Here is a 144,179-nt window from a genome sequence, read left to right on the forward strand (position 1 = left end):
GGCAGGCGCGAAACCGCTGAGCCACCCAGGGATCCCCCCCAAAAATCTTTGTTAAAAAGAGGAAGAAGTTCAACTGCAGGAGGAGCCTGGTAGGTGAAGCTTATTATAAGCACCCCCATCCCTGACTCCTGTCTATTCTTCCTTTTCCTCATTCCTTGAACCCACCCCTCTCTACCCCCAATCATCCAGCAGGCCCACCTTTGGTCTCAAGGTCCTTCAGTCATTCCTCCCCTAACCCTCTTCTCTACCCTCACCGGCCATTTTCTTAAAGACAAATGGGAATAAAAATTATCTTAATTCCTTACATTTGTGTCACATTTGACATTTCTACTCTCTCCAGTATAAATGACATGGATTGTACAGGAACCATATGGTGGGCAGTGGGCCAGGCTCTGTAGCCCTGGGATGAAGAACATGTGAGCCCTGCCCTTTCCGGAGAAAGCAGGGAAGAGAATTAGCAATGCACTCTGATAGGATACAATCACATAGGGTCTGTAGGAACCTCATAGGAACCACACTGGAGCTGCGGAGGTGGAGTGTGTGTGTCTGAGGGACTGTGTGTGTGTGTGGCGTGTTCAGGAGGATACTCCAATGCCATGAAGCTTTCCTCAACCATCAGCACTGGGACGGATCTCGCAGACCAGGTAGCTCCATTCTCTCATTATATATTTGTAGAAACCGAGGCCCAGGGAAGTTAAGTGATTGCCCAACAACACACAACTGGTGAGGGTAGCAAAGACTCACCTGTGAATGATGAATGAATGAATGAATGAATGAATGAATGAATGAATGATGGATGGATGAATGAAATATGAATCCCAAACTTCTTCCAGTTCTCATCCATCATACTTTTGCACCCTCACCACACTCCCTCCTGATTATTCAGTAATCATGATATATTAAGCTTCACAAGTGCCAGGATACTGCCAGGCACCACGCTAAGCTCTCTGCGTGGATTGTCTCATACATTACTCACAGCAATTCTAAGTGTTTAATATGCTTTTATGATGTCCTATCATGATAATATTGAGTCTTGGGTTAATTGACTTGCTCAAGGTCACCCAGATAACATGTGAAAAAGTCAATATTTGAACATAGGTAGTCTGAATAGAGAACTATGTGCATGAAAAAAAAAGGAGAGAGAGAGAAAGGAAGGAAGGAAGGAAGGAAGGAAGGAAGGAAGGAAGGAAGGAAGGAAGGAAGGAAGGAAGGAAGGAAGGAAGGAAAGGAAGAAGGAAGGAAGGAAGAATCACCCAGCAACCTTGTGTAACAAGCAATTCCCAGACCCCACCCCCAGAAAGTCTGATTCTGCAGGTCTCTAGGGTGAACAAGCTGGAGCCTGCGTTTTAACCACGCACGCTAAGTGATTATGATTTGGTGGTCCTCGAATCACACCCTGAAAAAACCAATTCTCTTGCATCATTTTTCTAAATTCAGTTTTCTGGAGAGCCCCTCCCTTCCCAGAGTTCCTCCCTAGAAACTGTCCCCCAGGAACCGGCTTTGGGAGCCGAGGAGCGAGGGTGCCGCAGGGACAGTCGTGTGCCCCCTGGTGGTCAGAGGTTAGAGGCCCGGAGCTGCAGCCAGGAGGCCCCGGGTCCACAACACAGTCGTGAACTTCTCCGCAATTGCGTGCAGCCACTGTTACGTAGATGCCACTAAGTGCCAGCACTGAGCCAACAGAACACATGGTGCACTCGAAAGAAACAAGACTTTGAGAAGCAGAATTCTTCAAGGCGACTGGTACAGAGGCGTTAACTGCAAGCTATAGTCGGGCAAATTTCATCTGGTCCGAGTGTCCCTATTTGACGATACAAGGCTCTGTGGTTTAGGTCTTTAGGAAGGCTGCAGAAGAGTTTGTTGAAAAAGGCTGAGCCCAGGGCACCTGGGCGCCTCAGCGGTTGAGCATCTGCCTTCAGCTCAGGGCGTGATCCTGGGGTCCTAGGATCGAGTCCCACATCGGGCTCCCTGCATGGAGCCTGCTTCTCCCTCTGCCTGTGTCTCTGCCTCTCTCTGTGTGTCTCGCATGAATAAATAAATAGATAATCTTGAGAAAAGAAAAGAAAAAAGAAAAGAAAAAAAGAAAAGAAAAGAAAAAGAAAGGAAAAGAAAAGAAGAAAGAAAGAAGAAAAGAAAAGAAAGAAAAGAAAAGAAAGAAAAGAAAAGAAAGAAAAGAAAAGAAAGAAAGAAAAGAAAAGAAAAGAAAAGAAAAGAAAAGAAAAGAAAAGAAAAGAAAAGAAAAGAAAAGAAAAGAAAAGAAAAGAAAAGAAAAGAAAAAAAAGAAAGACGTCTGAGCCCAGGCTCTGGAATGAGAACATAGCACATATTTGCAGGGCAGGTGAAGAGTCCAGGCTTTGTGCTCACCTGAAACCTGAAACCTGTAACAGTACTAATTGCGCCTTCATAGGGTTGTAATGAGGATGAAATGGGCTCTTAGAACATTGCCTGGCACATGGTACAAACTCACGAAATCATAGTGATTTTGATATACTTAGTAGTGAGATACAATGACGTGTAGAAGATACAAACCAGGAGTTCTGATATGTCTTGATTTATTCCCCTTGAAAGGGAACAGTGATAATTCTCAATCCTATGCCATCAAGGAACAAAATTTCCTCTCATTCTGAATTCTTTACTATGTGTCCACAGACATGAAAGCTGCTCTAGACTGCTGGCAGGAGTGTAAATTAGGATGACAATTTTGGGAAACTATGTGATAGCGACTGCCAGCCCTGAGCATGGTATGACCCAGCACTTCCACCCCTGAGCATATTCCCCAAAGAGATGCCTATATACCTTAACCAAGCACCTAGGTAAGAATGGCCATACCAAAACTATTTTTTTTAATTTATTTATGATAGTCACACAGAGAGAGAGAGAGAGAGAGAGGCAGAGACACAGGCAGAGGGAGAAGCAGGCTCCATGCACCGGGAGCCCGACATGGGATTCGATCCCAGGTCTCCAGGATCGCGCCCTGGGCCAAAGGCAGGCGCCAAACCGCTGCGTCACCCAGGGATCCCTCAAAACTATTTATAATAACCCCAAACTGGAAACCACACTAATGTCTATTAATAATAGAATGAATTTTTTAAAACATGGTATTTTCATAGAAGACAATGCCATACAGCGATGAGAGCTACAATTACATGCAATGACACAGGACAATCTCACAAACATAATGATGAAAGAAAGAAGCCAGACGCTGAGGAATACATACACAGTATGTATTCCAGTACACAGTATGAATCTGTGTACACAGAGTGCAAAATGGTCAAAACGAACCTAATGCTGTTAGAAATTGGAAGAGTAGTGACCTTTTAGGGGACAGTAGTGTCGGGCCCAGAGGGTAGGAAGAGGCTTTCATGGGGACTGCCAGTAAGTTCTGCATCTTGAGCTGTGTGGCGATTATACAAGTGTGCACACTTTATAAAAACCATCGGTTTACTCTATGCATTTTTCTATAAGTATGTTAGATTTCAATAAAAAGTTTACCTAAAAAACTCTTGATGGTCCCTCATGAGCAGTCACAGAATATACTCAGGTGTTGCTTATCACAAGCCGAAGCCTAGCACTCTATAGGATATGAGAATCAGGGAGAGAATGTGCCTCTAGGGATGGGAGATGTGGCCTCAGGCCCGTGAGGTGGAACCAGTTTTCCCACTCAGAGCCAAGAACGAAAGAACTGTATTGTAGATAAAACAGTCTCTAGGAACGCTGGCACCCAGGGCCATGGAACACGGCAAGAGAGCTCATCGTGGGTGGAGAATCAGAACGCTAATACTGCCCATCACAGAGCTACACCTGAGCACATGCTATATATGCTTGGTGTTTGGGAACCCTAGTCCAAGAAATCAGCAAAAATTGATCTAGAAGTAGTGAAAACTCATAGAGTACTAGCAAAGACAAACACAAAATAACCTCTATGGGAATTCCTCCAAGGCCTAAAGAATGAACAAGACCCTGCCCACTGAGGAAATAAGTAAACAAAGAAGGAAATGTCATGATAGAGAGATAGCAGATGCAATGAATGAGAATATTCGTAACCCAGGATTTACAGGTAAAAAGACAATCTGAAAAAAATGTTTCAGTTTACAAAACAAGAAAGAAAGCTAATTTAAAATAATCATGTTGAGGGGCCCCTGGGTGACTCAGTCGGTTAAACTTCTGCCTTCAACTCAGGTCATGATCCCAGGGTCCTGGGATTGAGCCCTGCATTGGGCTCCCTGCTTCTCCCTCTCCCTCTGCCTGCTGTTCCCCTGCTTGTGCTTGCTCTCTCTTTGTCAAATAAATAAAATCTTTAAAACAAAATGAAATAACTATGCTTAAAATGTTCAAATATGTAGAGGAAGAAATAGAATCCCTATGATAAGTGAAATATTATGTAGGAAAGGGTGGGCTTATTATTATTATTTTTATTTACTCATGAGAGACAGAGAAAGAGACAGAGACATAGGCAGAGGGAGAAGCAGGTTCCCTGTGGGGAGCTTGATGCAGGACTCGATCCCAGGACTCCGGAATCACTACTTGAGCCAAAGGCAGATGCCCAACCACTGAGCCACCCAGGTGCCCCAGAATGTATACTTTTCAAACCAGAAGAGAAAAAAAGAATTTGAAGAACTCGGTCAGAAGGGAGGAGTAGGGGGACACCTGGGTGGCTCGGCAGTTGAGTGTCTGCCTTTGGCTCAGGGCATGATCCCAGGATCCGGGATCGGGTCCCACATCGGGCTCCTTGCAGGGAGCCTGCTTCCTCCTCTGCCTGTGTCTCTGCCTCTGTGTGTGTGTGTGTCTCTCATGAATAAATAAATAAAATCTTAAAAAAGAAAAAAAGGAGGGAGAGGTAGGGGGGAGAGGCACAGAAAATCATAGTAACTAGAAGACACACAGACAAAAAACAAACAAACAAAAAAGAAGACACAAAGTAAGATTGCAAATTGTATATTCATACTATGGGTATTATACAGTCCATAAAATGAGTGCACATGATCTGCACATATCAACACGGACAGATCTCAAAAATATAATGTTGAAAGAAGCAAGTGATCTGCAAAATTTGTCATGTACATTTACATGTATACAATTTACATGTACATTTTAATATATTTTTTACAAAACACAGGAACTATCCATATGTTTTATAAGTATGTAGTTAAAAATATACAAACATAGATGGGGGCACATATACCAACTTCAGGATAGTAGTTGCCTCAGAGGAGGGAGACAAGGGAAAATAAGACTAGGGAGCAGCACAAAGAAACTTTCCATTTTATCCGTAAGATTTATTTCAGAAAGAAAAAAGATCTGAAGCAAATATGACAAAATGTTAACTCTTGTAAATTATGGCTAGTAAGTCTTGAGCTTTGGATATTGGAGGCTACTGGAAAAGGAAGCTACAGGAAGTTACTCTGTCTCTCTCTCTCTCTCCCTCTCTCCCTCTCTCTTCTGATGGATGTGAACAACGAAGCACACAGACCCAATTGCTACTGGAAAACATCCAACAATCATGAAATCAACCAGGCTTAGAATGAAGCCAACGCTGAAATCAGTAGAACAGAGATGGAAAAAACCCAGGCCATGAAACATCACTGGATCAACCAAGCCTGAAGATCACTTTACTGCACTATTGTCTGTTAAGTAAACTAAATAATTTTCTTATTTTCCCAGCATATGTTTGCATTACTAGGATTTTCTTGCAGACATACTTAGAGTAACTGATGCAATGAGGATGCAGAAGCAGGAATTTATAGAACTACCGGGGATGTAGAATTAGCAAAATTCAGCCAAAGGCTGGATATGAAGGGGAGAAAGAGAGAGAAGTCAAAACTCGTTCTCCAATTTTTGCCTTGGGTAGCTGGGGATGGTGGTGCCATCTCTGAGACAGGGAAAATCAGAGGAAGATCAGGTTGAGGGGAGGGGTGACAGTAGAGATAATCTGAACAGCTTGGCTCTATTGGGTTTGAGGAATTGGTTGGAAACCATCCCCCTGGAGTTGTCCAGGAGGTAGCCAAATACTCAAAACTGGAATTAAAAATGAATAGTGTTGCCCCAAAATTCATGTCCACCTGGAATCTCAGAATGTGACCTTATTTGGAAATAGGATCATTGCAGATGAAATTATGTAAATTAAGACAAGATCATATTGGATTAGAATGGACCCTAAATCCAGTGATTGGTGTCCTTCTCAAAAGGCCATGTGAAGACACAGAGAGACACATGGAAGGGAACATCATATGAAGACGGAGGCGGGGCCTGGCATGATGCATCTACATGCCAAGTAATGCTAATAACTGCTGGCAACCACTGGAAACTATGAGAGAGGCATGGAACAGTTTCTGCCTCAGAGGCTCCAGGAGGAACCAACCCTACTGACACTTTAATTTAAGACCTCTAGCCTATAGAACTCAGAGAAAGTGAGTTTCTGTTGTCTTAAGCCAAGTTCGTGGGAACTTGTACAGTAGCCCTAGGAAACTAATATCAAGAGAAATGTCTAAATTTGAAATATGGATTTGGGGGATCCCTGGGTGGCGCAGCGGTTTAGCGCCTGCCTTTGGCCCAGGGCACGATCCTGGAGACCTGGGATCGAATCCCACATCAGGCTCCCGGTGCATGGAGCCTGCTTCTCCCTCTGCCTATGTCTCTGCCTCTCTCTCTCTCTCTGTGTGACTATCATAAATAAATAAAATTAAAAAAAAAAAAGAAATATGGATTTGGGAGTCATCAACTTAAAGTGGTTGTTGAAATCTTGGGAATAGATGAGATTACCCAAGGAGAGTGTAGAATGAGAAGAGAGGTCAAGAATGGCCAGTGAGGACTGCCATGGAAGGAGCAGGAAGGGGCAACATAGCGGACCAAGAAGATTGAGGAGAAACAACAGAGACTGGTGACTCAGAAGTCAAGAAAAAGTGTTTCTAAAGAAGGACATGCTTAGTGGGATGGATATTGTAGAGAGAAAAGGGTACATTGGGTGTGGCAATACGGAGGTCCCTGGTCTCCCTGGCCAAAGCAGTATTGGAGGAGTGGCAAGGATAGAAATAAGATTGCTGTTATTGAAAGTGGGGAGGGGGATGTTGAAATAGTCTTTATTTCTTTCTTTTTTTTTAAATTTTACTTATTTATTTATTTGACACACAGAGAGAGAACACAAGCAGGAGGAGTGGCAGGCAGAGGGAGAGGGAGAAGCAGGCTCTGAGCAGACAGCCTGATGCGGGACTCAATCCTAAGACCCCAGGATCACAACCTGAGCCAAAGGCAGATGCTCAACCACTGAGCCATTCAGGCGCCCCCTGATCATTACTTCTTTAAGGCCTCTGGTCATGACTGGGGAGGGGATGTTGTCCAGAAGGGGAAGCAGAGCCTTGGGTGGGTTTGGAGTTTTGTCTGGGATGGAGTCTTAAGCCTATTTATAGGCTGAGGGAAAAGAATCAGGAGGAGAAAGTTTTAAAGATGGAAGGAACAGGGGGGTCCCTGGGTGGCTCAGTGGTTTAACACCTGCCTTTGGTCCAGAGCATGATCCTGGAGATCTGGGATCGGGTCCCACATCAGGCTCCCAGCATGGAGCCTGCTTCTCCTTCTGCCTGTGTCTCTGCCTCTTGCTCTCTGTGTCTCTCATGAATAAATAAGTAAAATCTTAAAAAAAAAAAAATCACAGGAACAGAACACAGGGACTGGAAAACAGAAACACAAATCCAACATATTTTTAAATTATTTTTTAAAAGATTTATTTATTTTATTTTTAGAGAGACAGAGACAGAGAGGGAGCATGAGCAGGAGGGACAGAGGAAGAGGGAGAGAGAATCCTAAGCAGACTCCTCGCTGAGCAGGGTGCCCCAAGTAGGGCTCCATCACAGGACCCTGAGATCACAACCTGAGCTGAAACCGAGAGTCTGACACTTAACCAACTATGCCACCCACATATCCTTACATCATTTTTTTAAAAAATTTATTTATTTGAGAGCCAGAGAGAGAACACAAGCACGGGAAAGGTAGAGGGAGAGGCAGACTCCCCGCTGAGCAGGGAGCTTGACTCAGGGCTTGATCTCAGAACCCTGGATCACAACCTGAGCCCAAGGCAGATGCTTAACCAACTTAGCCACCTAGGCACCCCACTTCTGCTCATTTCTTGACTGGATTTTTTGGTTTTGGGGTGTTAAGTCTGATAAGTTCTTTATAAATTAGACTTTTATTTATTTTTTTTTAATTTTTATTTATTTATGATAGTCACAGAGAGAGAGAGAGAGGCAGAGACACAGGCAGAGGGAGAAGCAGGCTCCATGCACCAGGAGCCCGATGTGGGATTCGATCCTGGGTCTCCAGGATCGTGCCCTAGGCCAAAGGCAGGCGCCAAACCGCTGCGCCACCTAGGGATCCCTAAATTAGACTTTTAAAAAAAGATTTTTTAATTAATTTGTTTGTCTGTTTGTTTAAGAAAGAGAGAGCATGAGCAGCCCCAGTGGCCCAGCGGTTTAGTGTCGCCTTCAGCCCAGGGTGTGATCCTGGAGACCCGGGATGGAGTCCCACATTGGGATGCCTGCATGGAGCCTGCTTCTCCCTCTGCTTATGTCTCTGCCTCTCTCTCTCTCTCTCTCTCTCTCTCTGCGTGTCTGTCTCTCATGAATAAATAAGTAAAATACACACAAAGAAAAAAAAAAGAAGAAAGAAAGAAAGAAAGAAGAAAGAAAGAAAGAAAGAAAGAAAGAAAGAAAGAAAGAAAGAAAGAAAGAAAGAAAGAAAGAAAGAAAGAAAAAGCAAGCACAACCGGAAGGGAGGGAAGAGCAGAGGCAGAGGGAGAAGCAGACTTTCTGCTGAGCAGAGATCCCCATGCAGGGCTCAATCCCAGGACCCCGAGAGTATGACCCAAGCCTAAGGCAGACACTTAACTAGTTGAGCCACCCAGGTGCCCCCTAGTTAGATTTTTAAGACAAAAAGTGAGTGGGAGTTTTTGAGGAGGTGGAGCATAAGTCACCTCTCCCTACGTGTGGGCTGTGCACAGTAACTTTCTTCCACAGCGTACACTATGGAAAAGGAGAAAAAAAAAAAAAAAACCTTACAAGTGGAGAAACCTGACAAACACTTCTTTGAGCCAAGTAATCAAGATTAACATCAATAGTGATGAGTCATTTGATCGTATACGCCCCTGATATGATATCATGAGAATGGACCTTTACCTCTGTAAGTCCTCTTCCCTACAACACATTAGTTCAGTCTAATCATGAGAAAAACACCAGACAAATCTTAGGTCATTCTGTAAAGATACCTGAACTGCACTCCTCAAAACCATCAAGGTACCTGGGGCATCTGGGTGGCTCAGTCAGTTAAGTGTCTGCCTTCAGCTCAGGTCACGATCTCAGGGTTCTGGGATCAAGACCCAAGTCAAGCTCCCTGCTCAGCGGGGAGTCTGCTTTCCCTCTCCCTCTGTCCCCCTCGCTAATTCCTCTCTCTTGCTCTCTCTCTGAAATAAATAATATCTTAAAAACAAACAAAGCTGTCAAGGTCATCAAAAACAAAGAATGCCTGAGGAACTGTCACAAACAAAAGGAGCCTAAGGACACATGACAACTAAATATAATATGGTATCCATGCTGGAATCTTGGAACAAAAAAAGGACATTAGGGAAAAACTAAGGAAATCTATATAAGTATAGACTTCAGTTAATAATACTATTTGGGGCAGCCAGGTGGCTCAGCGGTTTAGCACCACCTTCATCCCAGGATGCGATCCTGGAGACCTGGGATGGAGTCCCACATGGGGCTCCCTGCATGGAGTCTGCTTCTCCTTCTGCCTGTGTCTCTGCCTCTCTCTCTCTCTCTCTCCCTTTGTCTCTCATGAATAAATAAATAAAATCTTTAAAAAAAATAATGCTATTTAATGTACTATTATTTGTTCATTAATTGTGATGGATGTATTAAACTGATATACAATGGTAATAATAGGGAAAACTGGGTGTGGGGCAGATGAGAACTTGTACTATCCTCACAGTAATTCTGTAAATCTAAAACTGTTCTGACATTTTAAAAAGTTTACTTTAAAAAAAAGGGAAGGGGTGCTTGGGTGGCTCAGTCAATTAAGCACCTTTAAAAAAAATATTTTATTTATTTAAATGAGAGAGGGAGAGCAGAAGCAGAGGGGAAGGGTAGAGGGAGAAGCAGGCTCCCTGCTGAGCCTGACCCAGGACCCTGAGATCATGATCTGAGCCGAAGGCTGATGCTTAGCTGACTGAGCCACCCAGGTGCCCCTAAAAGTGTCCAACTTTTTATCTCAGCTCAGGTCTTGATCTCAGGGTCATGGGTTCAAGCCCTCTGCTGGGCTCCACATCCAGTAAACAAACAAACAAACAAACAAACAAACAAACAAACAAAGCACCTGGTTGGCTCAGTTATTAGAGTATACCATTCTTGATCTCAGGGTTTTGAGTTGAAGCCCCATGTTAGGTGAAGAGCCTACTTAAAAAAAAAAAGGGGGGGGGATCCCTGGGTGGCGCAGCGGTTTGGCGCCTGCCTTTGGCCCAGGGCGCGATCCTGGAGACCCGGGATGGAATCCCACGTCGGGCTCCCGGTGCATGGAGCCTGCTTCTCCCTCTGCCTATGTCTCTGCCTCTCTCTCTCTGTGACTATCATAAATAAATAAATTAAAAAAAAAAAAAAAAGCGAATCGTGAATGGCAAGTGTCCCAACAAAAAGGACAGTCAAATTTAAGAGAGAGGGTAGTGCAGAACATCCATTGGAACTTTGAAAAAGGCCTGGGATTGGAGGCACCAAATACCCACAAAAGGCCGTGTTAAGCAGGGGAGGCTCAAAGCAGGACATTGTGAAGATCTGTAGAAAGAGGAGCCAGCTTCCAGTTCCCCCACCTTCCCACCCACTGCGTGGTTAAAGCCCTTGGGGAGAGAAGACTGTCTGGACTTTGAATCAGAGGGGCTGCAGGAGACAGAACACCAGTCACAGGGGTGGGTGGAGATAAGCTGCTGAGCTGAGACCAGGAAGAGGAAGTGAAAGTCTCTGCTACACCTATTCCTCCTGGTCGCCCCCCAGCTCCAGAAAACTAATAGTCAGAGAGATAATCATTCTCAGCAGAAACTGAACCAACCCAAGGAAAATACCTACACATTTTGATCTCAACAAAAAACTGGTTGACCAATTCTTGTCCTATAATGAAACCTTCCTGACAATTTTCACCCAGGCATCTGGCACTCCTAATCAGGTTTTCCCCATCAGCTTCCTGTCAGATTTTTCTTAAATAAGAAAGGACATCCACAGATCATTACACATTTGAGAAAATCCTCCAACATTATTTAAAAAAAAAAAAATCAAAACAGAAGTAAAGGAACCCAAAGGAATAGAGATAATGTAGAAAAAAGAAGAAAACTTCAAAGAAGGAACAATATCCTCAGAGAGACAAATGAAAATATTACAGCTATGAAACAAGAATAGAGTGCTTTTAAAATGAAACAATCAGGGGCCCGTGGGTGGCTCAGTAGGTTAAGCATCTGCCTTCAGCTCAGGTCATGACCCCGGAGTCCCAGAATCAAGCCCCACATTGGGCTCCTTGCTTAGGGGGAAACCTGCTTCTCCTTCTGCCTCTCTCCCTTGGCCTCTCTCTGCTTGTGTTCGCTCTCTCAAATAAATAAATAAATAAAATATTTTTTAAAAAATGAAACAATCAGAGATAACAAAATTGGCTCTTGGACAGTAAAAACATGATCGCTTTGGTAAGAGTTTGTGGTCAACAAAATAATAGACCTCTAAAAATGTTCACACTCTAGCCCCCAGAACATATGAGTATGATCCTACGGGGCAAAGGGACTTTGCAGATAAGATAAAGGAACTTGGGATGGGGAGAATAGGCTGGATTACTTGGATAGGTAATCACTGCGTCCTTGTGAGAGAGGCAGGCAAGAAGATCAGAGTCAGAGAGAGAGAGAAAAGAAGAGAGAGATTTGAAGAGGTTCTGCTGCTGGCTCTGAAGTTAGATGGAGGAACCCTGAGCCCAGAAATGCAGGCAGGCTCCGGGAGCTGGAAAAGGCAGAGCAACACATTCTCCCCTAGAGTCTACAGAAGGAGAGCAGCCCTGGCTGCAGAGCTGAGAGATCCTACATTTGTGTCATTGGAAGCCACTGTGCTTGTGATAATTTGCTCTAGCAGTGAGGGGAAATGAGTGTAGGAGCAAAAGCTAAAATCAAGGAAATCTTTTAGATGTCAGAACAAAAAGACAGACATAAAATAAAACAGAAATATAAGGAAGGTGGAGTATCAGTTCAGGAGGTCCAACATCCAATTGAAAGAAGTTTCAGACAAAGAGACATTTTAAATAGAGGTCAGAAAATGATCAAAGAAATAATGCAGGAACACTTCCCATAATTGAAGAACATACATTTCCTGAAGGTCGAGTCTACCAAATGCCCAGAAAAATAAACGAAACAGATTTTCACCAAGGCACAGCCTCAAGAAATTCATATTACTGGAGATTAAAAAAAAAAAAGACTCCAGAATCTTCTAGAAAGAAAATAAAAAGTCTCATATAAAGGATCAGGAATCAAAACAGCATCACATATAAAAGACAGAGGGGAAATGCCCTCTCAATTTGTAGAGAACTAGTAGTCTATACTCAGCCAAACCTTCAACCAAATGTGACTGCAAAAATACATCTTTACACATTTTGATCTTAAAACATTCATCTCTTATGCACCATTTCTCAGGCAGAATGCTATTAGAGAATGTACTTTACCAACTGAAAAAATTGAACTATTAGGGGCATCTGGCTGGCTCAGTAGAGCATGTGACTTCTTGATTTTGGGGTCGTGAGTTCAAGCTCCACGTTGAGTGTAGAGCTTACTTTAAAAAATAAAATAAAATAAGAAAATAAAAACAAAAAAGTAAACTATGAGAGAAAGATATGGAATTCAATCCTGGAGCATAGCACAGGGGCTTCCGGAAATGTTTGCCAAGAGAAGTCTCTGGACAGTACCCATGCAGCAGCATAGAAAGACAGTTCTTCTGAGGTGTCTAGGCGGCACAGTCAGATAAGCCTCAACTCTTGGTTTGATCTGAGGGTTGTTAGATCGAGCCCCTTATTGGGCTCCATGCTCAGTGTGGAGTCCACTTGGGATTCTCTCTCTCCCTCTCCCTCTGCCCCTCCCCTCCTCTGGCTCTCAAATAAACAAACAAATAAATAAATCTTTTTTTTTTAAAAAGGAAAGAAAGAAATTTCTTCAGACTGGAGCAGGACAACAGAGGCTTCCAGAAGGAGGTTTCCAGGGGGAAAGATGGAGCCAAGAGGTAATCTGACAAGGTTGAGCATGCAGAATATCGTGTTAAGAGATACGTAATGAAAACACTGGAAAACTGAAACTATGAAAAAAAATACGAGTTAATTTTTAACTCCAGGAGAAGCAAAACATGGTTTATTTTTTTAAAAAAGATTTTATTTGTTTATTCATGAGAGACACAGAGAGAGAGGCACAGATACAGGCAGATAGAGAAGCAGGCTCCATGCAGGGAGCCCGATGGGGGACTCGATCTCAGGTCTCCAGGATCATGTCCTAGGCTGAAGGTGGCGCTAAACTGCTGAGCCACCTGGGCTGCCCCAAAACATGGTTTGAAAGAGGAAATGTGGGGCGCCTGGGTGGCTTAGTCGGTTAAGCGACAGACTCTTGAAGATCTCAGCTTAGGTCTTGATCTCAGGGTCATGAGCTCAAGCTCCACATTGGGTTCCACATTGGGTGTGGAGCCTACTTAAAAAAGAAAGAAAGAAAGAAAAAAATGCTACCATGTGTTACTTGGTCCAGAAGTAATATTTACAAAGTCACAGAAACAGACTCACTGAATATGGAGTTAAGCAAAATTTGTAGTATATCTGCACGAGGATAGGGTAGGGGAAAGAGCTAAAACCCTATCTGCCAAGAGAAGTAAGTATATGACACCTAAAATCAACGAATACCAAAGGGAAAACTAAAAGCGTTGACAGCAGGAGCCTCTGGGGAGCAGGGCTGCTGGGTTTGTAAAAATAAAACAAAACAAAACCATTTATTATACATCTTTTATTTTTTAAAAGATTTTATTTATTTATTTGACACCGAGAGAGAGCGAGAGAGCGCTATGCACGGAGGCAGAGGGAAAGGCAGACTCCCTACTGAGCAGAGACATGGGGGCCGAACCCAGGACCCTGAGATCATGACCTGAGCCACCCAGGTGCCCCTTAAATGAAGTTCTTAAGAAGGTGGAAGGGGTGTTAGTCAGGAAGTCAGGAAGCGATGAGCATCCAGGGCTCGTGCTGTAGAAACAAACACTGTTGGTGTTGCAGGTACTGTAGGTTCCAGGAGCAGGAGGCAGAGGAAGGCCGTGGCTGATGAAACAGGATGTAAGGTCCTGCTGGAAGAAAAGGGAGTGTTGGTGGGTGAGCAGCACAAGGAGAGCATGGAACAAGATGCCAACATGGACGTTTTGGGGGAGATGCTAAAGTAGTCCATATCAGAAACCCAGGGATGGTTTCTGTTACATGACGCTTAGGGCACATACCACTCTGCAGAAATTTCAAAGGAGGTGTTTGAGAGCTCATCTGATGGCTCTGAACCCTCCCTTCTTACCCCAGGGATATGTAGACTCGAAGAGATGAGAAGCAGAACTTGGAGACAGTTTTTGGACAAAGCTGTGCTTTGAACCCCACCACCCTTCAGGGGAAGGAGTGGAAAGAGTTTCATTTCAAAGAAAGGAGAAGATTCCAAGGCCCACTAGGAAAGCTTACTGTGTGTCCCTCCAGTTAGAAACCCAAAGATTGGATGGTGGGCTGGACAACTTCTGAGGGATGAGGCAAAAAAAAAAAAAAAAAAAAAAAAAGAATTTGCCCTGGGAAAGTAAACACAAGTATTTCCTATAGACTGGAGGTGGGTTGTGCCTCAGAAGGAACTGGATGAAGCTGGAGGAGATTTAGTCCAATAGACGTCCTGGAGGATTGATGGGTCCTAGGGCCAAGGTGGAGATGTGTAGACCTAGGTCAGAGCTACTGCAGGTAAGGACTCTCCCAAGAACCACTAAGTGCTCACAAGACAAGCAGCTCTGAAGAGTCACCAGGTACAGAGTGTGAAGCCATCTTGCCACAGCACCATCTGGGAAGAAATGTTCTGCTCTCCCTCCTCTCCTATTCCCACCAACCCTGGGAGGATCAGAAACCAGTGAGTAAGTGAAAGAGGGGAAAAGGAGTGCACTTTCCCTGGGTGCAGGCTTTCCATCTAAAGTAGGTCCTAGGGGATCCCTGGGTGGCTCAGCGGTTTAGCGCCTGCCTTCGGCCCAGGGTGTGATCCTGGAGTTCCCGGATCGAGTCCCACGTCAGGCTCCCTGCATGGAGCCTGCTTCTCCCTCTGCCTGTGTCTCTGCCTCTCTCTCTCTCTCTCTCTGTGTCTCTCATGAATAAATAAATAAAATATTTAAAAATAAAAATAAAATAAAAAAATAAAGTAGTTCCTAGCTAGGGTGGCAGGGAAAAGACATACCTTTGAAAGGAGATTGAAGTTTTGGCTACTATAGTGGACTGAATGAATATCGAGGCTGTCTTTTGTGATTTATTTATTTATTCATGAGACACAGAGAGAGAGGCAGAGACACAAGCAGGAGGGAGAAGCAGGAGGGAGAAGCAAGGCTCCATGTAGGGAGCCTGATGCCGGACTCTGGATTCGATCCCAGATCCCGGGATCACCCCCTGAGCCTAAGGTAGATGCTCAACCACTGAGCCACCTATGTGCCCCTGTCTTTTGTGATTTAAAGTAACCAACTACCCGGGGTGCCTGGGTGGCTCAGTTGGTTAAGAGGTTGCCTTAGGCTCAGGTCATGATCTCAGAGGAGTCTGCTTCACCCTCTCCCTCTGTCCCTACCCCATAGCCCCTGCTCTATGCTGTCTCTCTCTCTCTCTTAAATAAATAAATAAAATCTTTAAAAAAAATAAAGTAACCGTCTAAGGTTTTATGACCCAAAAGCAACCAGAAAACTCACGACATCCCCCCACCAAGTTTACATCCAGGACAAGGGAGAAAAACTAGTGCCACTGAAAAAACATAGAGGGGCAGAGCAGGTGAAAATAAAGTTGTTTTTTTTTTTTTAAGATTTTATTTACTCATTCATGAGACACCAGAGAGAGGCAGAGACACAGGCAAAGGGAGAAGCAGGCTCCATGCAAGGAGCCCGACATGGGACTCGATCCAGGGTCTCCAGGATCACGCCCTGGGCCAAAGGCAGAGGCTCAACCACTGGGCCACCCAGGTGTCCCAATAAAGTTGTTTTTATGGTTATTCCCCGTGAGCCATGCTAATTCACACAAGTGAAAGCCAAGGGACTTCCAAAGCAACATGGTAAACAATGGTTTTGGTGCCAAAGAGAATTGAGTTTGAAACCTGGCTCTGCCACTTCCTAGCCATGTGACCTTGGGTAAGTAACATGACCTCTCTGAGTCTGTTTTTCTTCCTGTAAAAAGAGTTAGTTAAGCATATCTCACATTGTTATTTGGGGAGATTATACAAGATAACATTTGGGAAAACACTGAAAAACATACTCTCTTCCATTCCCCTCTTTGTTATGGGATGTGGACCAGGGTATGCAAGGGAAGGCTTCCTGAAGACAGTGACTTTTTGCACTGACTTCTCCAGAGGATGAAAAAGAAGCAGAGGCAGGGGAGCATCACAGAGTGTTCCAGACAAAGGTGGAGGGATACTAGGATTGGCAGAGAAAATGTAGGACATCCAGTTACATTTGAATTTCAGATAAATCACAAATAATTTTTTAGATTAAAAAAATGTTCAGAACTTCTTTATACTACAACATATCCATTGTTTATCTGGAATTCATATTTAAGTGGGTGTCCTGTATTTTAATTTGCTAACTCTGGTCCTCTCAATGAGACAGTGTTGGGCTGCTGGGCTGTGGGGAACAGAATGGGCTGGGTGTCACCTGGTAGGATAGGATCCAACCTCGTATCTGTTTTCTAAGTTTTGTGGGGTTTCAGTTGAGAGGACACGACTTGAGCTGCAGCATCACGAAACTCAATGAGACTGAACCAAACTGAAATGCCTTCTAGCCAGCTCCCCACCAAGGGAGCCTGAGAGGGAGCTTGGCCCTCAGGACAACAGCATCCCAAGCATGTGGGCATCCTTTGCTCCTGGACACCGAGGAACAGATGCCCAGAGCCAAATGCTCCGAAAGAATGGAGGACTCAGACTCAGGATGCCCCACACATTTTCTCCCAGCACCTGTGCCTTCTCGGGCCCATCCAGGCCCTGGCTCTCCTGCTAGGGCTAGGGCAAAACAGATCCCCCAGAAGCAGCCCCTTGTGGGGGAGGTAGGTGGAGGCTGAACGCTGACTGAGCCCTTTGCTTTGTACCCATCCTGCTTATTCCCAAACAACAGAAGTGCTGCTCAGCCGCCTGGTTAGCCCCATTATGCTCTTGCCACAAATTGCTGAGTCCAGGGGCTGCCCTGGCCCCATGACCTCACCCCTGCACTGGGCCTCATCCTGTGAGGCTTCCCCAACCCAGAGATAAGGCCAGCAGTCCATAAGATTCTTCTGAGCATCTTCCATGCTTGGCCTGTAACCCTAGCCGTGAGAAGCCCAAGTTTAAACTAACCAGGTTACATTTGGAGACTGTCTCATTCCGCTTAAGGGCCATTATCACTTCCATCCCGCTGGACAGCCAGTTGGCCCACCGGCTCATGCGATGAGTGTGTGGGCTGAGAACATAGTTCACAATCCATGTCCCCAGTAGATCAGTGCCCCCAGAGAATTGGACAGAATGTACTGCTAAAATCAAATAAAGAAAAATATTGGAATAAAGAAAACCGAATGAATGCGTTTTTTTCCAAATTCAAAGAAAGCATTTATCTGATACATTTTTCTAAGATCTTTACAGCTTACTCCCTCTTATCTCCAAGAGAATCTGGCACGAGACAGATCTGATTTGGGACAATCAATAACATAGTTGCCATTTATTAAGCTCTGAGTACCCTAAAACCTTCATTGCCCCGTCTGACGGCAGTGTGTCCGGTGCGTAGTATCATCTCACCCTGTGCCAGAGATGCAGGGCTGCCCAGAGGAAACAATGGTGTTTGGAGTGAGATAGACATGCATTCCAGTCGCTGCTGGATTCCCTGGGCCAGGACGAGGTCCATCAGAACCTCAGTAAACTCATAGGTAAAATGCGTACTATAGTGATCTACTTAATGGGGTTGTTGTGAGGATAAAGGAGGTCCCATTTAATTCACAGTAAATTCTCAGTACACTGTAGATGTTGTTATCAAGGATGACAGGAGAGACCCAAACCCAGCTTGGGAGAAGTAATTGCAAGCTGGTTACTCCCCTCATTTCCATTCCTGGAGTGGCTGTGCCCGACTTTTGTGGAAAGAGATGGTGGTGGTGGCTGAAGCCCCCAGGCTATAACCTTGGTGGGGCTGGGGAAGCAACAGTTCCAGACAATGCCAGAGGAAGAATCCTCTACAACTTGGTTACAAAGCATATTGAGGTGATGCCTGGAAAGTGTAATGGTTAGTTGGAGATCTGGAAGTCCTACTCCAGCTTCTCAGGCTTCAGGTAATTGAAGGAAAGCAGGAGGAGGACAGGCTAGGGCTGCTCATGACTCCAAGGATATTGGATGGATATTTGTAAATTGTTCGCAAAATAATTCTGAATCCCACCCCACCCCATCCCGCACACAATTGTTTTGTGCATGTGTGTTTGGGCTTTTCTATCAAACATAAGAGCCCCACTTTTCTGTAAAAATTAAAAATCAGCTCACAAAGTTGGGATGCTTGGGTGGCTCAGTGGTTGAGCATCTGCCTTCATCTCAGGTCGTGATCCTGCGGTCCTGGGATCAAGTCCTGCATCGGGCTCCCCTCGAGGAGCCTGCTTCTCCTTCTGCCTATGTATCTGCCTCTCTCTGTGTGTCTCTCATTAATAAATAAATGAAATCTTTAAAAATATATAAAAATAAAAAAAAATCATCTCAATCAGCCTTTGTTGTACTAACACTTAAATAGGGTGTAAAGCTCCAAAATGAAGACGCTGAGAGTACATAAAGCACCAACACAACACCAGCAGGTCAGTTTTCACGAGGGTAAAGGCTCTCTCGCAGTTACCCCTGTGCCCCCAGAGATACAAAACCTCACTGGAGGACGTCATTCATGTATTCATCCATTCACTCAAAACATATTTACTGAGCTAGGAGCTATGCCCAGAAGTGAAGATATAATGACGAACAAGACAGAGGAAGCTCCTGTCCTCACAGAGAATAAAGTGCAGTAGAAGAGGCAGGTAATTAAGCACTTGGCTTTTTTTGTTTTAAAAAATATTTTGAATTATTTGATAGAAACTGTGTTCACATTGCTCAAAAGTACTGGAAAATATACTGTGAAAAGTTTTGTTCTCCCCCTGGGACCCGAATGCCTCGGTTGCCCTCCTTGGAGTCCAATATTTCTAGTTTCTAAAGTATTTTCTACAGCATCACCAATGCAATAGTTGGAGATGTGCAAGGAGCCATGAGAGCACAATGCAGGGTCCCTAAGCCAGTCCAGAGGCCCGGGGAAGAATGAATGAACAAATGACCGCATAGGTATTTCCCTAAGACCCTAATTGTGCAGGGAGCAAAGAAAAGGTGAGGAAGAACTACCAGCCACAGACAGCTGGTCCCTTAAGCCCTTGAATGGCCACCAGCTGGCTAGAGCCTGCCATGACCCGCCCCCCAAGGCAATTCTGTCCCTTGCCAGCCACTGATCCAGACATCACCAACTAATCAAGCAGCAGAAACATCAAGGGTGGCACACTGTGCTCAGTGTCAGATCTCTATGTTTGGAATGTTCTCCCCAAGTCTGCAAATATTTGTGAATGTATCAGAACTCATCTCCTGGGTTTTGGTTCTACAAAAAAGGAGGCGCCAACAAATCTTGAGTCACAGGCTGGAGTGATTGGCAGAGGGATTGGGAGAACTTTACTGGGAATAGTTTCTTCCTCTCTCCAAGCTGCTATGGAATTTTATACGGTATCTATCACCAGAAAGAGAGCAGGGTTATAAGCGATAATAAACCTATGATGTGTCAGGGAGATATGCTCTTCTTTTGTGGGGTTGAGAGAGGCTGAGTGACTTGCCCAGAATCACCTAGCCAGTAGAGCTGGGATTTGAACCCCTTCCTCAAAGCCCTCCTCACCCACTGCGACCTCCTGCTTCTCACAGCAGCTGTGATATTGCAGTAACATATCCTTTCCTTGGGGCTCTTGGGGGAGCCCATGATTCTCCTACACTACTCACCAAATGCCCTGAACTTCCAGGGAGAACTGGTCATACCCTTTAGGGTATTATAGGCATAGTGCCTTAGGCCTGTGAGATCTCCAAGGTCCTGAAACAATATAGTAACAACCCCAAAAGATTTACTGGCCCCCCCAAATTTAAAATAAAACTGCAAAATTAAGACAAATATTTAATAAAATAGCGGCAGAGAGATTCATGTCCACTAGTCAACCATAACTGAATTCAGCCCTTACATGTCTATATAAATATAAGATTCCTGAGAACACAGTAAAACTTTTTTCTTCCTTCCTTCCTTCCTTCCTTCCTTCCTTCCTTCCTTCCTTCCTTCCTTCCTTCCTTCCTTCCTTCCTTCCTTCCTTCCTTCCTTCCTTTCTTTCTTTCTTTCTTTTCTTTCTCCTAATAAAATTCAGAATTTTTATAGTCCTTTCACATTTTTTTTCCTTTCACATTTTTTAACAACAAAACCATATATCCTGGCTGGGAAGTGAGGTCTGTTTTGATGTGTTGGCTTTGATGTGGGGCCCAAGGAAGGTCCCAGGACAGCTCCAGGAACTCGGATAAGCGTAGGGGACTAGTGCTCACACCGAGAACGGGCGAACCGGCGGGCCTCACCTTGCAGCTGTTCTGAGATCAAGACCAGCGCAGCCGAGGTCTGCAGCCGCTACCCAGCCTTGCCTGCAGCAGCAGGGCCTCTTTGGATTTCTGTTTCCCTGGTTTAAACAAAAGCCGTGGGGGGAGGCCTGCCCAGCTGGCTGAGCCACCAAAGCTCTGGGGATCAGGGGGAACAAAAGCAGAGGGAAAGCAGAGTGCTGACAGGGCCAGAGGCCATCGGCCAGAGGGCTATAAAGAGCAGGGCCGCAGAGGAAGGTGGCACCAGATGGAGACCCAGACTGTGCAGCAGGAGCTGGGTGAGTAAGGCCCAGCGGGTGCCCTGGCCCTTCCGATCCTTCCCCAATGGAGACACTCCCAGGAGGGGGCCCAGGGCTCCTGCCCTGAGGTCCAAGCATCCTGGCCTGACTGGAGGAGAGAGAGAACTCTGGGGGGGGAGCAGTCTTCACTCACTGCCCCAAGAGGAGTCATTTATATGGCCGCAAACACTGGCCCAGCGATCATGGCTGAGAGGGTGTGTGGGGCTCCAAGAAGTAAGCTGGCTCCTAGGGCATCAGGAGGAGGGATGGGGGGCAGGAGCTGGGAAAGGCTTCATCAGAGGGGCAGAATGGAAAGCTGTGTCAGAGATCATGTGCATCGGCTCTTGGGGCTGATACCAGCCAGAAAGAAGGGCTACTGTGGTTGAGCCACGGAAGCTGCCTTTCTTCTCCTCTCCTTCCCTCCCTCTGATCCTTCCTTCTTTTCCTCTTGCTACCACTTTTTCTGTCTACCTAAACTCCAGGAGCCTCAATATCCTTGTAAAATGGGGATAATGACAATACTAACCTCACAGGCTTGGGGTGTGAAGATGACATATATTAATGCATATCAAGCGTCTAGAGCAGGGCTTGGCGTCCAGTGAGGATGTCATTGGCTATCATCATCCCCATTTCTCGCTCACTTGCTTTCAGTAAGACTTCTTCAATGCCACTCATCCTCCCCTCAACCCCCTGCTTCCCAGACGGCTCAGCCCAGTGCCATAATCGTCAGCCAGGAGACCCAGGCCTTGCCACAGAGATGTTCACTTGGGACACCTTCCATGGAGAGACAGATTGGGACTCTGATAAGTGCTAGAAGTCAGGAAAGAAAGTGAGTCAGCGCAGGCTGGAAAAGCAACAAAGTCTCTCTGAGGAGGCAAGACCAAGGCTGGGCGAGTCTAGAAGACAGACCTGGGAAGGAATGGTGGCAGGGTCCTGCAGTGTCGGGTGGCTTGGGGCTGTAAGGAGCCAGGTGGAAGAGGACCACACGCTGTGTGTGGACTGGATGGTAGCCAAGGAGTTTACACTGGTAGGCGAGGCTGAGGCAGTGCTGCAACCCGTAGGGGGTACCTGGAAGCAGGCAAGAGGGTGACAGTGACACAAGCCAAGAGGTCCCATGGCCTGTTGGCACCTTCCCTGACTTATTGCTTCTAATCCCCTCCATCACTGCTTGTGGAAGCTCAACCAATGGGAAAAAAAATGGAGGCTCCGCAAGTGAGAGGCAAAGCAGGGACCCCAGTAAAAGTCTATCTACCGGACTTAAACCATCTTTTCCTTTCTTCTGTGCTGTCACCTCAACCTCCAGCCCAGAGGCCATGTCACTGATATGTGTTTTGTCTTCCAGAAACCCTTCCAACCACCAAGATGGCTCAAACTAACCCCATGCCGGGGTCCGCGGGGCCATGGAAGGTAAGCTCACCTCCATCACGTGGAATACTGAGCCGTCCCACAGGGCAGAGCATGAGATATTGCCATAGGGCAGCCCCCAGGGCTGTGCTTTGCATGGGGGAATGACTGGCAAGTAATATACCAGTTTTAGGGCGAGGGTCTACCCAACATCCATATGCTGTCTCAGGAAGGATCTTTCAGGATGCCCCATTTGGACAGAAGGATGACCCTGGAAGCCCATGATGGTGGAAGATGACACCTAGTTTTCTAGGTCACCTCTCCTCCACACTACTAAAATAATCTTAAAACAGAGCAGCCCAGGGGCACCTGGCTGGCTCACTAGGTGGAGCATGCAGCTCGTGATCTTGGGGTTGTGGGTTGGAGCCCCATGTTGAGTGTAGAGATCACTTAAAAATAAAATAATTTTTAAAAAGAATTAAAAAAAAATAGAGCAGTCCGGAGTGGATGATGCTGCCATGGAGAGTGGAGCATTTCTGGAGTCCCAGAAATAAAAAGAGATTTGCTACCAGATCCCAAACAAGGTCTTCTCACTCTCAGCCTGAGGTTGATTGTAACCATTGCCTGAAGTGGCTGATCCTTAGCTTTTCACTATTTTCCTCAACACCCCTACCCTTTTCACTGGGTTAACTCTAAGGACAGCTCACAGCTTTGGGAGTTTGTCCTCTAGCCAGGTTTAAGAGCCAAATTCTAGTTCAAGGTATGAAATGGGTTTATCACAAATCTCCATTTACACCTTGCATTTCTGTATTGAATATGACTGGAGAAGATAATAAATAACCCACAGGAAGTTCTGGGAGTCTCAGAGTCCTTACTTCTGGGCCACATTTATGCAGAAAGTAAGGTGGAATAAGAGTTTATGAGTCCTTGGCCTGTCCACTAGACCAGGCATTGTCCTTGGCAAACAATTCCTATCATAAACCAATCCTTACACTTCATCCCTTGCCTGGACATGTAAACACCACCAACCAGTGGTATAATCCAAACTCCTTCCTATCCTGTCTATACTGGAAGAGACCTTACCAGACATCCTGGGCTACAGACCAAAGTTAAGCTCTTGACCTGGGCCTCTGCTCTTCCTGAAGTACCACATTCAAACTCTGTTTTCCCATTCAATTCCATTCAGATAACCATCTATGATCAGGAGAATTTCCAGGGCAAGAGGATGGAGTTCACCAGCTCCTGCCCAAATGTCTCTGAGCGCAGTTTTGATAATGTCCGGTCTCTCAAGGTGGAATGCGGCGCGTGAGTATGGACCTCAGCAGAACCTTGGGACCCATATTTGTGGTCTCTGGAGACATGGGGCCATAAAGGTGGGGATAGGGAAAAAAGATGTTCCCCCAGATTCTAATCATTTCTGGGAGAAAGGCGTCCATATGGAGGTAGTCTCAAAGGAAATCACTATATGTGTAATTTAGTAACTCAAAGCTAGAAGGAACTGAAGATTCTAGTGGATTGGTAATAGATTTGAGGAGGGGAGCATTAAGGAAATGTAGACCATGGGGTGGGGCAGTGACAGGAATCAGATCTGTGCCCCTAGAGCTCATAGGCTGCTACATAGGATTCTCTCAGAAGAGGCACAGGACCCTTTAGTTTGTCTTGCCGACAGAAAAATAGAGGAAACCCGCAAGCAGCAACCTCTTTCCAGCTAACTCCCTCCTGCAAAGGCACTACCAGCTAGTTTCTCTGTGTAAAAAGGAACTCAACTCTAGGACGTGAGAGCTGTATCAGGTCCCAGTTAGTCATTCAGGAGTTTCTTGTTGATGATTAATTTCTTGGACGAATTAGACTCGTGGTTTGTTTCCTGACTCTTTGGCAGGATAGTTGAAGCCTTTACCACCAAGGAAAGGTCTCTCCCTTAGCCTAAGTGAAGCTGGCATAGCACACAGAGAGGCTTCCGGCTTCCACAAGTTGTGGGCCACTAAACTGAGTTAACCATTTAAAGGGAGTAAAATACTTTAAGATGTCACTGGTAGCAGAGACTTGGTTGTGAAAAGTGGACCTGAGGTGTTTTAATAAATAAGGAACAGGGATGCCTGGGTAGTTCAGCTATTAAGTGTCTGCCTTCGGCTCAGGGTGTGATCCTGGAGTCCCAGAATCTAGTCCTGCATCGGGCTCCCTGCATGGAGCCTGCTTCTCCCTCTGCCTGTGTCTCTGCCTCTCTCTCTGAGTCTCTCATGAATAAATAAAATCTTTAAAATAAATAAATAAATAAGGAACAGGTGTGTGACAGCAGGAGCTAGAACCCACAAAGTTATCAGGAAACAAGAGACTAGTAATCCATCAGCTGCCTGTCCATCCCTTTGCTTCCTTAGGGAGAAGCCAGTAGGTTTGGCTGGAGCCAAAGCAATAGTCAGTCACTAGATCCTGAACCTAGAGCTCCAAGTAGAGAATAAGGTGACTTGGAGAGAAAGGAAATCTAATTTCAGACTGACTTTGTTCATACGCATTACTCAGGTCAGTGAAGCAGACCCTTTCAGTGGATAATCCCCAAACAAACATTACATTCACAAACCTGCTTCAGGTAGCTGCCAGCTCGTTCCCCGCCTCTTGTGACAAATGTATCACTTTGCATGGCTCTCTTGGAATTGGCTTGATAAGCCGGCTTCTCCCCTGCCTATGTCTCTGCCTTTCTCTGTCTCTCATGAATAAATAAAATCTTAAAAAAAAAAAGGTGCCTCTCCCTGAGGCCATGTAGGCTCTGAACACCACCAACAAACCCCACTGCTTGTCTCTGGCAGCTGGATTGGTTATGAGCATACCAGCTTCTGTGGGCAACAGTTCATCTTGGAGAGAGGAGAGTACCCTCGCTGGGACGCCTGGAGTGGGAGTAACGCCTACCACATTGAGCGCCTCATGTCCTTCCGCCCCATCTGTTCAGCCGTGAGTCTGAATTTTTCACTTCTGTGCACGTGGGGGGATGGTGCAAGAGAGGGTGCGTGTGGATGGACATTTAGTGCTACTTCTCATCAGTTACGTTGAAATGCAGCAGGAAGGATAAAAGAGAGAACATTGGTCCCTCTGTTTCCAAATTTGCCCTTTGATTTTTTCCCTACTAGAAGGTATTTTCATTAAGCTAAAAGATTGGCAGAAGTGTATACTTACGAGGGCAGATCTTCAGTGCAGTAGGAGAACTAGTGAGAGCTAGGTTTGCGTTTTTGTACTACATACAGGTTAGTCTCTGCCTTAATGTTTGCGTAGTATTCATATCCCCTACCAGACTTTAGGTTATTTCCAGCACTGTACACACACATACACACACAGCCTTACTTTTTCTATTAATTTCTGTGATCTTTTCTCACATAAGTGAATATTAACTCCCTTGGTTGGCTGTGTGTTTCTTCCTGCTCTTATTATATTTTCTATGATTTTTGTTGCCCCAAAGTATTATATCAATTATTTGTACATTTTAAATGTTACGGTATTAAATTTGATTGGACAGGATTGAGTATTTTTATCTCCATATCTCCATATTGAAACATTCTTAAAATGTAAACCAAAAGCTTTTTTAATTTGAAAAATGTAGAAATTAAAGAATTAAGATGACAGCCATCAACACGGGTACTAAATGATTTAAAATTTTTTTGCATTACAGAATCATAAGGAGTCAAAGATTACCATCTTTGAGAAGGAAAACTTCATTGGACGCCAATGGGAGATCTGTGATGACTATCCCTCCTTGCAAGCCATGGGTTGGTTCAACAATGAAGTTGGTTCCATGAAGATACAATGTGGGGCGTAAGTACAAAAGACAGGGATGGGGCACATTTCAAAGTAACTCTTGCAAATGTAAACCTTGTATTAATACATCAATGGTTATAGTTTATGAGATTTCATACATTAGTATATTGGTATGGCTGACACATTCTAGTTATTAGTAATTTTCAAATTTTAAGTTGTTGGTACCAACTTCTACTTAAGGTCAGTGTTTCCCCCTCTTAAATATTTCTCTATGTAATTATTTGTTGACTACTCTTTTTAAAAATTTTTTATTTTTTTAAGATTTATTGAGAGCAAGAGAATGCATAAATAGGGGCAGCTGCAAAGGGAGAGGGAGAGAAGATTTCCCACTGAGTGCGGAGCTCCATCTCACAACCCTGAGATCATGACTTGAGCCAAAATCAAGAGTCAGATGCTTAACTTACTGGGCCACCCAGGCGCCCTTTTACATTTTTTTTCATGATCAAAAGTTAATTTTCAACTAGCTATAGCCATATTATGTTCACAAATGGTGCTTGGCACATTTAGAATGGCTGTTGTTTTCTAAACGTAAAAGCATTCCATACCAATTGTGTTGATGAAAGAGACTCAGGTTGTAGGGTACTGACCCCTTTCCTAACTAGTTTTAATAATCTAATGTGCTTTGGATTTTCTAGCTGGGTCTGCTACCAGTATCCTGGATATCGCGGGTATCAATATATCTTGGAATGTGACCATCATGGAGGAGACTATAAACACTGGAGAGAGTGGGGTTCTCATGCCCAGACTTCCCAGATTCAATCAATTCGCCGTATTCAACAGTAGTGGATTGAAAGCTCCAAGTAAGAGGAACCTTGCTAAGCAATCTAGTTTTATGTTAGCTGCTGAAATCCACAATAAATGTCATTAAAAAAAAAAAAAACACACACACAACTGTGTAGACTGAATGAACTACCACGCTTTTAGTTTTACTTTTTATTCATGAGAAACAGAGAGAGAGACGCAGAGACAAAAGCAGAGGGAGAAGTAGGCTCCATGCAGAGAATTTGATGCAGGACTCAGTCCCAGGACCCCGGGATCATGACCTGAGCCAAAGGCAGATGCTCAACCACTAAGCCACCCAGGCACCCCAGTTTTACTGATTTTTAAAGATTTCATTTATTTGAAAGAGAGCAAAGCATGAAGGGGGGGAGGGGCAGAGAGAGAAGGAAAAGCAGGCTTCCTGCTGAGCAGGGGGCCCAACGCAGGACTCAATCTCACTACCCAGAGAGCATGACCTGAGCTGAAGGCAATGCCTAACCGACTGAACCACCCACATGCCCATTTTTTTTTTTTTAAGATTTGAAAGAGTGTAAGTGCAGGGGGGTGGGGGAGGGCAGGAGAGAGAAACTTAGGTAGATTCCATGATCAGTGGACTGTCCGGCACACGGCTCTATCTCACAACTCTGAGATCAAGACCCTGAGATCACAATCTTCAAAAACAGTTGGATGCTTAACTGTACCACTCAGGTGCCCTTTTAAGTAGGCTCCAAACCCAGCATGGAGTCCAACATGGAGCTAGAACTCAGGACTGTGAGATCAAGACCTGAGGCACCCAGGCATCCCATTTTTTTTTAAGATTTTTATTTATTTATTCATGAGAGACAGAGAGAGGCAGAGACATAGGCAGAGGGAGAAGTAGGCTCCACGCAGGGAGCCCAATGTGGGACTCGATCCTGGAACTTCAGGATCATGCCCTGAGCTGAAGGCAGACGCTTAACCACTGAGCCACCCAGGTGTCCCCCACCATACTTTATAAATCACACCTATGGGGCTGAGAATTTTTAAAGACAAGCTTCAATAAAACCCCCAATTCCCTTTGTATCCTTGCAAGTCACTCAGCAGGCCAACTGACAATTCTTCCTTAACTCAAAGAACATAAAAGCATATGAAATGTATCAGTCTATATAGTGACAAACAAACACACTTATGGTAAATGTTTTTACATCTCTTCCCCACATTCCCTACTCTAACATGTTGATGTTAGCACCGATTTTTTTCAACTTGTGACAAATCAATGCTATACAAACTTAGGAAGTTTCTCAAATATGCATTGCCATGTATTTCAACATAAAGTCACAAATTCAGAATCTTGGCAACTTAGATCTAGTTGCTTAACTGCTTAGTTTAATTTTGGCTTCCTATTCCAATTGAAGAACATTAAGGATCAATGGGCATTAAGGAATAGGATAGCTGTTCTCACAGGTCATTTTAAAATAAATATGCCAATTCTAAGCATCTGTATGATTTGCTTTAAATCAATGACATATGACCATGGTACACTTAAGACTTAATTTGTACATCCCACAATCTTAGTTTTCAGTATATAACTTTTAAAAGCACACAAAAGATAACACAAACACCTCAGAAACTTTAAAATTTTTTATTCAACAATGTACACTTATTGTCTCTTAATTTGATCTACAAATTTCTCAAGGTTTTTTTTCTGATAAAATAAGTAAATCTGGGTATGGATGTTGAGTGTTTGTAATTTATATTTTTAAAACACTGAACATGGAGTAAGACATCAATAAAGGAAGATCATCATGTAACTGACACTTCCTCAGAATCCATGACATCAGAAACAGCTATGGCAAATACCTAAGCAATTAGCAAAAGGGTAAATTTCTGGCCACTGTTCTTTTATCTAGAAAAGGCCTATCTTTTTGACTGGGCAAAAAAAAAACACTGAAAAAAAATAGTTGGGAGAGGGAAAGAAAAATATCCTCCAACATAATTATAGTCCAATTATCCTTTCCCGCAGATCGAGAAGAGGTAACTCAGCTCCTAAGTGTTGATGCACACAAGACACAGAAATTACTTTGCTCCTTCAATGTTTGTTCTAACACTGAACATAAGTGAACTACTGACAGACGCGGAGAAGTAGCCATGGCCAACTTAAGATGACGCTACTACTCTCCTGCATTTTTTACTTTTTAGGCCAGGCATGATGGGCTACCTTTGCAATCTTGACTACTAGATTTAGTTTTTGACTGTCACTTTCAGAAAGAAGGGTTTTTGCTGTTTTCAAAGTCAACAGAACATACATCAAAAGCACACTTGATGATAGAGAAGTAACCCTCTTCTACACATTGGAAAAAACTTACAAATCAGAAATATTTCTTTTAGATCTAGGAGCATGGGGAAAGTACCATTAATATTATCTTCTACTTAAACTTATTTAGCCTCTTCTCTAAAAGTCCTAAGTAGATTACAAAACAATCTTTTAAAAGATGACTTGACAAACCTGGCCAGTACATCTACACAATTGTTTAAGTACACATACATGTGAAGTAAAGCTATTTAGTACATGCAGACTGCAGCAATTTAACCAAATTCGCCCAACTTCTTCACTTTATTCTAATCCGCTTGGGCAACTTTTAAAAGATACACATTATCTTTAAAATAACCTGTGCTTTGATCTTTAAATAGATGAATGATTATAAGCTCGTCATTCATTCAGTAAAACCAAACATATGCTAAAGCAATAAAGGGAAAAGATTATCCTACCTTTAAACCAGGCTTACAACACAGAATTGTCACAGAACTCCATGTGGCAAAGGTCCTTCCCTCATATCTGAGTTACCTCCCATTTCTATTTGATCAAATAAACCAAAGTTTCCACGAGGAAGTGAGAGCATCCAGAAGTTTGTAAAGCTGATAAAACTGCCCTGTTTCAAGAAAAGCCCTTTAATAGATACAAGTCCAGCTCTCATTTAAACTGAAGTTTATTAAAATAGGTGCCAGTTTTCCTCTCTTCTAGTTCTACTGATGAACTAGCCTAGAACTATTACTTTGAGCCATGTTTCTAAAGATGGTAAAGCTAAAAACAGCAAAGTAATAAGGATAGGTCACTTTTGGTAATGACACACAAATTAAATTTTCAAAACATGTGCATAGCTTTATTCATCTACTTAGATCTAACCTTTTCATGGAGCTTCAGCAAAATTCGAGTGTGCAAAATGCATTTCTAAAACGTAATGCAAGCAAAGCTTTTCACATTTACACTGGCAGGAAATACAAAGAAACTAACAAGTCACATTAGGGAGAGTTCAGATCTTTTTTTTTTTCTTTTTTTAATGACAAGAATTGCACAGTTCATTATTTTTAGACAATTGTTGCAGACATAAATATTTAAAATTTTCTAAGCCAAGGTGCTTTTACAATATTTTTTTTAAGTTGGAAAGAGCCAGTAACTTGGGATCATAGCTCACATAGAATTCCAAATTAAAGTGGACTCCATTATCTCCCTAGATTTTGCAAACAATGCTTTTTATAACACCTTTTTATAACACTAAAGGAGACAGCAAGCTGAAACTTTTTTCAAAGCACACAAGAAATGGTGTCATCACATTACTTGAAGAAGGTGCTGAGGGGGTAGGGTAAGGGAGCGAAGAATCCTCTTACTATTTCCCACTACAGAACAGCCACTAACAGATTAAGAACAAAAAAAGAAACAACAAAAAAAGTAAATTAAATCACTTCCCCAGTTTATAAAATAGTTCCAGTTTGTGACAAGACCTATAACTTTAAACAGAGAGCACCAGTTGGGCGATAGAATGAGCATTTCATACTGCATAAAAATTAGTGAGGTGGTAAGAACCGTCAACTATCCTAGGCATTACTACATGGCCTTTCCAAACTTTTTTAATATACATGCAAGGCACATTGATATAAAAATAGATCTCTGGCCAACAAACATTAAATAAGCAAATTAAAAATTTGGCTTGGCAATATTGGCAACATCAAAATATAACCAGATAGCTTTGGACCACGTATCTTTCTCATATTCCTCCACCCCATTTGGTGTTTTTTCCTCCATTATTTTGGGTTCAGACTCCTTCAAGTTTGGGTATGTGCTTGAGAAATGACTTCCTCTTGTCAAGTAGCATTCCTACTAAAGTTTATCTTTGTTAAGTAAAAATACACTAAAGAAGCAGAATAGTTGAGTTTTGATTGATTTGATTATACTAAATCTGACTGGCTCGGGATGGCATTATTTCTCCTCTGTATACAAACAAGAAAGTCCCCAACTTATATAGTAGACAATTGTTTTCTTTCTAAAAGATAAATCAGCAACAAACAAATGATACTTCCTTTAAGCCATTCTTCCAAAATCCTCTTTTTGAGGCAGAGAGAGGGAACAGAAACAAAACTAAGATTTAAAAGATTTTCAGTAGTAGAAGACATTTTAAGGCCAAAAAGTGTAATACTAACAATTTTTATTTTCATAAGTTACTGTCCTTCATAGGCCAATACCATAAATAGTTTATTTGTACTGATTCCCTCCTGAAGAAAAATTTTAAATTCATTCACTTTTGTTAGTGGCTGTGCTACCGTAAAGGTATTCAAAGCAACTTATAAAGGTATGGTATATAGTAATGTAAAAAGTGCATCACATTCTTGATTTTCAGTTTCTCATAGCAGCAGCAGGATTAATCCAAGACAGAAAACAGTTGTATTTTCACTTTAAAAATTCCTAATGCAACAATTCCTAATGAAATGTATTCAAGATTATGAAAGGATCCTCCTCTATTGAGGATAAACGAAACAGACTTAATAGACAAACAGGCAAACTAAAGGCATTCATTCATATTTACATATTAAAACCATTTTTGTTAACACCAAATCTTTACATCTAGCAAAAGAAATGTTTAAGAATAAAAGACATTACTAAAGCAGTATCCATTTTTGGAGCCTTTATTTAGCACCTGAGGAAAAAAGGGTAAATGGAAAGCTATGTAATTTACCTCAAGTTGGTTTCTTGGTCTGTAGGATAAAACTTTGATATACAACGAAAGCGAAACTGAATTGGAAAATGTTTGTAGCTATTTTAATAAGGCTGTAGAAAAGGGATACTGCATTGGAATATGTTTGTAGCTATTTTAGTAAGGCTGTAGAAAAGGGATACTGGAGTATTATAAAATGGCTTTAGAACTCTGGACATAAGCAAAATTTTGTGGATAAATAGGGAAGTTTGAATCAGCAATCCCAACACACGTGAGGATGGCTGTTCCATAGGTTTCTATTAACTGCTATTGGACACTCCCAGTAATGCAAAAGCAACACACCATTCATGCTTCACTGGGTGTTTCTATTATGCAGACAACTTAAAATTCTATTTATTCTTAATGAGTAGCAAAACAGTGTGAAATTTAAAACTCAGTAAAGCAGTGCATTTGAGGGGAACCAATGATTTCATTCTTTAAACCAACCCAAGGTGGTCCTGGCTCTCACGCAGCCAAACAGATTTAGGTATATTTAAAAAGAAATATTTTAAGATACTCAAAGCATAAGCCCATCTTTGTCACCATAAAATCCTGGTGCTCTGTTGATTAGCCACATTAATAAAAATAACATCAGTATTAAGAACTAAAGATAACCTATGTATCTGTAAACTCAGAGCAGCTATTAAACATACTTCTAATCTTACTCTCTGCCCCTCCCCTTATTTAAATAAGTATCAATACTCTGGAGAGAAAAGATGAGCAAATCCTATCCTCTTTCAAAATGTAGCAGTTTGATTATGGGTAGGACTATTAAAGGACACTGCCCAATCAGAATCTAATTCAATTAGTACACCATCAACAGATGTGATCATAAAAATTGTCCATAATACATCCTACTATAGTCTTTTGCAGTTAGCATAGGTATACAAGGATCATGTGTCGAGGATATAGCCCAGTGGCATAACTATACTCCTAATCCTTGGAAATGGGACTTTTACATCTACTTCTCTGAAGAAAGCCTTGACAGAATGACTTCCTCCTTACTTACAACTTTAAATCAAAGTCCTCTTCCAGTTTTCCTTGCCTGTGGCCATTGGGTAGGACATAAAATTTCACACTAAATGGCTTTTTGTGTTTAAAAGTTTTCAGAAGATAAACCATTAGATGCCTCCAATTGGGTTAGCAACAAGACTAACAACCAAGTATGAAACTACTGCTGCTATGTAATGTTTTGTAAAGAAACACATTTTGTGTTGTGGACAATATTCATGAGATTTGCTGTATTTCCCTAGAAACTTATTTGAAAAACCAATGCAGCACTTTTTTTTTTCCTTTATCAAGTTTTTGCAATTTTCAATGACTAGGTAAGCAGATGATTAAGGAGAACAGCAAAATTCTAAAATGGAGATAATTTCTCCAGCCATTTATTCCAAGAAAAAAACAAACTGGCACTAACAAATTCCTAATTATTGTCTAACCCCTCCCAGAAAGGAGGAAGGGCTAACTACAGATGCTGTATATATATTTTATGTGAAAGTTCATTTCTAAGAAAGTCAGAGGAAAGGCTATGCAATTAACTTCAGTTCAGCAAGGTGGGGGTGAATAAAGAGAAAGATAAATACACCCTGTCTTTTGTGGGGAAGGGGGAATTATTCAAGACATCTACAAGAGTGGTATGTGACACAGAAGCCTACAATCAAGACAGATTTAAAAAGAAATCTTCACCCATAATTAGTATCTTCATAGCTATTAAAAAAATAGGTCATGATTTCATTCTTAGTGCCATTTTTCAAATACTACCCTTTTAAGGATTAAAACCACCTGACTTTTATTCTGTGTAATGAAAACAAATGGCACAAAATAAATACAAGTTCATTCTCTGAATACTAAGTCTTACACACATTCATTTACTAATTTTTACTATCTCCCTCTGTCCCTCACACATACACACCACACACACACACACACACACACACACACACACTCCTTTTTCAGTCTTTATAATGGAGGGATGTTAAAAACCCCCTCTAGACTGTATTTGGTTTATGCTACAGTACTAATACTCTGAGTTGAAGAAAAATTCTTTATACCAAACAATAACACATTAATGTTATTTAAATGTGCTAAATTAATCACAGCTGAAGTTTGTTTAGAAGCTTACACAAAAATAATCAGAAAACAGATCAACTCTTAAGATTTTTTTTAATAAGTGCTCTGTAAGGAATTGTGTGAGGACCTAAGGAGAAAGATTGCGACAAGTAGAGTTAAGTGTTACCAAACAGCATAAAGGAGATTTGTCCCAAAGTCCTGCTTGTACCTAGGCAATTAAGTCCATTAACCCAATGCCCAAAAATACTGACGAATAATATGATGGGGCACTAGGGTTCCCAGAAAGACATTCCTAACTATATACCTCTAACCATATAATCAAGGAAATTTCAGTGGAGAAAATCAAGGTGAAATGTTGCATTGTTTCATTTAGAAGTGAACTCTCAAAAACCTTTGGACAAACAGGTAAGGGATACATTCTCTTTTTGGCTTCTCTAAACATGGAGGCCTGAGGGATATGGAAGGGAAGTAGGAAAAACATATTTCTAAAGATATTTTTAAGTGTTGCTTCTAAATTAAAAAGCCCAATTAGATGGGGGCTGGGGTTTTTTCCTTTTTAAATTTATATTCATTCAACCTCTATGTCACAAACCCAGAAAGTTTCTTGTGAGTTGTGAGACAGAAGAGCTTTTAAATTCCAGGCAAGCAAAATGGACGTTTAAAAAAAAAAGAAGGGGAGGAGGTGAGGGGGAAATCTGGCCCTAAGGCGACAAGTGGTTACACAAGGCAATTGAACACACAGCAGAACTTTAAAACCTATAAAACAAACTGGAGCCTTTTTTGTCCTTTAATCAACCTTATATCTTTTTTTTTTTAACTTTTTGAAAATTTTTATTAAAAAAAAAACACAAAAACACAGACTTCTTTCACTTCAGTATGTGGTATGTTGCATTTTCCAGTTTGTTCAATGCTTTAAAGCTCAAGGATGCCTCTGCTTTCAATTGTACATGGGCCTGAAGCATCCTAGCTTTTGGCAAGCAGGCAGGAGACTCAACAAAAATCAAAATAGGAACAAGGCAGACTAAATGCAGGGCACATCTGTAAACATATTATACATTTGAAAATTACAATATCAGTAAAAGTGATACAGTTTACAGGTGAAATGAAACTATCTGGAACTGGCCTACCACAAGTTTCTGAACCTGGACTGATACAATAAGTTATTATATATATATATTATGTATAAAAAGTTTTGTTTACATCAAATGGAATTGGCAATCCATGCTTATACTTTTAAAATCTAAGCAGGGCAGAAATCCAGACTGAAGATATTTTCTCTACTCTATGTGGAGTCCAACAGCTTCTTTCACAAACTACATGTTAAAAGTCTCAAATAATCAACAAAACAAGAAAACTCATCCATACTACAGTCACTCAAAATTGGACATTTCTTAAGCAAAGGGTTTGAGCAGAAGTAGGTACCCTCTCCTCCAAACACCCCAGGGGATCCAGTCTACTTTTATTAGGAGACTACACCTCTCTATATAAATGCCCTGCTATTTTAACCTGTATTTGACATACATGGATATACTAATTTCTGTGTGTGTGTGTGTGTGTGTGTGTGTGTGAGAGAGAGAGAGAGAGAGAGAGAGAGAGAGAGAGATGTGATGGGATGTTATGTCAGGCCAGAGAACTTGTTTTTATGCCACTAACATCACTCAATCTTAAACTGGACCCTTAATTTCTGCACACACACAAGAAAATTTATTTTAGCATGCTATATACAAGCTGCAGTGCAACAGGATGGCAATGTGATGATAAGACAGGGCTAATGCTCCTCTCTGCCCAAAAGAAAATTTCCAGAATTTCACATTATTTTCCTTAAAAAACCCATTTTGCTCTAGTAATAAAATATATTTATTAAGATATAATTAGAAGCTAATAAGCTCAGAAGTATAGTTTGCATGAAAACACACCTTCTATAGGTAGGGTTTATTACCTCCTCCTCACTGGCTAAAAACATGAAAAGTTTTATAATTTTCATGGAAATTTTTCTTCCCCTTTTAGAATTTTCTGAAAACTAAAAGAATTTACAGAAAGGTACAGAAGTTTCTCTTTAGATGTTCAATGAAAAACAAGGAAAACAGCACATTTAGTGTTAGTGACAGAGAGCAAGTCTGGAGCACCTACAGTTGAAAAGCAGAATATATTTTTGCTCCCACTTATACAATTACATTAAAATATGGGCAAAGGAATATTTTTTCATATTAAATCTCTAAAGCCAATTGTTTGTTCTGTAACTTTTCTTCAAATGACATTCATGGATTCTTCACTTGTTAAAGTCCATGTAACCAAAGCCAAGTGAACTATGTACCATCAACTATTCCAGAATTATAGAACTTCAATGCCCTCCCCTAAGCCCACCCCACAAAAAATAAAAGGAAAAGAAAGAAAGAATTTCCCCAACACCCCACAGAGGCTGCTTAACTCCTGGCAAGACATGCAAATCATATTCGCTAAAAAAATACACCCCTGCAAACTTCAAGGCATTTATCCAGCATTCTCGCAGGGCTCAAAGTATAACCAAAAGATCAAGGGAGGAGTGGGGGGAAAATGTTGAATCATTCTGGGTTCCCCGTGATTAGTGTATCACTTTAGTCACAGAACAAGATACAGATCTTTTAAAAGTGGATTTGCCTTTCCAGTGGGTCATTTCTTGCCCAAGTTGATGACAGCAGGAACTTTAGAACCACGCTTGTTAATAAGTCTGTATTCATTAATCACTTGCATTCACACTTAAAAACAAAAATTAACAAAAGAAAAAAGAAAAAAAAAAAAAACTATTCAGTACCGGAGATTAAATAACCATGTGTAGTCTCTTGAAATAAATTTGATTCCTTAAGAAGTCTAATTACTTTCAGTTGCCTTTTTTTTTTAAATAACTATATATATATATGTATATATATATATTTGTATATATTATCCTGTGATTCTACTTATGGTTCCTCTGCTGCGTTGAAGATCTAGGAGCATAAAAGCCTTGTGTCCCCCATGAACGGTGGCTCTAATGCTGCAGAAAGGTTACAAATAGGCAGTCTGGTCCTTCATTGATCTGGACTATCCATGGCTTCATTGTAAGTGATTATCCTTTTGGGATCTGGGGAGAAGGTTAAAAAATACATAAATAAAACTGAGATCTGAAATGCCAAAATGCCCATATTCCAAATAACAAATCTCAAATAACCATCATCATTTTAGTTGGCTCCTTTTATATAAACACAAATTAAAGACCACTTCTTTGGGGCGCCTGGGTGGCTCAGTTAGTTAAGTGTCAGGTTCTACCTAACTCAATTTTGTCTCAGGTCATGTCAGGGTTGAAATCAAGCCCTGCATTGGGCTCCATGTTGGGCTCTGTAATGGGTGTGAAGCATGCTTAGGATTCTCTCTCTCTTCCTCTGTCCTCTACCCCTAAAAAATTAAAAAATAAAGACTTCTTTGTATTAATACATAAATGATCTACTTTTCCACAACCCAATAGTTTGACATCCCAAAGGATTTCCAGAACAGGGTTCTCTAGCCAGTGAGGGCTTCAACTCCTATGGATTAGAAAGGGGTTGAGTTCAGTTGACAAGTGACAAGGGTTTATGTGTTTCTCCCAATTATAAAAGCCTTATTAAATTGTCAATAATTCAATACTAAAACAAATACTTGGACTTTTTTTTTTTTGTTCTTTTCAATAAAATGAAGTCAAAATTTAATTTAACCTGTGTGGAATGTCTAGTAAGGAACTGTTCAAGTGACATCTAGCACCAAACACTTCAGGTTAAGTTTGGCCAGAACTGGAAGTTCAGTCCTAATCATGACATATTTCTTCCTTCCTCCAAATTTCCCATTTCTCAGCAACATGTATAAATAAAGATTCCAATGTTACTCTAAATCCCAATTATTTAGCTATATGCTTCCTTCTTCAAGAGAGGCAGTAATTTTATTATGTACCATTTCTACCTATCATAAGAACTTAAAAAAAAAAAAAACATGCTTTTAATAAAAAATAGGAAACTAATAAAACTTGTCACTTAATGGAAAAGTATAAAGGCCTAAAAATAGTAATAAAGATCTCAAGCTCACCTCAGCCTGAGTCAATCTAATTTAGTGCAGAGATAATATCCTTTCTAGGACTACAATAGCCACCCTATAACAACCTGCTATGAAGATAATGCTCATTCTAAATAGTTAATAACCATTTTACAGTAAATATAGGGATGTCTACTTTTGCAGATATTATTTTCTAGTCTACCTTTTTTTCATTTTCCTTTGAATAAGGCACACAGAAAGAAACTCAAAATAAGATCTTGCTAGTTACCTTCAGACCACAGCTGTGTTGGACAAGTAAGACCTGCCCTAAGTACAAGGGAGATGGAAGGAGGAGCAATGCTGGGAAATCAGGGAAACCTACTTTAAAAAAAAAAAAAAAGATTTTATTTTTAAAGTAATCTCTATACCCTATGTGGGGCTCTAATTCACAACCCCGATCAAGAGTCTCCTGTTCTTCCAAGTGAGCCAGCCAGGCGCCCCCAAGGAAACCTACATTTAATTTTGCCACTTGCTAGCTACACAGTGACCTCTCTCACTTGTATTAGCTAGCAAAGTGGATGGAAATGGATGCAATTCAGTCAGGATTCTAAAAGCCCAATTCTATTAGTGACTATTTCTCGAGACTGACACTTAACTTTATTTCGGGTATTCCACAGCTACTGCATTTTAATATATTTGGAAAAGCACACAATAATGAGGATAAGCAATGTAAATTTTTTGAAAATTCTTAACAATTCAGATGTGGATCATTCAGTCCCTCCGCCTTCCTACTATTCATGTCTTATACATGTGGTTCGTGAAGGAAGCTACTTTGCTCTTTAGATTTTTAACCATCTATTACTTTGAAGCACAAATGAGGCTAGTCTAAAATAGCTAATAATAATAATAAAAAAAAAGCTAATATTTTTCTGAACTATTTCAGTTCAGGCTACCACTTGTCTACCACAAATACAGATAAAGACTGACTATAAGTGGAAACATTTATGCTGGTTTCCTATATTAAAAGTATTTATGTTCTGTCTTACTTTCATCATCAGAGGGGAAAAAATTCATGTTCTTCACCTAGAAGGTGAAGACTATTTTCATATACTCTTTTCACTTACAGTGTTACTCCATCTTTAGCAATCCTGGTATAGCAGCCATGTCTTTTAACTGCATTTATTAAATAATTCAAAATACAAAGCCTAGTCACTTAGTGAAATAACACTAGATTATTCCCACCCAAACATACACTAGTCATTAGTACTAACATTTTAGGTAACCTAACCATTCTTACCTTGCTTCTGCAAATTCCAAACAGATTCCATTTCTGCAAAGGAAAAAAAAAAAAATTTATATGCTAAGTTTTACAGAGCAAAATTTAAAGCTACACTTTTCACTTTAAACCTAAAAAAAATCGGGCAGGCCCGGTGGCTCAGCAGTTTAGCGCCGCCTTCAGCCCAGGGCCTGATCCTGGAGACCCGGAATCGAGTCCCATGTCGGGCTCCCTGCATGGGGCCTGCTTCTCCCTCTGCCTGTGTCTCTGTACCTCTCTCTCTGTCTCTCATGAATAAATAAATAAAACCTTTAAAAAAAAAAAAAAAAAGAAAAACCTAAAAAATCTAGACTGGTTATTGCTGGCCTGAAGGTAGGGCTGAAATAGCACAGTTCTACTAAATCTTAGATAAAGATTGAGTGGTGACTCTTAATTAATCTCTTGGAATTCTTAAGAAATGTCTTTCAGATTGCCTTAAATTGGTTATACAAAGTCAATTATTATCTGAAATCAAACTACCAGGAGAGCAATTCTGTCTATTAAAATAGCAAAGATATGCTGAAGCATGCTATAGATTAAATATTTCTTGTAACAGCTCATTGTTATTAAAAACATTTTAATAGTATTTTTTGGCAACCCATCATAACCCATGGGTTATAACCCTAAATTTTCTGAATGAAGCATTCAAATTTGATTAAGCATGATGCTTAAAATGCCTTATTAAAATTTTACTTAACTCTTTGCTATAGGCAAGTGGTTCTGTTCTTCAAACTACACCTACTCTTTATTTTTAACCCATAAGGTCAAAATGCCAATCCATACCCATTTATTAGTAAACACGATTCTCATTTGCTCCAATTCCATTCAAATGTGATCCTAATGTGCTTACTTTGATATCTTACAGTAAAGAAAATATGTGCAAGACCAAACTATAGTGACATACAGAGAAAAGGCAAAAAAAATTCTATCTGGAAGCATTCCAGAAAGCTGTACAGAGGGCTTATTTGAAGGTTTGATGAATAAGACAGTAGATGACCACCATACCACAAGAACCAAAGAACAGGAAATAGGAACTACAATACCTTGAAAGGAAATACTCCACTAGGTTTACAATGTAAACAAAGACTACACAGTAACAGGAATGAACTATAACTAGGACTGAGAGTAAGTACTCTTCCCATGGCCATCCAACTGCCATTCTGAAAGACAAAAAAGTACCTTTATTCTGTATAACTGGATTTTGTGTAACTGTATTTCATATAGTTTACCAGCAGCTAATTCTAATTAAAAAGTAAGTAAAACTAGAGCTCATGAAGATAGGATATATCTGGACGTGGGTTACAGTTAAAGTACAACATAATCTCTCCCTAGGCCTAATAGTATATAAATCCCAAATTATTACTTTATTGTTTGTGGTTGGAGGTAGAGAATGGTAGGTAGATCACATTCTCCCTACTCTCCTCTATTTCCAACAAATTCACTCCTAAAAGTGATGCCTGGGTGGCTCAGTGGTTTGAGCATCTGCCTTTGGCTCAGGGCATGATCCTGGGGTCGAATCCCATATCAGGCTCCCTACACGGAGCCTCTCTGCCTCTCACTATGTCTCTCATGAAAAATAAATAAAATCTTAAAAAAGAAAAATTCACTCCTAAAAAACTTTTAAGTTTTGAAAATTTATCAGATTTGGATGTTTGGAACAATAAATAGGTTAATTATTCAAAATAATCAAAGTAATTATCCAGATAAAATTGCATTCAAGTTAGCACAACAATTGCCTGATTAAACAAAGACTGAGAAATAATATACTAGCTGTCACTTGGTCTAAGAGCTTAGATGGATGCCACCTATGGGCTTTAAATCACTGGATACCCAAAGAATGGCAGGAAAACCCATCTCCTAGGTCTAAGCAGGGGAGAGAATTGTGATCAATCTAATCTGGGAAAAAGAATAAATATCGGGAAGGCTATTCTACCCATGACACTCGTATCTATCACTCTAATATAATTTCTAATTCTATTAGTTTCAGACAATTAGGAATAGTTGAAATGGTCATTAGAGCTGTTATCCTATACATGTCTGTACCTCAGAATGGCTTATGTGAAGAAGTCCAAAGGTAAGGCTTTCCTTAGTTGAACGGACTTCAAAAATTTTAATCCAACACATTTTTTTCTTTTAGCGAAGTAGAGAACTCACATTTTGCAACAAATAAATTCCTGAAGTCTGTATTACTTGATGCCCCATTATTGTTAAGTCTACTTAATAGTAAAGATAAATGTATATTTAGTTGTATGTTGAGAAAAACAAAACTTTTAATTTTGGCCCATTGATGCTATAACATTTCCTTTTGTTGTCCCCCACAAACTGTTGTCAACCTGCCTCTTTCCCCTTCCTTTTTGGCAGGAGAGACGGGAGGACTATACGGAAGAGTCACTGTAAAAACTATAGTACTTTAAAAGCAAATAAACACATTTTAAAGACAAAAGTAACTATTTGCAACCACTCAGTGTCCTTTCCTTAGCTTAATCCAGAACATTCAGCTTTAGATTTTAAACACAAAGATTTTAAATGATTTCTGGTAACAAAGTTTTATTACACTCAAATAAGGGCTCTGGAGTAGTAAATTTGATTATGTTTTTTGAGGAGGGGAAAGGGATGTAGGACCTGGCTAAAAAATTAGCCATGAGCCAACCCAACTTCTAGCCAAGAAATGAATCAGCATGATCTGAAGTGCTGAAAAGAAAAATGAATGCAACTCTCATTCCAGTTGTTTAACATTAAATACTTCTGTTACTAGTAAAAACCTGATGTCTTTTTTTTTTTTTAAAGATTTTATTTATTTATTCATGAGAGACTCAGAGAAAGAAGCACAGACACAGGCAGAGGGAGAAGCAGGCTCCATTCAGGGAGCCCGACGTGGGACTCGATCCCAGGTCTCCAGGATCACACCCTTGGCTGAAGGCAGCGCTAAACCACTGAGCCACCAGGGTTGCCCAACAACCTGATGCCCTTAATTAGAATTTCAAGTTACCTTGAAACTCAACTGAAGATCAGAAAGGGAAAATAAGTATTATTTGGATGATTACATGCTATGCCTAAACAACCATAAGACTAAAAAGAAGCTATTGATAGAGAATATAGAAGAAATTAGCACTCTTTTAAGTTCCAGAAGTCTCCATCAAGATTCTAAATACAAAACCAGTTACTTTGTGTTAATTGTTTTAACTACACAAGAGAAGCAGAACAAAATAAGGCACATTCAACTATACAAACTCAAAATATAGTAATTAATCTTTCTACTTTTTTTAAAGATAATGATTTTATTTTATTTTATTTATTTTATTTTATTTTTAATTTTTATTTATTTATGATAGTCACAGAGAGAGAGAGAGAGAGGCAGAGACATAGGCAGAGGGAGAAGCAGGCTCCATGCACCGGGAGCCTGATGTGGGATTCGATCCCAGGTCTCCAGGATCGCGCCCTGGGCCAAAGGCAGGCGCCAAACTGCTGCGCCACCCAGGGATCCCAATCTTTCTACTTTTAATACTGCCCTTGCCCCCCACCACAAGGTCTTTTACTTCCAGTTCTTTTTAGAGTTGGATCCCAGCACCCAATTACTCAAGTAGTTATTGAGAAATGGCCACAGGACCAAATTTGCTAACATAAGTGAAGGTTTCTGCTTTTAAAATATACCAGAGTAAAAAAAAAAAAAAAAAAAAAAAAAAGCATACATACACCAGAGTAGGCAATTGTTAAAATTCTGTAATTTAGACTGCCACCACCCAAATTTTAAAATATAAAAAATTTCAAATAGTTATGGCACCTCATCAGTAAATAAAATTAAACATTTAATTTTCTAAAGCAGACTTCCTATGTAGCTCCCTTTCACAATGCTCCCTGTAGATGTCCAATTACCTACAAGATCTAAATTCCAAGTGGATTAAAAACTACTATTTAGGGGTGCTGGGGTGGCTCCCCAGCATGATCTCCAGGTCCAGGGATGGAGCCCAGAGTTAGGGTTCCTGCTCAGTGAGGAATCTGCTTCTCCCTCCCCCTGTTCATGCACACACCCCTGCAATCCCATCCTCAAATAAAAAGTCTTAAAAAAAAAAAAAAAGTACTAGTTAGGGGCTAGAGATACAGATGTGAAACCAGAAAGGCTCTGCTTCTGCAAGCTTAGTAGAAGAAACAGCTTTTCTAGATAGAAGCATCAGCATGAACAAAGCTTGATGCTATTAAAGTATGAGGTATGGTAAGCAGAGGTCGATAAACTGTTATCTACCCATTGCCTGTTTTTACAAATCAAGTTTTCTTTGAACAGAGCCATACCCATTTTCTATTATTACCCTTAGCTGTTTTTGTGTATAAGGCAGAATCAAGTAACTAGAATTGCAAGGAGAGACCAACCCTATGGCTCACAAACCCTAAAATATTTACTATCTGGGCATTCATATGAAAAGTTTACTGCCCTATGCTTTGGTGGTCACAATTAATTTACTAAGGCTGGATGTCACTAAGACAAAAAGATTTAGACGAAGCATACTATTCAGGGAACAGAGCTAAAAGTCACCAAGAAGGAAAGAAAGATTTACACAAAGATAAATGCTACTCTGCTATTCGGAGGACAGCACAAAGGCGCAAAGTTTACTATTTAAATCAAATAGGTAAAGGGGAGCAACTGAAAATATCTGAGATTATTGTACTCAATGTTAGTAATGATTGAGGTAACTGAAGAGTATGGATGAAGTGATAATATAGTAGTCTCCTCCCCCCTTATCTTCAGTAGATAGGTTCTAACACCCACCCACATACAGTGGATGCCTACAACTACAAATAGTTACCAAACCCTACGTATACTTCTCCCTATACATACATGCCTATGACAAGGCTTAATTTATAAATTAGGCACAGTAAGAGATTAACAATAAAATAGAACCATTATAACAGTGTAAAAAAAAAGTTATTTGAGTGTGGTATCTCTCAAATATCTTAATTATACTGTACTTACCATTCTTCTTGTGATGAGATGAAAAAATGCCCACACGATGAGATGATGGGAGATGAATGACAATAGGCAGTGACATAGCATTAGGCTACTACTGACCTTCTGACAATTCAAAAGGATCATCTGCTTCCAGACTGCAGCTAACCGCGGATGTATGTATTTCAGGCAACTGAAACCACGGAAAGCAAAACCACGGAAAAGGTAGGACTACTATACAGAGAAAGAGCCCAGTAAATGTTACTGCAAAAGTGAAGAAATTAGGACAGTTGTATTACAGATAAAAGGAAAACTGAGTATGTTAGGGATAGGATCCATAACCTAACAATTAGGGTTTGGGAAAAAAATGAATTCAGTTTTATATCCGAAGAATTAGTGATATTGAATATACAAAAAAAAAAAAAAAAAAAAAGAACAGAAAAGAAAAGAAAAAAAAGGGCAAGAAAGGGAGTAGTCAAGAAAATGCAAATTAGAGAATATAGGGAGGGAGCGTTCAATTACTGCAATTCTTACAGTTAAGACATTTTAAACTTTCTAGTCACCCTCTTTTTCTCCACCCAGATGTCACTGCCTGGTTCAACCAGTGGTACCTTACAAACATTTCTGCAGTGTAATCTTTTAACAGGCCTCTCTTGCCCTTAATTAGGCCTCACTTTCTACCTTCTACACCATAGCTATCATTCTCTCCCCCTATAAATATAAGCCTGAAAGGGACCAAAACATTTCAGTAGATTCTGTCTACAGGGAGACTAGATCTGTTTATCTTGTATAACACGTCTAGCATTTGACACAGCTGTATATCAAAAATAAATTAGATGACTAAATTAAAGATTATTTTAACTTGCACCACTCACCTTCCTTGAATCACTTTGAATGACTAGCATGTTCAAATACTATTCCATTTCCTCCACCCAAAATAGTTAGGACTTTCCTTGTACAACAAATAAGCCAATTTCCACTTCTCTTTCGAATCCTGACTAGCCTTCCCTGACTGGCCCCCACCTCTCACTTATGGGTTTCTCTATGTTCCAAATGCATTTCATACATTTTTCTACAGAGCCATCACACTAGTCATATATTTCCTTTTATGTATGTTTCCCTATTAGACTGAATTCCTTAATGACATGAATCCTCTTTTCATCTGCTTATCACAATTGCTTTGCACAGAGCTTGGTGTAATATGTAAATATTTGAACAAAATACTACTCCTAAATCAGTCAGGAAGTAATAATATAACAAAGTAGTACTAAGCCCTTTTCAAATTGATAATCAACCCTTTTTGACCTGTAAAAACAGCAATTGCATATGGTCCAACCAAAAATTCAGCATTTAATTCTTCAAAGAAAAAGACTAAAGCTAAGAGGGTTAAAACCAACTTGAAGCTCATTCTTTTTTACTTTTAAAATTGAATACTGTCCCAGTTTAACATAACATTTAAGGGGCACCTGGGTGGCTCAGTTGGTTATGCATCTGAATCTTTTTAAAAAAAATATTTTATTTACTTATTTATGAGAGACACAGAAAGAGGCAGAGGGAGAAGCAGGCTCCCTGAGGGGAGCTGGATGTAGGACTCAATCTCAGGACCCTGGATCATGACCTGAGCTGAAGGCAGAGGCTCAACCACTTAGCCACCCAGGTGCCCCAAGCATCTGAATCTTGATTTTAGCTCAGGTCATGATCTCAGGGTTGTGAGATGGGGCCCCACTTTAGGCTTCCTGCTGGGTGAGAAGCCTGCCTAACTAAGATTCTCTCTCCTCTTCTCCACCCCACGGCCCGCATTGTCTCTCTCTCAAAAAATAACACTTAAAAAAATTTTTTTTAGCATTTTAAAAAGCACGTTTCAGGGCACCTGCATTGCTCAGTTGGTTGGGAGCCCAACTTGATTTCAGCTTAGGTCATGATCTTGGGGGTCAAAGGATTGAGCTCTGAGTCAGACTGTGTTGATAAGAGTATCCTTGAGATTCTATTCTGTCTCCCTCTCCCTTTGCCCCCATACACGCACTCTCGCCCTCCCTCTCTCTAAATAAGTTTTTAAAAATCTAAAAAAACAAACATTAAGCATATCTCTCCCCAAAAGGGGAAATAAATCAAACAGAAGGCCAAACAAGAGGAGTCCCACAACTGAGAACCCCCAGATCAATTCACCACTGATCTTGCCTCCTAATCCATTACCAAGCCATTACTGGGTACCTCATCATCATGTTTTGCTGTTCTGATTTTCCTTTCCCAACCAGTCCTCTGTGCCTCCCTATTCTTTTGCAAAGAAGGCAGTCAGAATCTCTCTCCATGATATTTTCCATTTTAACTACACCCATAGAGTTAACATTGTATTTTCTTTAAAAAAAAAATTTTTTTTAGGGGCATCTGTCTGGCTCAGTCAGTGGAGTGTACGACTCTTGGCTTCAGGGTTTTGAGTTCGAGCCCCACATTCAGGGTGTGCTGGAACTCACAACCTGAGACTGACTTAGAGTTGCATACTCTACTGACTGAGCCAGCCAGGCACCCCAATAACAGCTTATGTTCAAGTAAACTCGACTGAAATAGTTAGAAATCATCACCTTTTCAGATGCTTAATTCTTCATTGCATCTATTTTAACTTTATATTCCCAATTTGGAGCTACACCAAACCAGACTAAATAGAACTGTCTGAACTACCTCTAAATACATACATTAGAAACTTGGAGCTTAAGGGTTTGCTTTTGGATTCTGGTTCATTGCTACTGCTATACTTCTAATCTAGTTTACTTTTAAGGCAAAAATATAAAATTCAAGTTGCTTAGAACGCAACTGCTACTACTAAGATAGTAATCAACAATTTCTGCTTTTATAGCATGGGTGGTTACTTCCCTCACCTACAGGATGTAAGCTAATAAAATTTGGGGGTTAAATTTTACCTTCTATAAATTCCTTACAAGTTACCTTTCAGACTAACACCAAAGTAAATTCATTACTATTGCACTCACAGACATAATGAAAAATCAAGCATCCTAACGTGGATGCTAAAATTTGTAAGCACTGGGGGAAAAAAAGGATTTCACAAGAAATTCAACTAGGGCTGAAATCAGTCAAATCAGCAGGCACCTGTTGCTAAGATTATGAGAAAGATAGCTGTGATGCCACCATCACAGTAATAATAAAATGCAGTAAAGGTGAAAATATTTTTTTCAGCATTGTGTTGAAAGAAAAAAATTAGTATTCAGATCCTTCTGTGAACCAAAGTAACCTTATACATACTCCCCCTTCCCTTTGACAGATTAACCATAACTTGTCTCATATCTCCTCATACCCGGTAGATCAGCTTCCTCATTGCCAAACCTGAAGTCTTTTTTTTTTTTTTTCTAATAACGTTTCTTTATTTTCAGATAACTAATACATTCTTATGGCTGCAAACACAAAAGGAAAAATCTTGTTATTTCTCTGCCTGGGCTATTCCAAAAATTCATCAGAAAAATGGCTTCCAATCTACCCTATGAACTGATGCCACAGGGGCACCTGGGTGGCTCAGCGGTTTAGTGCCTGCCTTTGGCCCAGGGTGTGATCCTGGGGTCCGGGGATCCAGTCCCACGTTGGGCTCCCTGTATGGGGCCTGCTTCTCCCTCTGCCTATGTCTCTGCCTCTCTCTCTCATGAATAAATAAAATCTTAAAAAAAAAAAAACACAAAACTGATGCCACATTAATCTACCTGAATGCAAGTCAGCAATACCAACTTAATTTTTAAAGCACTTTAGTACAATCTGATAGAATAAAACAAAGGCTGATACACTTATTTTATAAGGTAAGTGATTAAAAATGACATGATTTTTTTAGGTACACAGAAATTAGAAATAGAAGCATTAAAACTCCAGTCTTCTGTCAGTTTAAGTCACCTCCATTCCCCCAGCCCAGCTCCCTGATGCTCAATGCCTTCCAGACTAATCTGATGATCTGGCAGCAACTTACCTTCCTTCTCTTATGTCCTTTCACCACATCCAAAGCAGATCCCTTCCAATATTTACATTTACTCAGGATTTTCCAACTTATCTATTATCTTCTTCTTTGCATTTCCATTAAGTCAAAAAATCTTTCCTATCCATCAAAACCCAGTTTAAATGCTGCTGCCTCCAGGAAAACACAGGCTGCATTAACTCTTCCCACCTTTACTCCATTAAAAATTCTTCCAGGGATCCCTGGGTGGCGCAGCGGTTTGGCGCCTGCCTTTGGCCCAGGGCGTGATCCTGGAGACTGGGGATCGAATCCCACATCGGGCTCCCGGTGCATGGAGCCTGCTTCTCCCTCTGCCTGTGTCTCTGCCTCTCTCTCTCTCTCTCTGTGTGACTATCATAAACAAATAAAAATTTTTTTAAAAAATTAAAAAAAAATTTCTTCCACTAAAATCCCCTATTTTGATCCATATGACCTTTAAAAAATCCTTATAAACTTGTGTATTGTTTTCTCCTCTACTTAATTAAGTTCTTCAAAGAAAAAGACACACCCTGCCAAAGTCTTATATAACTAAGCAAAGTACTTTGCCTATATTATAAGGGAAAGGAAAACATACACTACACACACACGTATATTACTGCACAACTCTGGCAGAAAACAGAAAAGTAGGATTAAACTGAGGAAAGCTCTCTAAGACTCAAGAGTTCCCAATCCTAGCTGGCAATGAGAACCACTACATTTTTATCCGGAGTATAGCCCACATCTAGTGCCTCAAGTCATTTATGCTAATAACCTATAGAAGTAACACAGAAACAAGTTCTTAAAGTTTCATACTAAAGCCTAGTGTTCCCTCAAGGATATTTTTTACTAGGTAACTGTCATGTTGATCCACGTCAACCATCAAGAATTCTATCTTATTTTATTTTTTTTAAAGATTTTATTTATTTATGTGAGAGAGAGAGAGAGACAGAGACACAAGCAGAGGGAGAAGCAGGCTCCATGTAGGGAGCCCGATATGGGACTCGATCCCGGTCTCCAGGATCATGCCCTGGGCCGAAGACGGCGCCAAACCTCTGAGCCACCCAGGCTGCCCTCTCTCTTATTTTATTCATCCTCCCTTGCATCTCTACATACTGGGTAAAATTTACCATATTAAATTATTTTTTAATAAATACTCCAAAATATCAGCACTGAATACTTGATGAAGTTCCGTGCAGTATTAGTTAGGCAAGATAAATCAACCTGGTTTAAATGAACACTGACCAAACACACGACTCACATCAACCTACCTTATTTCAACAGATTTGTCTTCAAAGGACTTTTTGAATCAAATGACTTCAAATGACCATTTCAAAACCAAAGATTCACCTCAAAAAGTTGAGTCTAGTGTTACAAGCCTTTGAAAAGTAAATGCTTTAAAGGAGGTAACAGTTCTATGTCCTGGGTAGGTGCATTAAAAGCTATCACTCAAACATAACCAAAGTATCAACTAGCAAAATGTTAGGATACCTGGAATTTGCTTTTGAAATTCCTACCAAATAAAGTGCGAAGGTAGATAGGTTAAACAAGAATGAATACTTTCTAAATGTTCTGGCTGGACAATGGGTACATTGAGGTTCATTATAGGTTCCACTTTTGAGTATCAATTTTTTCATAGTTAATTTAAAAAGCTATTACTTTAAGGTAATAAATGCCCCTTAAGTGCCATTTGAGAGAAATAGAAAATAGGACTTACATCTCACCATAAATATTAATACTGCTATGTAATGGTACAATATTCCCCTAGATAATAAAAAGATTAACCCTCCCATTTCTTAAGAAAAATTAATAGCATAATATATATCAAAAGCTGAAAGAAAAATCCCAAGAACTAGATTTCCCACCAATCCCTTTTTTATGCCTCATAGTATCTTTATTTCCTATCGTCAAATGTACTGAATATTCAGATTTTCAAAGGATCTGCAGTATTTCTAAGGCTGCAAGTAATTAATGTTTAATCTAAAAAATGCACCATTCCTGCTCAACTGACACTAAGCACTCTCTTATCTACTATTTCCAAATAAAGTTGTTGAGGAGCTTACTTTTAAAGTAAGGAGGTATGCATAAAAACCTCTATTTCTGAGCCTAACTTTAACTCACTAAGTGACTGCTTTTGAACATTTAAAGAGAAGACTTCACTAAAGGACCAAGAAAATACAAGTGCTCTTTTAAAGGATAGTCTAATAAGCCCAACTGATTATTACCTCCTTTAGAGTTTAAAACAACTCAAAAAAAAAAAAAAAAAAAAAAAAAGGCCAGCCTTCACTTATGAGAAAGTTCTTCAGATCTTGAAAAGGTTGTGGTTCAAAACAAACTCACAGAAAAGAGAAATTAGTGACCTAATGAACCAATCCACATTTGGCAGGAATTCAAAGAACTTGCCACTTTGGGAACTAACTGAACTGAACATTAACCATTGTTAGGGGGGGAAAAAACAATCAATACCAATTAAATCTCAATAATACCCAACTACGAAACTCAAATTGATGCACTTTACTAAAGCAAATCTTTCAGTAATATCAGCAAAACTAAATATAACTGCATCCAGGTAGGGGCATTTAGCTTATTTAAATACCACTAATTTCAGATCTAATTAGTGTCACTATAGGAAAAATGCATACAGAATACCTATAAATAAATAGGAGTTATTACTCCCATTTAAAAAGGCTTACAATTCTCCGTAATAAAAACATATAAAAACACCAGCCAACAACCACTTCATGGAACATCTTGTCCCAAACTTTTTTGCAGGTTGTGGAAGAACGTAACCAGATATTCCTTCAGGTTCCTAATTACCCATACAAAATATTCAGGTAAAGATTTTCCCAGTAGTGGTCTCTGGTGGGCAGATAGCACAGAAAATATCACCAAAAACACCAACTCCCCCAGCAGAACCAACTTATAATTAACTACAAGTCTTAAGAAAATAAGTAATTTTTTTTGTCCTAACTTTCCTAAAAACATCCACTTCCTAATTAATTTATTTACTTCCCAACAGCAGTGCTGGAGAAAAAAAGTACAGACAGGTAATTTTATCTGCCAGGATTTCTACTCCTAAACTCCCATAAGGTAATACTACTACTTACTCCCATTTTCTAAAGGAAGAAAAATAGAAAAGGACATCTGTTCATTTTACTAATGTCTTCCAGTTTGCAGATAAGGAAAGGTATGCAGAGGAGGCAATCTGCTTAAAAGTCACATAAATAGCTTTGTTATTCATCTCTGAGGCAGTGATCCTTCCAGGGAGAATATGGGAATTACCTCATCCCCACTATCTGATATGCTGCCCCTTCCCAGCAGCTCCAAGTCTCTGCCTAAATGAGCCAGTTAAAAATGGGAATGTGCAGCATATCTGAGGTGTGCATATGCATGCATGGGGTATAAATTTCTGTTAGGGGACTAGGGGAAGACCGAAGTGGAAGACTGAAAAAACCACCATTCTCAAAAGTACCAAGGTTATAAACATCATTCACTAAGACTCATTATTTGCTGTAGGGATTTAAATAAGTTTATACCATACAGTAAATTTTTCTTTAAGACACAAAGGGCTGCCTGGATGGCTCAGTGGGTTAATCTCAGGGTCCTGGGACTGAGCCCCATGTCAGATTCCCGGCTCAGCAGGGAGTCTGACCGTGTCCCTCTCCCTCTGCCCCTCTCCATACTCACTCTCTCTGAAATAAACTTTAATTAAAAAAAAAAAAAAAAAAAGACACAAATAAACCATATTCTAAAGTTATGAGCATGGAACTTGAAAGATATGATTCCTTTTTTAACAGAGGCTTTGGGGCTATGAAAAGTACAGACCCCAAGAGCCTGGTTCCTACATTGCTAATTGAGCCTGCCATTGCAATTGTCAAAATTATTTTCCAGTTACCACTTAGCACGCATTATTCCTTCTTGGAAGAGAAGAAATAGTTTGACACTCCATCTTTCTGGACTCCTCCTCAAAAACACTGCTCCTACTCATTTTATACAAATTAGAACTATCAAGTGAGCTCACTAATAAAGAAGTACATGATATAAAAAGCAAAGGAGAGGAAACATCTGTTCAAAGAAAATTTTTAAAAAGAACTCATGAGAAAATATGTCATCCCTCTGGGCACCAACCCATCCCTCTTCATTCTTTGAAGCAGGTATAGGAAGTCAAGTACTTTTGTGTTTGTGTGAATATATAAACATTTTGAAGTTGAAAGTGAACATTCCTTCTAAATAGTACTATTTCCAAAGACCCTGAATTAATTTATCTACTGCTTATCCACTGTTCTCAACTTAGTTCCCAAATTCTTAAAAAATCTCATAAAAACTTCCAAAATTTACCCTTAATACACCAGTTAATAAATGCTTATTAAATTTATGTAAGAATCTTTATATAAAAACAAATGAATTACCTTTAGTGTGATATACAATAGCAGCCCTCAGGTCAAAAGAACCCCAGCTATCATTTCTTTCTAGGCCTCTCTGGTATCTCTGTTCTTTGGCGGAGCCTAACAAAGTGTTCGTAGGAGACACCAGAGGATTTTGATTTTCTATCTCATAGTCCTTTGAGAGAAACACTAAAGCACCTTGACTACTGGTGTCTGCTTTTTGCAGGTCACCTATATGACTGGGTTCCAAGGATAAGGCTCCACTCTCACTAGTAGTCCCAGATTTTAGAATGCTACTCAGAACTTGAGGACTAGTCCGTTTTTCCAGCTCATAAGCCTTGGGAAACACAGGATGCTCAGTTCCTGAGGGGATTATTTCAGCACCCTGTGAAACCAAAGTGGCAGGATATTCCCCTTGAAATGTCACCTCCATCACTTTATGATCTGATGACTTCCCAAGAACAGTCTCAGGGCCAGCACTGGGCTCATTTATAAATGATAAACCCCACTGATTCTGGAAGATATCCCCCAGATTTTGCTGATCTGTCTGAGAGGGTAGATCCACTTGTGCTGTGCTCAATAGCACAGTTTGCATATTTGAAGGATAGACAAAAAGGCTAGATTTAATTTGTTCAACAGCTGCTGAAGTCAGACTCATGTCCTGGAGAACTGAATCAGTCCCAGAAGAGACGGGTGTTAGAGTATTAGCAGCAGTAGTTAGCAGTGGCTGACCCCCTGGAGAATATACACTTGCATCAGTCCCTGCTAAAACAGGCCCATTAGAAAAGTTGGCCGAAGTAACAGATTTCAGCGCTGACATAGGGACCTGGGATAACCGACTTGAAGATTGGGTCTGGGTTTCCCCAGTAGACGAAGAAGATGAAGATGAAGATGGTGACACAGAGGAATTCTGTACAGTTTTGTTGAGGTTTTCCTTAACTTTGCTTGCATAACTTATTTTAGGAACTATTTTAGCACTGCTATTGTCCACTGGAAAAACTGGAGGTGGTTTAAATAGGGTCCACGAGTCCTCTTTGGAGGTAACAGCGGAAGCATGCTTTCCTTTGGGCCGATCATCAAACTTTTTGCTGCTCACACCAGGTTTAATATCAGAGCTTTTCCGTAGCATATCCCCCACAGCAGGTTTTCCTCGATTTGTTCCTCCAGGCCCAGTTTCATACTTCCAAATGGGCTTTGAACCATCTACTCGATTTCCCTTTTGTTCACTGTAGTCAGGCTTGAAATTTTCAAGTCCCTGTTTTAAGTTTGGGACACTGGTCTCTTGTTGCATTATTTTGTCCTGCACTAAATTAAGGTTTTCACAACCCTTGGCACTATTGCGCCTAGCTTTCCTTTTTTTAGGAGTGGTATATCCGCTCTCAGATCCACTACCATCATTATCTGCTCCTTTGCCCATATAACCATTAGTAATATAGCCAGAATTATTTGTTACAACACCATTTGGAATTGCTACAGTATCGGTCTTGTCTACAGACTGGTTCTCTCCAGATTTATTTTCATAAGACTTCCCATTCTTTTTGTCCATACTGTTTTTCTGAATGAAATTCCTGGTTTTAATTCCTGCTTTCCCAAAGGTGCTGGCCTTTACAGTCTGCTTCAAATTAGTGTCTACAATTTGTTGGTTGCCATTGAGCACCCTGGAAATAGGGTTGGTAGCTTCATCAGAACCCAGGCTCTTTAAAGATATTTCTCTTTCTCCAGGATTACCATTCAATTCACCATAGCCTAGAGAGAGGGGGGAAAAAAAGGTTTTTTTACAATATATAAATTACAGTAATACCTAACATTCAAAGAGACTATGCTATGAGCATATTAACTTGACTATGTTATTTCACAACTACAAGAAAACACTTGTGAACCCCATATTACTGATTAGAAGTCTACCAAGCAAGAAACTGAAACAAGCTGGTTTCAAACCAAAGTCTGAGGTCACAAAAAACTTAAGCAGTATGCCATTAATTCCTCTCATTTAACAAATCAACTTCCCCATTGTTCTCACAAGGCTGTTATAAAATTTCCTTTACAATTAACAGCAGGGCTACCCTCTGGGTAAAAATCAAATTATGCCAGTATGTTAATTTTATGTATTACAGGGAAGTTAAAGAATCCCTTTCTAGGGGTGCCTGGGTGGTTCAGTTGGTTAAATGTCTGCCTTTGACTCAGGCTCTGATCTCAGGGTCCTGGGATGGAGTCCCACATCAGATTCTTTGCTCAGTGGGGAGTCTACCCTCTACCCCACCCCCACGCACTCTCAAATAAATAAAATCCTTAAAAAAAATTTTTTAAATCCCTTTCTATGAAACCAGGAATGGCTGGTAGTCACCATAAGCAGTTTCTTTCTACTGCATTCCGCTAAACAAAAATCAAATACTTGTGAACTTTTTCCTACAGTAGTCTTAAATTTATTGACATTTCCCAGACATTAGATCATTCTGTCAATGTATGAAACCAAAACACCTATATACCAATGTTTTTAACTCTAAGATATATTTTCTTCATTTTACATCTGGGTAAGCAGACTGGAGAAATTAATTTGCCCAAGTCACAAAGTAGAGAACTGGAAATCTGAACTCCAGGCTGCCTATAACATGGTTTCCTATCACTACATAATACTGCATCACTTGTGGTGCAAAACTACAATGAAAGGTACCTAATTTTAAAGTGTTATGGTGTTCAAGTTTTTTTTTTTTTTTTTTTTAAGATTTTATTTATTTATTCATGAGAGACACAGAAAGAGAGAAGGCGGAGAGACACAGGCAGAGTTGGAGAAGCAGTCTCCATGCAAGGAGCCTGATGGGGGACAGGATCCTGGGGCCTCCAGGATCACGCCCTGGGCTGAAGGCAGGGGCTAAACTGCTGAGCCACCCAGGGATCCCCAGTGTTCAAGTTTAAGACCTTCAACTACCATGAAGTTTATTACTATACGTTATTCAATTAGGCTAACAATAGCTTTTCATATTTCCTTACCAGTAAAATAATGGTATTAGTTATCTGTCTTTCTGTGAAATGTTCCCCAAAGCCTTTTGAGGTCAAATCATTAGAAACAGATACACACACATTCATTTAAGGCAGCTTTTCAGGGGGCTAGGGAGGGGTGTCCAATGAGAATACCAAATAATTTGCCTTTGTCACTTTCATCCTTGCAGGCCTTCCGCCTATGAAGACTAAAAGGAATGTGAGGTGTATATTCTTGTTTTGAAATTTTGTTGTAATTCCCAACATAGCAAATATCAATAAATATAACCACAGTAAAAGCTCTTTGTGCATTCTAAAGCATAAAGGATCTAAGATTTTTTTTAAGTTTCAGAACCAGGGATGCCTGGATGGGTAAGCGGTTGAGCATCTGCCTTCAGCTCAGGGCTTGATCCTGAGGTCCTGGGATGGAGTCCCACATCAGGCTCCCTGCAAGAAGCCTGCTTCTCCCTCTGCCTATGTCTCAGCCTCTCTTCTCTGTCATGAATAAATAATTAAAAAAAAAAAAAAAAAGGTTTGAGAACCATGGTTTTAAAAGAATTTTATGTGATCTAGAGCATAATCTGGGAAGATGAACAACAGGATTTACTCTTATTTTAAGACACTCATTCTATATCAGAGAAAAAGGACACGAAGAATGAACAAATAAAGGCAAGGCATTTTCTTCTATTGTACTTTCAGAAAATAACTCAAGACTATAATCATTCCTAAGATTGAGTGGCACAAAAGTTGTACCATAAAAACTATATTTTGCTAAAGCCCCTAATTTATGTAGTTGTATTTTAAATTTTTTGGCTGCTGAAAGAGGTTTTTTCTGACAGCTACTCAAATCAAACTTTAGGTGGAAAAATTCTAGCTATGAAACTACTAAAAGATCGCTGCTTAGGATGTTTTCTGAAAGGTTTTTCTTTCTTCAGAAAAGCAACTAGTTCCTAAAATGAGGCTATCAATGTTTTTAACAGATGCAAGTTTTACCTGTGTACATCTCTAGACTAAGAAGAAGAAAACTACATATACCACTTAACAACCTAATATGCTAAACAAAGGTTTGGACTCTTGGGCCCACTAGCCATAACTTTCTCAAAGATAAGAAAGCAATTTTAGAAAGGAAAAACAAAAACAAAAAAAACCCCACCCCAATGTCCAAACTAACTTGGACCAAAGCTAAGACTTTTAAGTGAACCAGAATAATTTTTCCTAAAATTACTAGTATTTAGTGGCTCCAATATCAGAAATCACCAAACAATTTAATAACAGCTCAAAAGCCACTATACTTACATTCCCATGTTTTAATAACAATTAGGCTAACAACAGCTCATTCTAACTATTTAAAATTTTTTCCATAGCAACTTTGCTGGAATGCAAAGTGTACCAGGGACATTTTCTTTTTAAAACTTAGGTATTTAAGAAAAATGCAAATACCACAGAATTACTGAAAGAAATCAAAGGGCTCCTTGTACTTTTATTATTTAGGTTTGCTGTGCTAAAGCATCTAACCCTACTTCAAAAGGACTCTGCAAAACTTCAGTACTGATAAATCTAGCTTTTGGAATAGAAACCGAAAATACTGAACACATCTGACCCTCTCTAGTGCCCTCTTCTGGAAAAAGAAACAGGTTCCTCTTTATAGGTTTATGGGTAATGGGTCATAAAAGCCCACTTCAACATATTAGATATATTTAAAAAGTCCTAAGTTTTCTTAGTAAATTAGTATTACACATGTTGAAGCAACAGTACTGCGACCAGGCCACACATGGAAAACTATTATCCCAAATTGTTTACATTCTCACAAAATTGCTAAACCCAGTTTCCCCCTCTTTATCCTCTTCCAGGATAGACCTATTAATTTAAAGAATACCACCTTGAATGGTTCAGGGGCTGTTTCTATCTGTAGAGGAGATTCTTGCAGGGGTATAATACCTGAGCAATGTTTCAAAATTTTCCAATGTGAACAGTAATACTGCTTTATATTCCACACAACCATAATAAAGCAAGATTCTTTCCTCTAAGTTGAAAAAGACCTAACGTTAAAACATTTAATGTTGTATACTTTCTAATAGTTTCAAACTGTTTCAAATCTGTTATGATTAAATACTCAATACATTTACATTCTCATTTCTACTGCACACGTGATGTCCCTACCCATCCCAGAAGTGGAAAATCTGGCATTCCAATTTGTCTTCAAGTTACATTAAATCTTCAATAGAATAGGAATTTTTCTCCAGCTCTCAGTAACTGCATCACATTTGATTTGCTGGGTTTAACATTTTCTTATCATTCCCTTCATTTCTTAATTTACAAAGAACCTTTAATTTGTAAAAAAACAAAAAACAAAACAAAAAAACCCTGCCTGATTCCAAGGTTTTAAGCTCATTTCTTCTCAAATGTCTTCTAAAATTACTTTTACTCTCAATTTAACATTTGTGAAAATCAAGAGTTTGGGGATCGTATCAATTTGAAAATAGGAAAACACCTTTCCTTTAAAAATGGAAAACAGCCTCGTCTGAGGCAAGATGGTAGTGAGCCAACCTCATGGATGAGCCACCTCGTTTCTCCCTTAAGGACAAGAAATAGGGGTCAAAAAAACTCACCCTCTACCCCATCCGATCATTTTTCTAATCCCTCTCCTCGAAATCGCTACACCCAAGCCCAGAAGGTAAATGCTGGGGGACTGGAGGGAGCTAGAACAAGCTTTTTTTGTAAAAATGAGCTGCTTGAAGAGAGGGCCCAAGTGAAAGCCTGAGAGGCGGAGTCGTGAGCGAACCTGGCAGGAGACGAGGTTCCTGTGGCAGAGAAACTCGTGACCGGGGAGCCTGGTTCCCGCTGGGTACCCCACCCGGCCTTCAGGCACCGCCTTTACCCAAAATGTATCCCCCCCGCCCCCAGCCCTCCTGCCCCAAGGAGCGCCGCAGCAGTCGCCCGCGGCCTCCTCCTCCCGGCCCCACTTCGAGGCCGGCTCCCCACCCGGACCGCCCGCGCCTCCCGCCGCACCCGGGAGCGGGAAACGCGGCCGCTGGCGCGCGGGGCCCGCTGCAGGCCGCTCCCCTCGTGGCCGCTTCCCTCCCCCACCCCAACCGCCCCCGCCCCTCACCCCAGGGACCCGCCCGGGGCCGCGCGGCCGCCACCGGGTTACACAACCCGGCCGGCGACGGGGGGAGGGGAGGCCACGGCCGGGGGCGACGGCGCCCCCGCAGGGCGGGGGGTGGGAGGCGACCGCGGGTGGGGATCCTGAGCCCCCCCAGCTCCGCCGCGCCGAGCCCCCTCGACACCCTTCCCCCTCCGCTCCTCAGCGGGCCGGAGTCGGTGACAGGAATCGGCTTCCAACATGGCGGACAGGAAGCGGCCCCGCGAGGAGGAGAGAACATTCCAGCCGCGCCGGCTCTGGGGGGAGCGGGCCCGGGCGCCGGGCTCGGGAGGAGCCGCGAGGGTAGACTGCGGGGTCCGGTGCCCAGAAAAGGCGCGCAGAGGTAGAAATGACTCGAGAGTCGAGGGGTCCTGGCCGCCCCCCCCCAGACGGGGAACCCCAAGGCCACAGGTGGGCTTGGGGTAGCGGGTGAGGGAGGACACTTCCTCAACTCTGCCCACCTACCCCCTCGCCTCGCCGCCTGCAAGAGGGTCTCGCGACACCACCCGCGTCGAGATTCGCTAGGCCTTCTAGAGATACACCCCGCGGGCTTTGGGGGGGTATGTTCACCCTAACTCAGGGCCACCAAATTCAGGTTCCTCTGGAGCCTCAGGAAGGTAAACGGGAAAGGAATAATGAGGCTAGATTCCCAAGGCCGACCCTGCAGGTCTCCCTCCAGCCCGGGCGGGGGCCGAGAAGGTCACACTGGCCTGGTTGGGCCTCTCCCATGCCGAGGAGAAGGAGAGGGCGCTGCAAACCCCGCGGCCCAGCCCGGGCTTTGGGAGAATGGAAGGGGGCTTCCCCGGACCCGCAGGACACCGAGACACACACACACACACACACACACACTCTCTCTCTCTCTCCGACCGCGTCCGCGCTTTCCACATCCAGCCCCACCCCCATCCCCTCTACCCCCCACCCCCATTCCCCTTCCCCCACTCGTCCTCCCTCCCAGACCTGTTTTCTTCTTCGGCGTTTCCTGGTGCTGCTGGAGGGTGTGTTTCTGCTCATGTTTCAGCGCCTTAGGCTGGGCCTTGGGGCTGCCCTCGGCTCCATGCTGCAGGTATTGGTGAGGCTGCTGGTGATGGTGGTGGTGATGGTGGTTGTGGCTGTGGTTGTAGAAATAATAATGGTGGTGGTGGTGCGGCGGCTGCTGCTGCTGCTGCTGCTGCTGCTGCTGCTGGGGGTGATGGTGCGGATGGTGGTGGCTGTGATGGTGCTGAGGCTGTGGCTGGCCGGGCTTCTCCTCCATTGAAAGCGGCTGGGACTCCCTGGCTGAGGCTGCGGGCTGCGGCACCGTCAGGATCTGAGACTGCTTCTCAGGGCTCACTCAGTATATCTGAGCGCGTCTAGCCAGCGCACTGGTTAACCGAGCGATTCTGCGAGATTGGCAGCGGCGCTCCAGCAATCAGGACGCACGCTGCGCCGCAGGCCCCGCCCCTAGCCCAAATCCTCTTTCCTTCCCCTTCGCTACTGCCTCCTGGCCAACGCCACTTACCCCGTGCAACCTCACAGGGCCGGGCCTTCAACGTCAGCACTATGGCTCTCTCTTCTGTCGCTTTCTCTCCTTCACCGCGCAGTCTGCGAACAGCACTTTCTACACTCCTCGCCCGCAAGCAAACTCACGTCGAGTGTAGCAGATTCCACTGGCGATTCCACTGGCTCTGGGAGCCATCTGTTGGTTTTGCACCTCCTAGAATGTTAGCTTTTTTTTTTTTTTTAATCCTTTTCCGGGTAATCAGAGGGGAAGCTCAGTTCCCTTAACCCTGAGAACCACTAAAGGGGCAATACAAAAAGAGGAAATAAATACATTTTTTAAGAATACAAGAGCTTCACAATCCAGTAGATCATTTTGTATTCTGGATTCATTTTGCTTTGTATTCATATGCTAATCTCTTCCTTTCCACGAAGGGATTATAGGGTTCCACAATGGGGTATCTGTGTAATTTTCTAAAAGGGCACAAAGGGTTTAAATCATTGTTTCTTTGTAGTTGGAGGCAAGGGAGAGCAGGAGGCATGAAAATCTAAACTCAACAGTGAAGTAGCTTTGTTGTTGTTGTTTTTAACTCCAGGTGAGGTCCACTGTAGAACCAAGATAAGTTGTAGAATATGAAGAGTTTCAGGAGTGAAAGGAGAGAGGGCACTTTAAAAGCTATTAATTAAAAAAATATTGCATGTATGGAAAATATTGGAATTTAAAGAAATGCTCCATTGATTTTGTAATGTTGATTTAATTTATCCTGCATTATCACATCACAACCTTATTTTTTTTAAAACCAAGGGTTAGTCAGGAACATTGTGAGTGAGAGTGTTACTCAGAAAGGAGGAGAAGCGTTTTGTTGGAGAGGGCCACAGGAATACCCTTTGTTAATATTTTATTTCTTGACCTAGATGGTGATTACACATGTATTTGCTTTATAATTACTTCTTAAACAGAATATTATGTATAATACACTATTCCCAATATATGTTACATCGAGGGGGATTTTCTTAATTTAGCATAAAACATGTTTAATTTACCACTTTAAACATTTTTAAGTATACAGTTCAGTGGCAGTAGGTACATTCACAGTGTTGTGCACCCATCACCACTGTCCATCTCCAGGACTTTTTCAACATCCCAAACTGAAACTCTGTACCCATGAAACAATTCCCCCACTTTCCTCCCCCACGCCCTGTTTAACCAATATTTTATTTTCTGTCTCTGTGATATACAAATTGAACCACACAATATTTATGCTTTTGTATCTGGCTTATTTAATCATTTACCATATCTTTGAGGTTGATCATTTTGTAGTATGTATCAAATTTTCCTTCCTTTTTATTTTATTATTTTATTACTTTATTTTAAAAAAGATTTTTTATTTATATATTTGGCAGAAAGAGAGAGAGCACAAGCAGAGGGAGCAGCAGGCAAAGGGAGAGGGAGAAACAGGCTCCCCACTAATCCCAACCCTGAGCCACTCAGGTGCCCCTCCTTTTTTTTAATGCTGAATGATGTTCCATTGTATGTATATGCCACATTTTGTTTTATTCATTTGACAAGGGACATATGCATTGTTTCCTCAATGTATATTTTACAGTTTTTTTAAAGGTTTTATTTATTCATGAGAGAGAGAGAGAGGTAGAGACACAGGCAGAGGGAGAAGCAGGCTCCATGCAGTGAGCCTGATGTGGGACTTGATCCCAGGACTCCAGGATCATGCCCTGGGCTGAAGGCAGGTGCTAAACTGCTGAGCCACCCAAGGATCTCCTATTTTACAGTTTTTAAATGTGGCTTGAGGGACATCTGGCTGGCTCCGTCAGTGGAACACGTGACTGTATCTTGGGGTTTTGAGTTTGAGCCCCTGTTGGGTGTGAGGATTACTTAAAAATAAAATTTTAGGGGCGCCTGGGTGGCTCAGTGGGTTAAGTGATCCCCAGTTCCTGGGATAGGAGCCCTGTTGGGCTCCCAACTCAGCGAGGAGTCTGCTTCTTCTCCCTCTCCCTCTGCATGCCCCTCCTCCTACAAATGTGCTCATGTGCACTCTCTCTCTCAAATAAATAAATAAAATCTTTAAAAAAATTAAATCCTAAATAAATAAAATGTGGCTTGATTTCCTACAGCAGGACAATATTAAAGGAACAAAGAAGCTTCAGGGGAAAACCTGGTGCTCTGAAATAAATGAATACCAACACAAAAGCATAATTAAAAGGTAAAACCTTTTACAACAGCCTGTGTCACTGAGTCCAGACAACCATGACCGGATCTTGACTTGTTCTTTATAGTGAGGATTTGTGTTGCCTTATTAAATTTTTTTTAAAGATTTTATTTATTTGTTCATGAGAGAGAGAGAGAGAGAGAGGCAGAGACAAAGGCAGAGGGAGAAACAGGCTCCATGCAGGAGTCTGACGTGGGACTCGATCCTGGGACTCCAGGATCACACCCTGGGCCAAAGGCAGGCGCTAAACCACTGAGCCACCCGGGAATCCCCTGCCTTATTAAATTTTGAAGAAAAACCCCTTTACTGTGTGGTAGGGAGTACATTTACCCAATTTTAAGAGCTAAAACCCCAGTAATAACATTGTGACAAATAAGTCTTTGCTACTCAACAGTATTCCACCACTTTCTCATCTATTAAAGGAGAAATAAAAGTTGTTTTTAAAAAATATTTATTTATTTATTCATGGGAGACACAGAGAGAGGCAGAGATATAGGCCTCAGAGGGAGAAGCAGGCTCCCTGCAGGAACCCCATGTGGGACTTGATCCCAGAATCCCGGGATCACGCCCTGAGCCAAAGGCAGATGCTCAACCACTGAGCCACCCACGTGTCCCAAGAAATAAAAGTTTATGTACAAGTTAGAATAATGTTGATAGGAGTTTATATTCCTTTCTTGATTTAGACATTTAGTTAGAAGGCAAGAATTCCTGAGGTCTAACATCTCTTTCTCCCATTTTCTACATTATAGTTGCAGCCAAACCAAAAGCATTTACTCTGAGCTTCTGACTTACCACACCTTAGCCTACCTTACTTTCTTCACATACATTTGTATGAATTTTGGGAAATTAAGCCTTGCTTTCAGGTGCTATAGTTATTATGAATGTTGCCTTAGTAGCATGTAGCAGTATAGAGAAAGGCTTGTGATATAATGTAAGAAAAAAATGCAGAATATTAAGTTCTATGTACGCTAGCCTCATAACCTTGTAAAAACATGAATATTTAAAATTCATGGAGGGGGGATCCCTGGGTGGCACAGCGGTTTGGCGCCTGCCTTTGGCCCAGGGCGCGATCCTGGAGATCCGGGATTGAATCCCACGTCAGGCTCCCAGTGCATGGAGCCTGCTTCTCCCTCTGCCTGTGTCTCTGCCTCTCTCTCTCTCTCACTGTGTGCCTATCATGAATAAATAAAAAAAAAATTAAAAAATAAAATAAAATAAAATAAAATAAAATTCATGGAGGGATGCCTGGGTGGCTCAGTGGTTGAGCGTCTGCCTTTGGCTCAGGGAATGATCCCGGGGTTCCAGGATCGTGTCCCGTATCAGGCTCTTTGCAGGGAGCCTGCTTCTCCCTCTGCCTATGTCTCTGCCTCTCTCTGTGTGGCTCTCATGAATAAATAAATAAAATTTTTAAAGAAAAAATAATAAGTATGGAAATACAACAGTAAAATATGTACCTTTTCTTCCACCTGATTTCTCTAAAAGTTTTATGCAAAATATATTTGAAATTTGCCATGTATTTGAAAACAATAATGCCATAATACCAAAGCTCTGTGAAGAGAGAATAATTGGGTATACTTATTTCAAGCATTTTTTTAAATAAAATAGCATAGCTGTACTAAGGAGTAAAACACAACAAGAAAATATAACAAGTCTGGTAAAATTATGGATCCTTTTTTTCTCCTTTTCTTTTTTTTTTTTTTTTCTCCTTTTCTCTATTTTCCAAATGTTTAGTTATATATGTAGCTATTACTTTCATGGTAACATTTTCAAAAATTAAAGTAATAAAAATTGAAGCTGCACAATCCTTTGAAATTCATTTTATAGCATATTTTATCTACAGTCAATGTAGGAAGTTATAATGGAGCTGGGAGGTTCCTACATGTGGTAAGTTAATGTTTTAGCTATTTCTATGATAGTTGCTAATATTTATTGAGCACTTACTATGTGCCAGGAACTATATCAAGTATTTTATTTTTTTATTTTTTAAGATTTTATTCATTTATTTGACACAGAGAATGCACAAGCAGGGGGAGCAACAGGGAGAGGGAGAAGCAAGTTCCCCACTGAACAAGGAGCTGGATGTTGGACTCCATTCCAGGACCCCGGGATCATGATCTGAGCCAAAGGCAGACATGCCTTAATGGACTGAGCCACCCAGCCACCCTTATCTTTATTTTCATTTCTAAGTCTTTTTTTTTTTTTTTTAAGATTTTATTTATTTATTCATGACAGACAGAGAGAGAGAGAGGCAGAGACACAGAGAGAGGGAGAAGCAGGCTCCATGCAGGGAGCCTGACATGGGATTCTATCCCGGGTCTTCAGGATCACACCCCAGGCTGAAGGCAGTGCTAAACCACTGGGCCACTGGGGCTGCCCAATTTTCATTTCTAAGTCTTTAAGATAGATACTAAGTCCATTCAACAGATGAGGAATTTGAGGCCTGAGGAAATAAAGAAATTTGCTTATCATAAAAAGCCACCAAGTTCATAACAGGGCCTGGAATAGATTCCAGATTGGCTGGATAGAAAGAATTTCTAACACTATCAAAATGATATACATTTCTAAAATTTTAGTAATCTTCTGAAAAACATTCAAGCTGTACCATAACCACCATGAAGATAGTGTCTGATTATTAACAGAAGAAGATATACTGTGAAGCTAGTGAAGATTCAGGGCCCTTCAATACACAGCCCCTCCAAAGCGCTAGAAATGGCCTTTTGAAAGAGCTAGATATTTTTTCATTACTTTGTATAATTTTTTAAAGTAATATATTTTTGTATTTTACTCCTTAATAAGGGAGGGCTCCCCAAACTGAGATTTACCCTGTTTAACAGTCATTTGTGAATCTCAGAAGTGTTGTAACTTCAATAGGTAGTTTCAAAGGTTATAGTCATATTTTATAACAATACAAAAAAATATTGACACTATAACTCAAGTGCAAAAAGCCAAGTAACAAATTATATATACATATTATTATTGCAAATAAAATATGAATTCAAGGACTATGAGGGAACTTGAAAAATGAAAGCAATAATTCTTTTTATTCATTTGTTCATTCACAAATATTTATTAGGCATATTTTATGTACCAAGCATTATGCTTTTTGCTATTTGGGTGTTGTTTATTTTGTTTCATTTTGTTTTTTAAAGTTTATTTATTTATTTATTTTTAAGTAATCTCTATACCCAATGTGGGGCTCAAACTCATGACCCCCAAAATCAAAAGCCACATGCTCCTCTGACTGAGCCAGCTAGGCACCCCTTGTTTTGTTTTTTTAATTCATTTCTCTTACTGATTCAGTTTTGGAACTTGGTTAAATATATTTACAAGATTGTCTTAATTATCAACAAAATCACTTTTTACATACCTTTAATCTTCATTTTGTGCACTATGACAACTTAAGAGATACAGAAATATTTAACTCTCTGGACCTCAGTTTTTTCCTCTCTAAAATATGGAGAATGGGCAAAGAGGCTCTAAATTTCTTCCCACTCTAACATGTCATGATTACATATCTCTGCTCTTCTTCCCAGATTAGCCTTTTATTTTGTTATAATAAAACTATATAACAGCAGGAAATTTGGCTGGTAAAAGTTGAGTTTTTCAACTGTAGCAATTGATTATAACTTTACAGAAATTGTAATCAGAAACAATATTATGTAGTTTTATATAAATGGAAATTAGCTTTGTGATGATAGTTCCAGTTTCAAAATGAGGCAAATCACTAGTAACATCCACTGTTTTATTTCAGCAGGGAAAGAATTTTATTCATGTATATTTCCTTTAGATCTTAATATTTTTGCCTAGAGACACTAACTTCAAAAACCTTTCAAAGGAATTGAACAGAGGTATGGGTAAATTAGGTTAGTCTTTTAATAACTGAATATGACAACTTTTCTAAATATGAAAGTTTTTAAAAATGACATTTTGCTTTTATGAAAACCATTATGGGAAAGTTTGAGGGAGAAACTATAGCAGAGTGGTATAAAGTCAGACAGAAATGAGAAGGGATCTCACTACTGCTACCTTAGTGACCTTGTTTGGACAAATTATTTAATGTCTCTAAGCTTTAGCTTACTCAGCTGAAAAATGGAAGTAATATTATTGCCTAACTCACAAGTTATAGTCAAGTTTAAACAAGATAATACAAACAAAGTTGTTGAGTATAGTGTTTATAATATTAGTAAGTGGTACCAAATATTAAATGTTAGTGATACTAAATTATTAAATATTAGATATATAAAAGTAAACCCTCAGATATATTTCATTAAAGAAACTGAGTTTCAGAGAAATCAATGAGCAAGTTAACCAAGAATAGACTGTTTTCCCAGTTTTTGAAAGGATAGGCAAATAGCCCTTTTGGCTGTCTGAACAGCACCATGGCAGTAGGCAAGAAAAAGCACTTTATGAAAGGCTCAAGAAGGTTGCCAAGAAGAAAATGGCTAATCCATTTTCTAGAAATATGGTATGATGTGAAAGCACCAGCTGTGTTCAATATAAGAAATAAAAACACTAGTCCAGAGCACTCAAGGAATGAAAATTGCATATGATGGCCTCAAGAGTGGTGTTTTTGAAGTATGCCTTGCTGATCTGCTGAATGATGAAGTTGCATTTCGAAAACCTAAGCTAATTACTGAGGATATTCAGGCCAAAAACTGCCTAACTTCCATAGGCATGGATTTTACTAGTGACAAAATGTGCTCCATGATCAAAAATGGCAGACCATGGTTGAAGCTCATATTGATGTCAAGACTACCAATAGTTATTTTCTCTGTCTATTCTATTGTTGGTTTTACTAAAAATCTCAATAGTCAGGGGCACCTGGGTGGCTCAAGCATTTGAATCTTGATCTCAGCTCAGGTCTTGATGTCAGGTTTGTGAGTTCGAGCCCACACTGGCATGGAGCCTACTTAAAAAAAAATTCTCAATAATCAGATTTGGAAGACCTCTTCTGCTAACTACCAATAGGTCTGCCAAATCCAGGAGAAGAAGATGGAAATCATGACCTGAGAGGTACAAACAAATGACTTGAAAGAAGTCAATAAACTGCTTCCATGCTGCATTAGGAAAGACATAGAAAAGGCTTGCCAGTCTGCTTCTTCACTCTATGATGTCATTGTTTGAAAAGTGAAGATGCTGAAAACCCTGAGTTTGTACTGGGAAATCTCATGGGGCTTCATGATGAAGGTGGTAGCTCTGAAAAAATGACTTAGGATGAGACAGGTGCTGAAGTTGAACAAGTTGATAGATATGAGCCACCAACCCAAGAAGCTGTTTAAAATTCAGACTTTTAATGGTGACAAAAAGTCTTGTTAGTAATGTTAAAGAAAAAAAGATATGCAAATGTCAACTAAAAGCAATAGTGCATTCAGTCTCAATAGCAGTCCTCTGAGCAGCACATACAGAGTTGATTTTTAGTTTCTTCTCTTTTGCTTTTCTGTTTCCTCTAAAGGTACATTGGGTATTTATTCCTTTTATTTAAAAAAAGAGTATTTATTTTAAAAAGTATTTTAAAAAATAAAAAATTTAAAAAATTAAAAAAGTATATTTTAAAAGAATATTTTTTAAAGTATTTTTAAAAAATGAAGATTTCGGGATCCCTGGGTGGCGCAGCGGTTTGGCGCCTGCCTTTGGCCCAGGGCGTGATCCTGGAGACCCGGGATCGAATCCCACGTCGGGCTCCCGGTGCATGGAGCCTGCTTCTCCCTCTGCCTATGTCTCTGCCTCTCTCTCTCTCTCTGTGACTATCATAAATAAATAAAAATTAAAAAAAAAAAAAGAAAAAAGAAAGCTTACTCATGTGGTTGTTGGTAGGATTCAGTTCCTTATATTGGGTTGGACTGAGGACCTCAGTTCCTCACAGGCTGTTGATTCGAGGAGGCCTCTTCATAAGCAGCACACATAGTAATTGTCTTCCCTTAGATTCAATAATAGAACAAGAGGGATCACTCAAGGGGCACCTGAGTGGCTCAGTTGGTTAAGTGTTCAACTCTTGATTTCGGCTCACATCATAATTATATGGGTCATGAGATCAAGCCCTATGTCATGTTCCCAATTCAGCCAGGAGTCTGCTTGAGATTCTCTCCCTCTGTCCCTCTCCCTGCACATGCTCCCTCTCTTTCTCTAAAGTAAATAAATTTTTTTAAAAGGGAGCACTCAAGATGAAATCACAGTCTTTTTGTAATTTAATCTTGGAAGTGACATTCCATCACTTCTGCTTCATTCTATTCTTTAGAAATGAGTTCAACCTACACACAAGGGGAGAGGATCACAGGAGAGTATGAATACTGTACTCTCATTAAAGGTCATCTCAGAGGCTGCCTACTGCAGAGATAAAAAACATTCATAAGACTTACTCTACTTGTTATGATGTCGTCACCTTGCTATATTTGGAATATAATTTCATATTATGTATGAAATATGCCTTTATGGTGAGAAAGTAGACTAATAGCATACACAAGATCCTCATTTTTTAAAATATATTATTTATTCATATGGGGAGGGGAGGGAGAAAGAGAGAGAGAGAGAAAGCACAAGCAGAGGGAGAAGGAGAAGGAGAAGCAGATTTCCCACCAGGAGCCTGATGTGGGGCCCGATCCCAGGACCCCAAGATCATGACCTGAGCTGAAGGCAGACACTTAATCATCTGAGCCACCCAGACACCCCTCAAGTTCCCCATTCTTCGTTGAATTAGTAAATATTCTTAAACCGTCGAATTTTGTCATTTGCCAGTTTAGTTAGTGTGATTGAATGTCCCTAACACTGGTCAGTATTAAACCAAAACTTGTGACCAGGACCAGGCCCATAGTCCTGTCTTGAGAGGGCCTAGATGTGCTGCCAGAAGGCCTCCTTGTACAATAGGAATGGAAATATAAAATGCCTACATAGGCCAGGCAGGTAGCTTAACTCGGGTTAAGTTACTTGGGTACAAACTCAAGAGTAAGGAACATTTCTCCCAACGTAGCATCAAATTCTATAGTTATAAGCTCTATCAAAATATATACCTATTTATCTTAGGAACTAGATAACTTAATTTCTCAGCCTAATACCTGCATTCAGCTCTACTAAAAGGTAATCTAATATATACTCTCAAAATCCTTAATCCTATCTTCACATAAGGTAACATTTACTCGTTTACCATATAAGATGCTATTCATAGGTTCCAGGGATTAGGACATAGACACTCTTTTGGCGGGGGGGCAAACATTCATCCCACAATGGGGGCATTGTCTGTAAAGAATTTTAAAATACTAGTAAAACTGACTAAATGTCAGTCTAATTTTTATTATTACCACGTGCAGGCAATTTTAAACAATGTCAGTGATAAAATTCTCCCCATGAGAGGAGACCACTCCCAATACCTCCCCTACCCTTGGTGTGCCACTATTAAATATTTCAATATGAGCTATTCAGCCTGCCTTAATTTTTCAGAACCAAATACTGGCTAAAACAATTTGATGGATCATCAGTGGCTAGCCACATGCCCTAATCTAGTCTTGCTGTGACTGACTCCTTATCCTCTAGGAGTCAACTTATATAAATGTCACCTACTCAAGGAACCTCTCCCTAAATATCTAGACTCAAAGTGCCACCCCCACTTATTTTTTTGTGTTTGTTTCTTTCATGCCACTTGCCACACTTTGTAGTTATTTTATTTGTAAGTTAATTTTTTTCATCTCCTTTATTAGTCTATAAGCTCCAAGTCCTGTATATCTTATTCTTTGAGTTATCCCCGGGGCCTAACACAGTGTCTGGCACATGGCAGGTGCTCAATATATGCTTAGTGTCACTGCATTCTCCTCAGCTTGTGTACTACCAGTAAAATGCACTTACTAAACATTGAACAAATTATTCTTTCTTCATCTCATGTCCATTACAAAAAAAGAAATGGCCACTTGTCTAAGACTGGTGACATAGAGAACTATTTATCTCCATAATTCAGAAACAGCTGCAGTGTCATGGATCTTAGTAGAGTTTTCTCCTGTTCCAAACTCTAATTCAGGCATGATCAGGAATGTTTTATTCTGAAAATTCAGAGTTATCTTAAGACCAAATTATAAAATAAAATATAAATAGAGCATTAACATTACAAAAGACACCTATATATTTTGTCCTGGCACCACACAAGAATCCAGTCAGTACCCCAAATTTATCAAGTTCCAAAGATAAAGCATCAGTTTCCTCTTCAAACCACGTGCTCCTCTTAATCCTTCAGTATTTCTTTTAGTAGCCCAACTATACACTGGCTAGTTCTCCAGACTTAATCTTCAGCTCTCTTTTCTTCTCTCCTTACACTGTCTTCCTGAGAGATCTCACCTATCGCCAAGACTAAAATATTATCCTACCATGGTATTCCTTATGTCTGTCCTCAGTCCTCTCATCTGAGCTCCAGCCTCACAACTGCCTACTTGTTATACCTTCTTCCTTATAACACAGGCACTTCACATTTATCATGTCTGAAAAGGAAACTCTAGTTTTTTCCTCCAAATCCCTTTCTTTCTGACCTTCTCCATTTGTAATGACACTGCCATTCATCAATTGCTTAATCCAGAAAACTGGGAGTCTTCTTTGACTTCTCTTTTTCTCTCATCTCCCACAGTTAGTTCATTCACAAGTCCTATCAGCTCTACCTGCGACTATATTTGAATGACATTTACTTCTTTCCATCTCCACTACTCTCTAATCTAAGCTACTGGTATCTCTACTTCCATCCTTAACAAAATAGGTGGGGAACCTTAAAATATAAATCCTGTCATGGCATTTCTCTCCAAACTCGTTATGTCACTCTCCGCTCAACCATTGTGCTTATACTATCTGTTGTATTTTCCAGTTCTTTGGTCAAGTCAAAAACCTTAGCACATTCTGTTTTTCTGGTGTAATGTTTTCCTCTAGCCTTTCCCATAGGAGGTTCCTTCTCATTCTAAAACTTAATGTCAGTGTCACTTCAAAGACTCCCTTCTTGCCCTATTTAAGTGGATCTCTCCTCTTCTACTTTTGTGTTTACTGTATTCCATACCTTTCCTCTATGGCATCTTATCCCAGTTAAAATACTTGATTAGTCTTCCCCACTAGATGTGAAGCTACATGAGGGTGGGAACTATGTCTTGTTTACTGAGGTATCTCTAGCTCCTAGTGCAATGTCTGGTTCATGAAAGCAGATAAATCAGTTGTTGAACAAATTAGGGCGCTCTATTCCATTTTAGCCTATATATTACAAGTATAATTTGCACAACATTGCACAGAAGGGAGAAATTCTTATTTCTCCATTTCATGTCCATTACTTAAGAAAAAGAAGTTATTTATCAGAAACAAAAGACATAGAGAGCCATTTATCTCCATGGTGCAGAAACAGCTGCAGTGTCATGGATCTTAGTAATAACAATATTTTTTCCCATGATTAGGAAAATTTCATACTCAATTTTTCAGGATTTTCATAAAGAAATTACATCATAAAATACAGAAAGAATTAATAGTTTGAAAAGGTAGAACCTGGAAAGTTTTCTCTGGGGCAACAAGATATTTTCCTTAAGCTTCCAAGATAACCGTATGGATTTTTTTTTTTTTTTTTTTTTTGCACATTTTCAAATCATCTCACAAAAACAGACAACATGTGCTGCCTATGCTGGCCAGAAGTACTAAAATTGTTTATTAAAGCATGATTCACCCACCCAGAGGCCTTCATTTTCATGAAAAGGAGAGGCAAATTAATTTCAGATAAGCCTTGCATAGGAATTTGACCTAAAAGAAAAGTGAGTCCAGGGACACTTGGATGGCTCAGCAGTTGAGCATATCTGCCTTCAGCTCAGGGTGTGATCCTGTGGTCCCGGGATCCAGTCCCGCATCGGGCTCCCCGCTGGGATACTGCTTCTCCTTCTGCCTATGTTTCTGCCTCTCTCTCTCTCTCTCTCTGCCCCTCATGAATAAATAAATAAAATATTTAAAGAAAAAAAGAAAAAAAGGAAAGTGAGTCCACCTTTACCACTCTTGGATCTTATACCACATGACAGTGTCCAAAGCAGTGTTCTTTCCCAGCTACACTTCAGAAATACTTCGCATATCTAGGCTTCCCAGCAACCAGGCCTCATTTGCTATCCCTCCAGCAGATACTCTTTGGGCTAGCTTGGAAGTGCCCAAAGCTATAGTAGCATTCAAACAATAACAAAAAATCCTCAGATTTCCTTAGTGTCTGTCTTTGAACAGTTCAAAGAACGTCCACATTTGTTTTTCTCTGGTGCTTTCCCTGTAGCACTATGACGTAAGAAGATCTGAGATTAGAAAACCTGACGTTCAAATAGTTTGTTCAAAGCTACAAGTGAAATTACCTATCACAATCAGATTCCATTCTCCTGACTTCCACATGGATTTGAGACCTTTTATGAAACATTTCAAAACCACATATAATTATGAGTTTTGAGCATTTTTTTAATTGCCCTCTTAACATAGAGAAAAAATGTCATTTTGTGGGTTTTTAAATAAAATAGCTTTGTGAGGACAGGCTTCTAAATTGCCTCATTCTAAATTTACATAGGAAAGATCAAAGGAATAAGCATAGAGGACAAGCCTTCCACATGCTAGAAACTTTGAGGAACTTCTAGTTAGAATAAAAAAGATTAGAAGAAAAGTTCAGTTCAAGATTCCACTTCTGTAAAATATATTCTCACCTCAATAGAATTGCATGAGAATTCCCTTATTCCGGATTGAAGGCCAGGTGAGAGCAGGTGGAGAGACAGTTGAAGCATACACTCAGACCTATTTCAATCTCTAACAGAACCCATTACAATTCCTACTTAAATATTAACCAAAGCTGGACACACATAGATGTCTCCATGTTAGGATGAGCAAATGTAGAAAAATCTTAGGACTATTCAAAATGCCTCATTTAGGGTGCCTGCCTGGCTTAGTCAGTAGAGCGTGTGACTCTTGATTTCAGGGTCATGAGTTCAAGCCCCACATTGGGGGTACAGTTTACTTAAAAAAAAAAGCACAAAGATGCCATAACTCAAAGTATGAGGTCACCTTGAAAACTCAGAACAAAAGTGGGTGATACATAGAGCAGATTCAGGAAATCCAATCAACATTTCTATGTGAACATTTAATTCCCTGATGATTTTTCTTCATTACTAAAAACACTGCCTAGCACAGAGTAGTTGCTCAGTAAATCTTTGTTGAATAAGTTGGCTGAATACATTAGGAATCTCAGAAGGGGGGGATGCCTGGCTGGCTTAGTTGGTGGAGCATGTAACTCTTGATCTTGGGGTCATGAGTTTGAGTCCCACAATGGGGGTAGAGATTGTATAAAAAAGATTTTTTTAAAAAAAGGAATCTCAGGGCAGCTCAGGTGGCTCAGTGGTTTAGTGCTGCCTTTAGCCCAGGGCATGATCCTGGAGACCTGGGATCGAATCCCACATCGGGCTCCCGGTGCATGGAGCCTGCTTCTCCCTCTGCCTGTGTCTCTGCCTCTCTCTCTCTCTCTCTCTCTCTCTCTCTGTGACTATCATAAATAAAAAATAAAATAAAATAAAATAAAATAAAATAAAATAAAATAAAATAAAATAAAAAATAAATAAATAATAATTAAAAAAAGGAATCTCAGAAGGGTGAAACAGGGTAGGAATAGAAGGAATAATTAAATAACTGTCCTAAGAATGATGGCAAAATGAATGAAAAGAAACCAACATCTAGACTAACCAAGGTGACATTTTTAAGTATTTCAAGAATAAAGAAAAAAGCCTTCAAGAATCCAGCCAGGGAAAAACAAAACAGACTATCTCCAAAGGAACTAAATTCAAGCTGGCCTTAGAATTCTGCAACTCTGTAGGACACAAGTCCAAGCACATCCTACAGAATTCTCAGGGTAACTGTTTATAATTTAAGAATTCTAGGGGTGCGGGCAGCCTGAGTGGCTCAGCAGTTTAGCGCTGCCTTTGGCCCAGGGCCTGATCCTGGAGACCTGGGATCAAGTCCCAGCTCCCTGCATGGAGCCTGCTTCTCCCTCTGCCTGTCTCTCTCTCTGTGTGTCTCTCATGAATAAATAAATAAAATCTTAAAAAAAAAAAAAAAGAATTCTAAGGGTGCCTGGTGGCTCAGTTGGTTGAGAGTTCAACTCTTGGTTTTGGCTCAGGTTGTGATCTCAGGGTCATGGGATGGAGCTCTGCATTGGGCTTGATGGACATGGCGTCTGCTTGAGATTCTCTCTCCATCTGCCCCTCCCCCACCAAAATAAAAAAATAAAATCTTAAAAAAAAATTCTACATTTAGCCAAGTTGTCAAAATTAATTGCTTGGGCTTAAAGGCTCAAAATTAAACCTTCCAAGTTATCTCTTCTGAAAGAAAAAACTTCAAACACATACTGCTGAATTAGAACTCCAGAAGAAAGAAGAAAGGGTACGTGGGCACTCAGTCTGTTAAGTGTCTGCCTTCAGCTCAGGTCATGATCCCAGGGTTCTGGGATTGAGCTGCATGTTGTTGGGCTCCCTGCTCAGCAGGGAGCCTGCTTCTCTCTCTCCCCACTGTTCATGCTCTCTCCCTCTCTCTCTCAAATAAATAAATAAAATCTTTTTTAAAAAAGAAGAAAGTCATGGCATGCAAGGATTTATGCTTAAAAGATCTTTATTTGAGTGTCTAAAAGAACTCTCATAAGAGAAAATACATAATGTAAAAAAAAATAATAATAAATTTCTTTTTCCAGGAAGAATAATCAAGGTGGAAAAGGCCAGGTTGCATGAACTAAAACCAAGCTAGGAAGGGTGGAGAGTGGGAGGTAAAGAATGAGAGTAAAGAATGAGGGGAGGGGCATCTAGCTGTCTCAGTCAGTAGGGCATGCGACTCCTGATCTCAGAGTCATGAGTTCAAGCCCCGTGTTGGGTAGACCTTACTTAAAAAAAAAAAAAAAGGAGGAGAAATAAAAGTGTGCTAAATATTACATTTTGCACTGGAGAAATCAAGAGCTATTATTTCATTGTGATATTGAAAAAAAGGTGTTTTTCTTTAATTTAAAGATAGGCAATTTTAGAATAAAAACAGGATATATAACTTCAAAAGCATTAAGCAGGATTTAAAAAGCAAAGAATACATAGTTCATATAATAAGAGACAAGAGAAAGAAAATTATGCAGAATATGAAAAAAAGATTAAGAGAATAAGATGACAGAGTCTGAAACATCAGAGCATTTACCCAATTTCTGTCCTTTACCAAAGTAGTATATGATAAACAGTATCTCATTCATTCATTTATTATTTGAATAATGTTATGGAATATCATAAAACTATTAAAATTAGGTTAATAAAAGATATGAAATCTTGTAGAAAATATGATAAAAAGCAGGATCAAAATTATTTCTACAGTAACTCCAGTTTGAAGATGTATAAAATGGACAGGCAGTCCTGCAACATAATGGTTGATTATAGACTTTAGAATTGGACCTAGCAGGGATCCTTGAGTGGCTCAACGGTTTGGCCCCTGCCTTCCACCCAGGGTGTGATCCTGGAGTCCCGGGATCAAGGCCCGTGTCGGGCTCCCTGCATGGAGCCTGCTTCTCCCTCTGCCTGTCTCTGCCTCTCTCTATGTCTCTCATGAATAAATAAATAAAATCTTAAAAAAAAAAAAAAGAATTGGACCTAGCTTTGTGTCCCAGATCTACCATTTACTAACTAATGACCTTAGGCTGACAAATTAATACTCTCATCCTCAATTTGCTCACCTGTAAAGTGAGAATGATAGTATCTTCTCAGAGAACTACTGAAAAGATTACATTACAAGAGAATATGTATAAAAAGAAAACCAAAGTATCTACCATACTCAGTAAATGTTAACTATTATATGGGTATATTATATATAGAAAGAGACAGAAATTATATATTATATAGATTATATATATGTATGTACATATATCATGTGTATATATATACACCAACACATTATATAATGTGTATATATGTTATGTATGTTATATATAATAGGGTGTTTGTGCTTGCACACACATACACATAGAAATAGACCCAAGAAAAACTATACCAAAGTGTTAACAATGGTTATCTCTAGGTGGTAGAATTTTGAGTGATTTTTGTTTGTTTATACTTTTTGTTTCTTCTTCCTGCTTTTCTGCATTTTCCAAAATTTCTACAGAGAATATGCTTACTTTTGTAATTAGAAAAAAGTTACTAATTATAATTAAAATATATAGTAAAAAATTGTTAGGATATTGATACAAATAGAAAGAATATACCATAACCACCCAAAAGCAATATCCATTCTCAGATACCTAAAATGCACCAAATTATTTGTAAACGCAGCAGCGTCTTTCATATAGCCTGAGTTCAGTTTTAGCAAAACAAAACAAATGTTTTTTTTTCTCTGAATGGTGAATGCCTTGGAGTTACTCCAGAATAATATTGAATTATTCACATTGAATGGTGAATGCCTGGAGTTAGTCCAAAATAATATGAAATCAAACTATACTTCAGTAAGGACTTTTAAGCCTAAAATCCTACAAATTGAATCAGTCCTGGTACATGTATCTGTTCCAAAAACCAGTCTCCAAATTTACAGAGACCAGGTCTGACACTAGACGATTAAGATGTACTAGACAATTACTACTTGATGGTGAGGGTAGAAGTTTGGGGGAGAGGATGAAAGTAAAGCATGATGAAACACACCACTAATCATTTTTTTTAAAAGATTTTACTTACCTATTCATGAGAGACACAGAGAGAGAGAAAGAGGCAGAGACACAGGCAGAGGGAAAAGCAGCCTCCATGCAGGGAGCCCGATGTGGGACTCAATCCCGGGACTCTAGGCTTACATCCTGGGCCCAAGGCAGGCACTAAATCACTGAGCCACCCAGGGATCCCACCACTAATCATTAAAATCATATTAGTAACATCCATTTCCATTCCAAGCTATCCTTTACCAGTATAGTGTGTGAAATATGACCTTTCATTCATTCATTTTTTTCAATTAATATCGATTTATAAGCCTATTGTTATACATGAAGCACTGTACTAGATAGTGAATCTACAGTGGAGAATGGGGTCCCCATTGAGTAAGGTTGAGAGCCTAGTGAAGAAGACAAATATTTGTACAAATAGATACATAATGGGGCACCTGGGTGGCTCAATCAGTTGAGCAACTGACTCTTGATTTTGGCCCAGATCATGATCTCAACGTGGTGAGATTGAGTTCATCATGAGATCGAGCCCTCCTTGGGCTCCACACTCAGTGAGGAGTCTGCTTCTCTCCCTCTCCCTTTGCCTCTCCCTCTGCTCATGCTCCCCCCCCATCAAATAAATAAGTCTTAAAAAAATAGACATATAATTGCAAATTGTGATGAGGACTATGGAGAAAAGTACAGAATGTTATGAAGAGAATTGGGGGAAGGGATGTTTTAGAGTAAGCAAAGAGAGTGATTAGACATGACCTCTCTGAGTAAGTGACATTTCACCAAGAACTGAGAAGATGAGTAAGAGTTAGGGGAAGGATGGAGAAGAGGCTTCCAAGAAGAGAAAATGGCATATGCAAAGGCCATAAGGTAGAAAAAAAAGTTTGGAGCCTTGGAGTAATCAGAAGATCAGTGCAGTCTCTTTTGGAAAGGCGTGCCCAGGCTCTACTGTACCTGATCTTGGTAACTGCAGAGCACAACTCAATGATACAATGCACAGGTTTTACTGTCTTACTCAGATCTGTCACTTAGCTGTTCTACTTTACTGCTGGGCCTGTTTCAATGTCCTTGAAAGGAGAATTAATGGGTTTCCTTCTGGAACCTCTTGTGAAGATGCATTATATTTCATCTGTAAAATACTTGCCCTTTTTATGGCATTACTTAAGCATACGTGTAATGGAATAATCAACAAAATGTGGCGTTTTTACTCTTAAAATGCCCATTCTGAGGAAAAGGAGTGGGAACTCTCCACCAAATGAAAAGGAAAATGAAAATGAAAAGAGGGAACTATATTCGCTCATTTGCAGTGGTCATTCAATTCCAGAAGGGTAATTATGACCATGAGCTAAGTCATCTATTTTTGTAAAAGTATTCTTATTTATAAGGAAATGGTCTATTTGAAGCTTTGCTAAGGAGAATCCAGTGGCTTAGCCTGAGAGTTTCATTGTGAAGTTTCTAGATCTTCATGGGTTTCACCCAGATATACTCCCGCTTCGAACCACATGGTACTTGGATAAGTATCACAATCAAACTGACAAGAATATATCTAAAGCCTCCACCGCCCCCTCCCCCACCTTGTACTGGCCCTAATTCCCATGTGCCGGGCATAATACTGAACACTTCACACAATAGTTCAGTTAAGCCTTGCTATAACAACCTTATGAGATCCAGTCAATCATCATTATTTACAGTAGTTATTCTATAATGTGGCACTGAACACTTAATTAGTGAATAACAAACCATTGCTCCTAAGGGAAATACCAGATTAGGTTCCTGTGAGCCTCTGGTCAGAACATTCTTGTTGGCTGATCAACAATACATAACTTTGTTTTATGTGTGTTTTTGTTTAAAAACACCAAATTTAATATGCATTGACTCTTTAACATTGAACTCGTAACCAACAGCACTGTAACTCAGGCTTGAATGAAGCTTCTCTGACATGTATATTTTCTCCATCTTCTTCATGGCAGCCTTTTTGCACTTAGGAATGGTAGACAGCACTTCAGTGATATGCTTGGAGGCCATTTTATAATTGGTGACATCACCAACAGAAAGCACAAAAATATAAAAAACATAGATCACAAAAGGACACTTGATGGGACACCTGGCTCAGTGGTTGAGTGTCTCTCTGCCTTTCACTCAGGGAGTGGTCTTGGAGTCCCAGGATTGAGTCCCACATCAGGCTTCCTGCATAGAGCCTGTTTCTCCCTCTGCCTGTGTCTCTGCCCCACCCCCCGTGTGTCTCTCATGAATAAATAAATAAAATCTTTAAAAAAAAAGGACACTTGTTTACTAAAATAAGAAGGCAAGGTGTTGCTTTATTTCATCCTTAGCTGGGAACATGAAAGTTGGACAACTCGAAATTTTCACTACTCTGCACTGTCTACAAAGAGGCACAAAACACCAACAGTATAGATTTGGGAATTACAAAGAAATTTTAGCAAATAGGCAAATTTACAAATATAGAATTTGTAAATAATGAAGATGTATGGTAGGTTTACGATTTTCATTATTCAGATAAAGAAATTGAAGATCAGAGAGGTAAAGTCACTCCCCCCAAATCATTCTTTCTCTTTTTATGATTTTATTTATTTATTTATTCATGAGAGACACAGAGAGAGGCAGAGATACCAGCAGAGGGAGAAACAGACTCCACGCAGGGAGCCCCATGTGGGACTTGATCCCAGGACCCCAGGATCACACCCTGAGCCGAAGGTAGACACTCAACCACTGAGACACCCAGGTATCCCCCCAAGATCATTCTAATAAAAAGTGGTAGGGAGCACTTGGGTGGCTCAGTTGGTGGAGCATGTGACTCTTGATCTCAGGGTTGTGAGTTCAAGCACCATGTTGGGTGTAGAGATTACTTAAAAATAAAACCTTTGGGATGCCTGGGTGGATCAGTCAGTTAAGCAAATGACTCTTGATTTCAGTTCAGGTCAAGATCTCTGGGTCATGAGATGGAGCCCCCATATCAGGGTCCATGCTTAGTGCTGGGTCTACTTGTCCCTCTCCCTGCCCCTACCCCAGCTGTCTCCCTCTCTCTCTCTCAAATAAATAAAATCTATCTATCATCTATCTATCTATCTATCTATCTATCTATCTATCTATCTATCTTTTAAAAATATATAGGCCCTGTGGCAGAGCCTCCCGGGACCAGCCCACCCTGCATGGTACACCCTCCTGATGGTGGGCTGCAAGGAGGTGAATGTGTCAGCCTCAAGGAGTTCAGCCCAGTATGGAGTAACACAACGGCAAAACCATTTTCTCCTTTTTTACCAGCTCCAAAGACACCCGAGGGAAGAGCTGGTGCCCCAGCCACATGCAGGCTGAACCAGTCGTAGGAGAGTGGCTGAAGCATATTAGTGAAGGATGTGTGTTCACCTACTGCCAAGTAGGAGAAAAACATAATTGGAAAGATCCAAATAATGACTTCGGAAAAAAACCTGAAAGTAAAGGCAGTGCCTCTACTACTTAAATGTGGAACACCCCCCAAACTGGTAGAATCCAAATGTTTTCAGGCCAAACTCATGGAGATGTTGTTCTCTGAAGATCAAGATTTCATGATGGCAATTGTGTCTTGATTTCCTGATTTGCTCCAGTATAAAAGCAATTGCATATTTTCTTTTAATTCATGTTAGCAATAAACAAATGATGATGTAAAAAAATGGTTTATGTCTAAATGGAAAGTGCTATTAAAATGTTCATGAGAAAAAAAATAAAATAAAATGCTCATGAGGGATGCCTGGGTGGCTCAGCAGTTGGGTGTCTGCCTTTGACTCGGGACATGATCTTGGGTCTGGGAATAAGTCCTGGATTGGGCTCCCTATACCTTTTAAAGATTTAAAAATCTTTAAAAATAAATACAAAAATAAATAAAATGCTCATGAACCCTCCAAAAATAAATAAATAATGGTAAAAATGGGATTCAAACAGCTCTGCTCAACCCCAAAGCCAAATGTGACCAACCACTATTATCTCCTGAAGTCTATTAATAGAGAACTATTTTTAAAAATTATTATAAATAAAATTCTACAGAACGTTATATAATATGATGTACAGGTGATACTTTAGTACTACATTCCTATTATTTAATGAGTTACCAAATGAAAGGTGCTATACAAAGATCTTTCTATTCATTTTCTCACTTGATTCTTTTTTTTTTTAAGATTTTGAGAGAGAGAGAGCGCACAGAGGGAAGGGCAGAGGCAGAGGGAGAAGCAGACTCCCTGCTGAGCAGGGAACCCAATTGGGGCTCAATCCCAGGACCCTGGGATTATGACCTGAGCTGAAGGCAGACACCCAACCGACTGAGCCACCGGGCACCCCTCCCACTTGATTCTAACAATCACTTTATGAGGTAGGTGCTGTTCAAATCCCTATTTGATGGATTTGAAAATGGAGGCCCAGTAGAGCTATGTAACTTATTTAAGATCACAGCAAATAAGGGGCACCTGGGTGGCTCAGTCAGTTAAGCAGCTGCCTTCAGTTCAGGTCATGATCTCGAGTCCCAGGACCTAGCCCTGCATAAGGCTTTCTGCTCACCAGAGAGCCTGGTTCTCCCCCTCCCTTCCTCTATCCCTCTCCCTGCTCATGCTCTCTTTCTCTCACTCTCTCTCAAATAAATAAGTAAAATATTTTTTAAAAATTACAGCAAATAAGAAAAGCCCATTTCAAACTTTTAACCATCATATTATTCTAATATGACCGTGTGACCAAAAGAGCAACAAAAAGACAGAAATTGAACATGGGGGGGAAATCTGATAAAACAAGTGAAGATTATTATTTTGTTTTTTAAGATTTAAAAAAATTTTTTTAAAGATTTTATTTATTTATTCGAGAGGAGAGAGCAGAAGCAGGAGAGGGAGAAGCAGACTCCCCATTGAGCAGGGAGCCTAATGTTGGGCTGGATCCCAGGACCCCAGGATCATGACTTGAGCCAAAGGCCGATGCTTAACTAACTGAGCCACCCAGGTGCCCCACAAGTGAAGGTTATTAAAAAATAAGACAGAAACACAAAGCTTATTCAAGCACTTATAATATATGACTAAGAAGGAAGGGCAAGAGAAGGATGTGCTTATTCAGTGAGAATCTATTTAGTATGCAGTTAACAGAGATTTTCACAACATTTTAATTTCTGACCTTTACATTAAATTTAGCTACTAGGTAAAGGGATGTGAAAGAATAAACAATAGCATATATCATTGGGATTATGCTAAAGAATGAAATGTTCCCTATAAATCTTGGAGAAAAATTTTGTAATCTATCAACCAGAACAGTCCACATGGTGGGAAGTGTCAAATCAAAGGCTTATACTCCAGCCAGTATAACACCATTAGGTTTCCAGAAACATCATGTCAAGCTTCAGGTGTGAGCTAAAGAAGTGTTTGGTTCACTATCTTTTTCCATGAACTCAAACCACATCCAAATTTGTGGAAATAGGGTACATACGTTAGTTTACCTAGGCAGAGGGCTATTCCTCTTAGGGGAACTAGGTCTAGCTTAGAAAATGTGTGAACTAAAAACTTCTTTGGGCTGTCTTTCTCAATTTGGCTGCTTTGGTTGCAGGTAACAGAAAACTCCAGCTCAAATTATTTATTTTTTAAAAGATTTTATTTATTTGTCTATTTATTTATTTATTTATTTACTTACTTACTTACTTATGAGAGTGTGTGAGAAAATGAGAGCATGAGCAGGGGAGAGGGGCAGAGGGAGAAGCCAACTCCCCACTAAGCAAGGAGCCTGACTCAGGGCTATATCCCATGGGCCCTGGGACCATGACCTGAGCTGAAGGCAGACGCCTAACCAGCTGAGCCAGCCACGCACCCCTCAAATTATTTAACAAGGAAAATTTACAGGCACCCAGCTGGCTCAGTTGGTAAAATATACAATTCTTGGTCTCAGGGTTGTGAGTTTAAGCCCCATCTTGGGGCTTAGAGTTTACATAAAATAACAATAATAAATTAAATAAGAAAAGATAAATTATTATCGCACATGATGGATGATTACTAAGGGATTACTTAGGGTGATTACTAAGTTGGTTAATTTAGCAGCAAATGACATTATCATGGATGTAGAAGGTTTTTGCTTTTTTCCCCCATCTTTCTTCTCTGTCATCTTTTTTTTAAGATTTTATTTATTTATTTATTCATTCATTCATTCATTCATTCATTCATTCATGAGAGACACAGAGAGAGAGGCAGAGACACAGGCAGAGACACAGGCAGAGAGAGAAGCAGGCTTCATGCAGGGAGCCCAATGTGGGACTCTATCCCAGGACCCCAGGACCCCAGGATCACTCCCTGGGCCGATGGCAGATGCTTAACCGCTGAGCCACCCAGGTGTCCCATCTTCTCTGTCATCTTTAGCTTGTTGGGTTGGTTCTAAGATGGCTGCTGCAGTTCCAGGGTTATCTCATGTAGACATGACCACATCAAGAGGAACCATTTCATTCTGTATGTCTTATTATTAGCAAGGAAACATCTTTCCCCAAGGGTCTCTTCCCCATCCCAGCAGATCTGTTTCATGTATCATTAACTAGAATTTTATTACATGCCCAAGCCTAAACTATGATCGGCTTAGACCAAATTAAAATTCACCTTTAGGGGATAGTGAAGACCGAGGTGTCCATATCTCAATAAAATTGGGGCTTTGGGGGCGGCCCCGGTGGCGCAGCGGCTTAGCGCCACCTGCAGCCTGAGGTGTGATCCTGGAGACCCAGGATCAAGTCCCATGTCGAGCTCCCTGCATGGAGCCTGCTTCTCCCTCTGCCTGTGTCTCTGCCTCTCTTTCTCTCTGTGTCTCTCATGAATAAATAAATAAAATCTAAAAAAATTGGGGCTCTGGGGACGCCTGGGTGACTCAATGGTTGAGCATCTGCCTTCGGCTCAGGGCGTGTTCCAAGAATCCTGCGATCAAGTCCCACATCAGGATCTCTGCGAGTAGCCTGCTTCTCCCTCTGCCTATGTCTCTGCCTCTCTCTGTGTGTCTCTCATTAATAAATAAATAAAATCTTTTTTAAAAAATTGGGTTCTGTTAGCAATAAAAAACAGGAGAAAGGAACAGCAGTTCGAAAGGCAACAAACAGGGTCAACCATACTGCTAAATAGTGATTATTTAATGTCATCATGCCTGTAGGTTAGAGTCAGAAAATACACTGCTTAGATACTAATATCAAATACACTTAATAGATGTTATTAATTGATAATGAGTCGCTTCTCGAACATCATAAGTTTACTTTTTTCTTTTTTGGCAAGAATAATATGAATAGGGACTCCTGGGTGGCTCAGTGGTTGAGTATCTGCCTTCAGCTCAGGGCTTGACGGTGGGATCCCGGATCAAGTCCTGCATCGGGCTCCCTGCGGAGAGCCTGCTTCTCCCTCTGCCTGTGTCTCTGCCTCTCTCTGTGTCTCTCATGAATAAATAAATAAATTTTTAATAATAATAATAATAATATGAATATGAATATGAATAACTCCTCCCCCACCCTAATCCATTCGGGTGAAAGTTGCCAACAATGTCCCATTATCCACAAATATGTTAAGAGTGTAATTCCTACAATCATGGATATTCATCTACATAACCGCAATACAACCATCAAAACTGAAACATAAGTGATGCCTGGGTGGCTCAGTGGTTGAACATCTGCCTTCAGGTCAGGTTGTGATCTGGGAGTCCTGGGATTGAGCCCCATGTTGGACTCTGGGCAGGGAGCCTGCTTCTCTCTCTGCCTGTGTCTCTGCCTCTCTCTCTCTGTGTCTCTTGTGAATAAATAAATAAAATCTTTTTTTAAAAAAAATTGAAACGTAATTGCCATATCAGACTCAGAACCTATTCATGTTTCACTCATTGTCCCAATAACATCCTTTATAGCTATGGAGTCCATCTAAGATATATGTTAGTTGTGACCTTCAACTGTAATAGCAGTTCTTTAATCTTTCTGTGACTTTCAATACTTAACACATTTGAAGACTATTAGCCAATTATTTTGTAGACTATCTCTGAGGTTGGATTTGTCTGATGTTCCCTTTTTATTTTCCTTTACCAGGCTGGGGCTAGCAGGCTTCTATCTGATGTTTCCTAATGATTAGATTCAGGTAATCCATTTTTGGCAGAATTAAAATAGAAGCAATGCTATTATTTTTCTCACCGCATCCCATCAAGTGGTACACAATTTTAATTTGTGCTGTTACTGGTGATAGTAAATTTGATCACTTGATTAATGTATTTGCCAAGTTTCTCCACTTTAAAGTTTCTCTTTTTTCACTTTGTAATTAGTATTTTGTGAGGAAGTATTTTGAGACTATGTAAATATCCTGTTCCTCATCAAATTTTCACCCATTAATTTTAGTATTCACTATGTTTCTTGGATTAATTAACTATGACTACTATGGTTGCCAAATGATGATTTTTTAATTCTAGTCTTCTTTCTGTGATTATTAGTTAGCATTCAAGTGTAAAAAAAATCTTTCTAGTTTTCCCATTTTTAAATTTATATCAATATGGACTCATAGATTCCTATGTTGTATAATCCACTACTATCATTATTTGTTTTGATTCTCTAATTGTCCCAGATTTAACCCCTTTGAGCTGGCTTCTGTGTCCTTTTGATATACCTCATCATTCTTTTGAGTACTACTTTTTTTTAGAGGGGGTACAGGATAAGATGGCCCAAGCTTATTTTGTAATTTCCATTTTCCAGCCTTGGAATACGCTATTTCTCTGAGCATCCCTACCTTTTTTTTTAAGTAGACTCCACATTCAGTGTGGAGCCCTACATGGGGCTTGAACTCACGACCCTGAGATCAAGACCTAAGCTGAGATCAAAAGTCTGATGCTTATCTGACTGAGCCACTCAGGCATCCCCAATCCCCATCTTTTAACATAGAGTACTGTGTAGAAACCAAGATAGGGGTGCCTGGGTGGCTCAGTCAGTTAAGCATCTGACTCTTGATTTCATTTGGGTCTTGATCTTGGGGTGGTGAGTTCAAACTCTGAGTTGGGCTCCATGCTGGGCATAGAGCCTACTTTAGGGAAAAAAAAAAAAGGAACCAAGATATGGGTACTATGTGCTCATTGGTATTGGGTTGTTGCTATTTCCAGGTTCTCTAGAAGCTAAAGGATATCTATACATATATATGTATAGAAGTTATATAAATGTATATATACGTTGTGTGTAATATGCAATATTGTTTATATGTATATGTATTATGTATGTGTGTGTACATTCACATACATTAAACTCTATATTTGCTTTTATGTCTATTTCCATACATGTTAAAATATGAGTTCACCCTGATAAGTCCAATTCTAACATAACATGAGAGGGCCATTCTAGTTTTCTCCCTTTCCATATATGACTCCAACAGTGAAATATTCTCATTATTTACTCATTGAATCAATTCCCCCATATTTTCCAAATAACCACCCATATCCATGATGCCCCTTCCCCAAGCAACCTGCACCCAGTTCACATTGCCCTTTATGTGGACACCTACCTTGCTCAGCCCCACTAAATGGCTTTTGGACTGAATTATTCAGGAAGAGAGGGAATCAGGGGGCAGGAAGGCAAGCAAAAGGCAGTCAGGAAGACCTGTTTGCTTTTGTTTTTTTGTTTTAAGATTTTATTTTTTTTAAGGTTTTTTATTTATTTATTAATGAGAGACAGAGAGAGAGAGAGAGAGACAGGCAGAGACACAGGCAGAAGGAGAAGCAGGCTCCGTGCAAGGAGCACGGTGTGGGACTTAATCCCGGGTCTCCGGGATCACACCCCGGGCTGAAGGCAGCGCTAAACCGCTAAGCCACCAGGGCTGCCCTAATATTTTATTTTTAAGGGACATCTGGGTGGCTCTGTTGGTTAAGCATCTGCCTTTGTCTCAGGTCATGATCCTGAGGTCCTGGGACTGAGCCACGTCGGGCTCCCTGCAGAGCAGGGAATCTGCTTCTTCCTCTCTCTCTGTGCCCGCCCCCTTGCCCCCCAGGCTCACTCTCTCTCTAATAAATAAAGATTTTTTTAAAAAGATTTTATTTTTTTAATTTTTTTTTATCTATTTATGATAGAGAGAGAGAGAGAGAGAGAGGCAGAGACACAGGCAGAGGGAGAAGCAGGCTCCATGCACCGGGAGCCTGATGTGGGATTCGATCCCGGGTCTCCAGGATCGCGCCCTGGGCCAAAGGCAGGCGCCAAACCGCTGCGCCACCCAGGGATCCCAAAAGATTTTATTTTTAAGTAATCTCTACACCCAACATGGGGCTCAAATCCACATCCCTGAAACCAAGAGTTGCATGCTCCACTGATTGGGCCAGCCAGGTGTCCCTATATGTTTGCCTTTGAATAAAACTTTTATTCAAAAGTTTTATTGAATCAAAAGATTCAAAATCTCAAGAGAGATTTTTCTTAAGACTTTATTTTATTTTATTTTTAAGTAGTCTCTACGACTAATGTGTGGCTCGAACTCATGACCCCGAATTCAAGAGTTGCACGCTCTTCCAACTGAGCCAGCCAGGCACCTCATAGGAGAGATATTTTAACTCAAAGATCTATGGGTGAAAAATGTTGGATGCTGTGACAAGCCAGTGGAAATTTTATGTTGGAGGAAGTAGATCCCCATGATAATCTGTACATTAAAGTTTGAAAAGCACAGAGATTGAACATTCACCAGTTAGTAGCAAAATCCATTCTAGTCTCACCTACAGAATGGACATAGTAAAAGTCAATCTTCACTAGGTCCAGAAGTTAAAGATAAAAAAATAAATACCTGGTCTATCTCACCTCCCATACTATTTTTTTCCCTTCACTTCCTCTTCCCTTCCTATCTGCCTATCTGCCTCCCTTCCTTCTCTCCTTTTTAAATGTCTAGTTCCCTAAACAGGTGATAAACACCTTTAGAACAGGAACCATTTGCCACATAAATTTACAATTTAGTAGCCGGAAACCAAAAAGTCTGGCTAGTGATTCATGAACTAACTTCTAAGGGAACTAACTATATTTAAAGAGTATAGTGAAATAGTACCCAGTTCGATGGCTCTGCTTTCAGAGTTAGCTTAAACGAAAGAACTGAAATATTTTCAATTATCTTTCTTATTGTGAAATGTCAGCCGTTCTACTATGGAATTAGATAAACATGGATTGGGATCCCTGGGTGGCGCAGCGGTTTATTGCCTGCCTTTGGCCCAGGGCGCGATCCTGGAGACCTGGGATCAAATCCCATGTTGAGCTCCCGGTGCATGGAGCCTGCTTCTTCCTCTGCCTGTGTCTCTGCCTCTCTCTCTCTCTCTCTGACTATCATAAATAAATAAAAATTAAAAAATAAAATAAATAGATAAACATGGATTGAGATTTTCAATCTGTGACTTGCTGATTGTATAAACTTGGGCAAGTCTTTTATCTTTTATTTTATTTTTTGGGGGGCAAGTCTTTTAAACTCAACTTCCATTTCTATTTTTGGAGTGCTTAAGTTCATGGGCTTTGGAATAAGAAGCCTAGCTTTGAATTGTGTTTCTTCTTATTCTTTACTATATAGACTTGGGCAAGCTATTTTACCTCCTTGGTCCTCAAAATATAGAACCACTTCCAAGGTTTGCCACAGGAAAATGCATGCCAAGTGCTTACCCAGTACCATGGCATATCATTGGTATTCAATAATTAAGTCTATGATCCTTTCTCAATTTTGAAATAATGATAATCATTTGCAACAAAGGTTGTTGTGATAGTTTAGATAACACAGGGTCTAAAGAGTGTCTGGCACAAAATAAGTACTCAGTAAATATTAGCTATGATTGGCTCATAGGGTTTTTGGGAGGATCCAGTGGAGTAAGACAATATGAAACTCATAACCATTATTGTTTCTTCCCAATAAGGGATAATTCTTACTCTGGGTTTTAAAGAATTTTGACTATTCTGTCTGTAAGTTAGTTTTTTTCCCCAAGCCATTCTACATTTTACTTAGTCCCTATACTTATCATTTATTTATACACTGGGATGTTTCAGAAGGCAGCAGTTGGACATTTCCACTAGATCTGCCTGGGTAAAGCTCTGTTCCTAAGATCTTGGTCCTGAAATGGCCAGCACCATTCAACTCTTCCCAGGTGAGTGGCTGGATTTGGACTGCTAAAAGGGGAAGCAGGTAGAAAGAAATGTTCCAAAATCCTTATGATAAACAGCAAGGACTACATCTGTCTAGGAAATGATTTCTTTAAAGACCATGCAAAGGATAAAAGGAGGAACAGTGGAAAGAACAGCATCCAATTGCTATGGCAACTGGAATTCTGCAAATAAATGCTTCAGCATAGCTTGTTTCTCAAACAAACTGACCTATTCTTTTCGTTATTTGGTCCCCCTCCTGTTTCCTTATCCTTCCTTCATTAGCATACATCCATTCCTATCATACCTTGGAATAAAAGGAAAAGTACTCCTCTTTGAGCCTTTTAATCCCCCCTCCAAAAAAATTAAATCTAGCAACACATTGTTTATACATGGAGACAGGAAGTGTCCCTATTATATATCAGGAGCTCTGTCTCTTCACGTGTGTCATCATACCAAGGTCCTGGGAGGTTTGGTAAGCCAGGAACCTCCCCCAAATCCTGACAGTCAAAACAATAAAGGTCTACTAATGATTTGTGAGTCACCACATTTCTCTAAGCTTCCCTTTCCTGGTGTGCATAGAGGAAATGCTCTCTAAATTATAGGAAATGTGGGCAAGATTTGGGTCATTTGTATTTATATTCAACTGACCCAGTTTGGACCCAAACTCCCTTTCCAGCCTAAGTTCTCACTGGTCTCCTGTGCTTTAGCCAAATACATCTACTTGTTTCTGGCACACACATTTTTGTGCCTTGGCTCTTGCCATTCTCTCTGCCTGGAATGCCCTCTTTCCTTTTCTCCATTTCCTCCTTCTATTTTATCAAACTTTCATCTGTCTTCTTACATGTCTCAAATCAAGTAACACCTCTTCTGGAAAGCCGTCTCTGATTTCCATAGCTGGTACAGATCTTGTTTTTCTTGTTTGTGTTCTTTTCTGGTATTTGTAGTTGTATGCATCCCTCATTCCACACCCATTAAGCCCATTGAGAGCAGAGACCATAATTCCCCCTTAATTCCCCACAGCATCCCAAACTATAAATGGCCTTTTAACTTACACGTATCCCTTCTCAACCAACACTTGACTTATAACCTCTTTAAGACCAAGAGCCATGTGTTACTTCCTATTATATACCAGCACTTAGCTCGCTGCTTGGAACATAGTTGGTATTCAAAACAAAATAATGGGGCAGCCCAGGTGGCTCAGCGGTTTAGTGCCGCCTTCAGCCCAGGGCCTGATCCTGGAGACCCGGGATTGAGTCCCAGCTCCCTGCATGGAGCCTGCTTCTCCCTCTGCCTGTGTCTCTGCCTCTCTCTCTCTCTCTCTCTGTGTTGTGTGTGTGTCTCATGAATAAATAAATAAAATATTTTTAAAAAAATAATGGCTGAATTAATAAAAGTAGATGCTTCTCTGAAAATGAATTAGATTAATTTTTTAAATAAAGCTTTAAATTAGTGAGTGGGCACCTGGTGGCTCAATTGGTTAAGTGTCAAACTCTTGATTTTGGCTCAGGTCATGATCCCAGGGGTGTGAGATCGAGCCCCACGTTGTGGAGACTGCTTAAAATTTCCTTTCTCTCTCTCTCTCTCTCTCTCTCTCTGCCCGTCCCCCTCATTCTCCTCCTTGCACATGTGTGCATGTGCATTCTCTCTTTTTCTCTCTCTCTCAAAAACAAAATTAGTTGAGAAATCGAGTAGTTACAGGTTCATGGAATTCATTCATTCATTTAATCAGCAGTGAACAAGGCACATGAGAATCTGGACTTCATGGAGCTCATGTTTTAATGGGACATGCAGAGAATTAACAAACAACAAATAACATAAATTCTTATTATGAATAAGTGCCTTGAAGGAAATAAACATAGCAATGAAATAAAGCCACTTTAAATAGGGTGTTATTTGTAGGGTCTCCAACCTCTGTACTTATTGTCATTTGGATTGGATGATTCCTTTTTGGAGGGGGCTGTCCTGTTACTAGAATGTTTAGTAGGATCCTTGGCCTGTACCCACTAGATGCCAGTAACATACTCCTCCGGTTGTGACAATCAGAAATGTCTCTAGACATTGACAAACGACAATGTCATAACTTGTGACATAAGCTGAGACCTGAAAGACAAGACAAAAATAAACCTTCAAAACTAGTGAAGTGTGTTGTATTCCAGTTAAGAAACTAGACCATGGCATGCGCGCACACACACGCAAATAGACTGTAGTGGTTGATTATAATGAGTGTGGGGGAGAAGTGATATGTGATGTTATTGGAAAGGGAGGCAGCTTTGCGCAGTGGCAGTATCGTAGCCAATGAGGTTTATCCGAGGCGCGATTATTGCTAATTGGAAAGGGAGGCAAGAGCCCAATCATATAGTTGCTAGAAGTCATATAAGGAAGCTTAGATTTCATTTTAAAGCATAGAGGCAGGACACCTGGGTGGCTCAGTTGTTGAGCGTCTGCCTTTGGCTCAGGGCGTGTTCCCGGGGTCCTGGGATGGAGTCCCACATCAGGCCCCCTGCAGGGAGTCTGCTTCTCCCTCTGCCTGTGTCTGCCTCTCTCTCTCATGAATAAATAAAATCTTTTCAAAAATAAATAAATAAATAAAGCATAAAGGCTGGGACGCCTGGGTGGCTCAGCGGTTGAGCGTCTGCCTTTGGCTCAGCACGTGATCCCAGAGTGCTGGGTCCGGGTCGAGTCCCGGAATCGAGTCCCATGACCGGCTCTCTGAATGGAGCTTGCTTCTCCCTTTTCCTATGTCTCTGTGTCTCTCATGAATAAATAAATAAATTCTTTAAAAATGAATAAATTCTTTAAAAATAAAGCACAGAGGCAATTAAAAAATTTTTTTAAGATTTTATTTATTTACTCATGAGAGACACACACAGAGAGAGGCAGAGATACAAGCAGAGGGAGAAGCAGGCTCCATGCAGGGAGCCCGACGCAGGACTCAATCCGGGGATTCTAGGACAACCAAATGCGGCTCTAAACCGCTGAGCCACCGGGGATGCACCCATTAAGAATTTTAAACAGACATGTATCATGACCTAATTTATTTTTTTTAAGTTTTTATTTATTTATTCATGAGAGACACAGAGAGAGAAAGAGAGGTAGAGACACAGGCAGAGGGAGAAGCAGGCCCCCTGCAGGAAGCCCCATGTGGGACTCGATTCCGGGACTCCGGGATCACGCCCTGAGCCAAAAGCAGACGCTTGACCACTGAGCCACCCAGGCATCCTTAATTTATGTTTTTAAGCCTTATAATTTATGTTTTATGTATTGTGGCAAATGGATTGGACAAGAGTAGAGCAAGGAGACCAATGAACAGGCTATTGGAACAATCCAGGTGCAAGATCATGAAGCTTTAGTCTGGGGTAGAAGCAGTCATAATGGAGATAAGGTAGTAGATTCATTATATTAAAGAAGTATAAGACAAAGACTATCACATTAAGTTAAATGCCACCAGCTCAGAACAAGACAAGCTATGGAGTGATAAACAAGCTTCTTGCTCCACCTCTCCTAACAACAGCTTGGTCTATGGTCTCCATTTTCTCCCCAGTTGAGCTTCTGTGCATCACCAGACTTGAGCCTGCACATGGATTTTGGTTTGCCATGGCCTAGCTTCTACAGCCCTTTTTGTTCAAGCACACACCATCCACCAATTGCCTCAGTCTCTCAGCTTCTCAATTCCAAATTCCTGGGAGAGGGAATCTGATTTGTCCAGTTTGCTTCAGGTTACCCTTTCTCCTAGGGAACATGGGAAAGACAAGTTCACTAAAAAATGAGATCTGAAGATGATTCATTGAACATTTACTGAAAATGGCAGGTGTTTTATTTTTCCTTTTTAAATTGTTCTAATTTGGGGGGTGCCTGGCTGGTTCAGTCAGAAGAGCCTGTGACTCTTGATCTCAGGGTTGTAAGTTTGATCCCCATGTTGGGTGCAGAGATTACCTAAAAATAAAATATTTTAATAAATAAATAAACTGTGCTAATTTGTTTGCAAATATTTTTTATTGTGGTGGTAGAATATATATAACACAAAATTTGCTATTTTAACCATTTTTAGGTGTGAAATTGAATGGATGGTTGTGCAACCATCACTAGTGTCCATTTCCAGCACTTTTCTTTTTTTTTAAAGATTGTATTTATTTATTCATGAGAGACACACACACACACACAGAGGCAGAGACACAAGCACAAGCAGAGGGAGAAGCAGGCTCCATGCAGGGAGCCTGACAGGGTTCTCGATCCCGGGTCTGCAGGGTCACGCCCTGGGCCAAAGGCAGGCATTCAACTGCTGAGCCACCCAGGTGTCCCCATTTCCAGCACTTTTCATCATCCCAAATTGAAACTCAATCCCCATTAAACAATAACTCCTTTCTCACCTCCTCCCAGCACCTACTAACCTCTATTATATTTTCTGTCTCTATGAATTGCTTACCTTAGGTACCCCCTATAAGTGAAATCATATAGCATTTGTCATTTTGGGACTGGCTTGTTTCATTTAGTATAATGTCCTCAAGTTTTTTTTTAAAGGATTTTATTTATTTATTTATTCATGAGAGACAGAGAGAGAGAAACAGAAACACAGGCAGAGGGAGACACAGGCTCCAGGAAGGGAGCCCGATGTGGAACTCGATCCCAGGACTCCAGGATCACACCCTGGGCAAAAGCAAACGCTAAACCACCGAGCCACCCAGGGATCCCCATTAATGTCCTCAAGTTCATTCTTGTTGCATTGTATCAGAACTTCATTGTTTTTTTAAGGCTGAATAATACTCCATTGTGCCACATTTTGTTTATCCATTCATCTGTTAATGAAAACTTGGGTTGTTCCTACTTTTTTGTCCTTAGTGAATGATGTTGCTATGAACATGGCTGTACAAATTGCTGTTGAAGTTCTTGCTTTCAAGACTTTTGGGTATATATCAAAAAATGGAATTGCAAGCAGCCCGGGTGGCTCAGCAGTTTAGTGCCACCTTCCGCCCAGGCCGTGATCCTGGAGACCCCGGATCGAGTACCGTGTCGGGCTCCCTGCATGGAGTCTGCTTCTCTCTCTGCCTGTGTCTCTGCCTCTCTGTTTCTCATAAATAAATTAAAAAATAAATAAATAAATAAATAAATAAATATTTTAAAGAAAAAGGAATTGCTAGGTCATATAATTCTAAATATAACTTTTTGAAGACCTGCCAAACTGTTTTTCACAGTGGCTATGCCATTTTTAATTTTTGCTACTAATGCACCAACATTTGTTTTCTATTTTTTTTATATAATAGCCACTCTAAGTTTGAAATGGTATCTCATGATTCCCAAATGGTTAATTACACAAGTGTCTTCTCATGTGCTTCCTGGCCATTTGTATATCTTCTTTGGAGAAATGTCTATTCAAGTCCTTTGCCCATTTTTAAATAGTTTTTTTGTTGTTATTGAATTGTAGGAATTCTTTATATATTTAGGCTATTAAACATTTATCTGATATATGCGATTTGCAAATATCCTATTCTGTGGAAAAGATGGTGGGTTTTCAAAATTTTTTTCTTAAGATTTTATTTATGTATTTATTTATTTGAGAGAGAGTCCAGGAAGGGGGGTTAGGGAGAGGGACAAGCAGACTCCACACTGAGCATGGAGCCTGATGTGGGGCTTGATTCCACAACCCTGAGATCATGACCTGAGCTGAAATAAAGAGTTGGACATTCAACTGACTAAGCCACCAGATGGCAGTTTTGGAACTAGTGTTACTTAGGCAATTGCTATGAAATAAATTCACCCAAACTTGCTCTAGTCTTGTTGCAACTTACTGCAGAAGTCCAGGTCAAGGTGAGACTGCACAGTGGCTTAAAACAAGTTCATATCTAGTCCAGAGAATTCCCTGAGAATCCAGCTGTGTTTCAGATTTACCCCAAATATCTTCTTTTCCCTCCTTTGAGGATCAAAGAATCTAGACACAGGAAGCCATGAATGAAAGCATCAAGGTAGGGCTAGAAATAAAAGACTGTCTTATTCGTATTACAGGCTACACTGGGTTATTCGCTTTCTTATTTTCTTCAATTTGTCTACAAGTCTCTTGATGGTAGATTTAAAACCAGTACTCTATTCAGCACCTAGCACATCAGCCTTTATATAGTAAATGTTCAATAAATTGTTAACTAACTTACTGATTGATTGATTTTTATAGCAGATTATCACAAAGTAGTCTAGATTTTCTTTTTTTAAATTTTTTTTTTTTTTTTTTTTTTTTTTTTTTTTTTTTTATTTATGATAGTCACACACAGAGAGAGAGAGAGAGAGAGAGGCAGGGACATAGGCAGAGGGAGAAGCAGGCTCCATGCACCGGGAGCCCGACGTGGGATTCGATCCCGGGTCTCCAGGATCGCGCCCTGGGCCAAAGGCAGGCGCCAAACCGCTGCGCCACCCAGGGATCCCTAGATTTTCTCATAAAAACAGTACAGATTGAATTCCTGAGTATTTGATATCAAATAAATTTAAAAACACTTGACTGACCACTTGTTATGACAGAAAAGAGAAAATTATGAAATTTAACATAATTTCTCAAGACATAGTTATGCTACATAGTTTATAAACATTTTTTAACAGAATTCTGATATGGTCCCCCAAATTTCTAGTTCTTGGTATATTTGCTTTTAGGTAAGAGAGTAGAAAAACCAAGTTGTCATAGGCTTTTCACTAGTAAGGTACTTAGGAGTTTCTTAAAAGATCAGAGAAAGAGAAAAGTATTAGAAATTCATAGATCTGAACAGAGGAAATAATTTAAACAGAGAAAAAAAGTGAGGCTAAAGTCATCTTAAAGAGATCAATGGTTGGAGATTCTTGGGTGGCTCAGTGGTTTAGTGCCTGCCTTTGGCCCAGGGTGTGATCCTGGAGACCGGGATCTGGTCCCACATTGGGCTCCCTGCATGGAGCCTGCTTCTCCCTCTGCCTGTGTCTCTGCCTCTCTCTCTCTCTCTCTCTCATGAATAAATAAATAAAATCTTTAAAATAAATAAATAAATAAATAAAATTGAGATATAATTCACATATACTAATTTCAGGTGTGCAACATGATTCAATATTTGTATATATTGCTAAATGATCACCACAATAAGTCTAGTTAACATCCATTATCACACATTCTTACAATTTTTTCCTTCTGATGAGAATGTTTAAGATTTACTCTCTTAGAATCTTTCTAATGTACAGTACAGTATTATTAACCATAGTCATCATACTGCACATTACAAGCCCAGGACTTATTTTATAACTATGTTTGGTTTTGTTTGTTTGTTTTAAATTCCACATATAAATGAGATCACACAGTATCTGTCTTTCTCTAACTCATTTTACTTAGCCTAATACTGTCAAGATCCTTCCTTGCTGTCACAAATGGTAAGATTTCCTTTTCTGTGGCTGAATAATATCCCATTGTGTATGTATGAGCATGTGTGTTTGTGTGTGTCTGCACATGCACATGCAAGTGTGCACCACATTTCCTTTACCTATTAATACATAAACACTTAGGTTGCTTCCATCTCTTGGCTATTGTAAATAATGCTGCAGTGAACATGGAGGTACACATATCTTGTTGAATTATTGTTTTTGTTTTCTTCCATTCTGTTTTCCATAGTGGCTGTACCAATTTACATTCCACCAACAATGCACATGTGGGTTCATTTTTCTCCACATTCTCGCCAACACTTGCTATTTCTTTTCTTCTTGGTTATAGCAATTCTAACAGGTGTGAGGTGATATCTCATTGTGGTTTTGATTTGCAGTTCCCAGGTAATTAGTGATGTCAAGCACCTTTTCACATACCTGTTGGCCATCTGTATGTCTTCTTTGGAAAAATGTCTATTCAGATCCTCTGCTCATTCTGTAATTGGATTGTGTGTTTTTTTATTTTGTTTTGTGATAACTGAGTTTTATGAGCTCTTGGTATATTTTGTATATGCACTCTATATGAGATATATGGTTTATAAATATTTTCTTCCAGGGATCCCTGGGTGGCTCAGCGGTTCAGCACCTGCCTTTGGCCCCGGGAGTGATCCTGGAGTCCCGGGATCGAGTCCCACGTCAGGCTCCTGGCATGGAGCCTGCTTCTCCCTCTGCCTGTGCCTCTGCCTCTCTCTCTCTATATATATATATCATGAGTAAATAAATAAAATCTTTAAAAATAAATATTTCTTCCATTTTTTTTTTTTTTTTTAATTTTATTTTTATTATTTTATTTTTTTATGATAGTCACACAGAAAGAGAGAGAGAGGCAGAGACATATGCAGGCTCCATGCACCAGGAGCCCGATGTGGGATTTGATCCCAGGTCTCCAGGGCCACGCCTGGGGCCAAAGGCAGGCGCTAAACCGCTGCGCCACCCAGGGATCCCCTATTTCTTCCATTTTTGATGGCCTTCTGGTTTTGTGGATAGTTTTCTTTGCTGAGCAAAAGCTTTTTAGTTTGATGTAGTTTCACCCGTTTATTTTTACTATTGTTGTCTTTGCTTTTGGTGTCATATCCAGAAAATCATCACCAAGACTGATGTCAAGGGGCTTATCGTCTACTGGGGATTTTATAGTTTCAGGTCTTACTTTCAATCCATTCTGAGTTGATTTTTGTGTATAATGTAAGATAGTGCTCCAGTTTCACTCTTTTCTGTGTGGCTGTCCAGTTTCCTAACACCATTTATTGAAGAAACTGTTCTTTCCCCACTTAATATTCTTGGCTCCTCTGTCATAAATTGATTGACTGTGTAGGTGTGGGTTTATTTCTATGCTCTCTATTCTGATTCACTGATCTATGTGTTTTTTTATGCCAATGTTTTAGTGTTTTGATTAATATAGGTTTGTAATATAGTTTGAAATCAGGAACTGTGATGCCTCCAACTTTGTTATTTTTTCTCAAGATTGCTTTGACTATTCAGGGTCTTTTGTAGTTCCATATAAATTTTAGGATTGTTTGTTCTATTTCTATGAAAAATGGCATACATTTGCAGATTGCTGGGTAATATGGACATCATAGCTATATTAATTTTCCTGTCCATGAGCATGGCATATCTTTCCATTTATTTGTGTCTTCATTTCTTTCATCAGTGCTTTATAGTTTTTAGTGGATAGGTCTTTCACTTCTTGGTTAAATTTTTTCCTAGGCATTTTATTCTTTTTGATACATTTGGGTTTTGTTTTGTTTTTTAAGATTCATTTATTTATTTCAGCTAGAAAGAGAGCTTGCAGTGGGGAGGGGCAGAGGGAGAAGAAGAGAGAGAATCTCAAGCAGATTTCCCACTCAATGAGGAACCCAAAGTGGGGCTCAATCTCAGGACCTGAGATCAGACCTGAGCCAAAACCAAGAGTCAGATGCTCAACCAACTGTGCCACCCAGGCATCCCTTTTTTGATACATTTGTAAATGGGACTGTTTTCTTAGTTTCTTTTCTGATAATTTATTATTAGTGTATAGAACTGATTTTTGTATATTGATTTCTTATCCTGCAACTTTACTGAATTCATTTTTTAGTTCTGACAGGTTTTGTGTGTATGAAGTCTTCAGGTTTTTGATATGTAATTATCATATAGTTTGACGCCAAATGACTGATGGAAGTGGAAAATCCAGAAGCTTTGGGTTGGTAAGTTTTGAGAATTTTTAAAATCCTCAGAAAGCCATTGAAGGAACAAACTAAAAAGTCCTTAATGGAAACCCAGTTTATGTTGGTAGGACACAGAACAAAGTAGAGAGACAATCTGAACTAAAGCACAAATTTGAGCAAATAAAGCAGAGTAAAACTTACCAAGTGCAAGGGTACTAATCTTTATGTGAAAAATGTTGATAATTAGGGGATCCCTGGTTGGCTCAGCGGTTTAGTGCCTGCCTTTGGCCCAGGGCATGATCTTGGAGTCCCTGGATCAAGTCCCACATCAGGTTCCCTGCATGGAGCCTGCTTCTCCCTCTGCGTATGTCTCTGCCTCTCTCTCTCTCTCTCACATGAATAAATAAATAAAATCTTAAAAAAAAAAGAAAAATGTTGATGATTATATTGATGATAAATGACAGAGAAGAGAACTCTCCCACTTGGGCACAATCACTAATATTAGGGTCATAAAGGAGGCTGGATGCAGCAAAGGCTTTGGCTTCACCTGCTTTACATCTCCAAGTAAGCTAACAAGGTCATCATGATAATGAATGGAAGAATTGTGGTCATCAAACCACTGTATGGGGCTACTTAACACAAAGCAAGGAGGAGCATCAGGCTCTCTTCACCAAGCACTAAATGGAAACAATGGAGACTATGAGAACTAGAGGTAACACTATAATCCACTCTCATAGGCAGTGGCAATATCAAGTAACTTCATGCCAGTTCTTCAGCCTCAACATGGAAGTGCACAACTTTGCAAGCCAGTGATCGGGGCCACACCGCATCTATCTCAATACATGTAGCAGCAGCATCTAAACCAACATTTAACACCTTCAGATCACTACAAGTTCCAGCTGTCAAGTCATCCTATCAGATCACCAATACAACAAACCAGACTTTGCTATTCACCTTCTAACTTCTGTCTCAAGACGATGTCTGACTCAAGGATTAAAAAAAATTGCAGATATTGCAGGTATTCACAGCCCTCTAAAATTTAAAGTAGAAATACTAGTATTAAAAAAAATACAAGTATACATCCAGAAGCCTAACCCTGTTTGTATGCAAGGTCATGATATGTTAAATGTATCTGTGTTGGCATCAGTTATTACTCAGAAAATTTGGGGTAAAAAATTGGTTCTTCTCTTTCAATCTATTCACCTACTCTGGCTGGAGAAATCTCTGGCACACTATTGGAGATGGATGATGCTGCAACTCTTTATATGCTCAAATATCCTGAGTCTCTCCATGCTCTCTTTATTCTATAATCCAACCAAGCTCAAGATACTGCCCTGAAATCTACTGACAGCTCTCCCAATATTCGACCCATGTAAGACAAAATTCCTACTTGCAGAAGTGAAAATTCCAAACAATGAAAAACAGAAATATTGGAGAAAATGATGAGAACAAAATATTTTACAAAGAAAAATAAAGGGGATCCTGGGTGGCTCAGTGTGTTAAGCATCTGCCTTTGGCTCAGGTCATGATCCTGGAGTCCTGGGATTGAGCCCCATGTTGGGCTCCCTGCTCAGTGGGGAGTCTGCTTCTCCCTCTGCCTGTGCTATTCCTCCTGCTTGTGGTCTCTCAGTCTGTCTGTCTGTCTCTCTCTCTCAAATAAATTAAATTAAATTAAAAATAAAAAATAAACTTACACTTTACCAAAAAATATCAAGACAATTATTGATTGTCTTTTTTTCTTAATAAATTTCCTGTAGCAAGCAAGCAAGCAGAGGCAATAAAAATCAGTCTAATGACCTTCAAGCTGCTTCTAAAATTAGAAGCTCCATAAATATTGTGGTTGATGACTATGGCATTTCTCCTATGGAAAGCATATTTTAAAATAATGGCTGATCCAATATTTTCCTTTTCACTTTCCTCTTTCTGTGCATATGCAACTCTTGGATAACAACTCAAGTCAATTATCACATCTCATATCCCTTTAACTCCATTAATGCCCAAATTGGTTAGGGAATGAGCATATGTCCCAAGACAGGATATTCAGGGCTAATAAAGCTAAGTTTGGGGACCCTTGTTCCAGCTATCAGGGAAATCCTTTCCACCAGATGGATGTATATAACTCTAGGAGCTGTTAGCTGCCAGCTTGGCACCAAGAAAGGAGAGCCTACCTGACAATGGAGTCATCACTAAGCAAGTAGACATTTTTGAGTCCTGGATCAAACTCCATCGGAAGCAAAAACCTGTTTTGAGTGATATGTGACACAATAAACTTTAGCTTTGTTTTGTTTTGTATTTTTGTTTGGAAAAAACAAAAATTTGGATTTTCTACCATTTATAACATAGAGTTCTATTTGATACAAATTCTAGCATATGAAACTATAGTAATCATGTTTCTTAATCTAAAAGCCTATATTGGGGATCCCTGGGTGGCGCAGCAGTTTAGCGCCTGCCTTTGGCCCAGGGCGCGATCCTGGAGACCCGGGATCGAATCCCACGTCGGGCTCCCGGGGGATGGAGCCTGCTTCTCCCTCTGCCTATGTCTCTGCCTCTCTCTCTCTCTCTGTGTGTGACTATCATAAATAAATAAAAATTAAAAAAAAGAAACTTAAAAAAAATAAAATAAAAGCCTATATTGCAAACTATAGAAAGATACAATTTTTATTTTTATTTTTTTAAAGATTTTATTTATTTATATGAAAGAGAGAGAGAAAGAACAGAGGGAGGGAGAGGGAGAAGCAGACTCCCCACTGAACAGATAGGCTGAAGGCACTTAACTGGATGAGCAACTCAGGTGCCCCAAGATAGAATTTTTATTTTTTTTTAAATTTTTATTTATTTATGATAGTAACAGAGAGAGAGAGAGAGAGAGAGGAAGAGACACAGGCAGAGGGAGAAGCAGGCTCCATGCACCGGGAGCCCGACGTGGGATTCGATCCTGGGTCTCCAGGATCGCGCCCTGGGCCAAAGGCAGGCGCCAAACCGCTGCGCCACCCAGGGATCCCGTTTTTTTTTTTTTTTTTTTCCCAAGATAGAATTTTTAAAAAGATTTTGTTTATTCATTTGAGACAGAAAGCAAGAGAGAGCATAGGTGGGGGAGGGGCCAAGGAAGAGAGGAGAAGCAGATTTCCTCTTGAGCAGGGTGCCCCATGAAAGGCTGGATCCCAGGACCCTAGGATTAATGTCCTGAGCCAAAGGCAGACACTTAACCAGCTGAGCCACCCAGGCGCCCCTAGAAAGATACAATTTTAAACATTAACTCAGATTTCTTAATAATTTTTTGACATGCCATTCATTACTCCATACTTTATTGGAAAACCATCACAAATTTTTCGATCTCATAAATACAGATTTTTAAAATCTATTCAAAAACAATTTTCCCTTGGGGCACCTGGCTGGCTCAGTTGGTGAAGCTTGGGACTATTGATCTCAGGGTGGTGAGTTTGAGCCCCACATTCTGCATAGAGCTTACTTAAAAAAAAAAAGAACATAGATATTTTAAGTGGTACATTGAAACATTTTCTATGATTGATATAAAATGAATTTCTGACTTCCTATATAGTATTGTGCTTCTTTTACATAAAAACTAGAAAAAGAAGTAAAAACGTAAAAAAAAAGAGTGAGATATAGATAAGTCTTAAATAATAAGCATCATTGGGATGCCTGGTTGGCTCAGTGGTTGGGTGTCTGCCTTCAGCTCAGCGCATGATCCTGGGGGCCAGGGATCAAGTCCCACATTGGGCTCCCCACAAGGAGACTGCTTCTCCCTCTGCCTATGTCTCTGCCTCTCTTTCTGTGTCTCTCATGAATAAATAAATAAAAATCTTTTTTAAAAAAAAGAAATCTTAAAAAATAATAATAAGCATCATTAAACTGAGTGATATAATAAATGTCATATAAGGGGTACGGGCAAAGTGCTTTTAGAAGCACAAAGTGTTGAATAATGCTGGCAGAGCCAGAGAAGTGACATTTGAGCTGTGTTTAAAAATGAGATGGGGGGATCCCTGGGTGGCTCAGCGGGGATCCCTGGGTGGCTCAACAGTTTAGTGCCTGCCTTTGGCCCAAGGCGTGATCCTGGAGTCATGGGATCGAGTCCCACATCAGTCTCCCTGCATGGAGCCCGCTTCTCCCTCTGCCTGTGTCTCTGCCTCTCTCTCTCTCTCCCTCTCTCTCTCTCTGTGTCTCTCATGAATAAATAAATAAAATATTAAAAAAAATAAAATAAAAAATAAAAATAAAAATGAGATGGAATTTGTCAGGCAAAAAAGAAAAAAACCAGTCTTACTATGCATAAGTAAAGGCATGGCATTTTGAGAGTCTGTCACATGGATAAACCTTCTCCTATAGCTCTTAGAAGCAAACAGCAGAAAAACTACCTATTATTATTATTAGAGTCTAAGGTTAACAATTATAATGGCAACATGGAAGATGTGATGGAAGTGAGAGATTCTAAAATCCTGGAAATCTGTGATGATATTGTAATCATCTAGGCAAGAGGCACAAAGAATCTGTTGAGCTACAGAAGAGAACAAAGAGCTATGGAAGAAGCTGCCTATTGGCTGTAGTCATGAACGATGGGGAGTGGTTGAAGATAACTCTCAAGTTTCTGGATTTACAACTGGATGGATGGTATTGCCATTCTCCAAGCTAAAGAACATAAGAGAAGCAAGTCTGTGAACAATAAAGAGCATATATCCATTTCTTTTGTTTTTCATCCTACATCTAGTGAAGAGCATTTCCCTTAAGGTATTAGCTATAGTTTAGAAAGTTGACTTTTATCTGTAATATAAAATTTCAGGGTCAACCCCCAGGTGGCTCAGCAGTTTAGGGCTGCCTTCAGCCCAGAGCCTGATCCTGGAGACCTGGGATCGAGTCCCGCATTGGGCTCCCTGTGTGGAGCCTGCTTCTCCCTCTGCCTGTGTCTCTGTCTCTTTCTCTCTCTCTCGATGAAAAAATAAATAAAATCTTTAAAAAATTAATAAAAAAATAAAAACCACAACAAATATCTAGCACACTGTTACTTCTTGAGGCTTGGTCCTGGACCCTTTTTGCTTTTATCAGTCTTGATTTTCTTCCAAGCCTGGTCTTCCCATAGCTTACTCCTTTTTTTTTTTTTTTTTAATTTTTTATTTACTTATGATAGTCACACACAGAGAGAGAGAGAGGCAGAGACATAGGCAGAGGGAGAAGCAGGCTCCATGCACCGGGAGCCCGATGTGGGACTCGATCCCGGGTCTCCAGGATCGCGCCCTGGGCCAAAGGCAGGCGCCAAACCGCTGCGCCACCCAGGGATCCCTTTTTTTTTTTTTTTTTTTGAAAGATTTCACCCATTTGAGATGCCTGGGTGGCTCAGTGGTTGAGTGTCTGCCTTCAGCTTGGGTCATGATCCCAGAATCGGGATCGAGTTCCACTTCGGGCTGCCTGAGGGGAGCCTGCTTCTCCCTCTGCCTGTGTCTCTGCCTCTGTGTGTGTGTGTGTGTGTGTGTGTGTGTCTCATGAATAAATAAATAAAATCTTAAAAAAAAAAAAAGAACAGCCATTCCAACAAGTGTGAGGTGATACCTCATTGTGATTTTGATTTACATTTCCCTGATGATCAGTAAAGTTAAGCATCTTTTTTTCTTAAGATTTTATTTATTTATTTGGGAATGGAAGGGCAAGAAAGAGGGAGTGAGAGAATCTTTTTTTTTTTTAAGATTTATTTATTTATTTATTTATTTATTTATTTATTTATGATAGACACAGAGAGAGAGAGGCAGAAACACAAGCAGAGGGAGAAGCAAGCTCCATGCCTGGAGCCCGATGCGGGACTCGATCCCAGGACTCCAGGATCGCACCCTGGGCCAAAGGCAGGCACCAAACCGCTGAGCCACCCAGGGATCCCCTACCCAGGAGTGAGAGAATCTTAAGTAAACTCTGCATTGATCTCAGAGTCCATCATGGGGCTCCAACCCCAAGATTATAACATGACCCAAAATTAAGAGCTGGATGCTTAACGAACTGAGCGACACAGGTACCCCAAGTTAAGCACCTTTTGAGGGCTCCTGGCTGGCTCAGTCAGTAGAGTATGTGACTTTTTTTAAAATCTTTTTTTATTTTTAAGTTTTATGTACTTAAATAATCTCTATACCTGGATGGGGCTCAAACTCATGACCCTGAGATCAAGAGTCTCACAATCCTCCTACTGAGCCAGCCAGGCACCCCAAGAATGTGATTCTTGAACTAGGGTCACAAGTTTGAGCCCCATATTGGGTGTAGAGATTACTTTAAAATGTTTTTTAGGGATCCCTGGGTGGCGCAGCGGTTTAGCGCCTGCCTTTGGCCCAGGGCGTGATCCTGGAGACCCGGGATCGAATCCCACGTCGGGCTCCCGGTGCATGGAGCCTGCTTCTCCCTCTGCCTGTGTCTCTGCCTCTCTCTCTCTCTCTCACTGTGTGCCTATCATAAATAAAAAATAAAAAAAAATGTTTTTTAAAAAAGGCTAAGGACATTTTCAGGTATTTCTTGGCCATGTGTATGTCTTCTTCAGTAAAATGTCTATTCATGTTCTCTGCCCATTTCTTTTTTTTTTTTTTTTAAGATTTATTTATTTATGATAGTCACACACACACAGAGAGAGAGAGAGGAGACATAGGCAGAGGGAGAAGCAGGCTCCATGCACCAGGAGCCCGAGGTGGGATTCGATCCCCGGTCTCCCGGATCGCACCCTGGGCCAAAAGCAGGCACCAAACCGCTGCGCCACCCAGGGATCCCTTTTTTTTTTTTAAATTTATTCATATAAGTAACCCCTACCCCCAACATGGGGCTCAAACTCTTGACCTTGAGAACAAGAGTCTCATGCTCTATAGACTGAGCCAACCAGAACCCTGTTCTCTGCCCATTTCTATATCCGATTATTTGGAGTTTTTTGCTACTGAGTTTTATGTGGTCCTTGTACAATTTGAATAATAACTCATTATCTTATATGTGGTTTGCAAATATTTTCTCCCATTCCATATGTTGCCTCTTCATTTTGTTGATTGTTTCTTTTACTATGCAGAAGCTTTTTTGTTTGATGTAGTTCTACTTGTTTACTTTTGCTTTTGTTGATTGTACTGTTAGTGTCATATCCAGAAAATCATTGCCAAGAGCAATTTGAAGGAGATTTTTCCCTATGTTTTCTTCTGGGATTATATGCTTTCAGGTCTCATATTTGAGTCCTTAATCCATTTCAAATTAATTTTTGCAACTAGAATAAGGGTTATTATTTTTCATATGAATTTCCAGTTTTCCCAACACTTTTATTAAAGTGACTGTTTTTTCCTCATTGAGTATTCTTGGTTCCTTGTCAAATATTAGTGACGGTATATGCCAGGCACTTTTTGTTAAGCATTTACTTTTTGCCTTGCAATACACCAAGTAATTTGCATGTGTTATCCTATTTAATAACCACACCTTCCTAAGAAGTAGCTGTTACTATTGCCCATCTAACATTTTTGCTTAAAAACCTATTTTTCACTATTAAAAAATAATCCACTTTCACATATATGCTTTATTTTTCTCTTAAATTGTTTTCTTTTTTAATGACTTTATTATTTTTTTTAAGATTTTATTTATTTACTCATGAAAGACACAGAGAAAGAGGCAGAGACGCAGGGAGAGGCAGAGGGAGAAGCAAGCTCCATGCAAGGACCCCATGCGGGACTTGATCCAGGATCTCCAGGATCATGCCCTGGGCTGAAGGCAGACACCCAACCAACCGCTGAGCCACCCAGACATCCCTAAATTGTTTTCTTAGGATAATTTTCAGAAGCAGAATTACTGGGTCAAATAATATAAAGATTTTAAAACTATCAATTACTTTTTTCTATTCTCACTTGGAGGACTTGTCTACTCATTTTCTTTGTATTTAGCTTTTCTATTAAAAAAGGAGGAATCCCTGGGTGGCTCAGCAGTTTGGCATCTGCCTTCGACCCAGGGCATGATCCCGGAGATGGAGTGCAGGGATGGAGTCCCATGTCAGGCTCCCTGCATGGAGCCTGCTTCTCCCTCTGCCTGTGTCTCTGCTTCTCTCTCTCTTTGTGTCGTTAGTGAATAAATAAATAAAATCTTAAAAAAAAAAAAAAAAAGAAAGAAAGTGGAGGGAGGGGTACCTGGGTGGCTCCATGGTTGAGTGGCTGCCTTTGGCTCAGGTCGTGATTTCAGGATCCTGGGATCGAGTCCTGCATCAGGCTCCCCACAGGGAGACTTCTCCCTCTGCCTATGTCTCTGCCTCTCTCTTTGTGTCTATCACGAATAAATAAATAAAATATTAAAAAAAAAATAAAGTGGGGATCCCTGCATGGCTCAGCGGTTTAGCTCCTGCCTTTGGCCCAGGGCGTGATCCTGGAACCCGGGATCGAGTCCCACATCGGGTTCCCGGCATGGAGCCTGCCTCTCCCTCTGCCTGTGTCTCTGCCTCTCTCTCTATGTCTATCATAAATAAATAAAATCTTTAAAAAGGGATCCCTGGGTGGCTCAGGGTTTGGCGCCTGCCTTTGGCCCAGGGCGCGATCCTGGAGTCCCGGGATCGAGTCCCATGTCGGGCTCCCGGCATGGAGCCTGCTTCTCCCTCCTCCTGTCTCTCTCTCTCTCTCTCTCTCATGAATAAATAAATAAATAAATAAATATCTTAAAAAAAAAAAAAAAAGAAAGAAAGAAAGAAAGTGGAGGGAGGCCACCTGGGTGGCTCAGTCTGCTTTTGGCTCAGGTCACAATCCCAAGGTCTTGGGATTGAGCCCAGCTTCTGGCTCTCTGCTCAGTGGGGAGCCTGCTTCTCCTTCTTCCTCTGCCCCTCCCACCTGCTTGTTTTCTCTCTCTCTCTTTCTTTCTGCCTCCCTCTCAAATAAATAAATAAAATCTTAAAAAAAAAAAGTAAATTGCTTACAAAGTAGAATAAACACCTTGTTTTCTGGGTCAAAAAAAAAAAAAGTGGGCTCCTCCACTTCTCCACAACCTGCCCAGCCTAGAGTCTGACAGAGTGTAAATGCTTAATAAATATTTATTTCATGACTATTAAATTCCTTTAGAGTATCTTATCTAAAAGTCCATCTAAGAAAAATGACTAGTTCTGTCTTTAGTGAAGATTCCAGGATGGAGCTTTACACCTTATATCAATTGAACTCATTCATTCATTCATCTATAGTTTGTCTTATTGCAAAGAAGAACTTGAGGTGGCTTAGAAAGGTATGAAAACAGGGATGCCGGGTGGCTCAGCGGTAAGCGTCTGCCTTTGGCTCAGGTCATGATCTCAGGATCCCGGGATCCAGTTCCGCATCGGGCTTCCCACAGGAGCCTACTTCTCCCTCTGCCTATGTCTCTGCCTCTCTCTCTCTGTCAAGAATAAATAAATAAAATCTTAAAAAAAAATAAAGTTGTGAAACAAATAGCAAGACAAAATATATTATATATAACAAAGGTAAAACAAAGGGAATATAAGGGGAGGTGAGTAAAACAGAGCCGAGATTGAGGGAGTCACCAAAAATGCATACCATTGAAGTTCTATATACTTGCTAATAAGGTCAAAATACAATTTTTACTTTAAGCTCCCTGGTAACTAACAAAAAGATGGGAATGTGATCAGTTGCAATAGTATTTGCAGTGTTCACAGGCAAAAACAGTTTTGTTTTTAGGAAAATCACTACCCTTCCTGAAGATAAGACTGGACATAAATTTCTCCTGTGCTTTCTCTGATTGAAAATCTTGTGAACAACGTCACCTTCAACAGTATCCTCCATACGGTAAGTAGGGAGATAAATTTTGAAGAGCTGTTTTTTATAGTGCCTATAATAAAAGCTGAAAACATTACAGCCATATACAGTTCAGAAAAAGCAAATTTTTATTATTATTACTATTATGCTGCCCAGAAGATAAGCAGCTCTCCCCTGGTTTTATTAGATCTGTTTGTTTATTTATTTATTTATTTATTTATTTATTTATTTATTTATTTAAAGGATCCAGTGCAAAAATTCTTAATCTGGGGTTCATGAGCAACATTTAGGGTATTCTAATAGATTCATCAACTGCAACAAATGTACTACTCTGGTAGGGGATGTTGATAACTGGAGAAGCTATGCTTGTGTGGGGCCAAGGGAGTATATGGGAAATTTCCTCTCAATTTAGGTGTGAACCTAAAACTGCTTTTAAAAAATTGTCTTCTTGGGCAGCCCTGGTGGCGCAGCGGTTTAGCGCCGCCTGCAGCCTGGGGTGTGATCCTGGCGACCCGGAATCGAGTCCCACATAGGGCTTCCTGCATGGAGCCTGCTTCTCCCTCTGCCTGTGTCTCTGCCTCTCTCTCGCTCTCTCTGACTGAATAAATAAATAAATCTTTAAAAAAAAATAGTCTTCTTTAAAAAGGAAAAACAAAGATGTGTCCATGATTAAATGCATCTTTCTGGAGGAAAAGTCTAGAGCAGTAGTTCTCAAGTTTAACTGTACTTTAGAATCACCTGAGGAGTTTTTAAAAAATACCAATGCTAGGGACTCTAGATATCCTGATTTAGTTAGTCACTCTTGGGGAGACTGGATCTGGCAATGTTTTTAGAAGTTCATGAGGTGATTCTAATGTACAAAGTTATTATGAATAGCAAACACCTAAGGGTTTTGTTAAAATGCAGATACTGATTCAGTATGTCTGGGGTTAGGCCTGAGAGGGCATTTCTGGCAAACTTCCAGATAATACCACTGCTGCTGATCTTCAGAACCTACTCTGGGTAGAAAGGCTCTGAAGCAGTAATATTTAAAGTGTGATCCGGGAATCCCTGGGGTAGGGGAGAATTCCTTATATGCATAATAATACCAAGGTGTTATTTGCCTTTTCCCACCGTGTTAACATTTGCACTCCTGGTGAGTAAAACTGCAAATGCCTTAACACAAATCAAGTGGTGTCAGCAAAACATACTAATACTCTCTGTACTCTTTACTGCCATCTACTTGCAATTAAAAAAAAAAAAAAAAAAAAGGATGCTGTTTTACTTAAGAATGTCCTTGATGAAGCAGTGAAAATTAGTAATTTTATGAAATCTTGACCCTTCAGTCTGAGCCACCCAGGCTTCAGTAAATGTGCCTTTAGTTATTTCATATCACTAAGGGGAAGTATGTATGAAGCATTTGTGCTGCACATCGATGAACAAACATGATGGTTACCTTGAAGAAAGATATTTCTGTAATTCACTGAGTTGTGACCAGAGGTAGCTGCTTTTTTCACTGACTACCATTTTTCTTTGAAACATACCATGGCTATTCAGACTTGTATATTTGGCTGAAATTTTCTCAAAAATGAATGAAGTGAGCCTACACTTCCAGAAAAAATAACTGACAGGATTTGTTGCCAATGATAAAATTTGAATTTTCAAACAAAAAATTAGAATTTTAGAAAACTTATTTCTACCACCATGAGCTCGACAGCTTCCTTATACTTAAAAGACTTTTCTAATGATGATAAATGTGATTTTTAAGATATTGTATAATGAAATATATCAGGATTCAGAAGATCTGCATAACTCTTGAACCAATATTTTCAAACAACCAATGAATGGGTAAGAGATCCATTCAAAGTGCAAGATAGACCAGTGGATTTTAATGAAACAGAACAAAAAGCTCATTGATATGATTTAAGATTCTACACTGCAACTAACCTTTAAGAAATTACCACTTGTTAAAAAAAAGAAGAAATTACTATTTCTTGAGTTTCCATTTAGTATCAAACAATAATCACAATTTTCTGAGAAGTCTATTAAAATAATTCCCCCCTTTCCAACTGCTTATGTATATGAGAGCAGATTTTCTTCATACACTTCAGCTAAAACAACATATTGTAACAGACTGAATGTGGATGCATGTATCAGAATCTATCTAAAGCAGACATTAAAGAATTTTTGGCTGGCTCAGTCAGTAGGGTGTGAGACTCTTGATTTCAGGGGTTGTGAGTTTGAGCCCCATGCTGGGTGTAGACATTACTTAAAAAAAAAAAAAAAAAAAAAAGACTTTGTAAAAATGTAAAACATTGGGCAGCCCCAGTGGGGCAGCGGTTTAGCGCCGCCTGCAGCCGGGGGTATGATCCTGGAGACCAGGGATGGAGTCCTGCGTCAGGCTCCCTGCATGGAGTCTGCTTCTCCCTCTGTCTGTGTCTCTGCCTCTCTCTCTCTCTGTCTCTATGAATAAACAAATAAAATCTTTAAAAAAAAAGTAAAACATTGACATTCTTTTTATTACATATATATTTTTTGTTTTGGAAAACATGCTACATTTCATAAAAATATGTTATTTATGTTAATAAGTAATGAATTTATTATTTCAAAATAAATTATTTCTTTATTTTAATTACTAGTACAGTAATTATTGATAGATATAACCTATATAAACAGAAGCTCATTATTTTCTAAAGCTTTTTGGATTGAGAGCTGTTGCTTTCATTAAATTTCAAAGAGATCTAAGACCTTAAAAAGACCTCAAAATGGTTAAGAACCACAGACCTTGAAAAAGAAACCAATGGGGTGCCTGCATGGCTCAGTCAGTTAGGCATCTGCCTTGGGCTCAGGTCTTGATCAGAGAGTCCTGGGATCTAGCCCCATGTCAGGGTTCTCTGCTCAGTGGGAAGTCTACTTCTCCCTCTCCCTCTGCTTCTCTCCTCCCTTGCTCTCTCTCTTGTTCACTCTCTCTCTCAAATAAATAAAATCTTTAAAAAATAAAATAAAAAGAAGTGGATAAAAAATAAAAAGAAATGAATGAGCTTATTGCATATTCTGCACAAAAGTTATTTTTCTCAGTAAGCTTTTGAAAAGTATGGAATGGCAGTGAGTTCTAGATTATATTTCTTTTTTTTAAAAATTTTTATTTATTTATGATAGTCACAGAGAGAGAGAGAGGCAGAGACATAGGCAGAAGCAGGCTCCATGCACCGGGAGCCCAATGTGGGATTCGATCCCGGGTCTCCAGGATTGTGCCCTGGGCCAAAGGCAGGCACCAAACTGCTGCGCCACCCAGGGATTCCCTAGATTATATTTCTAACAAGAACATAGAACACAGACTACAACAGTTCTGAGCTGACAATTAACTAGTGAGCCTTAATATAAATGGGTTTCAAAACAACTCTTAGAAGCTCAGATCTAATTCCCTAATATCATATAAAAAGCAACACTATGAACTGTGCTTTTTTCTTTAAAGATTTTATTTATTTATCCATGAGAGACAGACAGAGAGAGAGAGAGAGAGAGAGAGAGAGAGAGAGAGGCAGAGACAGGGGCAGAGGGAGAAGCAAGCTCCATGCTGGGAGCCTGACATGGAACTTGATCCTGGGTCTCCAGCGCTAAACCACTGAGCCACCCAGGCTGCCCATATAAACTGTGCTTTACAAGAATGAATCCATTTAATTCATGACAACTCTATATGGTAAGCACTCTTATTATCTCTGGTTTGTACATTTTGTCGAATGAATGAATCAATAAAGTTTTATTTTTTAAAGATTTTATTTTTAAGTAATCTCAACATTCAAATGAGCCAGCCAGGCACCCCTAAAATTAAGGGTTTTTTTTTTTTTTTACCTGTATACAAATCGAACTTAGAAAAGGGTTCTCAATACAGCTATAGTCATCCAACTAGTGCTCATTTTCTACCTTTTTTTTTCTTCATTTCCTACCTTTTTTACTCAACATTTGCTTATCTGCAATTTCCTTCTGCGTTTTTTTTTTTTTTTTTAAGATTTTATTTACTTATTCATGAGAGACACAGAGGGAAAGAGAGACAGAGACACAGGCAGAGGGAGAAGCAGCCTCCATGCAGGGAGCCGGATATGGGATATGGGACTTGGCCGGGTCTCCAGGATCAGGCCCTGGCTGAAGGCAGGCACTAAACCGCTGAGCCACCCAAGGATCCCTCCTTCTGCGTTTTTATTGCCACCTAGCTCTTCTCTGTTTATAACCTCAAAAGTCCCACAGTTAAATTTCTTTCCTTCTTGGGATTGGAGATACATTCTTCCCTCTAAATATCCATGTACCTTTTGAAAATAAATACAAATACCACAGTGTCTATCAGTTAGCCCCACCTCACTTACTGCATCCTAGCCCTCATGCCCCCCATATGGACCATGTGTTCATCCTATCAAGCAGATCTCTTCACCCATATTTCAATAAGACTAATAATACCAAGGGGATTCCTGGGTGGCCCAGACTTTAAGCAGCTGCCTTCAGTCGTGATCCTGGGGTTCTGAAATCTAGCCCTGCATCAGGCTCTCTGCTCAGTGGGTAGTCTGTTTCTCCCTCTGCTCTTCCCTTCTGCTCATGTTCTCTCTCTGACTCTTTCTCTCTCACACATAAATAAATAAAATCTTAAAAAACTAAACAAACAACAACAACAAAAAAAAAATCCAGCAGAGAACACTAATAATGACAAGAAGTAACACTCACCTCATAATTACTACGTGCTACGTGCTTTACTGCATGAACTTATTTAGTCTTCACTGGTAGCTATATAAGTACTATTTTTATCCACCCCTATTTTAGAGATGGGAAAATAAAGGTTTATGCAGCTAGAATAACTTGTCTAAGTCTCATAGCTAGAAACTAGTAGGGTCGAGCTTTGATTTAAACTTTTATCTTTCCATCCCCCCTACCCACCCATAGTTTTATTTGGGTATTATTTACATAAGATTTAAACTACTGGAAGTGTACAATTCAATATTTTTACTAAATATATAAAGTTATGTGACCACTGCCACAATCTGGTTTTAGAATATTTTCCTCACCCCAAAAAGTTACTTTGTAGTCAAGTCTTGCTCCCTCTCCTAGCCCCAGACAATGACTAGAGTTGCCTTTTATGAAACACATATAAATGGAATCCTACATTGCATATAGATAGAATCCTTTGTTGTCTGGTCTTTTTTACTTAGCATGTTTTTAAAGTTCATCTGTGTTGGATAGAGTGTCAGTAATTTGTTGCTTCTTACTGCTGAACAGTGTGTGTTGTATGGATATACCATGTTTTACTTATCCATTCACCAGCTGAGGTACATTTGGATTGTTTCCACTTTGGGGCTATTATGAATCATGCTGTTATGAACATTCATGTGCAAATTTCTGCGTGGACATAAATATTGTCATTCCTCTTAGGTGGTTCTTAGGAGTAACATTTTTGACTCATAATTCAGTTTATGTTGAACATTTTAGGAAACTTCAAACTATCTTCCAAAGTAGCTGTATCATTTTATATCCCCATCTACAACATATGAAGATCTCAGTTTCTCCACATCCTCATCAACACTTGTCCATCCTAATGGATGTGAAGTGGTATCTCATTGTGGTTTTATTTTTAAAATTTTTAAAAAGATTTTATTTATTCATGAGAGCCAAAGAGAGAGAGAAGCAGAGACACAGGCAGAGGGAGAAGCAGGCTCCATGCAGGGAGCCTGACGTGGGACTCGATCCCGGGTCTCCAGAATCAGGCCCTGGGCTCAAGGCGGCGGCGCTAAACCGTTGAGCCACCCAGGCTGCCCCAGATGTAAAGATTAATAAAGCAAAATAAAGTTTATCATCTAGTTAATTACATAGTGTGATGCAAAGATACAGGCCCAAATAAAGCGAAAGTATATCTTCTGAAATTGTATCTTTACTTCAGGTCTAAATAAAACCTAGAATCCATTTGTGCATAAAATTGTTTAGCTATCATTTCTTGAGCATCTCCAATGTATCAGCTGCTTTGTAATCGCTGTTGTTAGAGGGAGAACAGAAGTTATGATCCTTCTATTTGTTCATAGCAAGATGAAGGGAAGCAATAAGTAATCAAAAATTTTAATACAATGGTAAGTGCTATAACAAAAGTAGCTTTACTGCGGACCGCAGAGAAAAATGTTATTACACCACAAAAGAGATGACTTTAATTTGGTTCTTTATGAAAGGATATTAGCCAAGTGAAATGTAGGGCTTCCTAGTAGGAATCTGGCCCACCTCTGGGTTTTACTCTCATTTCAAGAAAGTCAGACTGTCAAAAACCTGATCCACTTTTGGACTCAGTAAAATAATTAGGGCACAAAAAATGTCCTGGACTGAACTGGGTTTCTGGAGATACTGGGATAACATCAACAATAGCAACTTTCCTCGCCTTTTCCCTCCTCTAGACCCATTTCTCAGCACTATCCTCTGAGGTTTTAGGAAATAAACAGTTGTAGAAATCAATAATGGTATAAAGGCATGAGTACTAGATAAAAAATGAACCTCTAGGAAAAAGTTCTTTAGCAATCTGATCTCTTCCAGCCTGGAGGGATAGCCCAAGAACCGAGTCCTCAGTTAGGATCTAAAAACCTAACAATTAAAAAAAAAAAAAAAAAAAAAAAAAAAAAAAAAAAAAAACCTAACAATTTGAAAATTCCACTTCTGGGGCACATGGGTGGCTCAGTTGTTTAAGTGTCTGCTTAAATTTAACTGAGTCCTCAGTTCTTGGGCTTTATTATAAATAAAGTTGTTAATTATTACCAGGTGCAGCCATTAGGGCTTTTTTTTCTTTAATTGAAGTATAGTTAAGATACAATATATTAGTTTCCAGTATACAACATAATGATTTGGGATTTACATATATTACAAAATGCTCACATGGTAAGTGTAGTTACTGTCACTATGCAAAGTTCTTAACATTTTATTTACTATATTTCCTATGCTGTGCTTTACATTCCTGTGACTTATCATTTATTTTATAATTGGAAATTTGTACCTCTTGATCTCCTTCACCTAATTCACCCATCTCCCCATCCCTCCTCATCCCTGGCAATCATGAGTTTTTATTTGTGGGTCTGTCCCTGTTGTTCTGTTTGTTTTGTTTTGTTTTTTAGATTCCAAATATAAATGAAATCATATGGTATTTGTCTTTCTCTGATTTACTTCACTTGGCATAATACCCTCGAGGTCCATCCATGTCACAAATGGCAAGATTTCATTCTTTTTTATGACTTAGTAATATTCTGTTGCAAATATATATATGATATGACATATATATGTGAGATAGACATATCTATTTTGATATAAATCTTTATCTATATCTATACCTATCTCACATCTTTATCCATTCATCTATTGACGGACAGGGTTCAATCCCAGGATCCTGGGATCATGGCCTGAAGTGAAGGCAGACACCCCAGAAGTGGAATTTTCAAACTGTTAGGTTTTTAGATCCAAAAGTTCCGCCCACCTGTATTTGGTTCTAGACCATATTGACTTTTATTTTAGTGTTGGAGGGCTTAATCTGGGGGGGGGCGGGAGGTGGATGATGGCCAAGGAATCAAGTTAAACATGAAAATAATATTCATCTTGGAAAATGTTGTAACTCTAAACAAGAAGCTGTTTCTCCTGTCAATAACCTAGTGTAATTAAAAACATTCAAATTTCAGGGATCCCTGGTGGCGCAGCGGTTTGGCGCCTGCCTTTGGCCCAGGGCGTGATCCTGGAGACCCGGGATCGAATCCCACATCGGGCTCCCGGTGCATGGAGCCTGCTTCTCCCTCTGCCTGTGTCTCTGCCTCTCTCTCTCTCTCTGTAACTATCATAAAAAAAAATATATATATTCAAATTTCAGTTATAATTTCAATGCTAACTCTGAAACCTTGGCCAAACCACTTAACTCTTCTAAATCTTAATTTCTTTATCAGAAAAACAATGTACCTTTAACTCTTTATTGAAAATTAAAGATGAAGTCCCAATAGTTCATTTTTGCTTTTGTTTCTTTTGCCTTCGTGGATGTATCTTGCAAGAAGTTACTGTGGCTGAGTTCAAAAAGGGTGTTGCCTGTGTTCTCCTCTAGGATTTTGATGGAATCTTGTCTCACATTTAGATCTTTCATCCATTTTGAGTTTATCTTTGTGTATAGTGAAAGAGAGTGGTCTAGTTTCATTCTTCTGCATGTGGATGTCCAATTTTCCCAGCACCATTTATTGAAGAGACTGTCTTTCTTCCAATGGATAGTCTTTCCTCCTTTATCGAATATTAGTTGACCATAAAGTTCAGGGTCCACTTCTGGGTTCTCTATTCTGTTCCATTGATCTATGTGTCTGTGTTTTTTTTTTTTTTTTTTTTTTTTTTTTTTTATTTTATTTTATGTGTCTGTTTTTGTGCCAGTACCACACTGTCTTGATGACCACAGCTTTGTAGTACAATCTGAAATCTGGCATTGTGATGCCCCCAGATATGGTTTTCTTTTTTAAAATTCCCCTGGCTATTCGGGGTCTTTTCTGATTCCACACAAATCTTAAAATAATTTGTTCTAACTCTCTGAAGAAAGTCCATGGTATTTTGATAGGGATTGCATTAAACGTGTAAATTGCCCTGGGTAACATTGACATTTTCACAATATCAATTCTGCCAATCCATGAGCATGGAATATTTTTCCATCTCTTTGTGTCTTCCTCAATTTCTTTCAGAAGTGTTCTATAGTTTTTAGGGTATGGATCCTTTACCTCTTTGGTTAGGTTTATTCCTAGGTATCTTATGCTTTTGGGTGCAATTGTAAATGGGATTGACTCCTTAATTTCTCTTTCTTCAGTCTCATTGTTAGTGTATAGCAAAAATGAACTATTGGGACTTCATCAAGATAAGAAGCTTTTGCACAGCAAAGGATACAGTCAACAAAACTAAAAGACAACCTACGGAATGGGAGAAGATATTTGCAAATGACGTATCAGATAAAGGGCTAGTTCCAAGATCTATAAAGAACTTATTAAACTCAACACCAAAGAAACAAACAATCCAATCATGAAATGGGCAAAAGACATGAACAGAAATCTCACAGAGGAAGACATAGACATGGCCAACACACACATGAGAAAATGCTCTGCATCACTTGCCATCAGGGAAATACAAATCAAAACCACAATGAGATACCACCTCACACCAGTGAGAATGGGGAAAATTAACAAGGCAGGAAACCACAAATGTTGGAGAGGATGCGGAGAAAAGGGAACCCTCTTGCACTGTTGGTGGGAATGTGAACTGGTGCAGCCACTCTGGAAAACTGTGTGGAGGTTCCTCAAAGAGTTAAAAATAGACCTGCCCTACGACCCAGCAATTGCACTGTTGGGGATTTACCCCAAAGATAAAGATGCAATGAAACGCCGGGACACCTGCACCCCGATGTTTCTAGCAGCAATGTCCACAATAGCCAAACTGTGGAAGGAGCCTCGGTGTCCATCGAAAGATGAATGGATAAAGAAGATGTGGTCTTTGTATACAATGGGATATTACTCAGCTATTAGAAACGACAAATACCCACCATTTGCTTCAACGTGGATGGAACTGGAGGGTACTATGCTGAGTGAAGTAAGTCAATCCGAGAAGGACAAACATTATATGTTCTCATTCATTTGGGGAATATAAATAATAGTGAAAGGGAATATAAGGGAAGGGAGAAGAAATGTGTGGGAAATATCAGAAAGGGAAACAGAACATAAAGACTCTTTTTTTTTTTTTGGTAAAATTTATCTATTCATGAGAAACACACACACAGAGGCAGAGACACAGGCAGAGGGAGAAGCAGGCTCCATGCAAGGAGCCTGATGTGGCACTCGATCCTCGGTCTCCAGGATCGCGCCCTGGGCTGCAGGTGGCGCTAAACCGCTGCGCCACCGGGGCTGCCCAACATAAAGACTCCTAACTCTGGGAAACGAACTAGGGGTGGTGGAAGGGGAGGAGGCGGGGGGTGGGGGTGAATGGGTGACGGGCACTGAGGGGGGCACTTGACGGGATGAGCACTGGGTGTTATTCTGTATGTTGGTAAATTGAACACCAATAAAAAATAAATTTATTATAAAAAAAAAAAAGAAAAAGAAAATTAAAGAAAGTAGGGGATCCCTGGGTGGCTCAGCAGTTTGGCGCCTGCCTTCAGCCCAGGGCATGATCTTGGAGTCCTGGGATCGAGTTCCTCTTCGGGCTCCCTGCATGGAGCCTGCTTCTCCCTCTACCTATGTCTCTGCCTCTCTCTTTCTCTCTGTGTCTCTCATGAATAAATAAATAAAATCTTAAAAAAAAAAAAAAAGAAAATTAAAGAAAGTATATAACAACCTGTGGCTATCTACTTGATGAGGGTGATGATAATGCTAATATTGCTACTACAAGTAGCAATAGTTACTAACAGTTAACATTTATTGAACATTTTCTTTTTTTTTTAATAAATTTTTATTTACTTATGATAATCACACACACAGAGAGAGAGAGAGAGAGGCAGAGACACAGGCAGAGGGAGAAACAGGCTCCATGCACCGGGAGCCCGACGTGGGATTCGATCCTGGGTCTTCAGAATCGCGCCCTGGGCCAAAGGCAGGCGCCAAACCCCTGCACCACCCAGGGATCCCTATTGAACGTTTTCTATGTGCCAGCAGTGTTCCAAAGTGCTTTGTATGATAATGATTATATGTTGAAAATCAGTTCAACACTACACCCATATGAAAGACTGGTGGATTTGCAATTGTCGTAGTCAGCTCAGGCTGTTATAACAAAATATGTAGACTGGATGTTTTAAGTGGAGATATTGGTTTCTCACAGTTCTGTAGGCTGAGAAGCCCAAGATCAGAATGTCAGTGCAGTTGGATTCTTGGTGAGGGCTCTCTTCCTGGCTTTTAGACAGCTGCCTTCTTGCTATGTCCTCACATGGCAAATAGGGGAACTCTTCTTATAAGGACACTAATCTCACCATGGGAGCCCCACCCTCATAATATTTTTTTGAATATAGTTGGCACATGATATTATATTAGTTTCAAATGTACAAAACAGTGATTTGACAAGTCTATATGTTATGCTATGATCACCCCAAGCATAGCTACCATCTGTCACCATACAATCCGCTATTACAATACTACTGACTATATTCCTTATGCTGTATTTTTTTTAAAGATTTTATTTATTTATTTATTTATTTATTTATTTATTTATTTGAGAAAGAGAGAGAGAAAAAGCAAGGTGGAGAGGCAGAGGGAGAGGGAGAAGCAGACTCCTCACTGAACAGGGAGCCTGCCGTTGGGGTTGATCATGGGATTCCAGGATCATGACCTGAGCTGAAGGCAGATGCTTAACCGACTGAGCCATCCAGGTGCTCCACCCCCCATGTCATATCTTTTATCTCCGTGACTTATTCATTCTATAACTGGAGGTTGTTGGGTTTTTAAATTTTTCTTTTTAACTGGAAGTTTAATACCTCTCATTCCCCTTCTCCAATTTTGCCCATCCCCCTCCCCACCCCTCCCACCTGGCAACTATTAGTTTGTCCTCTGTATTTATGAGTCTGTTTTTGCTTGCTTATTTTATTTTTTAGAGCCCACATATAAGTGAAATCATATAGTATTCGCCTCTCTCTGTATCACTTTCACTTAGCATAATGCCTTCTAGGTCTATCTATAATGTTTCAAATGGCAAGGTCTCATTCTTTTTATGGCTGAGTAATATTCCTGTGTGTGTGTGTGTGTGTGTGTGTGTATTACATTTTCTTTTATCCATTCATCTGCCAACGGATATTTGACTTACTTTCATATCTTGGCCATTGTAAATAATGCAATAAGCATTGGGATGCATATATCTTTTTGAATTATTGTTTTTGTTTTCTTTGGGTAAATTGTAGTAAAATTACTGAGTCCTATGGTATTGTCTTAAAGATTTTATTTATTTGAGAGAGAGAGAGCGCACAAGTGACATAAGGGCAGGAGAGGGCCAAGCAATCTCCCCATTCAGCAGGAAGCCTGCCAGAGGGCTCAATCCCAGGATCCTGAGATCATGACCTAAGCTGAAGTCAGACACTTAATTGACTGAGCCGCCCAGGTGCCCCATCATATGGTATTTCTAGTTTTAATTTTTTGACAAATCTCCATGCTGCTTTCCACAGTGGTTACACCAATTTGCATTTCCAGAAAAAGGGCACAAATGTTCCTTTTTCTCCACATCCTCACCAACACTTGTTATTTCTTATCTTTTTGATGCTTGCCATTCTGACAGGTGTGAGGTGGTATCTCATCATGGTTTCGATTTGCATTTCCCTGATGATGAGTGATGTTGGGCATCTTTTCATTTGTCTATTGGCCATCTGTGTGTCTTCCTTGGAAAAATATATATGCAGTTCCTCTGTCCATTTTTTAAAAATATTTTATTTATTCATGAGAGACACAGAGAGAGAGGCAGAGACATAGGCAGAGGGAGTAGCAGGCTCCATGTAGGGATCCCCACGTGGAACTCGATTCTGGGACTCTGGGATCATGCCCTGAGCCGAAGGCAGATGCTTAACCACTGAGTCACTCAGGCTTCCCCCTCTGTCTATTTTTAATTAGATTATTTGGGGGTTTTCAGTGTTGAGCTGTATAAGTTGTTTATATATTTTTAGTTATTAATCCCTTATTGGATATGTCATTTGTACATATCTTCTCCCATTCAGGAGGTTGCCTTTTTGTTTTGTCAATGGTTTCCTTCATTGTGCATAAGCTTTTTATTTTCCCACTCTCATGACTTTGTCTAAACCTAATTATCTCCCAAAGGCCCTATTTATGAATACCATCACATTGATAGTTAAGGCTTCAAGATATGAATTTTGAGAGGACACAGTCAGTCTGTAACACCATCCTAGGAGTTGGTTCTCTATCCTGGCTGCATATTAATCATCTAGGGAGCTGTTAAAAATGTCAATGTTATATGCTAGCCCAATTAAATCAGAATTTCAGAATTAGAAAGAGGTAGCATTGGGGCACCTGGCTGGCTCAGTCAGCAGAGCATGCAACTCTTGATCTTGGGGTTGTTCAAGCCCCACACTGGATGTAGAAATTACCTAAAAATGAAATCTATATAAAAAAAAAGAAAGAGGTAGCATTCACTTTTTTCTAAAAAGTACTGAACTTGAGTAATGAACCAAGTTTCTTAAAGACCTAGCAGTCAGATGAAGGAGCCCTGATTTCATTCAATTTTCACTTCATTCCTGGATTTCTCTGCTTTTTCAATATGGGAAGAAAATCCAAAAAGAGACTTCTTCAGGATTTCTGTAGCTTTTGAAGAGATGTATCTGAGATATGGTTAACACAGCACCTGCCTTTTCTCAGACTCTATCTGGTGTCTTTTTCCTAGTTTCTGGGACAAGCTTTGAATTTCTTTCAGAGATGTTCTGTTCTGCCTTTATTAATTTGATTATTACATATTGACTGTATACCATGCATCAAAAGCTGTGCTAGATGGTGGGGATTTAAAGCAGAAAGCAGGGCAGCCTGGGTGGCTCAGCATTTTGGCGCCGCCTTCAGTCCAGGGTGTGATCCTGGAAACCCGGGATCGAGTCCCATGTTAGGCTCCCTGCATGGAGTCTGCTTCTCTCTCTGCCTGTGTCTCTGCCTCTCTCTCTCTCTCTCTCTCTCTCTGTGTGTGTCTCTCATGAGTAAATAAATAAAATCTTTATTTTTTTTTTAATATATTTTTTAATTTTTATTTATTTATGATAGTCACAGAGAGAGAGAGAGGCAGAGACACAGGCAGAGGGAGAAGCAGGCTCCATGCACCGGGAGCCTGATGTGGGATTCGATCCCGGGTCTCCAGGATCGCGCCCTGGGCCAAAGGCAGGCGCCAAACCGCTGCGCCACCCAGGGATCCCTAAATAAAATCTTTAAAATAAATAAATAAAAAGTGACTGCTTCAGACTCTCTTTAAACTGCCTTCTCTAATCTCCACCTCCTTAAAATCCGAGCAGGAATTGCCATGCTGGGGCACCTAGGTGACTCTGCCTTTGCTTGGGTCATGATCTCAGGGTCCTGTGATTGAGCCTCACATCGGACTCTGCTCCTCTGGGAGCCTCCTTCTTCTCCCTCTGCCTACCACTTCTCCTGCTTGTGTGAGCGTGTGTGCTCTCCTTCTGTCAAAATAAATGAATAAAATCTTAAAAAAATAAAAAAGAAATTGCCATCCTATTCTCATTTCCTATAATTTCTTTAAATGTCCTACTTTTGATTGCCCCGGTAATACTCAACCATCACACCTTCAGTCCACTGTTCACACCAGTGGCAATTCCTGATCGGATTTTAAGGAGGTGGAGATTAGAGAAGGCAGTTTAAAGAGAGTCTGAAGCAGTCACTTTTTATTTATTTATTTTAAAGATTTTATTTATTTATTCATGACAGACACAGAGAGAGAGAGAGGGAGAGGCAGAGACACAGGCAGAGGGAGAAGCAGGCTCCATGCAGGGATCCTGACATGGGACTCAATCCAGGGTCTCCAGGATCACACCCTGGGGCTGAAGGTGGCGCTAAACCACTGGGCCACCGGGGCTGCCCAACAGTCATTTTTTAGAATGGGAAAGGGAGTTCACCAGAAATAATGATATCAGCTACCATTTATGAGTACTTACTATATGCTAGGCAATGAACTAAGTATACATGCTCCCTGCCCTCATGGAGCTTCCAATCTAGTAGAGAAGGCAGTCAACAAATAGGTACATTATAAAAATATATAACATCATTTGGAATAAATGCCATGAAGAAACACATGGTACCATGACAAAGAATAATGGATAGGGATGAAGGCCAGGTTGGAGAAGGGAAGGGTTAGCTTCAGACCAAGACTCAAAGGATAAGAAATAGACCATGCCAACAGCAGAAGGAAGAGCTTTTGCTAAAGCCTCATAGCAAGAGTTTTGCATTTTCCAGGAATGAAAGAAGGCCAGTGTGGCTGGAGCACAGCAAGAGAGTGACATAAGATGATGTGTGGGTAGAGGCCAGATCACTCAGTGTTTCTTCTAGACCCCAAATAAGGAATCTGAATTATATTCTTAGAGCAAAGGGAAGTTGAGGACTGGCTTTAAGTAGGAGAATAACTTGATTGGTTTTGTGTTTAACATTACTTTAGTTACGAAATGGGAAATGTATTATGTCAGGGCAATTAGGAAGCTTAGGGAAATTTTAGAGAAATAGAGCTTCTATCAAATGAAATACTGAAGGAAATTAAGAACACAGTGTGGTTTGGTGAAGAAGGTGATGACATAGGCTTCAGTTTTGTTGACTTTGGGGTGATAAAACTAGTTTTTTCTACCTTAGCTCCAAGTGGACTGAGATAAGGAGATTTATAGCTTCACTATAGAGAATTCCAAAGACTGTGGATACCTAATGTAAGGATAAGAAGGGTCAGAGAGGTAATACCAAGAGTCGGGTACAGAGAGGCCAAGATACTTTCGCTACCCAGAACAACTTTTACAAGGGTATCAGACACCTAACATCATCCTGTCAAAGACGTTCCACAAACACTTGGATTGGAGTTTAGGATAGGTGTCTGACTGAACCAGTAGCACCTAGCAAGAAGTTAATTAATGTTTATTGAATGAATAAGATTGATGTCATAATTATCTATCTGGCTGGGATAGTTGAAAGTACAGGAGTAGATGAAATTACTGAGGGAGAAAAGAGAGAATATGAAAAGGAAACAACTAAGAACAACAATTTCTTTTTTTTAAGATTTATTTATTTATTTATTTATTTATTTATTATTTATTTATTCATGATAGACACAGAGAGATGCAGAGACACAGGCAGAGGGAGAAGCAGGCTCCATGCAAGGAGCCTGATGTCGGACTCAATCCCAGAATTGGGATCACACCCTGAGCCAGAGGCAGACCCTCCACTGCTGAGCCACACAGGCGTCCCAAGAACTAATTTCTGATTGAAATTGATATGACAGGGACACCAGGGTGGCTCAGCGGTTTAGCGTCTGCCTTCAGCCCAGGGCATGATCCTGGAGTCCCAGGATCGAGTCCCACGTCGGGCTCCCTGCATGAAGCCTGCTTCTCCTTCTCCTTGTGTCTCTGCCTCTCTCTCTGTGTCTCTCATGAATAAACAAATAAAATATTAAAAAAAAAGAAATTGATATGACAGAAATTGAATGGTGTGACCACAAGAGAAACTTGGGTCAGACTCAGAGAGATCTTAAAGCTGGAATTTTTTTTTTAAAGATTTTATTTATTTATTCATGAGAATACACATAGAGGAGAGAGAGAGAGGCAGAGACACAAGCAGAGGAAGAAACAGGTTCCATGCAGGGAGCCCAATGTGGGACTCGATCCCGGGTCTCCAGGATCGCTAAACCGCTGAGCCACTGGGGCTGCCCAAATCTGGAATTTTTAATAAGAATGGGAGAATATATATATATTTTTAAAGATTTTATTTATTCATTTGAGAGAGAAAATATACACAAGTGTGGGAGGACCAGAGGGAGAGAGGAAGAGACAGGCTCCCGTTGAGCAGGGAGCCCAATGTGGGACTCGATCCCAGGACCCCAGGATCATGACCTGAGCTGAAGTCACACGCTTAACCAACTGAGCCACCCAGGTGCCCCAGAATGGGAGAATATCTATTAAGGAAAAATGTTTAATTTCTCTCTTATGCCCAAAGAGATTTTAAAGAATAGACATACAGCTTACCAGATAAGTAGGTATCCCAAGCATTCTGTGACATGATTTCAGTAGACTGTTATATACATATTTTTAAATCAATTAATTATTTAAGTAATCTCTGCACTCAACAATGGGGCTTGAACTCATGACCCCAAGATCAAGAGCCACATGCCCCACTAACTGAGCCAGCCAGATGCCTCAGTACATTTGGGAATTTTACGTAGTCTCACCAGGACCAACTAGGAGTTTAGAAACAATAGGATATTGAATAAAATGGCATTCAGTAATTGGGAAATTGTTTCTTGTACAAAATAGCTAAGTAGGGTCTCTATAAAGAACTGTAATTAAAGGGGAGTGAGAACAAATTCTTTGCTTACAATTTCAGTGTCTTTAATTAAAATGTATTTATATGGATGAGCCAGGCCATTTCACATGCAATATGCTTCTATTGTATTTGGGTTTAGAGTTCTAGCAAACAAATCCAAAGATACTAGAATAGGTCTGTTATTCCTCTGCTTTTCTGTTTTCCTCTTAATCTAATTATTAAGATTGACAGCATTAGCACTAGACAGACCTGGTTTTGATTCTTGCTCAGCCACTTCCTACCCCTGCAACCTTATGTAAGTTACTCAACCTCTCTAGGCCTAGTTTTCTCATCAGTGCTACACAGAAAATGAAAAAACCCATTTCAAAGGATTATTGTGAAAATTAAGTGAAAAAAATTAAAGCCTTTAAAGGCAATCCCTGACAAATTCCATTGCAGAAAGACATAATAAAAATAATATAATATCCAACACTTATTATATTGCAGCTACTGTACTTAAGTACTTTCGATACATTATCTCATTTAATCTTTTGAGATAGGTAATATTTCTTATCTGAATTTCACTCATGGGGACATTGAGGTTTAAGGAATTCATGTCATCACACAGCTATACAAATACCTAGTTAGCACAATCACCTACAGGGTGCACAAGTAATTTGATGCAAAAATATGAATGCATACACACACAAGGATATTTACATGCCACTATTGCCAGTTCCACACTTCCTGGCACTCCTATCTGGAATTGGTGGTGCTGGAATAGCACAGTGGCATGAGTGGAAATGGCAAGCAGAATATCCATTCAACTAGTAAGAGTATTTTAATGAAAAGGGAGGGACGCCTGGGTGGCTCAGTGGTTGAGTGTCTGCCTTTGGCTCGGGGCGTGATGCTGGAGTCCTAGGATCGAGTCCCACAGCAGGCTCCCTGCGTGGAGCCTGCTTCTCTCTCTGCCTGTGTCTCTGACTTTCTCTCTGTGTCTCTCATGAATAAATAAATAAAATCTGAAGAAAAAAAAAAGAAAGAAAAGGGAGTATATTGCAAAGAGCACAACTCTGTCTCTAATTTGCCCTTAGACCTTCAATTAAGTCATTTAACTTAAGGCTTTGGGCCTCAATTTCCTCATCTACAAAATGAGGGGGCTGGCTCAGTTCTAGAATCCTCTGAATCTAAGTGGTCCTCAAGACTACCACCTGGTGAGGCGCCTGGGTGGCTCAGTCAGTTGAGTGGCTGCCTTCAGCTCAGGTCATGATCCTGGTGTCTTGGGATCAAGCCCCTACATTGGGCTCCCTGCTCAAAGGGCAGCCTGCTTCTCCCTCTCCACCACTTATACTCTCTCACACTCTCTCTTTCTTTCTCAAATATATAAATAAATAAATAAATAAATAAAATATTAGGAAAAAAAAACCCTACCACTTCATATAGGGAGTTCTATACAAGCACTCTCGCCCTCATGGCAACAGCCACTCAACTCTGCAGCATTGGTATGCGTGTTACTCTAGCCAGCCGTGTTACTCTAGCCAGCCGTACTATTTCCATCCCAAATTCTTGGTGAATAGAGGGCTTGAAAGGGGGAGGGAATCTGTCGGTCAGAAATCTGAAAGCCCTTAACTTTATCTTTATTTTTTTTTAAGATTTTATTTATTTATTTATTCACAAGAGACAGAGAGAGAGAGAGGGAAACAGAGACACAGGCAGAGGGAGAAGCAGGCTCCACACAGGGAGCCCGACGTGGGACTTGATCCCGGGACTCCAGGATCACGCCCTGGGCCAAAGGCAGGCTCTATACCACTGAGCCACCCAGGAATCCCCAGGCCCTTGACTTTAAAAGAAATTCTGGAATAAATTGTCTGTGGTGTGTATCTGCTAAATCAGAAAAAAACAGCATCAGTGTTTAATTCACAAAATCACCCTTATAATAGGTAGAGGAGCTGTCTTAGCTGAGATGAGATTTAAAGGGTCACTTTGCCACTGAGTGCTGAGTCAATGAGTGGAAGAGATTGTGGCCCAAGTTCATTAGTACACTGGCAAGGATGCCAAAGGAACACTGCCAGAATGTGTTGGAATCAATCTGGGTTTTTGAGAAATGATTCCAGTATTTACTTGCAAAATACATAGACTAATAAGACTCTTCTTATGATGGACATTATCAGAGCTTCATCTTAGAAATATAGGGACTCTGGGGCAAAGAGATAAGGATAAAGGTATGAGAGAAGGAGAACATTTCTCTTTTCAAGGAAAGCAGGAGATGTCCCCTATATCTACCCACTCTATTTTCAAGGCCTTGAAAAGTTGTTTTCTAGGTCTGTTGCTGGTAATGGTGACGATGACAATGCTGAATTAATTCATGGGAAGGAGGAGTTCTGCTTTTTCCTCCCCCACATTGCTTCCTTAGATTTGAGCCAGAGAGTAAAGGGGGTTCTCAATAAAATGCCAAGTTTAAAGAATTACTTTCTGAGAGGGAGTGGTTCCAGGGAAATGCAATGTGCACCTCACTAGGTTTCCATCTGAGGGCAGCAGTGCTAGCCTTTGCTGCCTGCTTAGGGTTGCTTACTGGGAGATACATGTTGGAAGGGCATCAAAGAGAGCAAGAGTGGAGTCCACACAGGAGGTTGGGAACCAGGCTGGTGAGAGTTCTCAGAAGGAGGTTTTCTGTAGTCTGAGACAGAGCTGTGTCCATGGAGCTGGGGGAACCCTGGAATGAGTGGATGGTCTCTGCTGAAGACTGAACAGCAGAACTTGGTGAGACATGCAGGAACTGACGTTCAGGGCAAGTCAGGCTGGCTACTCCTTTCAAACCTGTGGAGTTGGAACTTGCTGATTTTTATCTGGCCACTAGAGGGCAGAATGTGAAAAGAAGACTTCCACTTTCTCACCCTCTCAAATTGGCTTATTCAGCCCTGGAGGAATTCTAAATTTCAGAAGGGATAAATCTTGATCTTCCTAACATATATATTTAGTCAAGCCATTTCCTTGCTTACACATTTTCAATGTCTCCAGAATAGAGTCTGAGCTGACGAGAATGGCATACAAAGCTTTTAACTGTCAGTGGTCTTCCTTTCTAACTTTACCAGTTAGTACCCCACCTCATCCCTGGCCCCCAGCCCTGCTCCCCATCTGAACATACACAACCCTAGCAGAGTAGTGAGGTGGAAAGGGGAAGAGGTTGGAGCCAATCACAAGCCAGTAAATCATCCCAGACTTTATCATCACTCTCACATTCAGCTTCACTAATTCTTGTCTATTCTCTCTTGGATAAACTCCGAAGCCAGAGACCACATCTACCTTGCTCATTGTTATATCTTTAGTGCCCAGCACTCATAGTGCTCATTAAACATTTATTGATCAAAGTCATAAATGAATGAATTCATTTACCTCACTGTTATCCTAGTCCACCTTACTAGCATCAGTCAGTAATAAGAACCCAAGCAGTCTCCGTATGTCCCCTCTTTGCTCCTTGCAGTCTGTTTTATACTTTGCAGCGAGCAATCTTTCTGAAATGCAAATTTGTCTAAAATGCTTCATGGTTCCTATTGCTCCCATGCTTCCTATTGCTCTTAAAGACCATGATCCACGGGACGCCTTGGTGGCTCAGTGGTTGAGCATCTGCCTTTGGCCCAAGTCATGATCCTGGAGACCTAGGATCAAGTCCCACATCGGGCTCCCTGCATGGAGCCTGCTTCTCCCTCTGCCTGTGTCTGTGCCATTCTCTGTGTGTGTGTATGTGTGTGTGTCTCTCATGAGTAAATAAATAAAATCTTGAAAGAAAGAAAGAAAGAAAGAAAGAAAGAAAGAAAGAAAGAAAGAAAGAAAGAAAGAAAGAAAGAAAGAAAGACCATGATCCTTAATCCGACCCATAAAGAATAACTTAACAGTGTGGGTACCTGCTAGTTAAGGAATCCTAAGAAAGTCACTATATCTGAGACCTGGTTTCCTCATCTAAAAAATGTGAGTGATAATTATTCCTGCCTTACTCTCTCATAGGGTTGTTGAATTAAATAAGCTAACACACATAAAACAGCATAGTGTTCAGGTCTATGTTAAAAAAATGGTAATTATAATTATTACGACCTGAATGATGTAGCCCCTGGCTGATTCTTACTATCCTCTCTCATTTTTTGGCAGCCTTCTTAAGCTACTTTCAGATTCTGTAGTGTGTCATGTTCCTTTTTATTTCCACTCTTCTTTCTGGTCTCAAAATTGAGTTTCCTTCCTCTAAGAAAGTTTTCTTGGCACCCCATGTCTGATTCAGGTAGCACTGCAAAGGATTCCCAGATTCAGGTAGCACTGCAAAGGATTCCCACAGCATCCTATGTAACATTTATCATTTTGTTATCTACTCCCAGCATACTGACACCATTTAACAATGCCCCAATAAATATGTTCAATCGACTCCACTGTGCTACTCTTTTCCATGCTATTTGTATACATAATTACTTCTTCCTATTTTAAACCTGATGTCATGACTGCTACATCCATATTTCCTCCCTAAGAGAAACCTTCCCATCTATAGCCTCTGTTGAAGAGGCAGCCCTGGGTAGCCACAGTTCCTGTACAGTTCATGGAGGTACCTCCACCTTAGTTGCCTGAACCAGAATTGGCATCTGATGCAACAGTGGACAATCCAGAGCCTGGCTAATAACTTAAAATATAACTGGCACCAAAAAAGGAGTAGGTTGATTAGATTCTCTCTCACTCTTTAAAATCTGACTTAGAAAAAGGAAAGAATGAGACTATTAATGACAAAAACAAGAGCTAAAATGATATATAAAGAAAGGCCATGAGATAAACTCAGAGTCCTGAGGGGTCAAAGCAAGCTATAGCTATGAGGAAATATGAACTATGAGGAGGAGGAGAACATCAATACAAAGCAAAGAATAAGGGACCAGTTGGTATTGGTAAAAGAGGCCCTGCCAGGAGAGAATAGCTAAGTCATGCTAATGACTGAGCATCAGGATGACAATACCTAAAATGCTGTCTCTTGCTTTTGGGGGCTATTAGTTGACCTGAGTTTCTTTCTTCTTCTTTTTTTTTTTTCTATTTAAAAAATTGTATGTATTTATTTGAGAGAGGGAAAGAGTGAGCCTGAGAGAGAGAGAGCAGGAGCAGTGGAGAGGGGTAGAGGAGAAGGAGAAGGAAACTGACCACTGAGCACAGAGCCCCACGTAGGGCTCCATCTTAGGACCCTGAGATCATGACCTGAGCTGAAGGCAGATGGTTAACTGATTGAGTCACACAGGTGCCCTTGACCCAAGTTTCTATGGCATATATCTTTTTTTTTTTAAGATTTTTAAAAATTTTATTCAGAGAGAGGGAGAGAGAGAGAGAGAGGCAGGGACACAGGCAGAGGGAAAAGCAGGCTCCCTGCAGGGAGCCTGACGTGGGACTCCAGGATCACACCCCGGGCTGCAGGCGGCGCTAAACCGCTGTGCCACCAGGGCTGCCCTATGGCATATATCTTTTAAAAAAATTATGGAGATACATGTTATGAGTTTTCCTTTGCAACAGAGCACCTGACTGATAAATCATCTCTCTGATTTAGGCAAACCCAGGGATTCTTCAGGGCTGAATTTCTGGTCTCATTCTCTGTTCTCTTTCTCCATATCATGTTATCTATAAGTATTGTTTGTCTCTCTTTTTAAAAATTTTTTACTTATTTTTTGAGACAGAGCACGAGAGAGCATGAGGGAACATAAGCGGTGGGGAGGGGCAGAGGGAGAAGGAGAGGCAGACTCCCTGCTGAGCAGGGATCCTGACAAGGGGCTTGATCCCAGTACCCTGGGATCATGACCTGAGCTGAAGGCAGACACTTACCCCACTGAGCCACCCAGGCACCCCTACCATGTGGATATCAGCCTGTGAACTCTTTGAGGACAAGGTAGCTTGTCTGTTTCTCTGCAACATAGTCATCTAGAGGCACACTTGATATATAAAACCAGGTACTGATCTAAGTACCTTACATATTTTAATTTATTTAATCCTCATGAAAACCCTCAGATGTGGATACTATTATTTTCACTCTTTTACAAAGGAGAAAGTGAAACAGAGAAAGCCTCACCAAAAAGTGCAAAGTAGAGGGTAAAGAAGAGATTCAAAATAGGAATTTTGACATTAGAATCCATAAGCTTAATTCCTATGTAGTATGGCCTTAGGCTAAAGGGTTTTGTGGATGGAGAATAATAGTTAATATAAATATTTAAACATTCCTATACAGAGTACAAAGTACTTTCACACATATTATATAAATGAGAATATCAGGAGTCTTCTCACTCTTTGTTGGAAACTAGTCAGCAGTGTAGCTCTGAAATACCAAATACCCAGATTCATCCTACAGCTCAGAAAAATGAAGTATAAGAGCACATAAGTCATATCTTGTAAATTCCAGGAACCCTTAGTGATGCTAATACCTGGTAGGCTGGATAGATTACTAGGCTAGTGTGTAAAGAAAGGATTGCATTAAAATATAAGAACCTTTCATCAGGGGGCAAAACAGCCACTTTTTTTTAGCTGTTCCAAGAACTAAATCTCTTCATAAAACCAACAACTGAAGGTGTGTACTTATGTAGTGTGGTGGGGAGGGTGGAGAGTGGTGGTGATTCCATTTCTTACTATTGTTTTTAAAAGAGTCTGAGTTTAGGGAGCTCTTGCAGATGCCTTTATTGGCAGCTTCAATCAGTTCACCTAGGTTGTCATGACAACAGGAAGCCAAACTTTGGGGGCTACTTATTGGTGAATGATAAGGAGCCAACTGAAAGGAAGCCTGAGGTTGTTGGGAGGTGGTAGTAGAGCGAGGTGTTTGCATACTGGTATAGGGTAAATCCAGATGCCTCCTGGCATGATGCACAAGTACCTCAGAGATCTGAATGGGTAACCAGGGGAGAGGTCTGAAGGTAGCAACTGTTCAGCACGAGAATGTTCTTAAATATTAATGGTGCTGTATAAGGACAGGAAGAGTCAGGGGACAGCAGGAGATGCTTGTACCTGAGTAAAATTCACCAGGGAAGTGAGTGATATTTGTGTTTAGGCCGAATTCCTGGTGACACAGCCATATGGCTTTTGTTGACTGCCGTACTCCAGACGGTATATTCCTTTCATGGAGAGTAGCTAAAGTATATAAAGGACTGTGTTTTCTTCACTGTTACCTTTAATCCCTCCCCTGTCATCAGCCAGAAAGCTTAAATAAAGACCCAGGAGCCCCTACCTATCCTTCCAGCCTGAATTCATGCCCAAGATCAAGGATCTTGATACTTCTCCATATCTCTGGTTTTCTCCCTAGAGTAGGAGGCTCCAGAGGACCACAGCTGACTCTGCCAGGCACAGAGGGTTGAGTCATCCTGCAGGCGTCAGAGCTGTTAGCAGCAGCTTTGCTGATCTGTATGCAGCTCCATCTCCCTCTCCAGTTGAGTTTTGGAGCCGTCTTATTCGAAAGTAAAGAACAGAACACAGATGGCTGGTAACAGGATCCCACAGGGCCTCCTTTCCCACTGAGCCCACCCTGCTAATCCTTTTATAGAAAAAGAGAAAATAAATGGTGAATGGAGCAAAAAAGGAGTATCAGCTTCTGTACCATTCTTTGGGTGTAGGTGGAAGGCCTCTGAGAGCAACCTCCAGCTACCCATTACATTTCCCAGGCATATTCCCTTCCTGGTCCTTCTTTCTTCTTCCACTTCTTTTCCCTTCTTTCCTCCCATTTTCCATCCTTGTTCTATTCTCTGTAGCAACTTTGAATCTGATGGAGCATTTTGCTGAATGCCTTTTATTTCACCAGGTAATTCGAGTCATACATATATAAGAAAATCAAATGCACTTGAAGTTCAGAGTGGCTGATTTTTTTCAGCTTTATCTCTTGGGAATCCCTTTAGTTTCTTCTCTTCTGAGGTTAGTATGGTGCATTATAAAGAACACAGGCTTTACAGCCAGATAGAAGTAGGTTCCAAGCCCTGTCCTAAAAAAAAAATACATTAAAAAAATGTTAGGGGCACCCAGCTGGCTCAGTCAGAAGAGCATGTGACTCTTGATCTCAGGGTTGTAAGTTTGAGCCCCACCTTGGGTATGGAGATTACTGAAAAAATAACAACTTGGGATGCCTGAGTGGCTCAGCAGTTGAACGCCTGCCTTCAGCCCAGGTCATGGTCCTGGAGTTCCTGGATCCAGTCCCATATTGGGCTCCCTGCAGGAAGCCTGCTTCTCCCTCTGCCTTGTCTCTGCTTCTCTGTGTGTGTAAATGCATAAAATTTTTAAAAATAACAAAAATAACAAAAATAACAAAAACAACCACCAAAAAACAATAACAAAAACCCACCAAAAAACAAACTGTATTGAAAAAAAATTTTTAAAGATTTTAAAGATCCTTGCTCTGGTGCTGCTGATACAATTGAAGAAAGGCAAATGGAAAGTGTGTTTTACAGTTCTAGAGGACGAAGACTTTGTAAAAACTAGCATGTGAATAATGTTGCTTTCTCCCAATTTAGGGATTCTTAGTAAAGACTGTTGATCTCCTCACATTGCCACTGCAGCATGGTTGACAGATTTATTTTCCTTGGAAGATGCTGGGTTGCTAATCGACTCTCTGACTTTATGTAAGTTATTATCCCTTTCTAGGTTACACTAGAACAAAGGATCACTGCTCCTCTTCATTCCAGGAAAGGAGGATTGTTTGAAGTTTGTGTAAATTCCAGGAGGAAAGTTAAAGTTAAGTATGGCTTGGTATTATCCTTGGCACTGAGACTATCGGAAGTGCTTGTACAATCAGGTCAAATGCCACTGTTCAATTTATGTGATTAGCAAAGACTCAGCTGACACAGGGCTGTGGTTTGACATAGTTCCTTTGTTCCAGATAATAAACATGTGTAATGTCAATTATACTAATGTGCTTTGCTCTAGTTGAAACAAGAAGGAGGTTGATGACAGGGCCAGGACACTATACCTCATTCTGTCTGACCAGGAGCTCTCTGACAACACGTTTTTCCTGTCTCTCTTTGTAACTGGTAATTAGGTTCTCAGCTGAACTGTCAAGAGTCTTGACAGGTTTCACAGGCAGTCACCATCTGACAGTTTACAACTGTGGGTTTTTCACAGCTGGCATGTTCCCTCCTAGGGAACCAAAGTTTCTCAGTCCTAGGCTCCTCCTATCATTCAAAGAGTCTGGTCTAAGGGGAAAGCTAGCTTTCTCAGTGCATTATCTAATCCCAGAGCAGAATGTTGTGGCCAGTGGTGGTGCTGGGAAAAACCTCTGTATTCATGTTTGTCTTCAGTGGTAAGGGCTGACTCTATGGTCTGGCGTAGAGTGGGAGTAGTTAAAGCCAGAAGTGGCATGGGACTATGGGAACTTAACATAGCCTTTTAATAAAGTTGCTATTTCTTCTGTTCTTAAAAAGCTCAGGGCAGCCCAGGTGGCTCAGCGGTTTAGCACCACCTGCAGCCCAGGGCGTGATCCTGGCATCTCAGGATCGAGTCCCATGTCGGGCTCCCTGCATGGAGCCTGCTTCTGTCTCTGTGTCTTTCTCTCTGTGTCTCTCATAAATGAATAAATAAAATCCTTTTTAAAAAATAAAAAGCTCAATTCCTGTATATCCCCCCAAAATTGAAAGCAGTGTCTTAAATAGATACACTTGTGTTCACAGCAGCAACATTCACAGTAACAAAAGGTAGAAACAGCCCAAATGTTCATTGGCAGGCAAATGGCTAAACAAAATGTGGTATATACATACAGTGGAATATCATTCAGCCTTAAAAAGGAATGAAATTCTGACACATGCTACAACATGGATGAGCCTTGAAGACATGCTAAGTGAAAGAAGTCAGTCACAAAAGGACAAATGTTGTGTGACTCCTCTTATATGAGGTGCCTAGAATAGACAAATTCATAGAGACAAAAAGTACAATGGAGACTAGCAGGCACTGGGTGGGTGGAGGCAGAATGGGAAATTGTTTGACAGGTACATAGTTTGAGATGCCTGTGGCCATGATTTGTAAAAATCACTGAGGCGCAGTGGTTTAGCATCCGACTCTTGGTCTCAGCTCAGATCCTGATCTCATTCATGGTTGTGACTTTTGGTTTCTCATTGGGCTCCATGCTGGGGGAACAGAGCCTACTCAAAAAACAAACAAAACAAAACAAAACAAAAAACAACAAAAAAACCACACCAAAAAAATGGGTACAGAGTTTCCATTTTGGAAGATGAAAAAAGTTTTTAAGATAGAGAGCAGTAACGGCCACATAACAGTGTGAGTATACTTAATGCCACCAAACTGTAACTTTAAAATGGTCAATTTTGTTATGACATTTTACCATGACCCCATTGGATCAGGGTAGTTGAAGCAACATGGTGGAAGCCCTGAAAATGAAACTAGAGCATTTATGGGGCATGGAACTAACTCTGCCTGAAGCCAGATTTTACTCTGGACTTTTTCATTTGTGTGAGCCAAAATATCCTCATTTTTCTTAAACGACTTTGGGTTTGATTCTCTGCCACTTGCAACCAAAGAGTCCTAAATGATTTAGAACTGTTTATGTCCTGGTCTTTTTCATTAGGATATGAATTCGAGAATAGCAATGGTATTTATTTATCTGTGTATATCCATGGAGCCCAGTATAATGTACATAACTGACATCCAGTAAATGTTTGCTATCCATCAATTCACTATTCCATAAATATTTATTGTGAGTCATCTATATGTCAGAAATTAATTTAGGTGTGGGAGATGGAAATAAGAATGAGTGAATAGGGGTGCCTGACTGGCTCAGTAGGTAAAGCATGTGACTCCTGATTTCAGGGTTGCAACTCCAAGCCTCAGGCTGAGTGCAGAGATAGATAAACAAACAAACAAACAAACAAACAAATAAATAAAATGCATGAATAAAAGCTATTATCTCGGAATATAGGGAAGAATAGCAACTACAAAGGCTAATGTGATAGAGAACTCTAGAAAAAGATGTCACATATGCTGGAATTCCCAGGAAGCTGCGGTCTCCTTGGCACTCTGTGCCTGGCTGACAGGCATCTTCTGGGCTTCTGCTCATGCCAGATATTTCTTTTTTTTTATTTTATTTTTTTTTTAAATTTTTTTTTAATTTTTATTTATTTATTTATGATAGTCACATAGAGAGAGAGAGAGAGGCAGAGACACAGGCAGAGGGAGAAGCAGGCTCCATGCACCGGAAGCCCGATGTGGGACTCGATCCCGGGTCTCCAGGATCGTGCCCTGGGCCAAAGGCAGGCGCCAAACCGCTGCGCCACCCAGGGATCCCTCATGCCAGATATTTCAAGATTGTCTAAGACAGGGACACCTGGGTGGCTCAGCGGTTGAGCATCTGCCTTTGGCTCAGGGCATGATCCCGAAGCCCTGGGATCGAGTCTTATAAGAGGGACACCTGGGTGCCTCAGTGGTTGAGTGTCTGCCTTTGGCTCAGGGTGTGATCCCGGAGTTCCAGAATCGAGTCCCACATCAGGCTCCCTGCATGGAGCCTGCTTCTCTCTCTGCCTATGTCTCTGCCTCTCTCCTTCTGTGTCTCTCATGAATAAATAAATAAAATATTAAAAAAAATAAAAGGATTTGAGGCTTTGAGAATGTCTGGAAGGTGCCTTCCTTCCAAAACAATGTACATACCAGATTTATATCTGATCTTGTCATATGAACCATTTTTTTCTACTGTCTTCTCTGTGTTGCTTGAGTCCTAACACTATATTCTATAAAGGGAGTATGTTCTGCCCATTTCTCAGAGTTATGGCAAAGGACAAAAGACCTCATATATATATATGGAAGTTCTATTGTATCCAGGTGATGGTTGCTTTCTTTTACCTGACCACAGCAAGTGTTAATACATTCTACGCTAGTTAGCATCCCCACAAAACCATATCATTTGGCCTCACCAGCAGTTCTGTTCTACTTGTAGTGAACATCTGTTGTTTTTATCTGTCCAGAATTGCTCCCTCTTCTTCTGGCAAAAAGTACCCTGCATTTCCTCTCCACATATTCCATGCCATCTACGTCAATTCTATGCAGTTCTTGTGGAGCTGTTACTCTGAGCCTCTTACATAGGGTGGACACAGAATCCCAGTTAGGGCAATCAAAATATCTCATCCTTTGGTGAAGGTACTAGCTCACAGAAAAGTATATGACACAAGGCCCACGCTGGGCCACCTGGAGCTGTTCCTTTGTATTCTATATACTCTTATGAAATATTGAGAAGCTTTCCTTTACCTGTGGGGTCAGTAAACTGGGACAATGTAAATCTGAATTTCTGTGGCCATTCCTCCTCCTGCATTCTGCCCCCTGCCCTGGACCAGCATCCTTCTGCCACATAAACTAAGATGAAAGTCCATCTTAGTATGATCTATGTGAATTCTTCTTAAGACTCTCATGGAAACATGTTTATGGTCCATAAGTCCCAAATTGTGATCTGTTCATCCTCACAAAATCCCAAATGCTTTCAATTTCTACATTTGCCATATTGTAACATTTCAGTATTGAGAATACTTATGAGGAAGAGAAAGGATGAGCTTCATAATAACCATTTATATGGTGCCATTTGATAACTAGACTAGACCTCTGTCTCCTGTTCAGGGGTTTTGGCAGCAGGCTGGGAGAGAGCAGGCAAGCTTAAGTGGATGCATAAACCTGAATTTTGGGACAGGGTCTCCTGTCAGCGATCACAACACATCAGTAAAGGGAGCATCTGATTAAAACCAATATAAGAAAAGTCCTTGATTTGGGGTGCTTGGTTGGCTCAGTCAGTAGAGCATGTGACTCTTGATCTCAGGGGTGTGAGTTCAAGCCCCACATTGGGCATGGGGCCTATTTAAAAATAAAACCAAAAACAACTCCTTGATTCATTTCCTGTGTGTAGACTGTAGCAATAGCAGCATTCAGTGTTGGGGTATATTAAACTAGGTGGCAGGAGTGGATAGCACCTGGACCACTAGTTCCATACCCCACAGAGCAAATCTTATAACAAAATCCAGTCTATAGAGAAAAACAGCCAAGCAACTAGGAGCTAGGAATAGGATGTGGAAAGACAGAAAAGGAAGAATCAGACACTTAACAAAATTATTTTAATTCCCGAGGCACTGGACTTTTCAGTTACAGGGCCTAGAAAATTTCCTCCCCCCCACCCTTAAGCTGATTTAAATAGTCCCTTTCAACCAAAAGACTTTCTACTAGTTTAGTTTTACTATCTAGTAAAGACAAGGCTAGAAAGGAGACCCAGAGAATCCCAGGCCAATAAAATAGTAACTTATTTTATGTTTTGATTGTCAGCTGTTTGTTTCATATCCTATGTGGCACAACTCTGGTAGGAATTACTGTAGTCTTTTTTATTTTTTGTTTTTGTTTTTTTTGAATCCTGGCAGATGTCAGCTAAAGAGAAGGGCATGACAAAATCACCAATTGGTCCTGAAGATAAATTCCAAAAACCTCTTAGTCAACAAACATGCTGCCCAACCCTTCCCACATTCACAGATGTCCCAGACAATCATGATGCACTGATCATGGGGTACCTGCTCGAGTGTGGTGTCAGAGCAGTGGGATGAATATTTACATCCTTAGACATACACAATAAGAACTAACACTTGAATAAACAATCTAATGCACACAACTCAAAATGTGTGTCTCGTTTGTACTTCAAAAAATCTAACTACAGGGGATCCCTGGGTGGCGCAGCGGTTTGGCGCCTGCCTTTGGCCCAGGGCACGATCCTGGAGACCCGGGATCGAGTCCCACGTCGGGCTCCCGGTGCATGGAGCCTGCTTCTCCCTCTGCCTGTGTCTCTGCCTCTCTCTCTCTCTCTCTGTGTGACTATCATAAAAAAAAAAAAAAAATCTAACTACATTACTCTTTAAGAGAGATCCTAAGCATAGTCACCTATCAGACTGTATCCAACCTTCTAATTCTTAATTTCCAGTAACTCTCCTATTGAACCTTTGATTCCTAGCCATATACCTACTAGCTTTATGAAAATTGTATCTTTGTCTCTTAGACTTTTTTTCATTTCTACCTCTAGTCCCAGAAATATGTTTTGTAGTTCCATGTAATACAAAACTGAAAGTAATCAAACAAAAAATTCTTACTATATCGCTCACTTAGACATTACATATTTAAATAATTTACATTTCAACCTCCCTGGGAAGGGCAGAAGTACAACACTGATACCACCTCCTCTAGAAAGCCTTTTCTGGCTGACTCCTCCACTTGGGGGCTGGATTAGAAGAGCTCTCATGTGCTCCCAAAGCATCCTGAGCTCACTCTTGCTGTAGCATTTGCAATACAATATTTTATTTTATTTTTTAAAAAACTTATTTATTTATTTATTTATGAGAGACGAGAGAGAGAGAGAGAGAGAGAGAGAGAGAGAGAGAGGCAGAGACACAGGAGGAGGGAGAAGCAGGCTCCATGCCAGGAACCCGACGTGGGACTCGATCCCGGGACTCCAGGATCACACCCTGGGCCAAAGGCAGGCACCAAACTGGTGAGCCACCCAGGGATCCCCAGCAATACAATATTTTAATTGTCTGTTTACTCACCTGTTTCTCCCAATAAAATCTGATCTCTTTGAGGAAAAAACAAATAAACAGAACTAACACTTTAAATGGGCTAGGCACCATACATGTTATATTTTATCCTCACACAGCCCTCTGAGGAAGATAATGTTTATTTATTCATTTATTTTTAAAGATTTTATTATTTTTAAGCAATCTCTACATCCAACATGGGGCTCAAACTCACAACTCTGAGATCAATCACATACTGAGCTAGTCAGGCTCCCTTAAGGAAGGTAATGTTATTATTATTTTTTAAGATTTTATTTATTTATTCATGAGAGACACAGAGAGAGAGAGGCAGAGACACAGGCAGGGGGAGAGAAGCAGGCTCCATGCAGGGAGTCCGATGTGGGACTCGATCCCAGAGCCTCCAGGATCATGACCTGAGCCGAAGGCAGATGCTCAACCGCTGAGCTGCCCAGGTGTCCCAAGGAAGGTAATGTTAAACCCATTTTACAGATAAGGAAAGAGGAATGCTCAGCATAGTTAGGACATTGATGCAAAGTAGCTTAGTCACTGACACTAGTAAGTGATGGAGGTGGGACTCCACCGCCAATGTTTATTGCTGCAGTACCTTCACACCCTCTGCTTGTTAACTTCAGGGTTGGACTTCTTTCATACTCTGGAGTGGCTGCTTTAACTTATTCATGGCTTGCTGCAGATGCTTATCTGATAGATACCCAAGACTGAAAGGTTTCTAGGTCAGAACTTTATTTTTTAAATTTTTTTTAAAGATTTTATTTATTTATTCATAGAGACACAGAGAGGAAGAGAGAGGCAGAGATACAGGCAGAGGGAGAAGCAGGCTCCATGCAGAGAGCCTGACGTGGGACTCGATCCCGGGTCTCCACCAGGATCATGCCCTGGGCTGCAGGCAGTGCTAAACCGCTGTGCCACCGGGGCTGCCCTAGGTCAGAACTTTATTGAATTGTATTCTATTATCCTTAGGGTACTTTGGCCCAGCATTTATTTATTCGTATGGATTAAAATGGACAAATATGCTGCCTCCACATGCAGGGCATTTTTCAAAGATGTTCACAAAATGAATCCTATAATACGGGAGTGCAGAGTTCAAGAAACAACTTTATACATGATGAGCTTTACTTTCCAGCCTGTGGAAGCCATATTTATATGAGATAGCTTTATGTAGTCATGTCTGAATGAGGTATGACAATCGGACTTAAACCTGCCTTGGTTGGTCTTGGAGCCTAAAGACAAAATCTAGAGATGAACTGATAGCCCAGGATGCACTGAATGGGCTTCCAGTAACGTACTGATTTATTTATTTGTTCATTATCAGTTTCATAGAGTGCCTCACCCCTGGTTTCCACAATGAAAATTCTAAGACACGGGCAGCCTGGGTGGCTCAGTGGTTTAGCGCCGCCTTCAGTCCAGGGCACAATCCTGGAGACCTGGTATTGAGTCCCACGTCGGGCTCCCTGCATGGAGCCTGCTTCTCCTTCTGCCTGTGTCTCTGCCTCTCTCTCTTTCTGTGTCTCTCATGAATAAATAAATAAAATCTTAAAAAAAAAGAAAAAATTCGAAGACACATTCTTCTCACTAATTATCCTATCATGCACTCTGCTTCAATGGCTTTTGCCTTCTACTGTAAGGAAATAGAGGTTTCCATAAATAATCACAATGTAATTGGAAAACAATACATTAGTTAAAGTTGGATGGAGATATCATCATGACCAATGGAGTTCCCCCACATTTTAGTAGGACTCAGGTAAAACACCTGAAGAAGTATTTCTTCTTTGTCTCTAAATATGCACACACGCACACACATATTTTGAATTCAAGTTATCTATACCTGTTATTTGCATCATTCCTGTAATTACAGATTTTTGAACTAAAAGGAATCCAGAGATAGTTTTAGTCTGTTGTATTTAGACGGGAAATTGAGGCCCAGAAAAGCATAATTTTTTTTTGAAGATCTTATTTATTTATTTGACAGAGAGAAAGAAAGAGAGTGAGTAAGCAGGGTGGAGGGACAGAGGGAGAGGAAGAAGCAAGATTCCCACTGAGCAGGGAGCCAGATGTGGGGCTCCATTCCAGGACCTGGAGATCATGACCTGAGCCGAAGGCAGATGCTTAATTGTCTGAGCCACCCAAGTGCCCCTTAAAAATAAAATCTTTTTTTTTTTTAAACATTTTATTTATTTATTCTTAGAGACAGAGAGAGAGAGAGAGGCAGAGACACAGGCAGAGGGAGAAGCAGGCATCATACAGAGAGCCTGACGTGGGACTTAATCCAGGGTCTCCAGGATCACGCCCTAGGCTGCAGGCGGTGCTAAACCGCCACGCCACCGGGGCTGCCCCTGAAAATAAAATCTTAAAACACATACAGATACATGCACGACAACAAATATATTGACATTACACATGGTCAGGCATCTGTTACACTAAAAATATGTACATGGCATCTAGGTGTCTTTGGTTGGTGGTGTCGGGAGTAGAATATGATGGAAAGACAGTGGGTTTATTTTTATTTTTTATTTTATTTTATTTATTTTTTGTTTAAAGATTTTATTTATTTATTCGTGAGAGACACAGAGAGAGAGGCAGAGACACAGGCAGAGGGAGAAACAGGCTCCATGCAGGGAGCCCGATGTGGGACTCGATCCTGGGTCTCCAGGATCACTCCCTGGGCTGAAGGTGACACTAAATCGCTGAGCCACCCAGGCTGCCCTATTTTTATTTTTTAAAATATTTTATTTATTTATTCATGAGAGACACAGAGAAAGACAGAGACACAGACAAAGGGAGAAGTAGGCTCCATGCAGGGAGCCTGATGCGAGACTTGATTCCGGGACTCCGGGATCACACCCTGGACCAAAGGCAGGTGCTAAACCGCTGAGCCATCCAGGGAACCCCAGACAGTGGGTTTAGATTCATTCACAACTAGGTTCAAATCTAGTTCACCACTTATTAGTTTTGTGATCTTGGGCAAGTGACATAACTCTCTGAATCCTAGTTTCCTTACCTATAAAATGAAGAAGGTAATAACAGAGCCTACCTCACTAGTTCGTTTTGAGGATTAAGTCAATGTATGGAAAAAGCTTATTCTTTGTCACTACTTAGGTAACTTTTCTATGAAGGTCAAAACATGGTTGGTACCCATTCTTTTTTTTTTTTTTTTTTAATTTTTATTTATTTATGATAGTCACATCAGAGAGAGAGAGAGAGGCAGAGACACAGGCAGAGGGAGAAGCAGGCAGGCTCCATGCACTGGGAGCCCGATGTGGGATTCGATCCCGGGTCTCCAGGATCGCGCCCTGGGCCAAAGGCTGGCGCTAAACCGCTGCGCCACCCAGGGATCCCTTGGTACCCATTCTTTACCCCACAGCCTGCTTGCTTGCTTGCTTGCTTGCTTTTCTTTTTTTATTTCAAGTAATCTCTACACCCAACATGGGGCTTGAACTCAGGACCCAAGACTAAGAATGGTGTGCTCTAACAGCTGATTCAACCAGTTGTCCCTCACCCCACAGATTTCTGACCCCAATTTGTAGGCTCAAGGAATACCTAATTGAAATATGGGAAAGCTCAGGGAGGTGACATGAGAGCTAAATCTTGAAGAATATTAGCCAACTAGAGAAAGCATTTCAGGCAGAGGAGTGCAGCACCACATTATGAAGGCAGCATATTAGTAGTTAGCAGAAGAGTGAATAATAATAGCTCAGGATGGTGGGAACATTCTAAATACAGCTAGAGAGGTATGCAGGGGTTTTGTCTGGATTTAATTTGGAGGGCTTTGGGGAGCCATGGAAGAGGTATTTTTTTTTTAAAGATTTTATTTATTTATTCATGACAGACACAGAGAGAGAGAGAAAGAGAGAGAGAGAGAGAGAGAGGCAGAGACACAGGCAGAGGGAGAAGCAGCCCCCCCCCCCCCCCCCGCAGGGACCCCATTCGGGACACGATCCCGGGTCTCCAGGACCACGCCCCGGGTCGAAGGTGGCGCTAAACCGTTGAGCCACCAGGGCTGCCTGGAAGAGGGTTTTCTTTGTGTGTATTTTTGTGTGTGTGGTTTTCTTTTCTTTTCTTTTCTTT

At 40.5% G+C, this 144,179-nt stretch overlaps 2 protein-coding genes and 1 non-coding gene across 6 annotated transcripts; 2 read left to right on the plus strand and 1 right to left on the minus strand.

Moving 5' to 3' along the window:
• Window positions 1-21,142: 21,142 nt before the first annotated feature.
• CRYBA1 (crystallin beta A1) lies at window positions 21,143-27,197 on the plus strand. The gene is made up of 6 exons (NM_001080899.1): window positions 21,143-21,174; window positions 22,517-22,581; window positions 23,705-23,823; window positions 25,320-25,461; window positions 26,174-26,316; window positions 26,955-27,197. The coding sequence occupies exons 1-6, from the start codon at window positions 21,144-21,146 to the stop codon at window positions 27,100-27,102; spliced, it is 648 nt and encodes a 215-aa protein (NP_001074368.1). The 5' UTR covers window position 21,143; the 3' UTR covers window positions 27,103-27,197.
• A 1,487-nt stretch (window positions 27,198-28,684) lies between these two features.
• NUFIP2 (nuclear FMR1 interacting protein 2) lies at window positions 28,685-60,237 on the minus strand. Of its 4 annotated transcripts, XR_005364722.1 has the most exons (6): window positions 59,844-60,236; window positions 52,793-54,514; window positions 44,450-44,615; window positions 40,527-40,643; window positions 39,466-39,498; window positions 28,685-37,251 (listed from the first exon to the last, which is right to left on the minus strand). XR_005364722.1 is itself a non-coding variant. In XM_038548339.1 (5 exons), exons 1-5 carry the CDS (start codon window positions 60,136-60,138, stop codon window positions 37,237-37,239), a joined length of 2,157 nt encoding a protein of 718 aa, XP_038404267.1. In that variant the 5' UTR covers window positions 60,139-60,237; the 3' UTR covers window positions 28,685-37,236. The 4 variants fall into 4 exon arrangements, 2 of the variants coding, with proteins under 2 accessions (XP_038404267.1, XP_038404268.1); XR_005364721.1 differs by lacking the exon at window positions 40,527-40,643; XM_038548339.1 differs by lacking the exons at window positions 40,527-40,643; window positions 44,450-44,615 and adding an exon at window positions 38,458-38,549 and having other exon boundaries at window positions 59,844-60,237.
• A 31,357-nt stretch (window positions 60,238-91,594) lies between these two features.
• Window positions 91,595-91,729, plus strand: LOC119873524. The gene has a single exon (XR_005365115.1). It is a non-coding gene; the product is annotated as a U4 spliceosomal RNA (small nuclear RNA).
• The last annotated feature ends 52,450 nt before the right edge of the window (window positions 91,730-144,179 follow it).

The sequence above is a fragment of the Canis lupus genome, chromosome 9 (assembly GCF_011100685.1).
Source record: "Canis lupus familiaris isolate Mischka breed German Shepherd chromosome 9, alternate assembly UU_Cfam_GSD_1.0, whole genome shotgun sequence".
In the NCBI taxonomy this organism is placed as follows: domain Eukaryota; kingdom Metazoa; phylum Chordata; class Mammalia; order Carnivora; family Canidae; genus Canis; species Canis lupus.

Excerpts from the sequence above, each read along its gene's own strand:
- CRYBA1 (NM_001080899.1), top strand. The coding sequence starts at position 21,144 with ATGGAGACCCAGACTGTGCAGCAGGAGCTGG. Across the intron at positions 22,582-23,704 it reads GGTCCGCGGGGCCATGGAAG|ATAACCATCTATGATCAGGA; the intron begins GTAAGCTCACCT and ends AATTCCATTCAG. Across the intron at positions 23,824-25,319 it reads CTCAAGGTGGAATGCGGCGC|CTGGATTGGTTATGAGCATA; the intron begins GTGAGTATGGAC and ends TGTCTCTGGCAG.
- NUFIP2 (XM_038548339.1), bottom strand. The coding sequence starts at position 60,138 with ATGGAGGAGAAGCCCGGCCAGCCACAGCCTCAGCACCATCACAGCCAC. Across the intron at positions 39,499-52,792 it reads TATTGTATATCACACTAAAG|AAATGGAATCTGTTTGGAAT; the intron begins GTAATTCATTTG and ends TTTCCTTTGCAG. Across the intron at positions 38,550-39,465 it reads TTGGAATTTGCAGAAGCAAG|TAGGTTTCCCTGATTTCCCA; the intron begins GTAAGAATGGTT and ends TTTTTTTTAAAG.